This window comes from Notothenia rossii (genome assembly GCF_949606895.1).
Source record: "Notothenia rossii genome assembly, chromosome: 12".
Taxonomy (NCBI): domain Eukaryota; kingdom Metazoa; phylum Chordata; class Actinopteri; order Perciformes; family Nototheniidae; genus Notothenia; species Notothenia rossii.
The window spans coordinates 21,736,459-21,880,637 of NC_136911.1; the positions used below are offsets into that span (position 1 = coordinate 21,736,459).

Genomic DNA, 144,179 nt, shown 5'->3' on the forward strand with positions numbered 1-144,179 from the left:
TGCAGAAGCTGCATGACATTTTGGTGGAGGAACTCATTTTCAGGAGGTTGTTGTTTGTCCTTGTTTGCGTGTGTGTTGCCGTGTGTGTGTATGACCGAGTGTGTGTATCCTTTGAAGGCGATGTCTTCCCCTGTGTGTCTTTATTGTGGGGCAGCTGAGGCCTGTAGCTCCGTCCAGCACCCAGACACCAGCTGCACCACTGCCGGCTTTTGATGTCCGAGGCTGCCCAGCCCCTGACCGGAGACACCGAGCATCCAGCAACCATCTTCAGTAAGACATTTAAAATAAGCCAGAAACAACTCACTCCTATTCCTATGTTTTTATTATCTAACGGGAGAGGAGAATTTGTTTGATATCTGTGGACAAAAAACAAGCTGTTCGGGTCCGGGCACTCTGGGGTGTCTGACTGATTGACTGCATGGGCAAAGTTCCCAGGGTCTTTCTTTGTGTCCGACTGCTTTTCAAACAGCCTCGGGCTTGAGAGAGTTTTGCCTCGGGCAGAAAAATGATAAATTAGAATTACATTTTACCAAATCAGAGTGTCTAGGTTTTGGACTAGAAAGGTGCAAGAATGAAACGGAGGAAGCCTTTTATCGTAAGGAATCAAAGCACAATGGTGTTGACGGCAGTGTGTTGGTCCTTTGGAAGAGTAATCATATGAATATGCAAAATAAAAAATAGACAGGGCTTCCCGCTGCTGTGTTGATGCAATTGATAGGACACTTTTGAATTTGATTTGGTTTGTAGTTTACATTTTTCCACATTAGCATCGAGACACACAACCTGAGACTCTTGATCATGTGCAGTTTGTCTACTCAGTGAACAATAACATTGGTGTATATGTACTTTTCTAATTGATTTGAAGCTTGCACACAATAAACTGAGATGTACAGTAAACACTTGAAATGCCATTGGTTGTATCTGCACCACATTTTCCAAGAGTCTCAAACTTGTTTCAACTTCCTCTCCTGTCCTTAAAGTATAGTCTGTCCTTCAAGACAAGGTGAGTCCAGAGCTGTCCAGCCGGTGATGAGTGGAGCAGAGGGGCACACATCAAAGATATGGCCTCCTAAGAGTACCAGAAAGGAACAAAGAAAGGTGAAACAGTATGTATTGATCCTATTATCCTTTCATAACGGACATTGTTTGTATGAAAGTGCCTCAGAAATGCTCCAGGTGTAACCGCATTTCCCTCACAGACAGATGATGCATCCACGCGGATAGTGGCTCGCCTCACGACCGTTGTTAGCCTTAAAGCCCTTGCGCAAGCATCTCACAACAGCCTAATGGTCTTTATCATAAATATCAGTACTGCAAAGGTTATAGTTAGATAGATATGTCCCTCTGCCCCATTTTGTTGCAGAGCAGACACTGTTGACCGATGCTGCTTTCAAATAGCTGGAAGCACATTGATAGAGGAGGCTTAGAGCTACATAACAAGTAGGTTGCTCTGAGGGTAATCTTAATGCAGGTGAAATATCTACTCTTGTGTAAAGGTTATCTCAATATAACTTCTACGTTGTTCTCTCAAATCTCAGCCACCTCCTCCGTTAAGCTAACGGAAGACCTTGCCATTTCACGACAGCATGACTTAGAGTTGAACTTAGAGAACAGTCTGCATCAACACACACTGCTGCACACACACTGGAAACACTATTAGAGCGTTGACTAATAGTTGACTCGACTGAATTATAATCACATGATAATATCTATTGACCGTCATTGATTTGCTATTAGAGGACTAGTTTAACGTTGATTTATAGCAGCAGTGCTGTCGAGTCCGAGGCCATAAAGGGATCATTGACAAGCAGCAATAGCCCCTCCTAACATGCCCCTAAGGCCCCCTTCAGCAGCGGATCAATACCTGACCTCTGCAGCCATTATTTACTGGGAGTAGCATTGCAGCTTTTCCAGAAAATGACGTACAGTATCTGTCAGAGCGCAAAAGGGAAGCATTGTTCTTAAGCTAATAGGCTTAAATAAACTGGAAGGAGAAATAAAGGCAGGAGTAAAACTGTAATGTCTTTACTGTCTGGTGGAATAGTGGTTAGTGGTTAACTATCCCTCCATCTGCAGACCATTGACATGCACCTATATAACACACTACAGGAAAGGGAAAAGTACAATGATAAGTAATAAAAGCAAACGGTACAGAATCAGTGAGTAACGTTCAAGTCCTGTTTGCAGTAGTTTACCCAGACGCCTCAGTATCTCAGTGGGTCGAGTGCACTTGGTTACAGGAGCTGCAGTGGCTGCCCATTAGGGAGGACCAGGGGGGACAGAGTATCTCTCACCGAGTGACCTTTATTATGGAAAGAGCCTGCGGGTCATTGCTTGTGACACGAATGTATTAGGCTGATTAGGCTGCGGCTGACCGAGGTCTGCAGGTGTCCAGCAGCGTGACACCAGACTCGCTCTCTGTCCGAATTAAGAGTAAATGACAGAGGCGTGCATGTGACCTTTTTATTTGGAGGGGAAGGGACTTCACTCGCCGTCCAGTGTGAGGAAATTCTTTGGGTGGAGCCATGTTTGTTTTATATTTAACCCCTCCTGTTGTGTTGGTTTCTCCCCCCTTGCTTTAGTGTTCCTAGTCAAAATCGGACCGGTCTGCGCTCGTAAATTAACACAAAAACATTATTGATCAACGAATTGTATTTAACCCACAGTCAGGCAGTAAATAAGCGCTGGTTAACGGGAAAAACTGAAGTGAATATACAAAGAATAGACACTGAAAATGTTTTCTAAAATGAAATGATCATAGGGTTACCCATTCATTTCCTATGGAGGTCATTTTCGACCGGGAACATCATACAGTAGCTGTTACAAAGTTGACTAAACCACTCAAAATTCAAAGAAAGTAGTGTTTTTGATGTCTTACTGTGGAGTATATCATAAGCTCTTGAAGCAATCAGATGTTAAACACAATATTTAGGATTGAAGAAAGTAGTAAATTGGTCAGGTTTGACCCGAACACGACAGGAGAATCGTTTGTGTGTGATAACGGCTCTTAGATTGAACTCGATGTTGATTTGGAAGAGGATGTTCCGTGTAATGCAAGCTTCAAACTTTCCTAAAACTCGTGCACGCACATGTCTGCATGCGGTGTGTGTCTGTCGGTCAAAGGAATCCGCTCGGACAGGTGATGTGGGTGAGTAATCCATTAGAAGGATACAGAATCCCTTCCTCAGCAGTGCACAGTTTGACTGCACTCAGCAAGACCTTGACGGGCCCCAGAGCCAGGGGCCTGTCAGCCAGGAGGCAGAGTGATGGAGAGCCCCCACCATGGTGCACTGGACCCTGGCTCTCACCCACACACTGGGGCCACTGCAACACAATCCAGATGTAGTGTGCAGGTACACCCACATGTTCCTCTCACTAAGGGTATGGGCCAACAAAGGGTCCACGCAGATTAAGATATTTCCTGCCAGTCTCCTGTCTATTTGTCTCCAGGGCTCAGATATTTCCATTATAGCAGGGAAACTCACTCAAATGCTTAAACCTTGTCAGCCAATGACATGCAGTCCCAGAGGACGCTGGGCTTTAACTCTGAGGGACATTAATGAAAAGGCAACGCGCTCCCTGAAGACTCTGCACCATAATGGCTGAGAGACCGAGGATCTGACTAGGGAATGAGAGGAAGCTGCATCCTCACAGGAATGAGCTGCCTTATGCCCGATGTATGTGAATTTACTATCAATGTTATCCTGCACACAAATCAATCATATTTATTTATGTATAGATATCCTTATTGTGCAAAGTGTTGGCTATGTCATTATGGTGATGCCAATAAAGCTTTTTGAATTGAATTGACAGATCGAAGGCCTGTTTCTGACACAGGAAGTTGAAAACAACATATTTTGAATACACATTACTGCTGATCTGGCAACAACGAAAATAACTAGTATGTTTGCAGACGGATTGGCAGAAAGCCAACGCACTTCCTGTAGCGATATTTGTAGTTAGCAAAAAAGAATACGATCACTAATGATTAAACACATCTGACCCAGCACGACGTGCCTCTACGTGTGTGTTTTCCAGCCCCTGTGCACTTAGCTGCAGTGTGTGTACACACTCGTGATATGTGATATACCTGCCTAATACAGTCAATGATTTCAAATTAGCAATAAGCCGTCGACACGGTGAGCTGTTTCTTATTATAAATCTGATCTCACAGGACTTATTAAAGCAGAAGGAGAAGCTCCGACTTCACTAATTGGTGCAATGATTTTTTTTTAAATAAGTGTGTGTGATTCCTTCTTCAGCGATTGCGGTGCATAAAGACACTCTGGGTTGTTCGAAACTGAATCAATAATGTAGAGCACTGCTGTGTCTTTATTGCATATCTGGGGAGCTACCGATTCATAAAAAAGAAGAAAAAAACACTACATTATTGGATTTGCTTGCCGAGGGTTTATTGAAATAAAAAAAGCGTGTTTTGTAAATACGTCTGTTAATTTATATACCATAGTGATTCATTAAAGATATTAACAAGTAATTATTACACATTACCAATCACAGCGGTGTCTGGAAACACTTTCTTGCATTAACAATTGAATAATTATCAAAGCCATACTGTAGATCCTGTGATTAGAAGACATAATGACAACTTACAGAATACACCAACTTCAACATCATGTCTATGTGTGTATGTGTGAATGTGTGTGTATGTGTGTGTGTGTGTGTGTGTGTGTGTGTGTGTGTGTGTGTATGTGTGTATGTGTGTGTGTGTGTGTGTGTGTGTGTGTGTGTGTGTGTGTGTGTGTGTGTGTGTGTGTGTGTGTGTGTGTGTGTGTGTGTAAGTGTGTAAGTGTGTGTGTGTATGTGTGTGTGTGTGTGTGTGTGTGTGTGTGTGTGTGTGTGTGTGTGTGTGTGTGTGTGTGTGTGTGTGTGTGTGTGTGTGTGTGTGTGTGTGTGTGTGTGTGTGTGTGTGTGTGTGTGTGTGTGTGTAAGTGTGTGTGTGTGTGTGTGTGTGTGTGTGTGTGTGTGTGTGTGTGTGTGTGTGTGTGTGTGTATGTGTATGTGTGTAAGTGTGTGTGTGTATGTGTGTGTGTGTGTGTGTGTGTGTAAGTGTGTGTGTAAGTGTGTAAGTGTGTGTGTGTGTGTGTGTGAGTGTGTGTGTGTGTGTGTGTGTGTGTGTGTATGTGTGTATGTGTGTATGTGTGTAAGTGTGTAAGTGTGTAAGTGTGTGTGTGTGTATGTGTGAATGTGTGTAAGTGTGTGTGCGTGTGTAAGTGTGTGTGTGTGTGTGTGTGTGTGTGTGTGTGTGTGTCTATGTGTGTGTGTGTGTGTGTGTGTGTGTGTGTGTGTGTGTGTGTGTGTGTGTGTGTGTGTGTGTGTGTGTGTGTGTGTGTGTGTGTGTGTGTGTGTGTGTGTGTGTGTGTAAGTGTGTGTGTGTGTGTGTGTGAATGTGTGTGTGTGTGTGTGTGTGTGTGTGTGTGTGTGTATGTGTGTGTGTAAGTGTGTGTGGGTGTGTGAATGTGTGTGAGTGTGTGTGTGTGTGTGTGTGTGTGTGTGTGTGTGTGTGTGTGTGTGTGTGTGTGTGTGTGTGTGTGTGTGTGTGTGTGTGTGTGTGTGTGTGTGTGTGTGTGTGTGTGTGTGTGTGTGTGTGTGTGTGTGTGTGTGTGTGTGTGTGTGTGTGTGTGAGAACCCTGCCAGCCTGAAAATCAGTTTGTGCTGTGAAATCCCTGTCAGTGCCCAGGGCTTAGGCGTTCTGATCTGCTTGGGAAAGCTGCTACTCTAATAAACGCCGTTCACCCGGAACGGTCACATTGTCTCACTGTAAAACTTCCAATCATTTTTCATTCGTCTGCATGCAGCCGGCCCGCTCCCGCCAACATCTCCCAATAAATCCAACAGCAACCGGATCAGCACATCAGCTGCATGGTCTCTGCAACAATCCCTGAGAGGTTTTAATAGGAAATGGCCGGATATGAAACTTAATATTGAAAGAACGGCGACTACGTTGTCATATTTCTACAGATTTGGGATGTATTTACACCAGCTAGCAAAAAGACAAGAGGAAAGAGTAAAACATCTGATTTTGTGTGTGGTTTTAAAAGCAAATATTCTTGGATATCAAGCAACAGACACACATGCAAACAAAACAATGTCGAATGTGGTTGTAAGGTTTTAAAGCTGTGGTACTTCCATAGCCATGAACAGTGCTTAATGAAAATATTTGGGGTTAGCTTCTAGCAAAAGGCACAAGATAGAAAGTGGAAATAGCTCCAATTAATATGTAATGATGCTTTGTAGTTGTTAGGGTTAGGGTTAACTCTAACCACATATTTTCCTCACTCTTGATGCAGCAAAGCCAACAGTTTTCTTATAATTCAAGTCTCAAAATGTCATTCGAGTCTGATCGTGAAATATTTCACAAATATTGGACTGTTCCTTTAAACCCCTCGGGCTCCAAACCCACATATTTTGAAGATTTCACCGTGAGATATTTGTACAGCTGCATACTGACGTTTGCATAAGTTAACCAGCCGCCATCAAAATATCATTAACAATAATTGAAAGTCGCTGTGGATCCCTGCCCTCTAGGTGTTAGGGCCGTCAGAGTTAGTTATGTAAAGGAGGACATGATGACAGTGGATGATGAGTGTGTGTGTGTGTGTGTGATATGTGTGTGTGTGTGAGAGAGGTGAGTGTGGTCGGTAGCTTGGACAGTTCGCGACCCAGCGGGGACATTGGCGCTCCGGCTGGGTAGGTAATGATATCAGATGCCACACTCCACAACAACAGGTGCCTTGGCACTGCCACCTTCTACCTCCACGCTGCGTCAATGACATCAACACCGAGCCACCGGTTAATTATAGATCAGCACTGTTCAGCCATGAGAGCATCACAAGGCTATGGATGGGGGGGGGGGGGGGGGGGGTGTACTGTAGACGCAGGCTGACAGGTTTGGTCAAAAACAGGACGGCAGAAGTTGACTTTTTGTTTTCCCCACTGTGACCTTTTCTGTGTTCGTGTCACAATGTCCTGCAGCTAGACACTGACATCTCGGTATCACTATGTCCAACCATCTCTCTATGTAATGCTATGCTATGAAACTGTGACCTAACTAACAAGTGAGCTAACGGGTTACCAGCATTCCTGCAAGTAATCACTGCTAATGAGAAAGAACAATGTGATACGCTGATTATGGCATTTTTCGTGGCTATAGGTTCGATAATATGCTCCAATGTTGCTTTCAATAGAAACACATCACATGGCAAAGGAAATACCACAATGCGAGGTGTTTTCGTCCGAGCCTGGTGAGTTATTTCTGTCATTAGAACATCCTGTTTCTTACACATGACAAAAATCCTAAATAAATCAGCTATGCAATGCTACGCTCTGAAACTGATACTATGACCTGCTTCCACAAACAAGAAGTGAGCTGAACAATTATCATTACTCTCGCCGGGAAACAGACCCAACCATTCGACTGCTTACAAACTAACACATATATGATATCCAAGTTATAGCTTCTGTTTTTGGTGGCCATAGTACAAAACATCACGTGGCAAAGAAAATACCACAATGCATTGTGTTTTTATTCAAGTCTGGTGGGTTATTTTTTCGCATATCATAACACCCAGCCACAGAAATCCTAAAGAACACACACACACACACACACACACACACACACACACACACACACACACACACACACACACACACACACACACACACACACACACACACACACACACACACACACACACACACACACACACACACACACACACACACACACACACACACACACACACACACACACACACACACACACACACACACACACACACACACACACACACACACACACACACACACACACACACACACACACACACACACACACACACACACACACACACACACACACACACACACAAACACACACGTTCTCACCATTGCACCCACACAGAAAATGTGCCACGCATTTATAAAAACTACAAATCTGAAAGATGTGTTTACATGTTCGTCACCCCCCCCCCCCCCCCCCCCTTTTTCTCCATGAAGGACATGTGATTGTGGTGTTGTCTTATGCCTCATATGCTCAGATCCCTGTGAGTGATTCGGTGGAGGCGCTCAGCTCCGGGGTGGAGATTGGGAGCAGATTTAGGTGCAGCATTTGGATGACCATATGGAACGCTTTGTGGCGCCAAGAGACCATGCAGCTCTGAAACCTGATCACCATCTCCCTGGTGACAGCTGGAGCCTTTACACCATCAGAACATTTGTAGACTCCTAATTTGTCATAACCACCTCCTGTGGCAAAGAAATATGCTGCAGAAATTAGGTAAGCAAAAAGTTTGGAATTTCTGGGACGGAGCGAGATTTATTCTGGAGCGGGGCCAAGAGAGAGAGAGCGAAGAGACGGAGAGGAAGGGAAGTAACGGGGTAAAATAAATCAAGTACTGTACTTCCATTTTGATGTACATGTACTTTACTTGAGTATTGTCAAGTTATGCTACTTCATACTTCTACTCCATTACAATTTGGAGTCAAATATTGTACTTTTTACTCACTAGATTAGTTATGACATGGACTAAGATAAGAAGTACTTTGTTGAACCCAATTTGGGAAATGTTTGTGTTGCAGCAACATAAAAGACATGGCATTGTACAATACAAATTAAAAGATTAGAAATAAACAAGAAAGTAGAACATATACATTGAATTACAAAATGTACAGTAACAAATAAGTTAATATATATACATAAGTATGTGAGGCATGGAATATTAAATATGAAATGAATACTAATGAAAATGCAATGTGGATGACAGCGAGAGACCTGGCAGTATAAAAAGTAACTTAAGTTATCTCACTCTTTCCAAGTGGTAAAATCTAAATAATAAACATGTATGCATTGCTAATTATGATCTAGTGATAATTATAATATATATATCATTCTAAAAATGGATAATTAGTACTTCTAGATCCGGTACGTAAGTACATTTTGATACTTATACTTGTGTACGTCACATAGTGAATGCAGGATTTATACATGTAACAGAGTACTTCTACACCGTGGTATTATTACTTTTACTTAAGATCTGAATACTCTGAGTACAAGCTGCTTACAATTCCCCTTTTCCTATCTGATGAGTTGAAATGATGGGTCTGTTTTCACTGCACAAGACAAGAGAAAAGGAGTATGGTATGTTTGTAAATATACGTTGACCTTTGCCCTGTCTCTGGCCCTCTCAGAATCCTCTCTCAGCGTCCTCCGGAGGTACGACAGTCTGCCCAGTCATAATTTCACAAGTGTGTGTATGAGTGTGTTTCTGTGTCCGTGCGTGCAGGTCATGTTCATGTACCTCTGCACCCGGTGCTTGCCATTCAAGCACAAGCTCTCTCCCCCGAAGTCCCCGAAGAGGCTGCTAGCTTGTCAGTAAATATATCCCATTAATATTTCATAGGACTGTTTTTTTATTTGTGGCTTTCTCTCTGTGTACCTTGTTGTTTCCCTCCATTTGTCTGAATGGACCATGTACCTTATGCTCATCAACCAGAAAATCCCCCCTCCTCCTCCATCTCCAGTGTGTAAAGTGTTTTCCGCCCGAAGGCACAATTCTCTTGTCATTGTTTTACACTCAGAGCCTTGTTGTGCTGTGATGTAATTGTTTTTGCTCCGAGACCTTTCGCCGTTTGCGTGCCGAAAAACAAAGGATGGATTCGTGATCTGTGAGACCGTCTGAACTCGCAGTAAGACGGCTTAAAGCATGACTGTTTGGTTTAATACATTAATGACTTTCTAACAAAGGCGGACAGTAACAGATACTCCAATACAACGCGCAAATTAGCGGTCAAATTGGCGTTGTGGGCTGGCAGTAAACGCACATTCTCTTACAAGAGCTCTGGGAAAAGCTCGAAGTGGAGCATTTCCAAGTGAGGAATAAGTGTTTTTTTGGTGGCAGGGTGGTAATGCTCTCTAATGCTGATGGTTAACTCTCTGCAGGCAGTCAAACAATTCTCAGGTGGGCCTTCCTGGAGCACTAGCTGAATTAAGTGGATACGGTTTTGAGATCTTTTAAGTGACCAGACAGAGCTGCTGGTCTAGCGTGACATTACTCTGTTGTTAAGTGTTCTTTAGTGGATTACAGCAGGCTTTGGCAGGTGTCTGACAAAGCAGAATGGGGCCAGTAAAAAACCATGCTGGATGCAGGAGTGATAGGTTCTGTTTCTGTTAATTTGGTTCAATCTGGCTCCTCGGGGAGAACAGCAGAGAGAGGAATGTCCAAGTGGGCATCGGGGATGGTTTTTAGAGATAATAGACGGGAAGCCAGGCGTTAGGAAGCATTAAATGGAAGCTGTGTGGGTGAGGTCGGTCCACAGTGAGTGTAATAGAAACTCTTTCACATATAAAAGCCCATTACCGTACATAAGGTACAACTGCAAAGAACAGACATATGTATTTGTGAGAAACATTGTTTTCACTTCCATCTATGAAAACAAAAAGGATGCATTGATCCAATGAGTGGAAACAGTAGAACTTAGTAATCTGTCAACATGATATCTGAGTCCACACACTGAGGTAATATCACCACTGACAGCCAGGCTCTGTGACTTCACCTACGAAGTGCAGCGTTATTTGGATAAACCGACCATATAGTGCAAGTTTGAGTTTACTTTAAGATCTTATGTTCTTATAAATGTCTTAATATGTCACCTTGACTAAAATGACAAGCTTCTATGTAACTTACAAATCTGCCAACACCCTAAAAAAAAGATGGTTTTGTTCCATCTCTACGAAATAGCAGTCAATGATCAACCTGTGCCACAAAGCAGAAAGCACTGTGAGGCACTGTAGTAGCTGTGATTTGTCACTTGTTGTTTTGTCCAGTGGTTTCTCAATAAACCTGTCCAACCTTTAACCGTGTCCCCGACAAATATTGTTTCATGTTAGTGAACAGGCACACAAGTCAGGGTGAGAGCAGAGAGGAGAATAAAAGGGAAAGAAAGGGACTGGCTCTACAAACGCTTCAGTGGCAGGCTAGCTGGACTGTAACTTAGATATGTAGTTTGGAGAGAGAGGGAGAGAGGGCTATGGATTTTAATCCGTCAGTCGATAAAGGTCAGTGCTCGAAAGGGCTTTATTCCTCAGCTCCACATCAAAGTGTAAATCCGCTGATTGCAGGCCCTGAATGGGAAGACAACAAGGCTCCATTTGTGGGCTGTTTCTATGGCTCAGTGTGTGTAAGACCCCGCGTGCGCGGACCCATAATACAGGGGGTTTCTATCAGGGGCCCCTAGATCAATGGGCCGCATGACCTTTGCATTGTGCTGCCGGCTTGGCCCGTGATGTCATGCCATCTATCCGGTGCTCCACTTAAAGGGGCCAAAGAAAAGCGAGGCGCAGTCCCACACCTTCCTCCCACTGGGCCACAGAAAAGACAGCATGAAAGGCATCATCTGCAAATGTATCCACCTGAAACCGGATTTATTCCCCTCAAAACACACCTTCACAGATTAGGGAGCGGTCTGAAAAGTGTGTATAAATGAGAAGCCCGCTGGTTAAAGACTGTGTGTTACGCCGACGGCTGAATGTTATTGCTGAGTCAGCGTTTGAATGCTGACGTTAACAAAAGTGATTCAGATGAGCGCTACCACTTCTGGAGTGTTGTTCTGCCTTGATCTACGGCTATTGAAATGAAACACGGTGCGACAGAGACTCCGGGCCCAGAGACAAGAGAAGCCCTCTCATTGTTCCCGCTGAAAGCTCCTCTTTATGGAGAGGAGAGACGATGGCAGCTGGTAGGTTCTTCCCTCTATAGAAGATAGAGCACTTTCACAGAGTTGTGGAGTGCATTTGAATGGAAATCTAAAGAGGTAGGCGTGAACCATTTGTTTTGCTATGTTTGTGTTTGCTGTCAACATGTCTGTCTGTGTTGTGGGGCGGCCCCTTTTTACTGCACAAAGTGGCCAACTCCCCCTCCATCAGACCCACACGACCCCACCAACTCTGCATCCCCCCCCCCCCCAAAACCCCAGACGTAATCGAGGGGGAAGAGTTGCCCCAAAAGGGAGAGCCGGAGCCATCTTTGTCGTGGCGACAGATGTTGTAATTGCCAACTGATGGATCACTTGTCAAGGACGTCATTAGGATTTTGGTGGCCCGTTGGAGGAAGAGACGGGGTTAAAGGAAGGACTGGGAGAAGGTGGAGCGGGAAAGGAGACAAGGTCACATCGAACTGCCTTTTGACTGCAGCCACGGAGGTTAATAATGTGATTAGAGGGGAGGATGATGGGCACGCGTCCTTCACTCGAGTAGAAGTACAGATACTCGTGGGCTTTGAGATGTACTTGCTAACTGCTCTATAGAGTCAAGCTGCTAACTGGACCTCACTTTGTATTCATAGAAAATGTATTTATTTCAAATGGTAATACTGTCACTGTCATACATGCACTGATCGTCTCTCTGTATGACATCGGATTGAAATAGGTGTAAAATGATTACGCCACCAAATGCAGATTAAAACTAAAGCGTGTTTTGAAAATGTAAGAAGTACAAAGTACAGGTATTTCTGTTAAACATGTAAAGTATACATCTACTTAAGTACAGTAACAAAGTATTTGTCCTTCAATACTTTCCACCTCTGTATCTACGCAAGCCTCGTTGTGATGTCAAAAAAAAACTGGGTGTTTAAACAACAAAGCTTTAAATAGTTTCTCCAATCTATTGGGCGTTGGTTCTGTGATTTTATGCCATCTCTAAGTCTGCTTTCACTTCAGAGTGTCGTCTCAATGTGAAAGATAGTGGCCCCCCCCTCACAGAGGCCTCTATGGGGCCCCAATGCTTGAGAGAGGCTCTATTCTCTGGTGGTGCATTCAAGGTCATTTGAGCAAGTGTCCCCGCGTCCTACAAAGTGTCACTCTACACCAAAGTAAATTCTCAGTTTGTTTATATGTGCCATTTGATTGTGTAAAACACACACACACACACACACACACACACACACACACACACACACACACACACACACACACACACACACACACACACACACACACACACACACACACACACACACACACACACACACACACACACACACACACACACACACACACACACACACACACACACACACACACACACACACACACACACACACACACACACACACACACACACACACACACACACACACACACACACACACACACACACACACACACACACACACACACACACACACACACAAAGCTCCCCAGAGGTCAATTAGTACAGACAAGGGGCTTTCCAAACAAAGGGTGCTAGTGGCCCAGAGCAGCCAAGGGAACCACATAATTAACAGTTATAAAGTACTTTACTCTGTTAATTTAATTAGTTAATCCTTTTATCAGTGGCTCTTTGTTGGAGGGACTCATTATAGGGCTCGTCTTCCAGTGTTAGGGCATCACGGCTGGTAATGGAGCTTCAGAAGTGATCTGATCCGCGACGGCTACAAAGACCCTGTGAGCGCGGAGAGATTTACCCAACACGAGTTTGTGGACCTCCAGAACAATGATATTAACGTGGACTCGTGGGCTGAGGTGTGGGGATGGTTTGCCCAATCAGTGCTGGAGACGACTACCTTTGATAGCACAGCCACTTAACAAGAACACACACATCTACGGATCAAATGCACGTGAACATCTGAAATCACAGGTTTCTGCTCTGTGATTAAACGGGGATGATTGAAGTCAAACGATCTTCATGTGCTGCCAAGTCTCATCCCTTTGTCCCGTTTGGAACAAGCCTCATATCTGTCTTCACACTCTGGAAATTATTCAAATGAGCCGAAGCTTTCCGTCACATTTATTTTACAGCACCACTTGAAGCGTTAACAATAATGTGCATGTAATCTTATGTGATGTAGCCGCGCTCGGTGTCACTTCTTTTCAGGTGCAGCACCTTTTGAACATCCAATCTTTTTAAAAAAAAAATGTTTTAATAATTATCTGCGCGGCCCCCTGTCGGGCGGTGGATCCCGGGTTCAGAGAGCTTCTAAACAGACGCCCTCCGGCCCTCGTCTCCATGTATTTACACCAGCATTTAACGCAAGAAAAAAACCCATTCAAGCTCAGATCACAGCCACAAATATACACGTAAAAAAAAACATCATCAACAGGCTCTGTGTGTGCCCGCCGTCACCCCCCCTTTCCATATTAAAGTGGTACACTAGGTCCTGCTGATTGCTACAAGCCTTACAGTCACAGCATAACACCATTACAGATGAATGTGCTAGTTTGAAGGCAGATTTCAAAGCTACTGTGTGTAAATAATCTGCTACAACAACCTCAGATGTGGTAAACTGCATCAGTGAGTGTTACTAGTTATTTATAACAACACATAACTCAATCATTTCTATCAATAGGCCTAAGTCCATTGCCTAGAGTTTGCAATCAAACAAATTCTCCTCATTTGACCAGATGGCTGATTGTTTTCCTGTAAAACATCACAACGTATCTCTGATTGCAATCACTGGCAGCCGTCATTAGGCACGAGGAATCCTAGATGCACAAACACCTGTTAGTTACCGTTAATGCCGGACCGTCTTCACCGACATGTCAAGAGGAAGTCTGGAGGCATGGCGCTCTAACGTGAGAGAATTAGCCGCTGGTTAATTAAACACACCTGCTGGAGAAACCCCCAGCGCCCTGCAGCCCTTTAACCCCCTCAGAAAGTAGGATCTTCTGTTTCCCTTTAACTACTGTCCCCTTTCTCCAGGTGTAAATAATACACACAATGACTCACCGTTGGTACAAGACAGAGCTCTGAATATTTAATAAAGCACCTGAATGACATGTAGGCCCTGAATGCATCATGCTCACTTTGCGGTGGCAGTCACTAACAGCACTTAAACTACATACATAATAATACATGGATATGAAATGCTTTCATTTTAGAGCTTTTGAGACGTTGCTTGGTATTAGTTGACATGCAAAACTTTATGAGTGTCAGAATATATGGACTTTTGAATCTAAAGAAATTCCTACATTATATACATACTAATGGGGGGTGTACAGGTAAACGTAAAACAAATAAAAAAGGATATTATCAAAGAAGAAATTAATAAAATAACAAAGAAAAGGTAATAATTCTGATTAAAATGTTCTCAAATCCCTTCTTATTCCTACTATTTTTAAAAGTGGTGTCATTTTGCTTTAATTCCAGCTAAGTGTGCACTATGTGGTTTCCTTCTTATGAATGTGACATTTTCCCATAAATAACATGTATTTTACAAAAAAAACATATCTGTATGAGTTTATGAAATGTAACACTGTTACTGAATAATCTAACATTATTATAATGAAGTATATTATATATATATATTATAATTAAAATTGCCTCTGAAAGCCATCTCCACAATGCATAAATATTAAGGGGCCAAATATCTTGATTACAGATATTTATACTTTTCTTACTTAATCAGGGTATCTGCAGGAGTCCTGAAGTCAAACGTAATCCCTTTGAAGACCTTTTTTAAGACCCTTCCCATACATTTTAAGACCTCATCACCACTTTGAGTTTTAACCGGTTACCTTGGCGACACACTTATTCACAGTATTGATTGTCCTTCCTCCTTATCTTCCAACCATTAGGACGCAGACTTGCATTTCCCCATAACGATGTTGCTCAACAACCGGCGTAAACGGGCATCAAGCAGTGAGCGTGCGATGTCCTGTTCAGATGACGTCACATCCAACGGGATGCCATAAATAAACTACACAGAATCACACTACACACCTACGCAATGATTACATTCAGGCAGACTGTAGAATACAACCTCTTTGGACTATTTATATACTTATTGAAAACAAGCTACAAAATGTAATACCTTGGAAAATACTTTTTAATAGCCTTAATTTTCGCTAAATTGATTTAAAAACTTTTAATACTTTTTAAGACCCCTCCGACACCCTGGTAAAGCACATTGTTCTGATACATGCAGATTCAGGACTATATCATGATGGAATATTGTAACACTATTTACTTTATTTAGGATGTGAATAGCTTTAGAACCAATAGATCTTTATGTATATTAAATGTAATACCTGTGAAGTATTTGTATGTCCAAGACAATGCTCTCCAGACGCTACACCGCATGACTTCCGGCTATAGGAACAAGTTTACAAACTCCCCCAACCATGAAAAAAAATGGCTCTCCTATAATTTCTGGCAGTCTTTGATGGGGATTTGTGCCCAAATGAAAATGCATGTGAAATGAGCAGCCCTCTGCGGCCCCCACAGTGTGCAAAGATGGCATACAGCAATAATCTTAAAAAATGTAATTAAACACAGATAAGATTAATACAATCAGGGAGAGATGATTGAAAGATGCTGTTGTTGTGTAGGAGGGTGGCGAGGCCCCCGGGCCCCTGGGCCCCAGAACGAGGAGGCTAGCTGTGGGGAAGGGGCCCTTCGCACTGGGATTAGCTCAGCCAGGTGGGGGAGCTCCGTGGTTGGAGCATTTAAATTAGCGGTGAGATGACAACCCCCATTAGGAGGGATTAAAGGCCTGCTGGCAGCCGGAGACGCACTGGCACGGGCATCCGTCACAAAACCCAAGGCGCCGACACAAGTCAGTCACTGACAGCCCCCCCCCACAACCACATATGATGCTGTAATGCAATTTCACAAAATGTATATTAACTTTGGGGTTTAATCTACTTAAATCGGTGTTATTATAGCATTTTATTATGATGCAAACACACATTTAGGTTATTAAGCATTATTTGAGCCCGCCCTGCTCCAACAGTATGTGTCTGGAGTTTGCTTTAGGCTTTAATGTCTCGTTTAGGAAGTCATTGTGACAATTATCCTAAAGTGGCATCTTAATAATGCTGTTAAACAGTTGTGTTTTGATTGGATGTTAACTTGTGCCTTGGATTGACTTTAGGTGTTTTAATCAATCAGGAAGTGATCTGTTCCTTGGTATTTATTATCTGGGAAGGGGGGGTAGTATTGTTTGGTTTTGTGAATCACTTTGTGTCAGCTTTTTTGTACGATAGTGCTATACAAATACAGTGTGATGGATCCTAATTTGAGCCAGAAAACAATCACGTTTCATAACTTCCTCACCTCTGCCCTTTCATGGCTCCTTTTCCATAGCGTGAGATAGAGCAGCCCAAACCTTGCCGCCTCTCCTAAAGTTAATTCAAAGAGACAGCACCCAGGTTCAAGGGTGAGATTGCACAGAAGCCCGATCACCGTGGAGGTCCCCGCAGAGAATCTGTCTGTCTGCGGGATTGTGCTAACGTCAAAAAGCTGCGCCAGGAATTACTGGCTTACTGCCGCCTGACAATGGTGCTTTCTGTTCCTGATGCACTCCCATGTTCTGGAGGCAGAGCAAAACAAAGCAAAAACCAACAATCCGATTAAAACAATCTCCTTGTGTCCTGATTAACATACATCTACATGAGAATAGCCCTGCGTGGATGAACAGTGGTAGGTGAGTCCAGCGCACAATGTGGCCCACAATGCATTGCACAGCGCTGCACGCCACGAGCGGGGAATCTTCCCTGACTGTTTGGCCTGCGCTGCTCCTCGTAAATGTGTCATCTCTCCCACGGCAGCTTACAAACAAGAAGTTTTAAAGCCCACCACCTGCTGGAGTGAGAACTGGGATCAGTCTGGGATGAGGGGATCGTATCTCTATGCAAACTAAGCCCCACATAGACACAATGACAGTCCAGTATGGAGGCTAAAACGTGCTAAGATTTATGATGAAGCATTTCAGCGATTTCCTCCCTTATTAGTGAGGTGAGGGCGGCAAAACAAACACTGACAGGCACTGCAAAGGTGTCAGTAACAGCTTGAGATGGTGGAGGGGTATAAAAGCCCAGGATGACAAAAAAGGGAAGTAGACAGACAACGTCAGATGTCACTGTGTGGTATTTCTACAAAGCTCCAGAGAGAGCATCTAGCCTGAAGCCATCTCAGCGTTTCAGACAAACGAAGAGAGAGTGTGTGAAGCTCCTGTGCCTACCTGGACCCTCTTCTGTTCCCCCACAGTCCCCCAGCTCTCCAGCGGCAACAGGAAATCAAACAATTAGCAGGAGGGAAATAAAAAGGTCCTTATTCGCCCTCTGGCACTTGTAAACATGTTTTGGAAAATGCTGCCGTCATCATGCAAAGTTCTGTCTCCTGCTGAAGCTGGCACAGAGTCTATCACACAACACAACGTGACAAAGACACAAAACTACTCTGCAGATAAAACTAAAAGTATAAGAGTGAAAGATATATTATTAATATATATTTAAGGTGCAAGATCCTGCAAAATAAAATGGATAGATTTACTGAGATGTGTCCTAATTTGCTGTGACGTAAGTGGAATTAAAAATGTGCATATTCAACACATGGGAATATTTGACAGAGCAGACATTAAAGATGTGAATACACACATTTTTAATTAATTTATATACACAGTTTAAACACGATATAATCTCTCTTGTTGATATTTCCTAGTTGTATAAGAACTAGAGTTAAATATTGACTATGTATTTGTAATCTAATGTGTTTTTATTCATGGATTGAATACATTTTTATTTCAGATTCAGTTGTTTTATACATACTTGTTCACATTTTGGTCAACAGTTTTTCCATTTCCATTTAGCTGCATCTACAAATCGATTTTGACATTTTTTTTACAAATGAATAAAATGATACAAACTTTGTGTTGAATTGTTTGTACTTATACCCAGCCTTTGGGGTATTGGGTCTCCATTTAGAGCTACATGAAGCAGGAAGCGTGGAGCAGGAACATGAGAGTGCCGTATCGCGGCAGCGTGCTCTCTAAGTGGAATTCTTAACTATGGGACCCCTTCACAGCGAGGAGTTTGTGTTTACATAAAAGAGCCGGCCAAGGTCTGGGACATTGCACTCGGGACCGGGGCATCCCAGCTCTGCGACTAAATGGCACGGAGAGAACATGGACGTTAATGTGAAAGCAGAAAACAGGGAACATGTGTTTTCTTCCTGAGAGGAAAGTTTGCAGCGTGGTTTGTTTGAACTGAGAGGTACTTAAATGTAGGAAAATGTGCTAGATGTGAGGTTGTTCAATTTGTGTTTTCATATAAACCCATCTTGAATGCTTACTCACATGAACTGATAGTTATTCTGATTTAATCCAATCATGTTAAATGTTTTTGTAAATGTGCTTTCTTTTATTATTTGAATGCAGCAATTAAATATGCAATCTGTAAAAAACGTGTTATAGCTTAAAAATGCTGTTTAAACGAGAAAGCTGCATAAGAAATACATATTTTTTGGGCCACAATTAATGGCCTTTAATAAAATATTTTTTTTGCAGGAATAAGTTGTAAACACTATTGAAATACATGCATATTATTCTGACCTGAAAAGTCTTCATCTCACACAGAAATGTCAAGCATAAAGGGCAAAAAACGACAAACTTTTAAATGACTTTGAAGAAGTAAATGCATAATTTGTCTTATTACATTTCTAACAGCTATTGGAGATTCAAAGACTGAGTTTCAGTCTCACATAACAGTGTGTCTGTATTAAAGTATGAAAGGGGGTTTAAGGTTCATTTTAAATTAAGGTAGATTACCGGCCAAATGCATATGAGGGGTGTTGAATAATACATGCGGCAGTGAGGCTGATGGATATTGCCGCCATATCCTTACAGTATTGAACTAGTATTGAAGAAGGGATTACAGGGTGTATGTCCAGGCACAAATGGTAGAAGTACCTCTGACTTTCTCTCTTACTAAAAGGCTTTTAGACGACCGTATCGCTGTGAGTGGCTGAGCTGACCTTACATGTCCTTCTGCAGAACTGACAGTTATTTGCTTAAAGGAAATAAATTATAACTTTACGATGAAGAGGGATATGCTTTAAAACCTCAGAGTTAAGAGAGAAATTAAATCATGTTTTGAGACAGCTTCTTTAAATTTGCATATATTGATGACAATTATAAACAGTATGATGATATTATTACACATACGTTAACATATGCAGCCTATGGCTAAATGCTAATATTATGTAAATTAGTCTGTTTTTAGCAGCATTAATTGCCACTATTTTCTCCAGATATTGTTTAGAGGCGTTCCTTTAATACCTGTGTTGTGTATTTATTTCCCCCCCTCTATATATATAGCTGAGTATAGTGAACATGGAGCCGCTGGAGTCCAGCACTGCCTGACCTGTCCACATTTCCCCCGCCTGTCTCCGAGCCCCCAACATGCCTCTAAGTACTGCTTTACACTCTCTGGGGGCTGCAGGGTCCACTTTGATAGAGATGGATGTGCTGGTGCTCTACTGCCCTCCAATGGCAGCACACACACACACACACACACACACACACACACACACACACACACACACACACACACACACACACACACACACACACACACACACACACACACACACACACACACACACACACACACACACACACACACACACACACACACACACACACACACACACACACACACACACACACACACACCTGCTGCCAGTGCTGGGCAGTTAGCACTCAGCACTGAGAGTGTAGAGACTGACCAGAGAGCAGGGGCCAAAGGAGGAAGACCTCCGCTCAGGAACACTAGTCCGAGCAGATGATGCCGTGCAGGAGAATCATGTAGAGGACAGGTGGAGCATGTGATGGATGCATGCCACTGCTTCCTCCTGCATTCAGTTCTACCATTTGTTCATTTACGATACGATATTGTCATGGCTAGGACATTTACTGAAATGTACTACATGTACACAGTTTGCACATAGTGAAGCTGGTGCACTATTGCACAAACCCCAATGGCAAACATTTAAACTAGTATGTTGAGAAGTTGAATGGTCATGAAAGAGTGTTTGTACTGGTTTGGCCTGCTTTGAGGGACATCTACCAGAGGTAAGAGCTGGATTTCTGGGTGGAGTATGTAATCTTTGGTGCCCGTCTAATGACTGGTTTTGGAGGGATGTATGTTGTTTTGAACCCCCTTAATGTTCATGGCAGTCTGTAGCAGGCGAGCCATCTTTGATTTGAGCTTCACTGTGAGGATACCATACCTGATAATGCTCTCTATCACTGCAATCACAAAGCAAACACACAGATATACACACACACCGAGCAGGAATGCACATATAGTTCCTGGAGATAAATGTAGACAGTGTGCAGGGGCCCAGATGGCTCCGTCACAATGGCGGTGCAGGGCAGCCTTTGATGGGTGTGAGTGATTGATTTCAGGCTTGACTGGCTCTGATAGAGTCACCTCAGGAGGCGCCTGGCAACCGCAGGCCCACGCCGGAGCCTTTCGGCGAGAAACAAGATGGAGCTGAAATTCACCGGATGCCCAGCAGCTTCATTCGCGTCCCCATAGAAGTCCAATGCTTCCTGGGTGCTCACAACCACTGGAATTGGATGGATTTGGTCACTGGCGTCGACTTTCAATGGCAAAGCGGTGTTCAGCGGAGTAATGGTCATTCAATATGTCCCAGCATGTGACTCTCGACACAAAACATGTCTATTTTCTGATTTTTGAACTCACCCCAACCCCCCTTTTATTCCTAGTAGAGTGTAAATGCAACCGTGAAATCAAGATAAAATCTACACAGGGTTATGAAGTCCATGCAAATTAATTCCAGTTTATTCTACATCCATATGGCTTTTCCTTTGTTACTTTCTGCTCTGTTGAAATGCTATAATTTGCCCTGCGTGAGGATATTGAGCGATAGCTGTAATGGAATATGACTGTCATCTCGGGGTGACACTTTGAGCGCTGCCACTGTGCGGCGGCTGACTCCGCTGCGCTCTCCGGGCAGGAGGGCACCGCGTTACCCGGGACATATTTGCCCCGGAGTGATCTCAGTTACCCTCCACACTAAAACATGATTTGACAATCAATTAACCGTCCCCTCGCTAAACAAGACTCCTCCACTCCGAATCCCTCGATACTGAGAAGTGCATGATGTCAACATTAGGCTAACCCTGCAGGGTGAAGATATATGTATGTATTTAAATAATACTACTAGAATTGGTTTTCCATTAAATGCAGATCCGAGATGATTGCTTCCAGGTACGGATTTCTCTTCATTTATTTCCCTGAGCCTCTCTTTTGACAATAACAATCTAAAAAAGCCCAAATGTGCTGTTTTCTAATTGAAATATTTAAATGCCGCCGTTAAGGCTGGGACTGCGGAGGGTCGTGTCAAAGGTGGCTGAGAGGAATGTGCACTAAAAAATAGAAAAGGGCCAATAAAAGTGAAAAATCTGCTTAAATTTGCATTAATGTTTGTATTTCTAATCAGATGGCCTAATTGCTTTAACTAAATAAATCACACTCTGATTCACCATGGCAATAGCATTACCATGGTAATAATTACTACTGAGATGACATTGACATCAGGCAGGTACACTCTGCCTCATTAGAATAATTAACATCTTAAGAGCCACTGCTCTTTCTCCTTTCCCCCTTATCATCCTCCATTTCTGCTTCTAATTGTGATTTTATTAAGGAAGGGATTGATGAGGCCTGTGCATAATTTACCAATTAGTTCTACGCATTTATAAAATTGCATCCTCAAATAACACGTGTCACGTTTATTTAAGATTAAAGTTTAATGCGTCTTGTTGCTTGTGACGGAGGAATTAATTTGTCTAAGAATAACCCCCCCGAGCTATTTTAGATAAGATTTAAAATAAATCATGTATTGGTGCGTGGAGAAAGGCAACAAGAAGAAAAAAAAATGTATGTTTTGAGAAATAAAGATACTTTTCTTAATAAAAAGATACAGTGAGCTTAAATTAATATATTTAAATGTGATACAACTTACTATCGTGGTGTACAGTACTTGGCAGCATATGTTACACCCCAATGCAATCATTTACCGATCTGTACAAAGAATACTCTCCATGTGCGGAAACATTGGGAGGAAGGTTTTTCAGACTCTCGTCCACACCTTATTTCAGCTGAGAGCAGAGAAGAGGAGCATGAAGGGCCCCAAACACACACATATATCTAACTGGAGACAGGGGGGGGGGGGCAGCGAGGTGAGAGCGAGGGCAGGGCCGCTCTGCCCGCCTGGGGAGTTTGGCATGTGCCCCCCTCCCCCCCCCCCCGGCCCCCCGCAGACCTGGGGTCAAAGTAAATAAAGGGGCGCCGTGGACCTCCTCCAGCAGCCTCTTTTTTCCACCGTTCATCCCACAGCCCGGCAACAGGAACCGGCCTCTTTTTACCCGCTGACCACGCCCTCCCGCAGCCATCCATACCCCCGCTGCCACATGCCGGCTCCTGCACATTCTCCGGCTCCATGTCCAGACACGAGGCTCCACGGTTTGTAACAGTCTGACACTGAAACACAGTCGGGTAGCAGCGCTTTATGAGCTCCGGTGGTGCTGCTAACAGCGCCTCTCGGTGTGCGTGAAACACTCACAAAATGCCACGCTACCACGTACACACGCATTGCAACACGAGCAGAGACTGCGAGCACGTGTGCGGCAACCAGGGTGCACATATATGCACCCTGGATGGCCTTAGGTTTAAGTGTAGCTGACACGCAAACGATACACGCAAACATATGGAGTCGCCGTAATGAAACCCAGATCTGCGTTTCATTAGAACACGGGTGGAGAAAGTATGGGAACCGATTCTGGATTGATGGTGGACAGAGAGTTCCCATTCCCCGTGGATTTGAGTGGGGAAATGTTTTACACGTCATAAAAAAACAATAGGAAGCCATAGAGCACGCTGCAGGACGCTCAGTACTGGAGTGTGAGCAGATATAGACTTTATAACGACATGTTAAACGTCTATTAGTCTACTGTTGGAGGTTAACACTCTCACACATTGTTACAAGTTCAAGGGAACGCCAACTTCCTTTTTGTTTTTTGATTTCTCACCCAAATTCATCTCCTAACTTTGAACTATCTTAAGATATTTGACCCTTGAAACACCCCAAGTCTTACAAAGGGACAATATGCAAACATCCTCTCTAAATGAATGTGACACAGACACATGGAGACCGGCTCTCCTCCTCCTCCTCCATCCCTCCTGCTGGAGGAATTCCCAACCCTCTCTGCAGGTAGCCGGGCAGCCAGGACCAGCAGAACATGTGTTTTCCTCCCCTGGTCGGGTCAAAGTGAGGTCGTTCATTCACTCCCGGTGATATAGCGGCCCGGCATGCTTATCATGCGCCGCGCCCTCGCAACAGATGATGAATTCCACTCAGCCGATAGATAGAGAGAGGGATGGGAGAGAGACACGGAGAGAAAGACCCCCCTCCGACGCATCTCTTCCCAGCCCGTTTGCAACTCAATCAGTGACATGTGCAGTTTTAAAAGGGGGGGGGAATTGTGTATGCCACTTTCTTTTTTTTTTTTAAAGATGTTCGAGCCGGGGATGGTTTTGAACTTTGACCGCAAAGTTATGAATTTTCTTTTGAGGCTCGGGGGAACTTAGGGAAAATATTTTTCGGGGGACAATGTACACAGGATATTCACGTTTCAAAGAGAGTTTGGATTTCAATAACGTTGGGAAGTCTGGCTGCTTTTAAACCACGCTGCTTGTTTTGCTCATTCTTTGGAACATTCATAATATTAGTGCAAGGAGTTTGGACAACCCAACTATAACATTGACACACTGCTGATCATAGGACGCTTATTTACTGAGGGAGGAATTAGATTTAAAGATGTTTTTGCGAGACTTTATTTAGAAAATTAGATGCTTGCAAATGGTGCTCTTGTTATTGAACAGATTTAAAGCCCCTCGGACTGTGATCACGCCCGAGGCAGACTCTCAGGGGTGTAATATTTGCCAGGAGCTCCAAAAACACTACAAGTTATTTTGTGTATGGTACAACTTCAGGTGTGCGATTCACAAACAAGCTTATTGGCCTATTTAAATCATCCTAAGGACATGCACACGGCTGCTTCATCTGACTGCAGACGAGCTGTAGTGACTGTAAAACACTAAGGGCACATAGAATAAATAAACAACAATAATAACACTTAGGTATCACAGCCTGTACTTAATGCTTATCAGGTGTCGTGGCGGCCATGACACCGTGCTGAGTAAGACTCTCTGCAGGGGGCCTCCTCTTGGCCCCGGCACCAGCATGTGGGCACCGACTGGAGCTGAAAAGGCGAGACGAGAGATTAAGGAGGCAAGCTTTGTCTGTGCACCCTCCCTGCTCAACAACCTCCCCCCGCAACACACACACACACACACTCCCGCTCCCATTTTTTCTTATTACCGTAAGCACGAAAGGGAAAAAAGGACAAAGTAGTACTTACTAATGGACTAAAAATGTCCCTGAATCCCTAACCCTTTCACTCGGAGACGGCACTCACCAAATATGTTCTCACCGTCGAGTACAGCATTTAGTCAATCACACGGCGCCCTGTAAGGGATGGATTTCGGGACATCTTGTGAGACTGGGTGAAATGCGAGTTAATGGGAAGAGAGTGAAGAAGCCAGGCGGAGGAGGTAGTTAAAGAGCAGAACAGTGCCTTAGGGGTACTCAGTGTATCCGGACTCACACTGGGAAAAGTGTATTTATCAACTTAATAGCAGGTGTCTGATTGAACATGACTATGATTACAGTAAGTTGTTCCTTCTTTTGGCTCCTCTCCTCCTCATCATACTCCCCCTTTACCGCTCCCTCCTGCGCTCCACCTCTACCTGCTTTTAAAATCTACAGGAAGATGGTATGGTGGGTATTATCATTGTCAACACTGACTGATTTAATTATATTATGTAATATATTTGAATATATAAAAGGTGCAGGTCTTATAATTCAGTTTAGGAGGCATGTCAACAACCTGTGTGTGCACTCCTTCCTCACTGTCCTGTCTTTGTGTGTGTTTTTAATGATATATTTCACGAAGTACTTCATGGCAAAAACTCATATTTGATTATGTAGGCTCAGAGGAGGAAGAAGTACTCAGATCTTGTACTTGAGTGAAAGTAGAAGTACTCAGATCTTGTTCTTGAGTAAAAGTAGAAGTACTCAGATCTTGTTCTTGAGTAAAAGTAGAAGTACTCAGATCTTGTACTTGAGTAAAAGTAGAAGTACTCAGATCTTGTACTAAAGTAAAAGTAGAAGTACTCAGATCTTGTACTTGAGTAAAGTAGAAGTACTCATGTCTTGTACTTGAGTCAAAGTAGAAGTACTCAGATCTTGTACTAAAGTAAAAGTAGAAGTACTCAGATCTTGTACTTGAGTAAAAGTAGAAGTACTCATCTCTTGTACTTGAGTAAAAGTAGAAGTACTCAGATCTTGTACTAAAGTAAAAGTAGAAGTACTCAGATCTTGTTCTTGAGTAAAAGTAGAAGTACTCAGATCTTGTACTTGAGTAAAAGTAGAAGTACTCAGATCTTGTTCTTGAGTAAAAGTAGAAGTACTCAGATCTTGTACTTGAGTAAAAGTAGAAGTACTCAGATCTTGTACTTGAGTGAAAGTAGAAGTACCAGAGTGTAGGAATACTCTGTTATAGTAAAAGTCCTGCATTCAAAATGTTCCTCAAGTAAAAGTATAAAAGTATTCTCATCAATATATAGTGAAAGTAGCGACAGTAAAAGTAGTCATTGTGCAGATTGGTCCATTTCAGAATAATAGATATGATATGTTTTATAATGATTGATCATGAAAGTGTTCTCAAAGCTGGTAAAGGTGCAGCTAGTCTGAATGACTTTGTATACTGCAGGGTAGCTTGTGGATTTACTCCAGGTGGAACTAAAGTCTGATTTAACACTTGATTATATTTCACATCATTCATCCACATCTGTGAAATAACTAAAGGTATTAAATACATGTAGGGGAGTAGAAGTACACCATGTACCTCTGAACTGTAGTGGAGTAGAAGTACAAAGTAGTATAACTTGGAGTACCTCAATATTGTGCTTGAGTACAGTAATTGAGTAAATGTACTTAGTATACTACACACCACTTGTGTGTGGCCTCAGATACAGAGAAAGATGGACTTCCTGCATCAGGAATGCTACTCTGAGAGGGGAATAAGTGGATAAACAAGAGCGGGAATCTGACTTGTGGAAGATGTGGAGCGAGAGCCATTTAGCTGATAAGGCAGGGAAGGCCCTTCAGGTGTCTCCTGCTCCACTGCTGTGTAAATGAGCTCCAATTAAACAGGCGGCCCCTCGCTCCGGGTCTCCCTGCCGCCCCCCCCCACCCCCCCTCCTCCAGCCCCTCGCTGCTCGCCGTAAGGCCCGGCCCACCCCATGGCTCCTGCAGCTGCTCGCTCACTCCCACTCTGCGTCTCACTCACACTGCGTGACCCAGAGGCCTGTGCAACGTGTGTGTGTGTGTGTGTGTGTGTGTGTGTGTGTGTGTGTGTGTGTGTGTGTGTGTGTGTGTGTGTGTGTGTGTGTGTGTGTGTGTGTGTGTGTGTGTGTGTGTGTGTGTGTGTGTGTGTGCTCGTAGCCCTGCAGCATTTCAGCTTATTGTCAACTCCAGATAAGTGACAGCATGGAGGAAATGCTGCGTCCCAGTGTCTGCTTGATTTGTGTATATTGCAGTAATTGCTCTGAATCTGGAAACTTAGTCTCACTGTTGAAATTCAAACAGGAAGTGGAACAAAATTAGCTTTTACTCCACACTAACTTTTCCCCCAGACCTTCTGCACTCTTTGTTCCCGACTGTTTGAAGGGCCTCCGCACACTGACCAAACACAACATTAACAGTTTGCAAACATTGTCTGATTTCTCAGAAGGCCTTTGCCTGGCAGCAGCGGGGGCCTGAGAGCAGCGGGAGATTTGGCCAATTAGATGAGGCCGTGATTTAGGTGACCAGATTGGGAGAGTCACTGTTGGCTGCCGGCCAAGACGCTGGGGTTGCCACCCCTGAACCTGGAGGAGCCATGCCACCAGTTCCTAAATGACCACAGTGAGGGGAGGTGGGGGGGTGCTGGATGGCAAGTACTGTTTGTTTTTTCAAAATACTGTATCAACATAAACCATAAGGACGTCCACTGTTGATTTTTAAACAGTAAAATATCAAAAAATAGTATAAAATGTCCATCGTAAATTTCAGAATCTGTTTTTTGTTCCGTTTTTATTTGAGCAGGTGAACCTATATGTTCATAAAATATTGTGTGTGAGTTTAACTGTGTATTTTAAACTAAATCGGATCATTTCTGTCAGCTCTGATTTAATTTCTGCTTTTTTAAATGGTAGTATGTGCGCAATTGTTTCGCTGTGGGTGTATAGGCTGAATATGCTTCATGAAAGGCAGGTTTTCCTATAAATACAACCATTGACCTATTTCTAAGGTCACATTGTTCTGTTGTCTTATATAGTTAAGCAAAAAACATCGTATTGATATTTCTTTCTTCTTGTACTTATTTGCATTGCATTTAATAATGAGGTTTTCCAAAAGTAATGGAAAGTAATCAGGTTACTTTTATATGTTGATACTCAGAGGAGGTTACAGGTAACTAACACTTTGACACACTTCACGTAAATGTTCAGATCACCAGTCAAAAACAATACGCAGCTACAAAAAGCTCAATACTAGTAAAGTCAGGGTTGTCCTAAAAACTGGTTTAAACACAATTAATCGACTTTGAATTTGAATGTCAACATCGTGTGTTAGTATTCAGCACACTATTCAATCTACAATGCTAATAAACTCAAGAAAAGCTGCAAATTCTTACACTTAGAGCAGGGGTGGGGAACCTCCGGCCTCCGGGCCGTATACGGCCCGCGAGACCATTTGGTACGGCCCTCGAGGTAATTTATAAACACACTCAAAAAAGAAAAAAAATTCAAGAAATCTAGACCGCAAAATAATTAAACAAGCTTGTTTTTCCTGGCCAAGGTCAGGGTCCTTGAACACAACACGAGCCTAACGTGTCATCACGTGGTATATGTCTCGTCTGACAGGAGTGTAGTTCTAACGGAGAGCACCAGAACGCGGCTCCGGGCCGGGACTTCACAAATTGCAGTAACCATAAGGAGCCGTACACATGCCGCAGTTTTTGCGTGGCTGTGTCTTTAGTTGAAAGCCCAGTGGCGATCTGTTAATCTGTCACACTGATCATACAGTCAATAACTTTGTTGTTATTAGCATCTGGTTAGCTAGCTATGCTAACGAATATAAGAAGCTTTTTCTCCAACCAGTGAGGTAAAGGCACATCTTTATATGATCATTATAGTTTTAGAAAAATAAGAGAATAAAGTAAACAGGTATACAATACTAATATAACAGTAAAAAAACGTTGTTATTAATAAACAAGAATACAGTTTAAAAGGGAAGTGATTTGTAAAATATCCATAAAGAAAAAAATCTGCTTACAGTTCTGTTTCATCTGGGTGTTGAGAGATGTATCCATAGATCTCTTCATGTTGCTCTCAAAGTGCACCAGATTGATGCTTTTAACTTCAACATTTAAAAAAATGTCCACATGGATATGAAACTAAATACATTTGCACACATCTTGTGTCCATATCTTTCTGTGCATGAATGCGCGGGTCATGGTCAAATATCTGGACTAAGAGTTTGCTTTTTCTTTGCACAGCATGAAAGAAAGGCGAAATGAATGGGCTTTGATTTGAGTTTTTTAAGCAGACGTTGAGTTCAATAATTTGTACGGCCCTCGAAGGATGTTGTGAAAATTGAAATGGCCCTTGAGAGGAAAAAGGTTCCCCACCCCTGACTTAGAGTCTAATCGTGCCTATTCTACTTGATAAAGGACAATCACAACTGTTGATGATACGCTCAACTAATAACATCACTTCTGTAAAACTTGCAAAAACGATTGAGTCGTACGTTAAAGTACATTACCACAACCTGTCTTTAATTGTATATATAAGTGCTTTACTATGGATGTGTCCAAGCTATAAGTCAGACTCCCCCCCCCCCCACGAGGAAAGCACAATTACCTGTTCTGGTGGAGGCTGTCAGCGGCACATCGTGCATAATACATACCTGACATTCTGCTAGCGTTACCTGCCACATGTAACCAGTCACACTCTAAAAGGTGTTTGTCTGCTCCCCCGCCAATCCAAATGCTAGATATTTAAAATTAATGGATGTGATTAAGATGCTTTAAAACCCTGCAAATGGTATATTTAAATATTAAGTCACATGTAATTAAGCAGGGGGAAATATTCATTCCCGTTGTTAGGGCAATTATAACAATTTCCATCAAGGGATTTCTCAGCTTGACTTTTGTTCCGAGCAATAGTGATTAACATTACCGTTAATTGAAGTCATTTTCTAAGACTTGGGGTATTTCTTATTCCCTGGCCTTAGAGTAAAGAACGCCGGACACAGCGGCCTGGTGGAGAATCCTAACGGAGCGATTTTCTCCCTGGGGTTTCTTCCTGTGAGCATAGTTAACTGAGCGTATGGGGGGTCGTCCCCATGTGGCTGAGGGGTCAGTGTCCCCTGTGGGAATCAGTGGACAGTCGGAGATGAGGACTCAGTGGGTTAGCAAATGTCCTCGTATCAATCAGTAAAAACACACGAGATAATGTCATGTCCACATCGTCTGGTGTGAGAAGCATCACTAAAACACACCATGTAATGTCATCCTCATCAACGACCCCAGTGATGAAGCCATTAACTGAGTGGTAGGTACACTTCCACAATCAGAAATGTGATGTGATTGTCGTGACTTCTACTCGACCTTCACATGTAGGGAAAAGGATTGTGTGACATCACTAGTTGTTTTAAAAAAAGCTAATCAGGGTCCAGTGTGCAATTTACACAAGTACGATGAGTGGAGTCTAAAAAGGTCACAGCGAACACTGGGACCAAACTGAAGGAGGACTAAATAAGACTTAATCAGATTACCGTTACATTTCTAAAAGGTGTGAGTGTGTGGGAGAGAAACTCCCTCTGAAGGGGACTCAAGGATTCTAGCCTTTGCAGACCATTGACATGCACTAAAACCTATATGACACACTACAGGAAAGAGATAACCCGGAACAAGCCTAATAGGGCCTTTTTAAATATTGCAAACCTCAGATAAGTTTACTGATTCCATTTTCTTACAAGTAACTAGTTAATGTCACCGATTACATTTCAAAGTAACCCTCCCAACCCTGTGTGTAACATAAAACTGAAATGATTTGCATATTCTTCAATGAGAGAGAGGAGGCTGATGGGACAAAACAAGTGAACTCTTATTTGCATTGCATTTGAGGTAATCCAAAAGTAATCAGGTTACTTTTTTTTTCAGATTAGGTTACAGTAACTAACACTTTACCACACTGCATGTATTGGTAAATGTTCAGATCACCAGTCAGAAACAATACGCAGCTACGACTGGAAGCTACAAAGAGAATAACACTAATAAAATCAGGGTTGTCCTAATCTGCAATTATGCAGAAAAAACGGGTTTAAACCCAATAAATCGACTTTGAATTTGAATATCAACATTGTGTGTTAGTACACGATTCAATTTACAACGCTAATAAACTCACGAGAAGCTGCAAAACAAGTGACCCGATCAAATGATATTGAGTATTTTTATATGCTCTTAAAATTGTCAAAATACAGTCTTTAATATGAAGGATTGCATCATCCCATAGATCCATCATCAGGATATGTTGACAAGAAAATCCCACTTCCATATTTCACAGAAAGCCTTATGTGGCTTTAATAACCGCCGGCGCTGGGATTAAGTTTTACTGGTGACGTGGTGGAGTAAATCACACGAAGTAATGTTAACGTGAGCGAGGCGGACAGTGCCACTCAAACTCAAACTGTTCAGATCGGGGTTTTCTGCTTATCCAACAACTTTCCTCATGCCAAAAATCAGCATTTCATTTCTGCAAATCTGTTTACATTTGCCTCCATTTCAGCTAATTGCTCTTGCACAGGGAGTCGAACGGTGGCCCCTCTGCTAAAAGACGCTCAAATCAAGACATAATTGTCCCCCAGCCATCACGCCAAGACAACTCCATTTTCCAAATAGTGTAAGTAATACGCCTGCAGACTGTCATGAGTGACACGGGCCTCTTCTCTGAGGCGCCGTGACCCGGTTTAAAGATCAACGCCAGCCCATGAGCGCCCTCCCAGCAGTGGTCCAGCCGCTGAATGTTATTACAGAGGGAAGGTCAGATTGCACAGATGATGATACATGGGAAGCACTTTTGAAAATAAGAAAGTCCTCTTTTTTTTTTTCTGCTGCCTGCGTCGATTATTGACCTTGGCATTTCTGACAATAGCATCCATCACACACACACGGAACCTTTCCAACAGGCAGGCTGTAGCGCTGAGCAGTGGGGTGAATCAGATTAAGGAATAACACTGGTAGATGGATGCCTGACGTCAAAGCGGCAGAGGCATCAACCTCTCTGTTCCCGGAGCTTTCCACTTCCTCTGCCCGGGTCATGTTTCTCTGACTTTGACACCAATGATTAACGGCCACAGATCACGGTGTTTTTGATCGATACCGCAGCATTATGGCGGTTAATTAATTCCGGTTGTCGATAAAATCATCCGCCAAACACGCTTCATCAGCTCAGGAGAAAGTTAAAGTTGTGTGAGGGTAAAGTCTATTTACCCCCTCCGTACTTCTTGTTTGTTTTTTTCCCCAGACATTATTTTTATTGCAAGTTATTTCAATTTACTCTGATGTTAAAAAGCCAGTTTGTAATGAAGTGAAGCTCAATATCTTTTCCAGCTAATCCCTGCATGACATCGTTTATTTGCTGCACTAACCTTGTTTTTGTGTATGTTGTAGGTCTGGTTTTAATCTTCCAGAACCATTAAAGGTCATGTTATTGTTAAATAAATATAATAAGGAATTTGCACAGAAAGTACACATTTTACGGGGATTGCTAAATAAGATTTAAGTCTGACGGTTGCTGCCAGTTCCCACACAGAACATCCTAAATGCACCTGTATTACAGCAATTATGACTAGATTCATTTCATTACTTCACGTTTTAATTTCAATTAAGAACCCTGAATGAATTGAATTTCCTCAATTAAATCTAACCGCAAACACAAAACAGTTTGTTTTTAATGAGTATGTTTTTAAGAGATACTATTAAATCATTTTACTAGATTGTTTTTCTTTGCAACAATTAGAATTTTACTCAGAGGCTAAATATTTTCCGTGAATAAACTCGACAATGAAAGAGAAAAACATTGGAGTTTAGGAGAGAAATGCAGACCACCACACGGCCAGAGCTTTGTGCAGAGTGCCAGCATGGAAAAAGACATTAACACTGTGTGTGTGTGTGTGTGTGTGTGTGTGTGTGTGTGTGTGTGTGTGTGTGTGTGTGTGTGTGTGTGTGTGTGTGTGTGTGTGTGTGTGTGTGTGTGTGTGTGTGTGTGTGTGTGTGTGTGTGTGTGTGTGTGTGTGTTTCAGAGAAGCTGCACTGAAGTACTCAGCTGGGAGCATCCAGTCAGTGACCCCTGTCTTTCCCACTGTGTGGAGAGAACTCTTCAGTGTGCATGCATGATTGTGTGTGTGTGTGTGTGTGTGTGTGTGTGTGTGTGTGTGTGTGTGTGTGTGTGTGTGTGTGTGTGTGTGTGTGTGTGTGTGTGTGTGTGTGTGTAGGGCAGGAAGAGAGGGACAAAGAGAGAGAGAGTGAGATAGAGGTACAGCACAAAGAACAGAGCAGCATTGTGGGCGCTGAGGCTCACGTACCGGCCCGAGGAGAAGTCCTGACCCGGCCTCTGCTCTGACGCTGACACACACACACACACACACAAACACACACACACACACACACACACACACACACACACACACACACACACACACACACACACACACACACACACACACACACACACACACACACACACACACACACACACACACACACACACACACACACACACACACACACACACACCGAGGTGAATCTGTCTGCTCACACACACACTGTACCCATGCAGTGTTCCTCACTTAGCATTCAAGACAAACAGCAGCACAGGATTTAATAAGGATAGACTGAAGCAATATTAGATCAAATGGACGTTAAAGGGTCTTGAACATATTTTTATAGGATATTAAATAACTGTTTCCTTGTCTATTGTCTTAATATTTGTCCTTGTTGATGTTACTAATGGAAGAACATGACTTGATCTGGCATTAGAATATTATTATATGGTACATTTGGAGCCCTTTCCTCAGCACACTTCACAAGTTTTAAAGATTATCTAAATGCAAAACTAATATGTTTTCCTAAGTCCTAAGAAGGGTTTTGGGGGGAAATCAAATGTGGTAAAATGTGTAATTTAAAAATTAAATAATACATTTTTAAACATGACATTAATTGAATAATCTTGATTAATTTATTTAAAATCCTTTTGAATTTGCAGATGTCAAATATTATTAATGGCAACACGCCTAAGCATCTGTTGGCTTCACCATTTAACGTTTTTCTTTTAAAACAAAACTTTTAAAGACATAATTTAAACCCTGACTGAAAATGAGTACTGATACTAGTAATAAGATATAATCATATTATGGAGATTGATGCAAAGTTTAAGAAAGAAAGAAGTGAATTGGAAGAAGTAAAAGTAGTAACATTTGAAAAAAGCACTCGTATAGCGGCCTATCAGCAATATTTTTTTAAACTAAATTATGAACAAATCTTTCTCCATATTTCAGAAGAAATAGAGCTAAATAGTTTCAGCACTAATCCTCAAACATCTGAGGGGTTGAAATAAAAACATTATTTAAAGAACAATTTATTTCCTGTTACAACTAACATTTGAAAATAAAACCTTCTTTCCTTTTATCAGTCTCAGCGTGAAGGTGTTTTCCACAATCAAGTTTTACGGCGTGTCAGCAGGAGTCTGTGTCCACAGGGAGGAAGAGGAAGAGGAAGAGGAAGAGGTGAGACCAGGTGCTGCGAGCCCTCATGCTTTCTGTCCCATTCTACCTTACATACCCCCCCCCCCCCCCCCAATCTGAAGATGGCACCCGAACAGCTGCACGTTCTGCTGCATTTTCCATAATCTCCATGGAATTTTTCCCCCTTAGTTTTGTGAAATGGAGTCCGCACCCAAACATGGAGGACTCATTTTGTGCAGGCAACTTGCAAAGCCACAAAACTAAAATGGAGAGGCTGATTTCATTTTTTTTTTTTTTTTGGAAGGCGGTCGTGTTGAGTTGAACAACATTCTCCTCAAACGTGGACTTGGAGCACCCTCTACCCATCGCACGTCAAAATGCAGGCCCACTCCAGAGTCCCCCCGTTGTCTGGGAGCCAGGCCTCGCTACTGAATTTTAACAGAAACCATGAGAGGGGAGGCTTCTTTAAAGGCTTCTTCAACTGTGACCAACCACCGTCAGCAGTAACCCATGTTATACAGGCCGCAGTTATGACACCCTCAAAGGAGGAGGCAGGCGACAGGGGGGTGGGGGGGGGGGGTTCGAGGGGAACAGGGCCTCAGAAGTTTCCCACCTTCCCTTGAACCGCAGCCCAAACTCTCCGCAGGAGGTGGACAGGGCCGGCTTTGAAAAATAACACCTTTGTGATCCCCAGTGTTTGGGATGGATCGTGCTCTGCAGATGGCTCCGGATAAAGACCGCAGACTAAGCTCCTTAACAACCAAGTTTGTAATTAAAATGATTAGTATCATCTTTATGTTTAAGGTATTTAAGGTGAACTTTGACCGGCGTATACATACAAGAAAACAGCATGAAAATAAGCAGTTGTACACCATTGCCTCCGAACAGAATATGGGCTGCAATTAAGTTATACAGGGAATCCGCCATCTTTGAGAGTTCACACGTGTCCTGCATGTGGCTAGCTAATGGGCGTGAGTGTGAAACTAAGAAGCAGACGTAGAAACAGTAGTCGTTTTGGGGGGGAATACATTCCCTAGGCCCTGCGATGGTTACAGTGTTTCTGCCTCTGAGTCTGAGAGAAGAAAACCGAGCGCTGAACTTCTAACCCCAGATTCAGAATTTTTTTTTAGCTGCAGTTGACAGTCGTTAACCGGCACTTGACAGCGAGCTCACGAAGGGTTGGTGACACTTTCCTGCGGCTCAGAGGGGGTCCTGCAACGATCCGGCCCTCTGTAAAGGTGATCGGCTTGTTGTGTTGTTTTCCTTTCCCTCCTCTTGGCTCTCGCTTTGGAACAGAGCAGGTTTGATCTCTTTCCCACCTCATTTACATCGCTCTGTCGGTGGCTAGCATCATGGAAAGATCGTATAACTCAAAGGCAAATGTCACAGTGCGAGCGTCCAACAGTTAAAAGGTCGATAAGGTCCAACAGTTAAAAGGTCGATAATGAATATCAGTGACAAAAATAATGGGTTTCCTTCCAGCGAAAAAAGGCGTCAGTCGGTCTTTGTTTGAAACTTTTTCCACATCTTTCAGAAGGTTTCTCTACCCTGTGACGTGATGATTGTGTTACAGTGTTCATACTGACACAGCTCGGCTCGCAGAGTCAGCGTGAGTGGGAGCTCCGTGCAGAAGACAGTGCCTGGTGAAGGCTTGTGTTGCCTCCCAAACAGCTGTGGTGCCTCTTTTGTGTTATTTGGAGGGCCTGTTGCCCCTGCTCTATTCAGGGCTTTCACACCAGTCTCACTCACTTCTCACTCCCTGGGTTTCTCCTCACAGGTCATAAATTAAGCAAGGGGAGGTTTGAGATCAGAGAAAAAAGATCAGTCAGGACCTCATTTCAGCTCGTTTCTATCTGTGACACAAAAAGTTTCACAAGCAGCCGTAAGACATGCTACTCGATGTAAAGACAGGTCTGAGGATTAAGTTGAGACGGAGCATTTTGGAGCTTTTCCACTTGGGGCCACACTGCTGTTGACACTATATGTTATTTTAATGAGTGTTGCGGCGTAGTGGTTAATGTGGCTGCAGCTCACGGCTCAGAGGTGCTTCTGGGCTATGGGGGGGCACAATATGGTGACAACCACTGGGATAACTCAAACAGCCTCTCCTGTCAAAACAAAGACTATACTTGAAGTGGAAGAAGCCGGCAGCGATGCACTTAACGCTAACTGGAGACATCTTCTGCTGCATCTTTCTCATGTGTTTCAATGGACGTCGTTCTAACAATATTCCGTTTTTTTTTTGTCGTGATGGACGTATTGTATTCAGTCAGGTCGCCATACTCGACACAGCCGTGCATACTGTGACAATGACTTAATGACGTGAATAGGGGAAATATTGCACAGTTCACTGGCTTGTATTGCGTGCCATTATCCCTTTGTGAAACAGAAAGATCAAAATTATGAAATATCATGCGACACATGTGGGATCTATTCAGCGCTATCACAAAACTCCCATTGAAAAACGGGTAAATGGCTTTGCATGAGGCTGTGTACAGAACCATATGGACGCCTCCACATCTCCTCATTTCATACATGTTTCTTTTGACATCAATAATGCCTCGGTATCCAGTGGCGTCTGGAACGCATCCAAAACAATTATAAAGTTGCCGTGGAAACTGAGGTCCTGTGCCAGGGTGAGGCATACTGTCTCCGCTCAGATAACCGCATGGAAAGTCACAGCAAACAAAGCACTTGACAGGGGTGCAGAAATGGGAGAAATAAAAAGAGGGAGGGAGGTGAGGGATGGGCAGAGGTGAGGAGACAGAGACGGAATAACAAAGGGGGCGAATGGGGCGCATTTTGGACATCCACAGTTAATGAAAATATGCACAAAAGATTTGATTCCTCTCGTGTTTAGCGGTGTAAATCACACAGATCGTAGTAGAAAACCATTGCAATTGTGATATGTATAATATCTACTCTGCAGATATCATATTTTATATATTTACTTGTTTACATTTTGACTAATTTTAATATATTTTGTTATTATTTGTATTTCATCTACACTACCTTTGCTGCTGTAATGCAGTACATTTCCCCAAAAGTAAGGATTTCTGACAAGTCAGGTTTACTCAGAGTATTATGCTGAGGTTCAGTTAAGGGTTAAGGTGAAGCAGGTACAGTAACGTGTTTGTGTGTACATGAGTGAATATTATCATAGCACACTAACACACAAGCCCTCAGTGACACATGCAATTTGTGTGCAGAAGATTGGGAGCGGTGTAATGTATTGTAACCTTATGCTAACCTAATGAACAAGAGGATGAAAGTGGTGTAATGGAGCCATTTTTACATTCATCTTTAGCCCCCTCATTATGCGGCCGATATGACAACCTCGTTAGGAGTGCACGAAAGATTACCCAAGCGGGTAAAGAGCACCACCTTAACACACAGAAAAACACAAACAGAAAAATTGTAAAACAGGTAGGAATGTAGAGGGCAGACACACACTGTCTCTCTCTCTCTCTCTCTCACACACACACACACACACACACACACACACACACACACACACACACACACACACACACACACACACACACACACACACACACACACACACACACACACACACACACACACACACACACACACACACACACACACACACACACACACACACACACACACACACACACACACACCCCTGGCTCTTGGAGTCAGAAAGACAATCTGACTGGCTTTCAAAGACCCCTGACTGTCTGCTCTGTTGACTCAGATGGGAGCGCAGAGCGCCACCATTTCAGAGTCATTGCATTACCTTGTTTTGATCTCACTGATGAAGAACATGAGTTTCAGGGTTCAGGGGCGAGTCATGGGCTACCAACATGTGATGCAGTGTGTTTAAAGCTTAATGAAAGCACAAAATATGATACATATGTTTGTTGCTGCAGCAGAAAACACACTACTTATAATGCAGGCAGTGTTTTTCTAGGCTGTGTCAGGTCACTGTAAGCAATTATAGTAACATGAATCAATTAAAACGTGTTTTTAGTTGTGTGTGCCTGAAGTGTCAGCAGATCTGTGCGCGAGTCATCGTTTGTTCTCATTAGTGTTTCCTGGAGAAATCAGCAGCGCTTGAGGAAATCAGGTAATTTGTATCCGCAAATAAGGAGACCCGGCCCAACAGCATCGTGTCATTTGTAACAGGGTAGTATTTGCGAGTGTGTATAGTAGTGTGTGTCTGTTTGGGACTATTTGGTTTAACAATGAAAAGGCAATTTGTGCATTAGTCTCAGTAATGGCCATGAGGCCGAGCATCATTAGCTCAACACTGCTCTCCAGTGGATTCAGAGGGAAATAACACTCAAAATGTCAAGTGTTAGTAAAGGTTCAAAATGTTAAAACGTAGCTGTGTTCCTAACGTATTAAGTCTGTAATTTAACTTACTGAAACCACCACTTATTCTCATATAATATGATACATGCAGTACAGCATAACAAAGGAAAATCAGCTCAATTAAATAAAGAGGTAATTGTTTTTGGAGCCAAGGAGGAACTAATAAAAGTATGCACTTGCTCAAAACGAAAAAGTTCAGATATCTAGGTCATGACCTGAATTTCAACACATTAACACAATTAACGAGCCTACTATCACCTTGAGAATATATCCAGTTAAATGACTTCGGCAGGGTTTGGAAAACGTGTCCATGCATTTATCTTCAGTAGACTCATCGACTGTAACAGTTTCTTTACAGCTCTCACTAAAAGATCCAGACAGCTGCAGCTGATTGTGAACGCTGCTGCTCGAGTCCTCACTAACACGGGCTTCCTGTCTGTTAAAGAAGCTTCTGGTTTATAAAGCACTGAAGGGTTTATTCTGACCTCCTGCTACATGATGAACCACCCAAAACCGTTCAGTTATTAGGCTCCAAATATCTGGAACAAACTCCCACAAAACTGCATGTCCTTGTGGGCAGCCGACTGACATGGAGTACAGCTCCGTCTTTACATCTGTGAACAATTATTCACCCTCTTTTCTAGGGATGGGAACACATGTGTCTTCCATGACATGCAATTTGCTAAAATAAAGTAGATGTAACTAAATATCTGTTTGACATCTGATATTAGGGCTGGATACATCGTGTCGTGACGATAATCGCGTTATGCGCATGCGCGATATTTTTTTAGATTTTTTTTTTTTTTTAGCACGTGCGATATTAAGTGGCCAAATGAACTCAAACACGTCATGTTACAATTATTTTGCTGCTTGCTACAAAAAGGAAAACCCGCACGGCTCTCATGTCAGGGGTTCTTGAGTGAGTGACAGGTTCTGCATGCACAGCAAACCACCAATCACAATCATTCTTGATCAGATCACAGCAGGATAACCGAGTTAGCTCAGCTTGTTGCTCTGATAACTTAAGATCCAGAAGTCCGTGACTAAAATCCTTCATCCGGTTAAATATCACTAAAAAAATACAAATTTTATATCATTAAAGTTAAAAAAAGGATGGTTTGCGGACAAAAAAACCCTGACTTTTCTTCAATTCCTGTATTTTTTCATACGGCAATATATATCGAAGGGGGAACAAATATCGCAATGTCCGTTTTTTCCAATATCGTGCAGCCCGATATTATAAATATACCTTTAGCAAAAGAGCAATGCTATTCCTGAAGGACAGCATTCATTTTGTTTTTACAGTATGTTAGTGGCTGCACATATTCCACATTCACATTGTGTTAATATACAAATGTGGGTTTTTTCAAGACATTTATTGCGGTATGTGTCCTATTTATCTGCACAGACTTAATTTCGAACTCTAAGAATAGGTTGAAAGTCTTTAAATTGTCTTCCCATGCTACTTTTAATATGATTGTATACAAGGATATGTGTCACCAAAATCTACTCAAATCACCAAAAGGAAAAGTTCTTATTTCAAAAAGTGTAAAAGAACTGTACTTAAATACTACTTTCACATACTTGTACATTACTTGAGTATTTCAATTGTACGCTACATATACCTCTACTTGACTACATTTCCAAGGCAATACATGTCTATTTTACTCAACTTTAATTATTAAACACGAATAGTTACTAGCTCTGATGCAGTAGTATGACTTAGAGATAATTATGTAAACCTTTAAACTCTTAACGTGTTATGCTATTGTTGACATCGAGCCTAGAAGATGGAAAATATGAATGATGTTGATTTTTCTGTTGAATATTTGTTGTCTGTTAATGTTACTATACATTTGTCTGAAACAAGCACAATAATGATGTGTAATCAGAAACACCAGGGAAAAACAAATAACTGCTGTAAATGAATAAACCAATGCAACATTTTCCTTTTGCGTATTTCAAACTATTAAAAAAATGCACAATATGACTTAAATATAGATAGATATGTTCTATTATATTCAGCTCTATACTCTCCTCTGTTCTGTTAAACGCTATTCTACAATCCTTGCTTCTCATTGGCGCACGTAAAAGGGAAGTAGGATGATGTCGACCAATCAGATCAGCGTCGTATTCCAGAGGCTTGTTTCCGGAGTGGCCTGTTATTATTCTGAGCAGCACATGAAATAACGGTGAGTATTTCTGATTCCGATTAAAAAAAACAGTCTGTTTTTATGGAAAATAAGAAGTGTTGACGTCACTTTTAACAACTCGACGTGTTGTTTGAATGACAACTACGCTTAGAAATCCACCGCGTGCGCGTTTATAGCTTGCAAACATCCCACCCCTCAGTATCATCAGTCAGGAGAGAGCTACATATTGGAGATAAACCGTGCAGCCCGTGTGGGTTCAGGCCTGTTGTTTGCGCGTAATCCTAGAAAGACGATTTGTAATGGTGGTCTTCCCGTCTGAAGCTTCCAGAAACACCCGAGATTATCCGTGCTTCTGCAGCCCCCTCCCAGCTTCAATCCGTGCTTACATCGCAAAAAGGGCCGGGCCACATGAGAACAAGGGGGGCTTCTTGATGTCCATCCAATACGTTTTGTTGCTATACGTATGGTTTTATTGTCTCGTGCTTTTACATGTTTTCTTTTGTCCTATCGGTTTTGTCTAAATGTATTTATGCTGCTTTTTATATATTTATTGATGTGCAGCACTTTGGTCAAGTCTGTTGTTTTTATTAAAGCCTGTAGGCCTACCTAATGCTCGGTTTGACTGAGCATCCATGTGTTCTTTATTTCACTTTCGTTTCTCCATGTTCTCATTGTTGCTATTGTTGTACATCTTACAGGATGATAATGGTTGACCTCATGTTCTGTTTCCGCCTTTTTAATCCATCTAAAAGCACTTTGTAACTGTTTTGAGAAGTGCTGTTTAAATAAAGTTATTATTATTTGTTTTATTGGCTCGTGTGTCACCCTAAAAAAAGGCACAAGATGGCGCTAAATCTTAGCTTTAATCACTGCTTTTATCGACAGGTCTCCCTTCAAGTCCATCAAAATGGATATGTATGAAGTGCCTGTGCCCAACCAGGAAATACCCGGATGTCCACCAGGGTTAGAATACCTGACTCAGGTAACAATAGCTAGTTGTATGTAATGTATATGTATGGAACACTTGCATGGGGACTGCGGTGGAAATAGCCTTATCTCTGTATGTTGCTTCAGAGTTCAAGTATTACAATGTGTTAAATCATTTAAGTTTTGAGTTTGTTGCAAATTTAAAAAAATGTTGCATATAAGTGCCTTCTGGTCAAGTGGCCTTTGCATTTCTCAATATGTCATATTAGGATAAACACGGATGTCATAAATTACCATGGCAACAGCTCGATCCTATTCAAGTGTTCCAGTTACAGCGTGCACAATACCATGGAAACTATCCTTTATGAATTCAATGATGTACACATGTGCTCTTCCTAATGCAATGAGTCTGAAAGTTGTCTATGAAGAAGCTCAATTGCCTAATATGTGTTTTTTTTTCTCTCTCTCTCTCTCTCTCTCTCTCTCTCTCTCTCTCTCCTCTCTCTCTCTCTCTCTCTCTCTCTCTCTCTCTCTCTCTCTCTCTCTCTCTCTCTCTCTCTCTCTCTCTCTCTCTCTCTCTCTCTCTCTCTCTCTCTCTCTCTCTCTCTCTCTCTCTCTCTCTCTCTCGCCCATCGCCCCACATGGATCACACACAATACATGTTCAGTGTCTGTTCTTTGTATATCTCCTGCAGTGTTTCATGTATACCAGTAGTCTGATACAATATGTACAGTTTGAAAGGGTGTTAAATGAAAGTTGGTGATGATGAATGGTTTTTATGTTAATGTAATAGCAGTTAAAACGGGACCGCAAACACCAAAGTAAGGGGGGGGGGGAACGAAGACAACGGGAGGGTTAAACGGCAGAGAATATTAGAAAGTGCACGTTCTCTATAATTCCCTAAATCATGATCATCACCCGACATGTTTGAATTTAAATGTCCCCACATGTCCATTGGCAGTAGAAAATGAAGAAGCAGCTATACCACCTCCTTTCCAAGTCTTTTCAAAACATCCTAAATGTGAATATACACATATTGTAATGCTCAGATGCAACAAATGATGGGTCTTCATTGAATGAAAGGTTGACGCGCCACAGTAGGCAAAGCACACGTGTAAATAATTGAACGAATGAAAGCTTTATTCCATGAAGCAGCTCAAGTGTCAGGCCTCAAGGATCAATGCCCTAATGTTAGCGATAACACCTAGGACCTTTAGGAGAGGGGAGTTCCTCAACACTCCTGCAGATTTAAAGCCTTACAACTAGCTAGAGAAATACACACACTGGACATGAATAAGAATTGACTCTAAGGCCCTCCCCTCCAACTACACCACCCCACTGAACTGTGTATGTGGTTCTCTTTCCTCCTAGGTGGATCAGCTCCTCATCAAACAGAAAGTTGAGCTTGCTGAAGGTAAAGTATTTGTACGTAAATCAGTTCTGCTGCTAGTTATGTTAAGTACCAACTCTATCTCCAAAGAACTAACGTGTCCAATGTTGTGAATGGAGACAAAACAAAGACATGCAAGAACAAATACTGATATTCAGGTGACAAAAATACTCGTTTGGGTTTAGTAAGAGTTCACGTTTGGCTTAAAAAATGAAGGTTTGTAATTTAAGTTATAAAGATACACGAAGACGTTGCCTTTTTGTTTCACACGATACCTTAAACCAGGGGTTCCCATCTTTTCAGCCCGCGACCCCCAAAATAACAGTGCTAGAGACTGGCGACCCCCTGTCGACGGACGGGCGGACGGGTGCTAGTGAATTAATTTCAGAAAAAAACAAAAAAAAGTTTGAGAAACACTGCGCTAGTGGATTGTCAAAGAAAAAAATGTCTATGCAAACGTTATTATTAATAATAATTTAAAAAAAATTATTAAAAAAATTAATCCATTGTTTTTTATAAAAAAAATGTTTTTAATTATCCATTTTTATTTTGTAATCATCTCGCGACCCCCACTTTGGGAAGGTTGTGGGTTCGATCCCAGCCCATGCAGTCAACATGTCGATGTATCCTTGGGCAAGATACTTAACCCTGAGTTACTCCCGATGGCCAACGGTGTGTGAGTGTTAGGTCCTATAGTAACGTACACTGCTCTGTATGAATGGGTGAACGACATGTAGTCTGTAAAGCTCTTTGAGGGGTCTTAGAGACTGGAGAAAGCACTTTATAAGTACAGTCCATTTACCATTTAGTAATCCTTAAGAGACTTTTGAGTTAAGATGGGTTTTGCAGGTTTTGTCTTGATAACACTGACATATCTTTACGTATCGTTCCTCCTATGCAGCCCTGATTGGTTTTGAAAGTAACAACAAGTATGAGATCCGTAACAGCATGGGTCAGGATGTGTTCTACGCTCTGGAGGAGAACGACTGTCTGACTCGACAGTGCTGCGGTCCCATGCGCTCCTTCACCATCAACGTCGTGGACAACAACGGACAGAAGGTCATCACCATCACCAGACCGCTGAACTGCACGGCTTGCTGCTGCCCCTGCTGCCTACAAGAGGTGAGCCAAACTCACACTATGTCCATTAAGTCCAGTGTTGGGAGGATATGAGGACTAATCCCACTCTGGTCTCCCATAACCCCTCACTCAGCTGGAGGTGCAGGCTCCCCCTGGGAACACAGTGGGGTACGTTAGACAACAGTGGCACCCGTTCAACCCCAAATTCATCGTGTCGGACGAAAACAACGAGCCTGTGCTGAAGATCAACGGGCCCTTCTGTGGGTGGAGCTGCCTGCCAGATGTTGACTTTGAGGTGGGTTCATCGAAACTCAGAAAATCCATTAAAGGTCCCTATTACTGTTTTCATTACTTTATTATAGGTCTCAGACATATACACAACATGTCTCTGAAGTGTTTGTCTCCAAACACCAAACAGATCATTGCAGCATTACCCATAATCCCCTCTGTTTCAGCCCTGTTTCAAAAGTGCTGATTCTCTGTCTGTTACTTTAGATGAAAATAAGGACCCCCTCCCCACGCCCCTCTGAGAGACATTTAGTTACAAAGAACTCAATGGTGCTCTAGGAGGACATTCAGGTGATAAGGTGGGGGGGGGTTACCTTGGTTGCTGATTGGCTAATGGTTACACAAGACAAAACATCGTTATGACATCATAAAGTGGCCAAAATCTGATCAGCTCATTTTCAGACAGGTTTTTATAGAAATGGATCAAAAAGAGAGAGAATCTTTGTTCCTGAAACTTTCAGAGTCTCTTTCCACAGAGGGGACACATGTTGATGTAGAAGAGACATGGAGAAGAGGGGACACATGTTGATTTAGAAGAGACATGAAGAAGAGGGGACACATGTTGATGTAGAAGAGACATGGAGAAGAGGGGACACATGTTGATGTAGAAGAGACATGAAGAAGAGGGGACACATGTTGATGTAGAAGAGACATGAAGAAGAGGGGACACATGTTGATGTAGAAGAGACATGAAGAAGAGGGGACACATGTTGATGTAGAAGAGACATGAAGAAGAGGGGACACATGTTGATGTAGAAGAGACATGAAGAAGAGGGGACACATGTTGATGTAGAAGAGACATGGAGAAGAGGGGACACATGTTGATGTAGAAGAGACATGGAGAAGAGGGGACACATGTTGATATAGAAGAGACATGGAGAAGAGGGGACACATGTTGATGTAGAAGAGATATGAAGAAGAGGGGACACATGTTGATGTAGAAGAGACATGGAGAAGAGGGGACACATGTTGATGTAGAAGAGACATGAAGAAGAGGGGACACATGTTGATGTAGAAGAGACATGGAGAAGAGGGGACACATGTTGATGTAGAAGAGACATGAAGAAGAGGGGACACATGTTGATGTAGAAGAGACATGAATTAGAGGGGACACATGTTGATGTAGAAGAGACATGAAGAAGAGGGGACACATGTTGATGTAGAAGAGACATGGAGAAGAGGGGACACATGTTGATGTAGAAGAGACATGAATTAGAGGGGACACATGTTGATGTAGAAGAGACATGAAGAAGAGGGGACACATGTTGATGTAGAAGAGACATGGAGAAGAGGGGACACATGTTGATGTAGAAGAGACATGAATTAGAGGGGACACATGTTGATGTAGAAGAGACATGAAGAACAGGGGACACATGTTGATGTAGAAGAGACATGAATTAGAGGGGACACATGTAGATGTAGAAGAGACATGAAGAAGAGGGGACACATGTTGATGTAGAAGAGACACGGAGAAGAGGGGACACATGTTGATGTAGAAGAGACACGAAGAAGAGGGGACACATGTTGATGTAGAAGAGACATGAAGAAGAGGGGACACATGTTGATGTAGAAGAGACACGGAGAAGAGGGGACACATGTTGATGTAGAAGAGACATGAAGAAGAGGGGACACATGTTGATGTAGAAGAGACATGAAGAAGAGGGGACACATGTTGATGTAGAGACATGAAGAAGAGGGGACACATGTTGATGTAGAAGAGACATGAAGAAGAGGGGACACATGTTGATGTAGAAGAGACATGAAGAAGAGGGGACACATGTTGATGTAGAAGAGACATGAAGAAGAGGGGACACATGTTGATGTCGAAGAGACATGAAGAAGAGGGGACACATGTTGATGTAGAAGAGACATGGAGAAGAGGGGACACATGTTGATGTAGAAGAGACATGGAGAAGAGGGGACACATGTTGATGTAGGAGAGACATGAAGAAGAGGGGACACATGTTGATGTAGAAGAGACACGGAGAAGAGGGGACACATGTTGATGTAGAAGAGACATGAAGAAGAGGGAACACATGTTGATGTAGAAGAGACATGAAGAAGAGGGGACACATGTTGATGTAGAAGAGACATGAAGAAGAGGGGACACATGCTGGAGCAGGAAATATGTTTCCAATCAGAGCGGGTCTTAGTCTGGATCGAGCCGTCGCACAGAGCGGCCATTGTTGCACGCTCAGCTGGTTTTATTAGATTGAGCTGTGAAGGGGATTTGGGTCAACGATTGAGACCTTTTGCAAGACCCAGAGAAGGGGGAACTGAAGCGTGATATTACCATGGAAGCTCCTCTCTTGCAGCTTTGAAGTTATTACTAGGACAGAAAATTCAAGTTGACACGACATTATGAATATTCCCAAGGTCACCCTACAGTAAAACGTGATGGATTGATCTTCCTCAGATTTTGACGATGGACGAAGTCACCCAGATCGGGAAGATCAGTAAGCAGTGGACAGGACTTCTTCGGGAAGTCTTCACAGATTCAGACAACTTTGGTATCCAGTTCCCCATGGACCTGGACGTGAAGATGAAGGCTACTATGATCGGAGCCTGTTTTCTCATCGTGAGTAAAGTCTTTGCTGTTGGTCAACGTCAAAACAGCAAGTTTTAGATTCTCTCACAGCAAAACAAGAGTTACAATTCTGAAATAACAGAAGCAGTCAACTCACGTTCTCCCTGGTAGTCGGAAACTTCCTGTACCTACCACTTAATGCACCACTTAGCCTACATTATGTGGGAAACGTGACCTGAAACCCCCCCCCATCACCACAAATGCAAAACAGCTTCTTTCTTAGCACACCACATGAGCTAAAGTGCTAAACTCTTAAGACGTTGAGTTGGCTGGGACATATCAGGGAATCATCTATACCCTTATATCTTAACATTCATTCTGTGTGACCATCATGCATCATGTCTTTGCCTTTAACACGTTCTTCTTGGTGTTTCTCCACACAGGACTTCATGTTCTTTGAATCGAACAACTAGGAGCCAAACAGGATATTCATGTAATCATTTCTGGAAAGCCATGATCAGAACAAAACGCCCGAACATAGAACAACCTCTGGACCAGATGTTTTAGGAAGGGACTACCGAAACGTACCTTAATGTTGCAGTTTTGCATGAACAATGATTTAGAAAGGTTTGTTTTAGTCTTGGCTGCTCAGGTAAGCTGTGAGTGCAAAGTGCAATCTTTCTAGACAAAGCTTTATTTGTGTGTACTACTTTCGCTTATGTAGGCCCCGAACTACGGTGGCCTACATGTGCAAACACCAGCTCAAAAACATTTCCATTGCGAGAAACGAGCTACAGCTTCAGATCGTAATGAATATTGAGTTACTACTGAAGACACTTGAATATTAGGATACCGTCCTTATATCAGCAAAAGGGAACACCATGCAGGCAAGAGCTTTTATACAGGGAGTACTTTAGGAGTGCTTAGCCAAAAAGCACTTATGTAATTTGGTCAGATCAATAGTCAACATGTTAATATAATGCTCTTAGCTATATTGTGCAGTTTTTAGTGTAGATAAGCTTTTATTGATTTATATATTTTGGTCATGTGTGTGTGCTCTGCTTTATACGATTGTATGTGTGCTGCTATGAATGTGTGTAACTGAAGCATCATAAGCGTACTATAATATTTGTAATGCCATCACAGTTATGCATTATCATTACTGAACGGAGGGGTTGTGGCTGTGCGCCCCGTCTTGTCCACACGAGGGAGCTAGCTTTTCATTTTAGGAGAATCCCTGCTTATGCCATAAAGTTTTTATTGGGGAATTAGTTGTATTTTTTTTGGACACACTCAGGTTGGAATGCATGCGGCTGTGTATTGTGATTTTAGCTACTGCTGGCACCAGGGACAGACACCTGCACCTCGTACTATGGATATAATGGAGTAATCTTTTGGGGGGATTTTGTTCATCAACTCATCAAATAAAGGGGTAAACATTTTTTTTTTTAATCAAACCATTACAGTAGTGGGAAGTAACAAAGCACTCAAGTACCAAACTTATTTAGATATAATTGGACTTAGAACTTCTACTCCACTACAGTTATTTAAAAATCACTTTTTACATATTAAAACGTGCGATTTGCATAAATAATAACACTAATAGCATCATTATATACAAATACAAACCGGTATTAGAATCATAAATTGGCTCCGGATTGACGTACTACAATATTAAAATGCCCTGACATGTATAATACAAAAATAATAGGATAACAAATGTATTATTGTGAAAATAGTTATTTCTACTTAAGTAACATGTTGAATTTAAGACTTTCCCTTTAATGGAGGATCATATATATCTACTTTTAACTGTAGTGAATGATCTTGATATGATATAAACTATTTTCCAACATCACGGTCATTATATGATGTCAATTGTGTTTCAGGGAAATGAGAAGTAAACATACATTTGAAGTTATTTTCTAATATTTAGTGTTTTCTTTTTGAATGAAGTATAATACACTGCCATTTTGAAAAGCTTGTCTTTCATAAATGTTCTTGTGTCATGTGTTTGATTATTGCCCCTCTTTATGAGCTAATTTTCAGTCATCACAACTTCCGTTTTTTATTAGAAATCACTTTATTCAAGTGAATTCAGATGAATTTCTTGCCACTAAGATGACCCAGATCATCTCTTGAAAGGGTTAATAGTACGAGGTGCTGGTGCTGCGTCCTCTGAAGGCTCTGCGTTTAAAAGCCAAAAACGGGAGTTCATCTATTCCCACTATGATATAGAAACATAACTTATTCTTCTACTTTTGCACTAACACTTTGAACTAATTTGTGTAATGTGATGAATGCAAACTCTGTGAGCTTAGCTTAAGTTGTGCAAATATATTACGAAAATAAAAAACATATTGAGACGTGTGCAGTTTCCTTTTTAACCAAATCCATTTTGCCTCAAAACAGGAACCCTCAAAAAGGAAAATGCTTTTACATCAGTGCCCACAGGCCTTTCAATCATACTTGCCAACCCTCCCGATTTTCGCGGGAGACTCCCGGTTTCATTGCCCTCTCCCGGTTTCCTCCCGGGGTCATATTTCTCCCGCATTTCTCCCGATTTCTGACAAAATCAGATTTACTCAGGACTGTTTCCACTCGGACTTTAATACAGCTACACCATTGTTTGGTTTCCCTGGTAGCGCGTCTCTTTAGTAGCGCGCGCAACTGACAGTCTGAGAGGGTGAGGAAGATAGTCACAGAAAAAAGAACAAGAATCGACAACTCTACTCTCTGCTCACTCCTTTCCATCAAGGATGGTGCTACAGGCCGCAAGACAGTGCACTTACAACTACAATAAGCATGGTAATGTTAATCTAATACAGCTCCGGCGACCCCGCGACCCCCCTCCCCCTCTCAAGGTTGGCAAGTAGGCTATGCTTTCAATATAGCTTAACAGTGAGTTTTACAATCGTCATACCTTGTAAATGTTCACGTAAATCCACTCTGGTTTGCTTGTTAATTATCGGAGTTCACCAGCTGCTTTAATGGCTACCTTCACCTTTTTTTACAGCAATTTTCTCTGCGGAAATCCAGCCTGCGGGGTAATTGATTGGGCCGATTACATCAAACACAGATGTCCTTGAAGGACAACATGAAAAGGGAAATTAGTACATTTATTTTTCAGCTTTTTCCAAGGAAGCTATTAACCTGCAGCAGTTAACCTTGGGTGCAACCTAAAGAAGTCTCATTAAAACGGCCCTTTAAGCTTTTTTTAATCACACATCAATGAAAAGAGTAACTGACTGAAGAGGCTTGAAGTGCTGCAGATTGTAAAGGTGCATCCACTCGTTTTTCCTTACCTTTTTACACCTGTGACCATTCTTTTATTTGATTAATGGAAGATCAAAATCTCCGTATTGTGGAAATATGCTACATTTGTCCTGCTGGTGTCAATGGGTTCATGTCGGTCCACCTCAGAATTGTGGGATGTTTCTTATACAACATACTTGTGGGCCCAGATCACGCTAAGTTTTACAATTCACAACCGAGTTTCTGTGAGTTACGCAAAGCCTCTTTTGGGTGATAATGATAGTTTTACACATTGCCAGTGGAAATATGACTTGGCTGCACTGACTGCTAATCAAGCTGTGGTTAGAAAACAATGAACAGCTTTTACATAGAGGGCCAGAGGGAGGATGGATAAGGATTACGCACAACTATTTGGTTTCAGTTGTGGGAAAATCTCTCAGTCCTGTCACAGAGTTGCTCAATGCAGGTCTCCCACTATATGTTACAAATGGATTCAAAAGGTCTAAAGTTAAGTAATCTTGAATTTATATCAAACGACAAACCGTTGGATCACACCAGCACTGATGCTAAATCACGCCAAGGGCATAACGTTAGGCAACAATGGCTCTCATAAAATCTGTCCACTGAGAGACAGCCTAATTACTCATAAACGCTTCTGAGGTAGTTGTTGCTACATTAGGTGTTTCTAGGACAACATTATGGCCATTATGAAAAAACATACCATATCGTTGCTGGCAATAACTTGATCTTCTAAACAAACCAAACGACCAAAAGACAACCCCAACATGCATACTCTTAAAAGACACTTTTTCTTTTGTACCATCTGTATATTGACTGGCTTGATGTGTGCTGGCTTCATTTGACATGGTACATTTGGTGCTTGGTTGGTACCTCTCACACCCCACATTTTAAATTGACTTCAGTGGGAACTTTCCCCAACTTAAAGTGAGTACAGAAACAGCTGTGGTGGACAAAGATGAATGTTTAACTGCAATGTGTTCCTCCTTTTTGAATAGACTGTGGAGACTTCCTTAGGGCTCACCCCGAGTGGTAATCTATAACTAGATGTCAGATATAATCCTCCAGACCCCACAGCAGAAATGTCACTGACGTCAATCTAACAGAGAGTTACTGCCGGAAAAGTAACCGATTGGGAAAGATACAGATGTTTTCAACAGCTTCAGTATGCAAGAGTTAGCTTTAACACCCCGTGTATTAGACTTCCTTTCTAATCGAGACCATATCAGCCTTAATGCGTGATCATTTAAAATAACTGCACGTCTTTAAAAATGCCAGAATTGGTTAGTTTGACGATTTGGAGTCAAAAACAACTTGGACATGCTTTGCCTCTGTGATTAAAGGAGTAACTTCCAAGCTTCTTGCTGTATTGTGTTCACACTATGACACAGGAGCTGAAACTTGTATTGTTTGTTTCATGTAATTGCTGGGTTGAATAGCGTTGGCATTGTAAAGGCTGATTGTTGTCTGGACAGTCTTGTAACTATCACGATGCATCAGTGAAACCAGAGTCTTTACAAAACCAATGTTTAATAGCCAAGATGGAAGGAAAAATAAACTCCTCTGATTACTTTTATTGCCCAACACACAGCGAGAGATAAACAGAGAGTGGTTCGCTCACTAGGCTCAACAACACATGTGCAAAATGCAGCCTCGAGACGCAGCAAACTCACACAATGCGGGGGAGGGAAAGCAGATGTAAACTACAGAACTGGGGGGCGGTTGTTTAATTTGGCCTTGAACAAATCAAGCACTGTTCGACCCCATCAACACGGTGTCCTAAAAGTGATGCTCAATAATAGTTTGTAGGGAACATACTGCTGCCTAAATTGCAACTGCAAACACTCAACATTTGTTAACCTGCTGTGCATGCTCCTTGGTAATTATTAATATGTGTACATGCAGACACATCTAGCGGTAAAGTGTTATATATCTGAGCTTAACCCATACATCTGGCAGCAACTGCTATGCAAAGGAGTCACAACCCGTCTTTGTTTGTTGCAACCTGAGCTCCTGAATCCTTTGTTTTGGTAACCAGCGGTTTATTTAGTGCGAGTGAGACCCTCCCTTTGAAACTAACGGCTTTAAAGACACCGAAAGACCCCCCACACATAGCATCGTAAAAGCAACATGGCAGGGTTCAGCCTTCAGCTAAACCCAGGTAGCTGCACATTGGGTTACAGGGAGGTCGCTCTGCAGATCAAAACAATAGCTATTTACCTCCAACTGATGCGAGCCCAGTGTACTACCCTCTTCGCTTCATGGGTTACTGCTGTTGTTAATCCCGTTGTGTCTTCAGTGGTCACTTTCTCAGGTGGTTTTGAATGTGGTGTTTAAGGGGATAGTCATATCAACAAATGGAAAGGATCTGATTAAGAGATGTCACAGTTCTGAGCTTACTGTATAATCATCAATCCTGACCAGCAAACTCTAATTGAATGGCTCATATAAAGATATCACCCTTTTCAAATGAAAGAAAAGACACGTAGGCCACAATATTGCCTCCAACTGCATTCAAGTTAGAAGACTGAAAGCATATTTTTGAAGGGGATGAAGGCGGCTTTAGAAGGACAGTTAATGCATGGTTTGACCCTCTTCTCCTCAACCTACCATGGGTGTTTCTTTTCAAGCCTTGTGGGTTTAACAAGGCCATCTAATGATGACATTCAAATGAGAGGCAAGCAGACGTGGTCGTTATGTGTAATTTTCAAGGAGCACTGCCCACAGAAAGCTCTTTCTCTGCAGTAGTAATGCAATTTTGCAAGCATGAAAATCACAGTTTTGTAAATCTCCAGTCAATAAAACATCCTGCTCAAGTGTTTACGGTAAAATAATGTTGGTAGTCTGGGACAAAGGAAGGCAGACCGCCCGCCCACGACGAAGGTGAATGAATCCATGGTTAATCTCTTTTTCCTTTTGTGGCCAGACTCTGGGGTGGAATAAAAAATGTACTTGCTGTGCTTGTTAATGTGCCTCTTTGGTGTCAGACTGAACGTGGTGTTGATGAAACCCCCACCCAGAAAACCCTAGACCACACCCCTGATGGTCTCGTAAGTGGGACCACGTAGACAGGATGACGTCAAGATCATTCCCAGGAAGACGATCTGATGTGGGGGGAAAGCAGCGCTGCCCTCTCCATTGATCTGGACTAGTCATTTCACTTCTTGCCGAGGGATCAAAGCGTTCGGGGGTAAAAATAAAACCCATTCTTTAACAATCATAACGCAATTGTGGGTTTTTCCAGGCAAGGTTTAGGGGACGAAATGTCTAGGATTTGTGACTCACCAGTGCAATTGCAAAACCATCCGGTGGCACCACCAAAAGAGGGTTGCTTCGGAAATAGAAGGAAATCTAAGGTGTGTCCCGACCACAGGCAGTTATGTCATTTTGGATACGATATCTCCTCGAGCAGAACACTTTACGGCCAATAGGAGACGATGAGGAAGTGGAATCTGAGTCATTCAAGAAGTGTTGGCATTATCAATATGCTGTTGAGGATAAGAAGAGAAGAATACAATGGAGTTTGCAAAATGAAAAATGTCTTTCTTTATATCCTCAAATGCAGCGGTTCAGTTTCTGGAGTAACTTTTTAAAATGCAATCTCAAACAACAACAGTGCTATGGAGAAAGGAACCGATATTTAGACTGTGATACATGTGAGTAAAGTTTCCATTGGCTAAAACTCTACTAAAATAATGACGTTTCCTTCGACTAAAACTAGAAAAAACACGCTATGGCTGTAAGTGAAATCAAAGTATTACGGGCGGTCATTAAGACGGATCAGTGAATGAGCAGAGGAACAATTTCAGCCTTATTTTACCATGTGTCCCTTTTCCCCCCTCATCGGAAAAATGTAGTTGTACTCTAATATTTGCTTTCCTTTATAGTCTGCCTCCTTAATGAATCATCTGTTATTTTAATTCCATCTTAAATTAAATATAAAAAGTTCACAGTGTCTCCAAAACAGTGCTTCAAATAGAGGACGGTCTATTGATGTCACTGTTTATCCAGTGTGGGCTGGAAGAGTTTTATTTAGCGCTGAAATAAGCCACAATTAAAAAAGCAGGCTCCAGCGCACACCACCTGCGTCTGAGCATCCTTTTAAGGTTTGGTAAACAGCAGTATTTAGCTGTGAGTTAATGTGTGCCGCAGTCCAAAGTCTGCTACCTTCTGCAGAATGACTGAGGAGACGGGGTAATTATGCGCAGGTGTCCTGATCAGTTCTGAATGTTCCATTTTGTGTCATTACATGTAATTCACTCACCCACACCACATGCATCCCATATTAAAATGTCATCGATGCACTCGGTTCTTGTCACATTTCTTTTCAAATCTTGACTTGGAAAGAGAGAAGATGAAATTATGTCCTCATGTTTATATTATCATCAATAGTTCTCTGATGGGATATTAAACTGCTCCTATAAACTCTGGACATGTAGTCTGGGTGTAATCAAACCCAGAGCACATTTATTTCTATGGCCTTTCCACATGTTTGGTGGGTGTTCAGCCAGTGGGCTTAATTCCTACCACACGCTGCCAACATGCGACCACTAACACTTATATTTTCCAGCTGTCGAGAGTTCCCACTAACCCACGGGGCAAAAATGAAATGTTAGATGTGTGTCACCGAGTCGTGAAATTACACTTTCTTTAATGTTTATTTTGAGTGCAAGCAAAAATAATTGATACTTTGGTTCATTCTGTGTTTGTCCGAGCTTCACAGACACGATGCCCAAGACTTAAAGAGTCCATTTTCTCATGACCCACTAACTTCCGTTAAATGCTGAATCACTGTAAGCACAAGTCCAGGTCTTTATGTTGCGTTTTCTGGCATTGGGTCTACATTTTCGAGGTTTATCAGGGCCTCTGGAAAAGAAGTAATTCATCTCATAAACTCTGGCTTCTGCTCTTTCCGCACGAAACCGGTGATGTCATTAAGTAAAACAATCTGCTCACTGGCAGTCAGACGGGAATGGTTTTGCACCGGGGGGCATGTCTGTTACGCCTAATAAGGAATGGGAGACACACGAGACAAAGCATCAGTTTGAAGCCTGGATATACTGAGAGACAAACATGCAATGCAATCGTTGATGGAAGCTAAATGAAATGTTGGCTTTCTGTTTCCCTCTTCACTTCTCTCTCTGTGTTTCACCGCTGCAAGGAAGCAGGACCAACATCTGAAGCATCAGGTGTCACTTCAATATCCTGTCGCTGGTTAGAAGAGGGATGGTTTTTCTTTTGTGCTGTGTGGAAAACAATGTGTAATTCCACTGGCAGAAACTTAAAGAGGCCCTATTCTGATTTTTGGGAATGTTCCCTTTCCGGTAGTGTGTGTATAATTTATTTAGAGAAAAATAAAGAGCTTTTTGAACATAAAAGCATGGAGACATGTCACAGTAGAGACACCACATACTGATATCAACGTGAAAATGAGCAGAATAGAGCTGAGTTGTAATTGAGAAAAATATGATTATGAATATATTAATTTTAAAAATGTGATTTATGACACATTAAAAGGAACTTACAACAAAAATGCTCACAACTCAATAATCTATATAATATTACGTTATTTTTTTAATTAAAGAAACATGCTGCTTCTGATACCTTAAGTACATTTTGTAGTTTGATTTGAAACTGAAGTATTTCTACTTTAAATTAGGTAAAGCATCTGAATGATTTACTACTCATACAAATCATTTTAATACTAAATATCCGTAAAGAAAACACTACAAAACAAATATCACAATAACTTGTGTCAAAATATCGCATTTGAAATGATTTAAAACTGCATATTTTGTAGTTTTATTCACCCATTTCCCATAATGAGTCTGAATGGAAAGTCTCTTATGAGCATGTAAAGGGGAGTATTGTTGGTCAGGGGGAGGGGAGCCTGGGGGAGGGCTGTGGAACAGTAAAAGGGGTGGGAGGGGGAGGTGGGGGATTCAAATACAGCTGTGCTTACTCACACTTTGCGCAGGACGTGCCTGTGTCAGGGTGAACACCGTTATCTCTCACCGGGAGCAGCCTCACCATAAAGGAACCAAGCCTCGCAGAACTCAAACTCCCGGAGCTCAGCCTGAACTTCACACCCACTGGAGAGTTTTTATTTCATTATTTCTTTTTTAATACCGTGAGAGTGCACATATCGAGCCTGCAGGGCTTTCCGGACGGTCACGCGCACTCTGTTCGGGAAACACACGCACAATAACAGACATGGAGTACCTCAAATTTTGTTTTGTGTTTTCTTGCTGGGTGAAGTTTGCACTTTGTGTCTTCTCTACTGATGCTCCTCAACCTCCTGCGGCTATTCCTAAAGGTAAGACACTCTGCGCAAACACACGCATACTTTTACTTTTTTTTGTTTGTTGCATATGTAGGATTAATTGGAAAGTCGCATGAAGTTACTGTCTGGGCTCCAAGAGGCGCATGTTGCATGCCTGTGGCTCCCTGTGCGTGAATCTGTCAAACGCTGTCGGTGCGTAAAATTACAAGATAGTGAACCGTCTGCGGTTTCTCACCATCCTGATTTTATTTGTTTAACTTTGGCTGCGCGCAGCTCCGACTTTTATGCGTTACATGGCAGGCTGTAAAATATCAGAGATAAATAACCAACCGACTGGAGAGGAGACTTCCACTTGTTGAATTTAGACTTTAGCAACCATGCAATTATTTTGTAATGATTTCCTATGAATCAGAATAAAAGGTTTTATTTTATTTTAACAGCAAAAAAGCAATTACGTGCCTGAGAAAGCGAGATAATTGAAAGATAATCGAGATAATTTAAACCGTGACATTGACTTGTTGCCATGATGTCCCTGATACTAAATTACTCCAAATTACCCTGAAATCATTTAAGTTAAACACATCTATTTATACAGTCACGTGGCGTCTTGTAAAGAGCTGCAAACAACAACATAAGTGGGTACATGTGTGTGTGTTTAATACCAGTGTTGGTGTCATAAGTGCTGTGGGTTTATGTGTAAATTTAGTCTTGAAATGTAGGGTTTTAATGGTGGATGTTGATGGGGGAGGCAGGCTAAAGGGCACAACAGCTGCCTTCAGTCCCCACAGGTTTGATTTGTCCACACACACACACACACACACACACACACACACACACACACACACACACACACACACACACACACACACACACACACACACACACACACACACACACACACACACACACACACACACACACACACACACACACACACACACACACACACACACACACACACACACACACACACACCAGAGTGTCCACATTAACTTTACAAGGGTCACAATGTTTGCTTATGAAAGCTGTGTTAGTTCACCTGCATGGGGGGATTATATCAGGAGGTAAGAGTGATGCAGCTTGTTGGGATTTATACAGTAAACCCACTTAATCTCTAATGAATGGTTTTCGAGGTATAAGGGAGGCTGTGGCTCAGTGGGTAGTGTGCTGGATTTCGAATCAAGGGATAGCAAGTTCAAGTCCCACTGCAGACAAAAAAAGCATCCAACAAATGACATGTAATGTAATAACAGATTTTATATTACCATGCACACTTTATAATAATCAATTATTTTAATACGATTATGCTTGAATGTGTTCCTGCAGCTCATATTCCTTAAGATGTAACCAGGTGCCATATATGCAAAGAACAGTTTTAAGTATATGAAGCACTGCCTTAACTCAAATAAAGATGTTTATAACTTGCAATATTAAAATGGCAGAAACAAGAGAAATTCAGAATGATTAGATTTTTGTTGGAAAGAAAAAGAGGTCACATTTAATTTACAATGTTCCAGTCTTATAATTCCAAAAGGAATATCATGCATGGATGTTTCAGCAAGCAACTCCCTCAGTGCGCAAAACTGTGATCAAGCTTTTGCAATTTCTTTATGTAAGCAAATACTTCTACTCTACCAAAGGCATTTTGATGCTTTGAAAGAAGGACTTGTGAGTATTCAATAAAACAGTTTGAGCAGGAAAACATCGGTTCATTTGAAGCACAAAAACCCAATTTCCAAACCCATTTGTTTCTGACTGGGACATCATGAAGACACTCTCTAGTTCACCAATTATCTGCACTTTCTTGGAGTCTAATAGTGGTAAGCAAGGCACCAAAATGAATATACATTATTCCACATGTCCAGATTTGTGTTGAATGCCACCTGTGCAAGTTAGTGTTGGTTCACACGTCCTTCAGATTCTGATACACCTCCGCCAACTCCACTGTAAAAACCACAACTGTTGTAGCACGGATGTGAAAGGCCTGATCCAGCAGGAAAAAGGGGGCATTAGAGAGAAAGAAAGCCCTCTGCCCAGATCTCACCTACGTGCACCTTGCCAGTCTGCGAGCAGCGGACGTGGCTGTTAGTCTGTCGGCTCGGAAAGTTACAAAAATTGGGCGGTGCAGACCCCCACTGTCCCGCCACCTGAAAGGAGCCTTTCACTTACTCCTGACTGTGTGAACAGCACTTCTGACAGGCTGTGTATTAGGTTTACATGTAGCTCTTGTGGTGCGAGTGTAAACCACTGAGTTGCTTTCAGGGTCATTCCCTTAGTAACATCAAAACTATCAAATGATATTTAGAAATATGGTGATTACTAGCAGCATTACAATGTTAGAAGAGACCTTTCCCAGAACTCACTGACGTGTCAACAGGGAGAATTTTATAGACAAGAGAAGGAAACTCCACCTAAACTTGTATTCTGTATAATTGTGCTGTCTATGCCTATATCATTTCAGTCTAACAAACTAACAAACCCTGCTGGCAGTCCAAACATGCAATCAGGCCTCCGAACATTGTCACTATGTCACCACAGCGTCGGTACAGTGCCTCCTTTCAACCAAATATGTCTCTTTTTCTGAGCCTTGTCTGAAGTATTCTGCCAACTATCAACTGGCCAAAATAGGGTCAGCAGGATATCAAGCGGAGAGTTCCCATGATGCAATGTCTTTCTCTTAAGCAAGAAAACAGATGGCATTTCAGCAAGGTTGTTATAGTTACAGTACAGCTATCTCATTGTGTTAGCTAGCAAGGCTTTCAGTGGTGGCGGATGTGCAACAGTGGGATTTAAGCAGCTGTTGAATTCTGGCAGGGGTGATACAGCGAGCAGGGTCTACTGTGACAAGTATTTTCAACCTTTTTTTAGGTCACATTATTAACAATGGCCCTATTGTTCATATCAGTGTGTAGTGTCTCTACTTTAAAGAGTCCTCTCCTGCGGATGTTCAGGTGTATATCAGTATGTAGTGTCTCTACTTTAAAGAGTCCTCTCCTGCTGATGTTCAGGTGTATATCAGTATGTAGTGTCTCTACTTTAAAGAGTCCTCTCCTGCTGATGTTCAGGTGTATATCAGTATGTAGTGTCTCTGCTTTAAAGAGTCCTCTCCTGCTGATGTTCAGGTGTATATCAGTATGTAGTGTCTCTACTGGGACATGTCTTCATGCTTTAATGTTCAAAAAGCTCTTTATTGTTCTCTTACTGCCTGTGCCCAGTCTGCTCCGATTGGTTAGCTGGCCGGCTCTGTTGTGATTGGTCAACAGCTTAGAGATGTCCCGCCCCTTTGCCTCTCACGCACAATGTGTTGTAGCGCCATCCATATGGCATACAACATATAATAGGGCCTCTTTAAATATACAAACGCTGGGATATTTATTGCAATATTTAATTGTGACACCATTTTCGAAAATAGCTACAGGACAATGAAAGGAGAGAAATGGCTGTAAGGCAAAGAGACTATTGCAGTAAAAAACAAGCTAACAATCATCAGAAGTAAAGGCAGGACCAACTCAGTAGCGCTGGACTGTTCCCATCAGAGGAAATGGCCGCCCTGAGTGTGATCATTTCCCCTGACAGTAAACAGCATGCCATAAACTAGAACCAATTATCTGTTATTTCATAATAAATTACAGGTGTTTTTGTAAAAGAATTATTCTTGAATCAAAATGACGTGAGGACTAAATTGTTTCCTGGCTCAGTGCGGGTGACATCATGCCACATCCTAGGCAGAAGGACCTGTGGTTGGACATGTGTCGTTAAAGACAGGCTTTTTCTACAGCCGCACCGTGATGGAAACGGTGCGTTGTGTCTATTATAGAAAATAACCCTCGTTTGAAATAATGACTGTGAGCATTAAGTGCTCTCGTACCTTTTGTATCTCTAATTTCGAGACTTAAGCTAAAAACAAACACATGGAGTTAACACCTAGCAAGAGGTAAATGTGTTTTTTAAATGAAAATGTATGTCTCCAGGTCGAGACGCCTCTGAATCCTGGCTTTTAGTTATGAAAGAGCTATTTCTGAGCTGAAGCCGCTTGTAGTTATATTAAACACTAATGCATTTTAAAGCTGGAAAATCTCAAGAAGTAATTGAGGGTTGGGGAGCACGCTATGTTTAGCTCAGGGCTGAGAGTTGGATGGATGGCGGAGTTACTAGTAGAGTAGTCAAATAGGATAATAGGAATACAAAGAGGGAGACTTATAGATTTTCTTATCCATTATATCCATCCTTTATTGATTCGGTCTTATAGACAAATCCACAGATGGGTTTTCGGAGTCTTTGTGCAGATACTTCAACAGGTCTGCTTCCTGGATCACTCCACCAGATTTGAGGGGGGACTATTTAATGTGCAACACTATGAATGCCTTCCTGGAGGGACGGTCTGATAATGTGCCTTATTCTTTAACAGTTTTAAATCCCTGTTTAGCCGTACGCCCAACAACTGTCCCGTTGTTGTTTCTAATGGAAAATGTTTTTAAAACTCAACAAGCTTAGCTCCATGTGGTAGACCGATTAAACACATTTCACCAAAACAAGAGCCGTAAGAGAACATTAGATTTATACTCACCACCAGGTGTCCATGAACAGGACTCCAAGTGGATAATGAGGACGCTCCATCACTGCTGGAGAAGCAGCAGCTGTTTGCTATTGCAGAAATGAAGCTCTGTGGCCAACACATTTATGATACTAAACAAGTGTCTAGCCAGATTATCTCCACTCAACTAATCCAAGTAATGAAGCCATTTCTTTGCCATGTAGTAAAGTATCAGCAAATGCAGCGTTAACGTACCCTTCACTGCACACAAGGACATGACACTTGCCCTTTTATACTGTATTTAGCAAAAATGGATGTGAATAACTCTTCGCAGGTCTTTGTGGATAGGGATAATATATTTGTCTCTGCTTACACACTGACTTCTTCAAAATGCTTCTGTGTTTCCTTCTTTAGCTGTTGTGTAATAAATAGTACACTGACTATTTGGCTTTTGTCCCTTTAATCTCCTAAAGTGTTTCATTTACTCACTCAGGCGGCCAATGCTGACATAAATCATGCATTACAAACCAACACATTACAGAATGATTGTATCTTATAAATGTCCTCTGAGGCAAGGCAGGAGTTAGGAACTCTACAACATTCACTTTTAGAGAAAACAGTCTTCAGGATGGGAAGGGTGTTTGTTACGTTAAATAAAACAACGAGGGGTTTCAGCTGCATAATGGGCTGAAATGCTGGCACAGCTCAAAGGCTCATGCCCAGCTATGAAGGTTACATTCCTGAGTCTGTTTCACTCTACATGTACCCTGACGATTCCCCTTTCCCAATCTCAGTTCAACGGCTTGAGTTAAAATCACATTTCATATGATGAGGGGTGACTTTCTGGAGGGTGCACATCCTCAGGCAAATCTCCAAGTTCAGGCATGGCCCATTGGATTGCACAAAGAAAACCACAATCAATCATAACTGGGCGAACCATGCACGTCTAAATCATGTCTGATTAGATATTCCTGCAAAGGAATGTAATGCTTTAAGGGACCCTATTCTGCTCTTTTTCATGTTATATCAGCATGTAGTGTCTCTACTTTAAAGAGTCCTCTCCTGCTGATGTTCAGGTGTATATCAGTATGTAGTGTCTCTACTTTAAAGAGTCCTCTCCTGCTGATGTTCAGGTGTATATCAGTATGTAGTGTCTCTACTTTAAAGAGTCCTCTCCTGCTGATGTTCAGGTGTATATCAGTATGTAGTGTCTCTACTTTAAAGAGTCCTCTCCTGCTGATGTTCAGGTGTATATCAGTATGTAGTGTCTCTACTTTAAAGAGTCCTCTCCTGCTGATGTCCAGGTGTATATCAGTATGTAGTGTCTCTACTTTAAAGAGTCCTCTCCTGCTGATGTTCAGGTGTATATCAGTATGTAGTGTCTCTACTTTAAAGAGTCCTCTCCTGCTGATGTTCAGGTGTATATCAGTATGTAGTGTCTCTACTTTAAAGAGTCCTCTCCTGCTGATGTTCAGGTGTATATCAGTATGTAGTGTCTCTACTTTAAAGAGTCCTCTCCTGCTGATGTCCAGGTGTATATCAGTATGTAGTGTCTCTACTTTAAAGAGTCCTCTCCTGCTGATGTTCAGGTGTATATCAGTATGTAGTGTCTCTACTTTAAAGAGTCCTCTCCTGCTGATGTTCAGGTGTATATCAGTATGTAGTGTCTCTACTTTAAAGAGTCCTCTCCTGCTGACGTTCAGGTGTATATCAGTATGTAGTGTCTCTACTTTAAAGAGTCCTCTCCTGCTGATGTTCAGGTGTATATCAGTATGTAGTGTCTCTACTTTAAAGAGTCCTCTCCTGCTGATGCTCAGGTGTATATCAGTATGTAGTGTCTCTACTTTAAAGAGTCCTCTCCTGCTGATGTTCAGGTGTATATCAGTATGTAGTGTCTCTACTTTAAAGAGTCCTCTCCTGCTGATGTTCAGGTGTATATCAGTATGTAGTGTCTCTACTTTAAAGAGTCCTCTCCTGCTGATGTTTAGGTGTATATCAGTATGTAGTGTCTCTACTTTAAAGAGTTCTCTCCTGCTGATGTTCAGGTGTATATCAGTATGTAGTGTCTCTACTTTAAAGAGTCCTCTCCTGCTGATGTTCAGGTGTATATCAGTATGTAGTGTCTCTACTTTAAAGAGTCCTCTCCTGCTGATGTTAAGGTGTATATCAGTATGTAGTGTCTCTACTTTAAAGAGTCCTCTCCTGCTGATGTTCAGGTGTATATCAGTATGTAGTGTCTCTACTTTAAAGAGTCCTCTCCTACTGATGTTCAGCTGTATATCAGTATGTAGTGTCTCTACTTTAAAGAGTCCTCTCCTGCTGATGTTCAGGTGTATATCAGTATGTAGTGTCTCTACTTTAAAGAGTCCTCTCCTGCTGATGTTCAGGTGTATATCAGTATGTAGTGTCTCTACTTTAAAGAGTCCTCTCCTGCTGATGTTCAGGTGTATATCAGTATGTAGTGTCTCTACACCTTTATTCTTCTCATACTGCCTGTGCTGCAGCACCTCTTTTCACCCTCTGTCTGAAACCAGAGCCCAGTCTGCTCTGATTGGCTAGCTGGTCGGCTCTGTTGTGATTGGTCAACCGCTTAGAGATGTCCCGCCCCTTAGCCTATCACACCCTATTCATGCACAAAAGCCTATATAACACACCACAGGGAAAGGAAAAGACCCCAAAACCATATTAGGGCCTCTTTAACTGAACTGCTTTCCTTTGCCGGACAACTTTCTATAAACTGTTTACTTAGATGACCAAAATAGAAAGAGCCGCGGTTCCCTGTCCAGAACCGTCTCGTCAAAGAGGAAAGATCCTGTTATCCTTCAGCTCAAGGCCGGGGAATATTCCCATGGTACCACTTTCCTCTCTGGAAGAAATGCTTACTCAAGCTTCGCCCGAGCCAGCGAGTCAGAGATTTTGCTCATCGAAGTGTGAAAGTCTACCTAGACGGCCGGTCCCATGTGGTTCAGAGAAACAGTGAGAAAGGCCTTTCTTGGAGAGGAGTAACAGCAGCAGTTTGAGCTGCATTCCTCTCCCCCTGTTCGTACCGTCCCGACATGAGACTGTTTACTCTGACGAGACACTCATCTTCCATAATCACGGCTGTCTTAAAAACCTCTCCCTTTTCAGAGTAGCCATCTGTGTCGCTTCATCATCGGAGGGACTTACGAAAAAACACATTAAAGAACTTGATAATTAGCCTGGTTCTAAACTGTGTATTTAAATGTGAAAGTATGTGTTATCAAGAACAGAATCTAAATATGAAGTCAGAGCAGCCCCCAGTTGAACATGATCTGAAAACAGATGTATGGCCTTGGTTTGAAATATAATTAGCAGATGATTGTTCCCTAGGTACGTTGTGTTTAGAGAACATATCAAAATACCTAGCCAAGGTTTCCAGCCTTAGTTCACATGAGGCCACTGGGAAACGTTATGTATGGAAAAGCCCTGGAAGAGATCTGCTGAAGTGTTGGAATAACAATTTTGATGTAAGAAAGAAAAGTACCGTAATTTTCGGACTATAAGACCTGAATATAAACTGCAGCAGCGGCATACCACTCTCGGTTCCACTTTTACTTTTGCGCGCTACCTGTCTCACTCTTTTCCGGCCTCCAGCTTTTCCTGCTGGAACCCGCCGCTTAAAGGTGGGGGTCCGCGGACCGGCCATAGAGCCCATAGAGTTAAAGGTGGTGGCCGTTAGCTGTAAAAATCCATAGATTAGCCACACCGTTATATAAGCCGCAGCGTCGAAAAATAGGGGAAAAGGCGCGGCTTATAGTCCGAAAATTACGGTACTTCTTTCATCTCCTTTAAATCAAAGGTGGTTAGCGTCGACAGACTGTACTTAACTGGGAGCTTGCTTGTTGGGATGCACTCATGTGGCCTGCATGTTTATGACAGGAGGAAGAAGAGGAGGTTCTGTAAGTTCAAAAAGTCAGAGAGGGGTAAATGGTGTGAGCCGTTTCCTCCTGACAGCAAACGTGTCCCTGACATCAAGTCAAGTCAATGTTACTGTGTTCAATGGGTGTGCAAGACAAAGGCAGAATCCCAGCTTCTCATGTGTAGGAACTCACCTTTGAAAATGAAGTCAAAATAGGGGTCGAAGCAGGCAGCTCACTTCTGCACATATACAAACAAACACACTGGTTAAAAAGAGAAATATAAAACATATGTCTTGGGAGTTTTCACAGCATTACGAAATATAGATTTTTCCTTGTCTACAAATATTGCCAAGAAATCCGAGCAGGAAATTCCTAAGAATACTCTGTCAGAGCTGCTTACCGGACCGTTAAATTACACAGACACCCTCCACCCACACATATTCAATTAAAGAGGCTGTTTCCAACCAATTCCTTTACTTTACAAAAAGAACAATCAATCAATATTCACACTTCAAGCTGTGATTGGCCAGAAAATGTGAATCCCAGATGTTCCAGATGCTAACCCTTGCACTGGGTCATCATTCCAAGCCAAGAACAAGAACATGGACACACCTGTTCCTCAGACTCCCCTCCCTCTGAGCGCAGCTTAATCTGAATCCCAGATTCCTCTGAGTCTGCCAATTCCTTCGCGATGGCTCACCTGATGATGTAAGGATCGAGGCAGACAGACAGACAACTATTCGTGACCCGTAACAGAACCTCTGTGTCGGAGAAGACCTGGGAAAGCTATTAAAGTGACGACAGGGCTACAGGCTAGACGGGATGAGACCATGACTAAGTCTCAATGACTGGAAATGGATGGAAAAGATCTGTCAGGAGGCTGCCTGTAATATACTTAAGTGTGATGAGTGGGTGGGAGGTGGATGATTATGATTATTCTGGCAACACAATTATTCAGAAAATGAAAATGTCAGGTTTTGTTCAATGTACTTCTTCGGTGTTGGAATAAAGAATAAAATACAGTGGATGTCCGAAAAGTAAAGCCCAACTTTTAAGCGTTTTTTGAATCAGATGTCCATTTCTAGGAGACGTCTATATCCACATTACTACTTCCCCTTTCAATGGCCACCATAGAGGTTTTGACGTCCGCTCTGCAAGCTGAGGGAACTGTACCGAATGGAAAGTGACGTCACACATCCTCTCCTTAAATTGTTACATTCCTGGTAATATTACTAACCAATGAACACACAACACTTTCAAATCTCTACAAATAAAACGATACAGAAATGCCAATCTGTGTATTCCAGCGTTTGAACTGTGTGCTGGGACACATTGCACTCTTCTTGGTCTCTGTCACACTTCCAACGCTACTTGCCAATGTTCAATAATTCCTTTACGAGGGTTCGGTGACACATCCTGCTGCATATTAAATAGAGCGCAGATTGGCTCTTGAAACAATAAAAAGTAGGATTCGTATTGAAGTGGTTCAATAAAGAAATATTCAAATGTCATTGACTTTTTGTTGGCCTGCACAGAACTGCATTTTGCTCAATGGTAATGAACCAGTCTGGAGTTTGATTCTCTAGAGATCAGAGGACTTCCCTCCTGGCTCTCAGATTCTGCTTTCTCATCAAGGTTACTCCCAGTTGGTTTGAAAAAACAAACCAGTACAAGAGAAAGCTAGCTTAGTGGGTGTAATCTGCCTCTCTGTAGCTTCACATGAGGCTATGGTGCTAATTTGTACTTGGTCTACCCTTTGTCAAACCTCAGGCTTCAGCACTCAGGTTTGTGGATGTTCTTTTAACCAAAGAAGAGGAAAAACGATTTGGTCAGAGTTTAAAAATGTAGTTCTTCTTTTGAATGAGATCAAAACGGCAGTAGTTCCTAATTTGAGATGTAGGTTTAGACCGTTGAACCAAATAGCTGCCGGTTTGTTGACATAGGTCTGAGGTTTACAAGGAACTCGTTCCACAGAATAGGGAATCTCAAGACTTATATAAGCGTCAAACACTAACCGTATTTCGGTGGATACCCTTCGATGTAAACCAGGAATTTGCTCTCATTTCAAAAACTAAAATGTCACTGTTTCCAGCTGAAAGAGAATCTCCACACATCCCTATAATTTGGTAGGCAACAAATATGTGATGGCTTTATGAGGCCAATAAGTAAGTTTGTGGAAATGTTTTTCTTTCTTTGCAGATAAATTGCTGGTTCTAACAATCGCAACAGAGGAAACAGACGGATTCCTCCGCTTCATGAGGTCTGCAAACTACTTCAAGTACAATGTGAAGGTAAGATTAGAATATTACACCCGCAGTGTGTCCGAGCTAACGAGGCTGTTCTCTCTCACATACACACACACAGAGCAGCCAGATGTTTTCATCCCACACTTCCCAAGATTGATTAGGCCTTTAATGGAAACAATGAAGTGCACCAAGCTGCAAAAACATCCATCTTAAAAGGGATACTCCCCGATGTGGGTCCAGAATTCCCTTCTGAGGTTGAAACCAGCGGTGAAAGAAAAGGTTGTTGGAGGTCAGAGCTAGTGCAGCGTTTGCTCGGTCCTCTGCTTCTCTGTGTGACCCCGCAGTAATCTAACTCCTGCAGGCGCTCACGTCAAGCTACTTTTCTAGCCTTTGTGAGCCCTCAGCGGCCGACTTTTCTAAATAAGACTTAATGTTGTCCATTTCCTGTTATGCTTTGCTTGATTATATTGCTTCTCCAGGCTTCGTGTGCATCATCTTCGTCCAGAAAAACCAATGAGAGCAAATGAGTTATGAGGTCGAGCTTTTTTCCGTTTACTGTTGAGACAGTGCGGTTCTGTTTTTTGGCAGCACTGACACACAAGCTTATGAAATGTTCTAGCCCTGGTTCAAAAGAGTAACATAATTGCCTTCATTTCCAAAGCTCTAGATTTTGTATGAAAATATTGAAGTACCAATCTTACTAGGTGGGGGGGGGGGGGGCATGGACAATGACTGTGTTTTAAAAATGCGCTTATCCAGACAAGCCTGGTTTGGACACTTTACGGGCAGAAGAAACATTTCTATTAAAGAAAGAATGATACATTTCTGTCTTTTTATGCCTTTAATAGCTACTAACTTTAATTGTTATTCAAATTAATTAATCAATAATTTTTTATTGTATTGTAGAAACAAGGCTTTTAGTGACAATCATGTATTGCGTTACAATTATATGTAAAAAATAAAATAAAAAAAGTCTAAATATGATATTTGGCCTCAAATCATCTGAGGCCTGGCGCCCCCCCCCCCCCTGTGATCTTTGGCGTCCCCCTTGGGAACTACTTGGGAACCACTGCTTTAGAAGATGGGTGAAACATGTCTCCCCACTGTCAGAATGTGATTTTTAGAGATTAAAACATATTTCCCGTCTCAGGTGTTGGGAATGGGAGAGCCGTGGAAAGGTGGAGACGTGGGCCGTTCTATTGGTGGAGGGCAAAAAGTCAGACTACTGAAGGAGGCTATGGAGGCGCTCGCTGACCAGGAGGATCTGGTTGTCCTTACCGTGGACAGGTACGTTGACAAAATGAGAAGCTCCCTATGGAGGGAACACAGGGGTTGTAGCCTTTGCAGACCATTGACATGCACAACAACCTAAATAAACACACTTGGAAAGGGAAAACCCAAAAAGCATAACAGGGCGCCTTTAAACTGCCGTGTGCTGAATGGTGCTGTATAAATAAACTTGCCTTTAAAGACAGACATTCCTAAGCCTATCTGTTCACCTTAAAATACTGTAGGGACGTTCATTCCCTTGTTCTGAATGTTTGCATCCAACAAAGAGAGTGTGTGTGTGTGTGTGTGTGTGTGTGTGTGTGTGTGTGTGTGTGTTTCAGTGTGTGTGTGTGTGTGTGTGTGTGTGTGTGTGTGTGTGTGTGTGTGTTTCAGTGTGTGTGTGTTGGTGTGTGTGTGTTGGTGTGTGTGTGTGTCGGTGTGTGTGTGTGTATCTGTCGGTGTGTGTGTGTCTGTCGGTGTGTGTGTGTGTCAGTGTGTGTGTGTGTGTGTGTCTGTCGGTGTGTGTGTGTGTGTGTGTGTGTGTGTGTTTGTCGGTGTGTGTGTGTGTGCATGCCTGTGTGTGTGTCAGTGTGTGTGTCTGTCGGTGTGTGTGTGTCAGTGTGTGTGTCTGTCGGTGTGTGTGTGTGTGTGTGTGTGTGTGTGTGTGTGTGTGTGTGTGTGTGTGTGTGTGTGTGTGTGTGTGTGTTTCAGTGTGTGTGTCTGTGTGTGTGTGTTGGTGTGTGTGTTGGTGTGTGTGTTGGTGTGTGTGTCTGTCGGTGTGTGTGTCTGTCGGTGTGTGTGTGTGTATCTGTCGGTGTGTGTGTGTGTATCTGTCGGTGTGTGTGTGTGTGTGTGTGTCGGTGTGTGTGTCAGTGTGTGTGTGTGTGTGTGTCAGTGTGTGTGTGTGTGTGTGTGTGTGTGTGTTTGTGTGTGTGTGTGTTATGTGCATGCCGTGTGTGTGTGTGTGTGTGTGTGTGTGTGTGTGTGTGTGTGTGTGTGTGTGTGTGTGTGTGTGTGTGTGTGTGTGTGTGTGTGTGTGTGTGTGTGTGTGTGTGTGTGTGTGTGTGTGTGTCTCTTCTTAGAGATTGAGCTTTGTTCTGATTTAGCTTTGACTTGAAAATACTTATTTTATAAGCAAGAGATGCAGAACACCTTGAAGATCTATACATTAGAAATTCAACTAATTTTCAAAATCACAGACTGAAATAATTACCATGAGAGCGATGCCTCCCCACTGAGAGGAGATACCTCACCTTTATTTAGCTTTAACCCGCCCCCCCCACTCATTCATGTAAAGGCATATTACAGAGCGTCTGCAAGTATAGGAGGGGAGTAATGTTCACTTGCAGGTAGCTGAATTATGACTTTCCAAAACCGAAGGAAAGTTTTACTGAGTTAATTTGAGTGGTTTAGAATAATAACAGCTTTGCAGGCCATATTTCCTATGGAGCTCAAGATGATGATACTTAGTGCACCGTGTCACATGAATGATGTGAGCTATAAGTGCTCTGCAAACTTGTCACACCCTTGAAACAGGTAATCGGAATGTTGTCCTGGAAGAAACTGCATCTGCACTTCACGGACGATTATGAGGCTTTTAAAATGTATTTTAAATATAATCACGCTCTGACAGTGTCTCCTTCAGTCACAGCCTTACATTGTGTCACTCATGTAATTCACTCACTGAAATATTAAGTGGAATTTAAATTCAGTCACTGTGTTGTTGGGCTTCTGAGCGCAGGCTGAAGTTCCCAAGAGAAAATGATGATTAGGAATTGGCAGGACGTTCATGTGTATAGAAACGCCTTTTGAAACATTGAACCAGTTATTTGTGTCCCCATATTGCTAAATACCACACGTCTGTTTGAACATATTTTCTGTTAAAGAGGCCCTATGCTTTTACGCGGGCAGTATGATACAATTAAAGAGCTTCTTGAACGAGACATGTCCCAGTAGAGACACTAAATACGAGCAGAATAGGGCCCCTTTAAAAACAGACCATTTCATTCAAAGGCCATGTATTACATTTATTTTCTAATAATCAACATTTATTTTTAAGTTGTCATGAATTCCAGATCATAAAAGATTGATGTTATAGTAGTACAAGAAGCAGTAACTATGATTGATGGGTTAACAAGGGTCAGGGGGTGCGTGTAGTGTAGGAACATGTGTCGGGCAGATGTGGATACAGTAGGACAGACAGGCTTCCCCACCTACGTTACACTTCTCCTTCTGTCTGAACGAGGTGGCTTTCCTTTTTCCTGCCACCTCGTATACACTGTTTGTATACAGGAGAGGATCGGTCCATGTCAGACGTGTGTGTACAGTTCACTGGCACACGTGGAGAATCACAGTCACACCCACGAGAGGACATTTTATAGCTCTGTGGAAATGAATCAGCGCTTTTACTGTAAGGAACATTAGAAGTTTCCACAAACTAAAATATCTGCCCTTTGAGCAGAGTGCTTTTTAAACAGTCAGCACCATGTCCATCTGAAGGGTTGGGCACTTATAGACCATGGCATCGTTTTTGAGTATTTGTATCCATTCAAAGCAGGACTCTCTGAAATACCAGACAGGAATATTGGCTCACTCATGAAGAATGTTCAATGTTTACAGGTAAGATTTAGATCTCAAGCAAGTAGAAACCTAGGGTGTGTCAGATGAAGTTAAAGAATCTCAAACGGTGAAGGAATGATTTGTTTTGTTTCCCCTTCACCTCTGCCTTTTAGCTATGATCTTATCTTTGCTGGGGGACCAGAAGAGATTCTCAGGAAGTTCCAGCAGGCCAATCACAAAGTGCTCTTCGCTGCAGACGGACTGATCTGGCCGGATAAGAAGCTAGCTGACAAGTACCCGTCAGTCCGCAGTGGAAAACGCTACCTCAACTCTGGAGGTGGGTTTTTTCAAATTCTAAAAATGACAATGTTTTGACAGGTCACCGGACCAGACAGGCTTTAAACACATTGTTTGTATAGTGCAAAGGTGATCCTCAAATACTCAACTGGTAGGTGACACTGTTTGGGTAACCTATAACTTATGTGGGTGTGAAAAGGTTTAGACTTTCCCTCTTTAGCTGTCAAACGTTGAAGACATGCAGGCCTTGTAGGAATTCAGGGGGCTGAGCAGCAGTGAGGCCTCGCTGTTAAAGAGTGGTGGGACGGCTTCAAGGAATAACAAACTGGAGTTGGTTTTAAAATATAAAACCGCAGGACTTTTATTAGTATCTCTTGGTTTAAATTGGATGTTTATTTTTCCTGTAAACTGTCTCCTTGAGGTACTTCCTGTCCAAGAAGGGAACAGAAGCCCATTCACGTGATTAAGGACTCTAGATTTCTATAGGTCACCTTCATTTCTGAACTGAATACATCCAGAGATTGTTAGCAACAGCAGACAGTAACAGCAAATTCATATCCATAATCCAGACGACATGGTGGACTGCATCCTGCCATCTGTCTAGGACTTTAAATGACTGGTTTCTCTGTGGTCGCTGGCCTGGCCTGACCTCCCATGCTGGAGCGTAGCTGGCTCAGACCGATCAGAGAACGTTTTTAGCATTCATTGTCATCAACTTGTCATGTAGATTTGTCTCGGACCGTAGACTGTGCCACGGCGTGTTTAAAATTGCCGGTTATGTTTGTGTTGCTAAAGCTACCGCCCAAGTGACCATTGGTAGAGTTTTATAGAGGCCAGACACACACTGCAATCTTTCTCTTACCATTGATGGCTCCCTAGTCAACCCTTCCACTCACATCTGTAACCTTGGCATCATCCTCGACCCCACCCTCACTTTCCTCCCTCACGTCAACCAGGTCTTCCATTTAAAGAACATCGCCCGCATCAGACCCTCCCTCTCATCGACCGCTGCTGAAACTCTGATCCATGCCTTCATAACATCCCGACTGGATTACTGCAGCAGCTTTTTGGATCACCTGCACTCACACTAAAAAAACTTCAATATGTCCAAAACTCAGCTCCGCTTGCTCACCTCCACCCGACGCTCCGACCACATCCCCCCCCCTCCATGACCTCCACTGGCTCCCCATCAAACACCGCTTTGACTTTAAAATATTACCTTTCACTTTCAAAGCCCTCAACAACCTTCCCCCCCCCCCGACCTCTGTGACCTCATCCAACGACACACCCCCACCCGTCGCCTCAGGTCTGCTGAAGCTAACCTACTGCAGCCCATCAGGACAAAGCTCCGGACCTGGGGTGAAAGGGCCTTCGCAGCAGCCCCCCCCCCCCCCCCCCTCACTCTGCAACCCCTTCCCCAGCCACGTCAGATCCGCCAACACTCTCACATCATTCAAACAATCCCTCAAAACTCACCTTTTCACTCTTACCTTCAATATTTTGTCGAATGAATCAAGAGACGGTTGGTTTGTGTTTGAGTGTGTCTTTTTGTTGTTTTAAGTCTACTCTAAAACCAAGTTAATAAAACTATAAACCTGAAACTAATGAGGGGCTTAGCAATAAGAGTTGCAAGATATTCATATTGTTTTGCTTTGCAGATTGTGCACAGTGTCCAGCAGAGCACACAATAGTTGTTGGGGTCAAAAATGCATGCCGTTCCCAGCACTCTCCGGGATTTCACATATATATATATATATCATTTTAAAGCCCTCATTTTGTGGCTAAGCTACCGACAATTTTGATTTGCATAAAATCTCATGATTTCCTTTTAACTTTTTATTGCTCCGGCTTTTTAGATTATGTCATCCGTTGACTTGGAGTTTTTTTTTGCTTGAAATGATGGGATACAAAATGTCCAGCAACACAGGCAAACCCTGCAATCTGTCAGTGTGGTCAAGAGCAAGAGAGGGGAAAGAGAGGTGACATAAGAGTGTACATTTAAAGAGGATGTGAGATACTGGCACACAGCGCTGGCAGACAGTTATAACATATAGATTACAACTCTCTTACTGCCCATAATGCACTCTGTTCTATCTACAGACTGTGGGAAAAGAGCCTCTCTGCCTATTTATTGTGTGGTTGGGATTATTGCCAAAAATGTAAGGCTTCCAGGCGGTATACTGTAATTGTCACCAACAGTCTACCAGTCGTGTATGACCTCGTAAACGTTTCTCAAGCGTATACTTTTCCTCAGGATATGCGTTTGACGCTGTTTATTGCTTTCAGGTATCATTGGATACGCCCCGTTCATAAACAAGGTTGTTACACAGTGGAACCTCCACGATAATGATGACGACCAGCTCTTCTACACCAAAATATACGTGGATCCTTTACAGCGAGTAAGTATCTCATGTCAAAGCCAACACTTAATAAGAGATTATATAAATATTACAAACTGGATGGCATAATAAGCTACCCTTCATGTCTCCCAGCACACTCTCAACATGACTTTGGACCACAAGTGCCAGATTTTCCAGAACCTGAACGGGGCCGTTGGTGAGAAATCTGAGAAATTAAATTCAAATAAATGTCCTGCTTATCTGTTTTGTATTTGGCTGAGCTAACTTCAACAACAGAATCTGAGTACTTGTAGGCTTGGCAGTCTACCCTCTAAGTCATAAGCCTTCAAAGCCTCAGCCCATGTGGTGAGTCGATTTACATTTCCTAACCTGAAATGTATCTTGTTCCTCTTTTTGGCAGACGAAGTGCTTCTCAAGTTTGGAACAAACCTCGTCAGAGTTAGAAACACTGTGTACGACTCTCTGCCAGTGGTTGTCCATGGAAACGGAAATACTAAAGTAAGTAAGACACCCTCCGGCACACCTAACACAGCATCCGTAAACATACGACATTAGCTTTGTGTTTTATTGTTGAACTCATTTCCATTTGCAGACAAGTTTCTGTTACCAAAGATTTTCAGCGCACCACTTCAAGAAATATCAAAACTGTGCATATGATAGTTTCCAGGAGTACGGAGCCAGCTCTTTATTCAGTGGAAGTTTGGCTTAAACTATAGGCTGCAAGGCCATGTGGGCGCCATTTTCTTTTCTCCATCACTCTGAGTGAATTACAGTAATGGTCTTAGCACGTTGAAACGCAGGAGGACCGTGTGCTATCATGAACTTGTGGAGCTTTTCTCTTTCCTTCCCCCATCTCTTCACACGTCACCACCACCAGCTGCCTCTCTCTGGCCTTCCTTGGTAATGAACCAAACCCGACAAGCTATTGAGTCATTATTCCCGGAGAAGCTCAACATCCCAGTAGTTCAGACTCCTTAGCCTAGCTGTGGTTTTGACCGTTTCAGCTGCCTGGCTGGACTACCAACCATTCGTTTATTTTTCCAGTTATGATGCAGAGTTCATCTTGGAAACAATCTGATACTGAGATCTGTTAGCAGTAATGCACGGAAACTACTATCTTCCAGATGAATGTGTAACTTTTGGTTCACACTAAATACAGAGCGTAGATAATAATAGTCACGATGTTGAATTATGAAGACAACCGAGAAAAGAAGGGAGTCGTCTCTATTTCTCTAGGATAGACATGTATGGCACTTTTCTTTTGATCAAATTTCAACAATAAATTACTCAGTCATATTCCAACCTAGGATAATCCAAACAAATCCTAAGAGATAAGAGAGCTCCACTGAATCACAAAAAATATCTAAAGTCTTATGCTGATATAAATGACCTGCTCTTAATTCTTTCCTTTACAGATCTACTTGAACCACTTGGCCAACTACGTCCCCAACACATGGAACTATGAGCATGGCTGCAGCCACTGTGACGACGACATTCTGGATTTACCTCAGTTAAAAGTAAGGGGCGATTCAATTAAATCATTTCCCATCTATTTGCTTTGTGGAAACTGTGTATCAGTCCACCTCCCTGCGGGCACAGGAAAGGATCAGATATGTCTTGGTCTTCCAGCATGATCCATCCATCTATCAGTGACCGTCTAGACAGTCGGGGCGGTGCCCAGCTTGTCCCATTTCAACAGATATGCTTTTTCAAACGGTGCTGCACACACTGCCTTCCCAACAATAATAGGGTGCATGCCCGTTGGTCCTTTTGGACCCTTTTAACAGAGCATACGTGCCAGGGGAAACTACTTGGAGGAAAGAGGAAGCATTGCAGTGCTGTGGTGCAGGATATGGCTTCTGGGGTTTTAAGAAGGGCTCATTTAAAGGGGTGTCACTGTCAACCAGCCTGCCTTTTAGTGGGCTTCTCAGTATGGGTTTCATCCACCAAAGTAAGTTAAGTGGTTACGCTGGAAATTTGACACGGGGTCAGCACAGGCTGGGACGTATAGCTGCAGGAATGGCAGGCACTAGAATATGTCTCGGTCAACAATATTGTGAAACTTTAATTCAGTTTTTTCTGTTTATTGCAAATGAGTTGAATCCTGTTCAGTGTCACAAAGTGTACCCCGTGCACTTAGGTTTTTTTTCCTTTACAAACACGTATCTTATTACCTTTCCTGCAATTCTAATAATAATAGATTTAATTTGTTAGCGCTTTTACAGGTGCTCAAAGACGCTTTACAGATATAGTGAAGAGAAAAGAGAAGAAAGGAACAACAAATAAATATAGAGTTAAAGTTAAAGTCAAATAATACAAAAACAATCACACATGAAAAGCCAGATTCAAGAGGTGAGTTCTTGTGAGTGTTTTGAAGGTGGTGAGGTCGGTGCAGTCTCTGATGGGTTGTGGGAGTGAGTTCCAGAGGGAGGGGGCAGCGACGGAGAAGGCTCTGTCCCCCCAGGTCCGCAGTTTCTGTACGGCTTTTAATTCTGTAGGGCTCCATTAAAAAAACTCCTTAAATAGTAGAACTGGAGCGGAATCAATACAAACCCAGCGACATGAAAGGCACCTCTGTGAACGCTGCTCTCACTGACCTTCAGTAATGAATGCAGAAAAATGCTGCTTTGCGATATTAGGGAAGTTAGTGTGGACGTCTCACTCCGCTGAGCCCCTCTGTGTCTGTCTCTAAGATTAGGACAAGTGGAAACACTGCTCATACAGTGTCCAGGCCTTTCTTTTGGGGTAAAACCAGGTCACCTACTGACTGGCTTGGTGCTTTGTGTACTTTGGTTTTGGGCCTAAGCTTTTGCAAAGATACTCTGAGTGTTGCAACACTATTATATACTGCGGTGGATGCTTTAGTTATAACTTCCCTGCCCTTTCCCTTCGCTGCCTGTCCACTGTACGTCCATAACAATTTAGGCTCACATTGGCAAGATGCTTGACATCCCTCTTCGTGTGCATGAAGCACAGTAATTGTGGAACTTGCAAATTAGACGGTTCGGCTCGGATCCCTTTTCATCCCGGGTCCAGACCGTTGCTGTGAACTGGTCAAGAGGATGAGGAGAGCAGACTGAGCTGTGTGGGCTGGAGCTGAGGGTCATGGGAAAATGTTCCCTCCTTTCTTCTGTGTGCCGCTTGCTGTAGTTTGTTTTTAAAGAGTATTCTTCGCCTGTCTGAGCAATTATTTTGTACATGAAGTGTCTTCTGAAAAGAGCGATACGTGGCAACTTGGATAGAATTCCTGATCGACTCCAACTGTCCTATCTGCACACATTGCACCACTCATAAATGTTAACAATTGAGTTTTTTAAGATAACAGAGAAAGTGACATTAAAGCAAACAGAATATGGTAATGGACGACATCTGCTGCAACTTTAAAGTTTGTTTCTGTCTGAAGGGAAATGTCAAATCCTCCATGATTGATCTTAAACAGAGTTCCTACACCAAGACCTGTTGTGTGAAGTAATGCTAATTTGTCTTCTCTCTAATGTAAACAGGAGTATCCGAATGTTTTGGTTGGAGTGTTCATCGAGCAGCCGACCCCGTTCCTTCCTGAGTTCTTCCACCGGCTGCTGACACTGGACTATCCCAAAGATAAACTCAAAGTCTTTGTTCACAACAATGTGAGTGTGTGCAGCTGCAGATCTCGACCGTGCATTGGTCCTTACATTTGGCTTCTTCTAACGCATTAATATTGGCTCTCTGCTCAGGAGGTTTACCACGAGAAGCACATCCAGAAGTTCTGGGAAGAGAACCGGAATGTGTTCAACACTTTCAAGGTTGTGGGACCGGAGGAAAATCTGAGCCAAGGAGAGGCCAGGAACATGGGCATGTATGTCTCTAAATCCATCATCTCTAGGAACCTGCGGTTTAAAGAACACGTTATGAAACCAGATGATGGTGCTTTTGGCTCCAGAAGGAAACCTTGCATGTTAAATGACTCGTTCCTCTAGATCAGTGGTTCCCAACCTGGGGGGGCGCCCCAAAGATCGCAGGGGGGGGGGGGGGGGGGGGGGGGGGGGGCGCCAGGCCTCAGATGATTTGAGGCCAAATATCATATTTAGACTTTTTTATTTTTTACATATAATTGTAAAGCAATACATGATTGTCACTAAAAGCCTCGTCTCTACATTACAATAACATATACAAAATAATTGATTAATTAATTAATTAATTTTTTTTTTAAATTCAAGTTAGTATTAAAGGCATAAAAAGGCAGAAATGTATAATTCTTTCTTTGATAGAAATGTTTCTTCTGCCCGTTAAGTGTCCAAACCGGGCTTTTCTGGATAAGCGCATTTTTAAAACTTAGTCATTGTCCATGCCGGTTTCAGTTGGATTATTTGTCACAGTTGCTCCGATCAGATCGGTCTCCTCCATTTTGTAGATTATTTAAGACTTTTGAATCCACATAAACACATCGGAAAAATCCAGCGTACTTTGAGCATGTGTTTGAAACAGTTTCATCCCTTTGTGAATTGTTTCCACTTCCACGCCATCCTTTAATTTCTTCATACAGCGGGAATCCAAATGAATTAATCCTGAGTCCAATAACCATCAAAGTCACTCCAATAGTTCAAATAGACTTTGAAACTTTAATTACCGCTGTTGCGCCCCCCCCTCCCCCCCGTGTGTGTGTGGGGGGGCGCAACTTCCAACAGGAGTCATTTGGGGGGGCTCTTGGGAAAAAAAGTTGGGAACCCCTGCTCTAGATGGTGCTTGAAGGATGGGTATTTATTGAAAACAAACCGCTTAGGATCCACACGAATGTTAACGCATAGCTTTCCAGGTGGCTACGACAGACAGCCTCTCTCTGCACCAAGAGGTTCCCATTGAACTCTGCAGAGTTGTAATAATGTGTCCTTTCTTGGCTCAAGCCCACAGGATTGTGCACAGTTAGTGACGTAATACAAACTATTTGAATACTGCAGCTTTTGTCCCTGATTCCTCCGACAGTATATGACTTCACTAAGAAGGTCTGTTAGTACAGTGATAATTCAATCAAAGAGATCCTATCAAAAACACAGCATGCCTTAAAAAGCCTGGGTCAGGACAGCCCTATAATCAAGACGACAAAGGTTTATTACCGGTCTCTAATCTTCTAAAAATCACATTATCCGCTGGAGGCTTGAGGAGAGTCGAGGTCTGCAATTGAAGATGATATCTTATACTTAGTAGATAAACTCTAACTTGTGAGCGTGATTGCTACCAAGTATTTAATTGACTGTAATCAGCCGTGGATCCAATAATCACTACTTTCTCTGCCATGTCTGTTTTTTCATCAGGGATATTTGCCGTAAGGATGTTACGTGTGACTTCTACTTCAGCATGGATTCAGACGTGATGCTCACCAACAGACAGACACTGAAGCTCCTCGTGGAGCAGAACAGGTAATCATATGGTAGCTGGAATAGAAACCACACTGGAACCGGTTCAACGAGCCTCCCTGGTGCACTAGTTGTTGTGATCGTTGAACCTTTGAAAGTGGCAGAACCACAGAAACATTACAGGCGAGTGAATGAAAGTTTAAAAGCAGCCGCTCTGGCTTCCTGTTTTCCACCGGGCACATGGAAACCGTGATAGAGTGTGTTGCACTAACCTCGAAAAGCCACTTTGCTTTTGCACAAAAACAAACATGCTAACCCTTTTTCCCTTCTGCAGCTCGTGAGTTTAAAGAAACCTTCCCATAAACTGGATGTCTTTGTGCCAGTGGCATGGCATGCTGACCTGAAGGCATGCAGCGTAAAACCCCTTTAGGTTATTTAAAGAGTGCATGAGAACTCTCTGCTGGCACTCGAGTTATGGGAGGGACATGCCAGTGTAAACGTTAGCATTATTATACTGCAGTGCATCCATATCAACCAACACTGTGATTTATGGTTCCATTATTTCTACTCGGCCAAGTTCATTTCATAAAAGAAAATCCATTTCATTGTGGTTTTGGTTCGTAACAGCAGTGGAAAAACACATTGTTAATCTGGGTATGTCAAACAAATTCAAAGGAACAGAGCAGATTCGTGGCTTAGAAAAAACAGCACACCGTTATACTGGATCCGCTCGAGTGTGATTTGCAGCTATGGTTTTTCATTATGCACTTCTATGATATGTTGGCCGCGATTATATCTTTCCAGAGAGGTTCATCTCCACCATGCAGCAAGACCTCTCTGTGCAAAGTCACTGATCTTTATCTGCTCTGACAGAATTACCATCTCCACACTCTGCCTCCCGCCTCCCTACAGGAAAATAATTGGTCCCCTTGTCACCCGCCACGGCAAGCTGTGGTCCAACTTCTGGGGAGGCTTGAGCCTGGATGGTTATTACGCTCGCTCCGAAGATTACATCGACATTGTGCAGAGAAAACGTGTGTAAGTGCAGAAGGATACACACAATGCATTTGTATGGTTCACACACCAGTATGATCGCTCATAAATCTTTGAGCAAATAATTCTCTCATGCTTAGCCACATACTGTATGATCCCTTCTATAGGAGCAACATCCTGTCACTAAAGCCACAATCAATGATTTAGTGCTGTACATTAGAGCCTGAGGCGTTTCATTTCTCCTCTCTTTTTTTATGTGTTTAAAAATAAGTTGAAGTGGTGCCCAGATGGTTCACATTTAGACGTTCCCCCACCGCAGGAGAAACCCACATTTAATCACCCGCGACCCTGTGGGCAGGAAGACAGTCTTCAGTCTCCTCCTGTGTGTGTGTGTGTGGGCAGAGAGGGTCAGGATCTGGAGATACCTCAAAGACAAAAAGGGTAAAGCAAGTTGAATTGGTCGTGTCAAACTGAGGATAGAGATATCCCGATCAACTTTTTTTGCTCCCGATCCGATTCCGATCATTTGATTTTGACAATTTGCCGATACCGATTTTTCCCGATCCGATCTTTATGCAATGCATTAAGAGAAAAAAAGCATTCAAGTTGTCCCTTAAGGTTATTTTTTTATTTAAATTGGATATTCTATCCAACATGGATATAGCTTCTTTCTTTCACAGCAGCATTGGATCAGTTCAGTTGTGCAGCATTGGATCAAAACAAAATAAAGCTTATCGGTACTCGTTAGCTTACTGCTACAATTAGACACTGCGCCCACTCTGTTGCCAGATTCGAGAGAAATAAGCAGGTCTATGAAAACAAGCCCCAAAGAAGCAACACATACATGATGTTGTGTAATTTGAAACCAAAACTAAGGCCTCAGGATGACTTTAAGACTTGAACATGGTCATTTTTGTTTTGTAACATTGAATAAAAAAAATAAAAAAAATAATTTTAAATCTTTTTTTTTTTTTTTTTTTAAATCCCGATCCCCGATTTTTTTCTCCCGATTCCAATCTTTTGAAAATCACGTGATCGGCTCCGGATAGGGACATCTCTAACTGAGGTCGAACCGAACTTCCCCCAAATAGTCAGCTCATGTTAACCGAACAGATACAAGATTAAAAAAGGTATTTCAAAACACTTGATATCCTGCCTTACTTTACCAAATAGTTCTCCAACAAGTCCTGCAATACACCTGCAGTCATGAATAGCTTCGGGATTCAGCAAAAAGCACAACAAATGCCACTTTGAACAGCAATGTAACACTTCTTCTTCTTCTTCTCTCGGTCTTGGTGTTTCTAGGGGTTTGTGGAACATTCCTTTCATGGCCCATGTATACCTCGTCAAAGGCAGCACCTTGAGGAATGAACTGAAGGAGAGGAACTACTTTGTGCTGGGGAAACTAGACCCAGATATGGCTCTTTGTAGAAATTCCAGAGAAATGGTAAGAAAACTCAACCTCCATCTTCAGGGATTTGCGGAATCAGATATTATAGTGGTGTAGCGTTTATAAGAACATGTCTGCATGAAAGGCAAAGCTACTGTGAGGTGTATTTATACTATGCATTGCTACCCTGACAAAGTCAACGCTTCAACGGAAACCCAAGTCTGGCAAGTATGAGTGGTTTGAAATGTCTTTGTCTAAAGTCAAGGCATGAACCACCTCTGTTTACAGTTGCTCTATGGTGCATTCATGTTCTCTTCTCCACTTCTATCCCAGAATCCTTCACTTTCTCTTGCTCGTGTCCACACACAGCCACGCTTAAAAAAGATTGTCTTGTCTCTTTTCCCTTATAAACTGATCCTCCAGCTGGGTTTTTGTATCACTCACATGTCATCTGCTATAAACAACTACCATGTCTGATCCAAACTTGGTGTACATCTGGATCGCTTGGTCTTTTTCCCAGCATGCATGTTTCCCATGTTAACCCACAAAAACATCAGCTTCAGAGGGAACCTTGCTCTTCTGTCAGGCGCATGTACGTGAAATATTTCATGAGTCACCCTGTCTCTTATTCTGCAACGATATTTTTGTTATTTACCCAATGCTTCTCCTTTATTTTAGACCAGTCACAGAGAAAAAGACTCCCCTTCTCCGGAATCATTCCATATGCTCAGGCCCCCAAAGGTTCTCCATTTGTTTTTGATTATTCTGCTTTCTGAAACGTACATTTACAATGGGTTAGCAACTAAGAGCCACTCCAAGCAGCGGCTCATTTCAGGCACAAGCAATGTGACCGAATGAGAATATATTGGCCCTGTCTACGGTCAATTCTGTAAAAGTGTAGGTATTCAGTAGAACAATTTAATTTCTGTATTCTCCATTGGATGAAAAACTAGCATTACTTCAGATTTGGCAGTTACATATCAATCGCAATATGTGGTTGCTGCCTATGCTTACATACGAAAACAGGTTGCCTAGCAGCTCCTTGGAAATTGATGTTGACATATGCTTTAGTCTAGGTCTAAAACCTGATATTTGTCCAAGCTAAAAAAGGTTTAAAAACCTGGTTATATATGGTTGTATTTTCAATGGCATCCAAGATGGAGTAGAGAGAAGGTTGGAGTCCCCTGTCCTGATGCTTTACCCCAAACCAACAGGAAACATATGTAACCAGCTGCTCCCTGAACACACCGACTGATCTCAGACTAGGCTCAAACCACATTTCCTTTCACTCGTGTGAACCATCTGGCCCCAATCACAGCTTTCAACAAGATTAATTTGTACATAAATTGGAAACATGCACTAAGAAAACGAAATTACTATTCTCTTCAAAGCCTAGTCTGATAGAGTCTAAACCCCCCCGAACACAGCGTGCTTCACTGTAGAGGGAATATTATTCCTGGATTTGCTTCATCCCAAGCTTCTCCCCTGTCTCACCCCACTGCCCGACCCTGTCCTGTTCCCCTCCCACCCAAACCCATAAATAATCCTAGATTATTTATCTATCTCTTTTGGTTCTATCCAAGTTCAACCCACTTGATTTCAGTGTGTTAAAATACACTTAAATCATACTTAATGTTTGGGCAAATTAAGCTTTCGAGTAGTTTGCCACGAGTAACGGTTTGTCAGTTTTAATGCCAGTGCTTAGCATAGATGAGTTAGCATAATAAGGCTATTACCTGCAGAGCGTTGATGTGCATGTATTACAGTTATCTGTTAGAAATCCTGCCTGTGAGACATTAAAGAGATTTTAACTTTGTGTGAAACTGACTGAACTTTTCCCCCCCGTCTGCTGCAGGGAGTCTTCATGTACATAACAAACCGTCACGACTTTGGGAGGCTCATTTCCACAGCCAATTATAACACTTCTCATTATAACAATGACTTGTGGCAGATATTTGAAAACCCCACGGTAAGTCATTACGATCTCGCATTATTCTCGTTACACAAAGAAACCTATTATTGTTCAGAATGGCTGAGGTAAACAGCAGCCACCTGTAAAGGTTATTATCCATAATGGAAGGATTAGAGATGTGTGACGATAGTGAGGTAATGACTTCAGCGTGATAAGACTCCTGACTGATAAGGCTCTGTGACTCAATACTGTTTTTATTACGCTGGGACTTGCCCTGTGGGAGAGGGGATTAGCTGTCGGAGGTATGTAGGTCAGCAAAAGAAGTCCAAACTAAAAAGTGTTCCCGTTGCAGGACTGGAAGGAGAAGTACATCCACTCGAACTACTCTCGAATTTTCACTGAGAACATCATGGAGGAGGTTTGTTTTCATTCGTTGGCATCTGTGTTAGACTGAGAGAAAGTGAAAGAATGACATAATGTCGCCGACATCTGTTTTTAACATTCAGGGATTAAATTACAGCCTGCCGAGCTCAAGGTGAAGGTGTGAATCAAGTCTGCAGCTCTCAGTGGTCTCATTGTGTGTGTGTGTGTGTGTGTGTGTGTGTGTGTGTGTGTGTGTGTGTGTGTGTGTGTGTGTGTGTGTGTGTGTGTGTGTGTGTGTGTGTGTGTGTGTGTGTGTGTGTGTGTGTGTGTGTGTGTGTGTGTGTGTGTGTGTGTGTGTGTGTGTGTGTGTGTGTGTGTGTGTGTGTGTGTGTGTGTGTGTGTGTGTGTGTGTGTGTGTGTGTGTGTGTGTGTGTGTGTGTGTGTGTCGCAGCCTTGCCCAGATGTCTTCTGGTTCCCAGTCTTCTCACAGAAGGCCTGTGATGAAATCGTGGAGGAGATGGAGCACTACGGTTCCTGGTCGGGGGGGAAGAATGAGGTTAGTGGCGTTACTGAACAAAGGGCTTTAGTCAACACGTGTATTCTCTCTGGGGTTATGTTCACACATCTTTGTAAGGGCAAGAATGTGTGAAGGATAATATTATGGCTCCAAATACTTCCCTATTTTCATTACACTCTGAAGAACCAGTGCATATGATGTACTGTCTGTCTGAGGCTTGTAAAGCTAATCAACATTTACTCTTTAAAAAAGCTAATTTCTAATCTTCAAAAGATGCCACCCCAGGCCTAAAAAACGAATCCAGGCACCAATAAAAAGACTTGTAAACTTTACGATAACAGACCCGTCTGGTTTGCTGTCTTTGATGTTGGGGGTGGGCTGTTACTTTCAAGCTACCTTTCACACCCTTGTATGGGGTGGGGGTTAAATGTTAGCCAGATGTAAAAGGAGATGTTGGAGTATTTTCCTTTCTTACAGTAGCTACATCTCTGTCTTCTTTTTAGGAAAGGCATGACTTGAGTCAGGGCACTCGTGCTTCATTTTATTTAAATATAACCAAATAAATCATGTTTATGTTGTTTATTTCAACTTGCCTGTTTTATGTAGTTTGAAATTGGTAATTAACGTGTCTAAAAGTTCGCCTGGAAGACTGAATATGTACGGATACTTCGACCAACTCTGTTTCGAATGGGCTATTAAGCTTCATGCAGTCAGACTGAAGTACAGCCTGAGGATTTAAAGACACACACACATGCACACGTCCTCATCATCATCATCATCATCATCATCATCACTTCACACACTGAGGATGGTGGGTCGTTAACCACGGTGTGGCTTATTTTCTATCCTTTTTCTCAGGACAAGCGTATCTCCGGCGGCTACGAGACGGTGCCGACGGATGACATCCACATGAAGCAGATCGGCTACGAGAAAGAGTGGCTGCACTTCATCCGGGAGTTCATATCGCCCGTCACGTTAAAAGTGTTCTCCGGCTACTTCACGAAGGTGAGTGTCACAAAAGAGACATCAAAAGTGAAAACCAAGTCTATTTGCCAAAAGCTAATTCAAAAGAAAGTTCTTTTTTTTTATGAAACGTTTTTTTAGTGACATTCTTTTTATGAGATGTGTGATTCAGAGGAGCTGACATGTTTCCCATTATCTGTCAAGAGGACATTCAGCTCATTTTCAGGATCACATTTGTATTTTGTGGCTCTACTCTGACACCTTAATGTTGTTTTATTAAGTGTTGTAATTGGTCAACCATTAAGATATGTCCCGCCCCCTTAGCCTATCACGTACAATGTGTTGGAGCTCTAGCCAATAGAAGAACAAGTGTTAATTAGTGATGTCATAGACTGTCAGCTGACTTGCTCTTCATCACAGGGATACGCTGTGATGAACTTCGTGGTGAAATACACACCTGAGAGGCAGGCGTACCTGAGGCCCCATCACGACTCCTCCACCTTCACCATCAACATCGCCCTCAATGCCAAAGACACAGACTTTCAGGTAAGGACTTGTGGTGGGGGGGGGGGGGGGGGGGGATGATTTACTATGAGATTGCCCACATACTGTACATCAGGGGCGTCAAACTCCGGCCCGCAAGAGCATGCACAGAATATAATACGTTTATTACACGGTTACATGCCGCTTTACAAAAGGACATTGCCCATAAACTACATGTCCCACAATGCATTTCACTTGTGACATACGCACTGAAGAGACCTGTAATTATTTGCCCTATAGACTTCTGCTTTCAGTCCATGTACACATTTATAAATAGAACACATACCAAAAGACTTAACATTTTCAAAACTTAAGAAATTGTGTTTTTCAAGGATGGTTCAGTGGTGGTATGAATGTGGCTTTCTGTCAAACACCTGGATATCTCTCTTGTACAGCTGTTCTATTGGTTTCAAGCAATATAATACATTTTATATATAATATACACAACCAGTCAAAAGCTTGGACACACCTTCTCATTCAATGGTTTTTGCTTATTGTAATTGTTTTCTACTTTGTAGATTAATAATGAAGACATCAAAACTATAAAATAACACATGGAATTATCTGGTTAACAAAAAAGCATAAATAATCCAAAGTATCCCCTTTTGCCTTGATGACCGCTTTGCACACTCTTGGCTTCTCTCAGTCAGCTTCATGAGGTATGTAGTCACCTGGAATTTGCACTGGTACTGTATGTATATTTTTGTATAGTCCTAAAGTTATAGCCGGCCCTTTGAGTGCAGCCATAATGCGAATGTTGCCGGCGCTGAAATTGAGTTTGACCCCCCTGCTGTACATCATCTCCTCTGAAATCGTAACCTTTGTCTCCTGTTTTAGGGTGGGGGTTGCCGTTTCCACAGGTACAACTGCTCCGTAGCTTCACCGAGGAAAGGGTGGAGCTTCATGCACCCGGGGCGCCTGACCCACCTCCACGAAGGCCTGCCCACCACCAACGGCACCCGCTACATCGCAGTGTCCTTCATCGACCCTTGAACTGACCCTCTACTGTACATTTGACCGTGCTTTGCTTTTTTTCCTGTCATGTTTGTTTTGTCCTTTGATGTTTCGTGCCCTGGATGTTTGGCTGATGATATTCTATTTGAGAAAGCAAAAAGCTTTTAAAAAAGGAATAAGTAATTGCATTACAGGAATCTCTGTCAAACAGAGTGACGAGTGGAAAGGAGAGAAAATCAACACCTCAGATACACAAGTGATAGTTCAAGACTTTATTGTCAATCTTTCAGTTTGTGTGTACAGACGGAGATCGAAATACCGTTTCTACGCTCCCATTTCCATTCAAACCATACCTTTTTTAGATTCAAAACCAACTTCCTAGCTGGATTTGTTGGTCCTTGTCATGATTTTCACAATATTAACATTGTCATGGCAACCGTCATTGCCACACACTGGTTGGTAACGGCTAGCTGTACCATGCTAACATACTGTAGCTGTTTGTATTTCAGGTAAAAAGTCTTAAAGGAAAGTGACGACTGGTTCTTATCAACCCTCCATTTCTCTGCTTCTGATATTTCTAAAAGTGTTTTTCTACCCTAAAACTGTTCAGGTCACAATTGTGATTTTAACTTTAAAGTTTCATACGTGCCACCAGCGGAAGATGAATCTATTTTTGGATTTTTGCACACCAGAAAAAAACTGCAGAGTTCAATATGAATTCTGTTTTATTGAAGTTTTGTTTTTACTTGAAAGGTTTTTTTTTGTACATTTGCAACAGCTTTTCTAGAGACATTTCTGCATTATTTTTCCGAGAGATATGTGTGAATGGTTTTTGAAATTTAGCAAGTTGTTTAACTTATTGTCAAAATGTAATAAAAGTCTTTATAAAAAATGAAATACTTTCTTGTCGTATGCATCGTCAAAACTGAATGTTGCATTTACAGAAAGCAATATCTTTTTTTCTACCAACCCCCGCGTACGGTAACTACACAAAGGAGCTCCAGGAATCCTCTGTGTCTCTTGGCAGACACAAAGAAAAGTCTGGAAAAGTTCCCTCCCCACCGCAGACAGACTTTCATTGTGTTATCACTGAATGAGTTGGTCTTAAAAGTCAGTCAAGTGGTTCTCCATGAAACGCGTCACATGTTGAAACGATCGGGCGGCGGGGTGTGTACCGCTCTGCTGCCGAGTGTACTTCAGTTTACTTTGGAGGCTCAGTGTAAACATGTACACGTAACTTATGAGAGTGCGCAGATGGCGGCTGTGAGAACGATGACAGAACAGTGACAGGGGAAAGTAGGAGAGGTGTGGTCTACAGAAAATGATTTATGTATTGTTTATACTTTATTCCATTTCAATCAGGGAGTTGGATAGTGGAACTGGAGACAAGACAACTGTGAGATACAAGCAGCGTCGGGAAGGTTACTTCAAAATGTAAATCTGTTTCAATCACTAGTCACCTGTCCCATTAAATGCAGTCTAACCTGAGAAACAGATGTAACCTGATTACGTTCCATTACTTTTGGACTACCTCAATATCAAATGCAATGCCAATAACTAAGAGAAAAGATATCAATAAGATGTTTTTTACTTTTTACAAGAATGTGTCCTCTGCTCAGAGATGTTATTTATAGGAAAACCTGCCTTTCATGAAGCATATACACACCAACAACATGAGCACATACTACAATCTACAAAAGCAGAAATCTGAGCTGACAGAAATGCTCCGTTTTTAGTTTAACACACAGTTAAGCTCACACACACTATTGTATGAACATATAGGTTCACCTACTGAATTAAAACAGATCAATGAACTAAGATTCAAGCAGTAGGCGTATAAATTCACTCGTTAAGTATTATCCTACAGAACAGTACAGCTCACAGAGAAGCGATAACATCTGATCCTTTTACAACAAACACTAAATGCTCTGTTTAGGTTTTAACTAACACTGTAATCATGCTAGTCATCCATTACTCTCCAAGCTTCTAACTGGGAACCACCCAGAAACAGTATCTCTACCTGAGATCAGTACTTCAGGGTCTCACCTTCCTATCAAATCTCATTACTTTTTAGCACCCACAGTCTCTGGAGAACCGTGTTTTCACCCCGAGAGGCGGACTCCCTGACTGGGCACACGTTCCCTGTGAAGCCTGGATGAAGGCTGAATGTCTGAGTAGTTGCTGTAAGGCAGAGGGGAGAGGAGGGGGGAGAGGGGAGAGGAGGGGGGAGGGGGGAGATTTAGGTCAACACGGGGGGAAAGGCTCTCTCCTGCTGAAAGAGGCCTTTGTGGCCCTCGCTTCCCCCGGTCTGCCCTGTGTTCAGACGCTCTGAAAGGTGACATTGATCCCAGCCAGGCGTGCAGGAAAACCCGCATACCTGCTACACTAGTGGCTTCTCACAAGAATGGCTCCATCAAAAAGGTAGGATTTCTTCTTAAGTCTGATGTATTTCTAAAGTCAGAGAGAGCCGAAGCAGGTCGGGTGTATGAAAGGTAAAGCCAGGACCTGTTAGAGGCTTTTCCACGACAGCGCCCAATCACTGATCATAGTTTTATTGAAATGGCAGTGTGGACTAGTGACATCTTTAAAGTGCACGGGGGAAAGTACTGGGATAGAACAGTGAGGACACGTTCAATACAGCTGGATGTGTGTGTGTGGGGGGGTGTGTGTGGGGGGGTGTGTGTGTGTGTGTGTTAAAAGTCAAGTAATTACGTCAGAAAAAATGTGCTGTAATTCAATATTTAAGGTATTGTTGTGCTTCAGAGATACAAATAATAATAATAATAAAATCACATGATTATTTGGTACATTTTTCAGTGAAAATTAGAATGATAAATGAATATAATTATTCCCTCCATATCGTGAATCATATACTCTAGCAATTGCAATTCTAGTCCAAATGACCACAACTTATAAAGCCCTGATTTCCACCTCAGAGTTGAACACACATGGAGCCCTAAATCTCTGTGTTGATCCAGCCATGCTTAGGTCACTGGTTTAAAAGAAACTAAATGTGATCCTGTCCCAAAGTAAATGAGAGTGTGCCACTAACTGCAGGGTGCCAACACACAGATAGTGATTTAGACATTACTGCGGCACACACTCTGGTCCTGACCAAACAAAGGATTTAAATCAAGTGTTTACAATGATGTGAGAGAGAGAGAGAGAGTGCCTGAGGCCAGTCAGTGTGTGGTCAGATCTGGTGCCCATCGAGCTATGTGGCCATCATGAGCGGTTTCCACTTTTGTTTCGGCGTCTTAGAAACCGCTTAGGGAGGCGAAGACATGAGATAAGCAGATCTGTGGCTATCCGTTCCTCCTGAGGACATGAGATAAGCAGATCTGTGGCTATCCGTTCCTCCTGAGGACATGAGATAAGCAGATCTGTGGCTATCCGATCCTGCTGAGGACATGAAAGACGGGTCACAAAAATAACGTTTCAATTTGTTTAAGCTATAGTTTCTATTTGAGTTCCCTCCTGTAATTTCCTGAAAATAGCTAGCCACTGTTGTTTTGCTGAACTGACGGATTTAATCAAAGTATCAAATATTTTTCTGGAATGTTTTGACAGTAAAACTATCATCAGCTGTACACATAAACAGCATGTCCTATAAATAACTCCATAAATAAGCCGTCAGTGCAGAATACAATGCAACCTGTTGATCCACAAAGCTTCATCTAAAAGGCCAACTGTGTGCGAGTGATATGTCCAATGAACCGCACGGATAACTGTGCATTGCTCCCACTTACATTTGGAGGAGTGGGAGGAGGGGGGGTGGGTTCAAGCATAGTGCAATTGTGAGTCAGACATTACTGGAAAAGTACCGGGATAGAACAGTGAGGAAACGTTCAATACAGCTGGATGTGTGTGTGTGTGTGTGTGTGTGTGTGTGTGTGTGTGTGTGTGTGTGTGTGTGTGTGTGTGTGTGTGTGTGTGTGTATTAGTGGGTGGGTGTGGGTCCGTTAATATTGCTAGTGTGTGCAGTTCGAAGGATGTGAAATTTATAAGGATTAACATGTCATACAAATGGGACTTCAGGGAACAAAGCAGTCTAGGAGCTGTGTGTGTGTGTGTGTGTGTGTGTGTGTGTGTGTGTGTGTGTGTGTGTGTGTGTGTGTGTGTGTGTGTGTGTGTGTGTGTGTGTGTGTGTGTGTGTGTGTGTGTGTGTGTGTGTGTGTGTTTCATACAGGAATGCTTGACAGCTTGAAACAAGACCCCCTCTGTGTAATTTGGCAGTAAGAGTCTCCGTTTTTCAACATTCCTTGAGAAATGGGGATGGTGAATTAAGAAGCCTGCTGTTGTTTTGATACTTCATTAAAAAAAGGTAACAAACCAAGAGAAGTTCAACATTGAAACATTTTTAGATTGGGAAAAAGCGAGCAAACAGAACACCAAATACCAAACTGCTATGATTGCAGATTAATTACAAGAATCTACATTTTAGTACACTGCGTATACATCTACTTTTTGATTAAATTCTCATAATCAAATGGCTGTAAGTCAGAGTGCTTTCCCAGCTGAAGAGAATAATTCTTGTATTCTTTAATTTGAGCAACCCTAAACCACAGTCTCTGGCGACAGTAGCAGCCCTGACACCTCGTTAAAGCTCTCCGTTAAAGTTCTCCAGTCATTAAAACGGCCACGGGAATGTATGCCAAGTCTCTTGTGCTGGAAACCTCTCATACAGTATTAGACTATAATCTGAGTGCACATTGCCATTTAAAGATAGCTTAAGACTCGTTAGGCGGGGTAGTGAATGTGATCCATATTATCACGAACCCACCATCATGCCTATTTTCCAGGTAAGTGTGTCCACAGTCCACAATGCCAATTACAGCTGATTGTATGCTTGCAGCCAATCAGCACACTCCCTTTTTACCAGCCAGACTGTTTACCATCTCAGAGTAAATGTGATGCAAGTGCCATTTAGCCAAATTACACAGCAACGCTCTGTCAAAACAATCAGCAGCCCCACACTCCCAGACAGATATTGATTTATGGAAAAGACAAAAGCGGGGTGGAGGACAGGGGAGTCGTCAGAAGCCACAGGAGCGCAGTTTAGAGTAAGCAGAGAGGGTCCTTTTATGAGCTATTTCGGGGTCTTATGCATGATCCTTTGGTGTGTTTAGTCTGGGTTAGCTCCATCAATCAGGGCTTTGCAAGTCAAACTGCACATGAAAGAATGGGAGTGTAGGGTATTTTGATGTGTGTGTGTGTGTGTGTGTGTGTGTGTGTGTGTGTGTGTGTGTGTGTGTGTGTGTGTGTGTGTGTGTGTGTGTGTGTGTGTGTGTGTGTGTGTGTGTGTGTGTGTGTGTGTGTGTGTGTGTGTGTGTGGGCTACAGTACGTGTCTTAGGTCAATAAGGGTGTAGAGAAAGGAGCAACAGGAGGCCTGTGTTCAGACCCCCAGAGCCCCCGTGTGGGCACAGTTTTCCAGAGACTGGATGCAATATCGTAGTATCAAGAGACACATGTCTACAAATCTATCTTTTATATGACAAGTGCGTGTTGTGGTGTAATGAAGAGAGAACTTGTATATGGGCCCGCAGGAAGCATTAAAGTAACATTCCAAAGTCTGGATGTAATAGCCTGCGCACTCCAAAGGAATGAGTGAATCTGTGCTGATTCACGATGATTGTTGCAGTGATTTTAGCCTTTGCAGACCATTTACATGCACACTACCTTATATTAAACACTACAGGAAACCCCAAAAAGCAGACTAGGGCCTCTTTAATGTCTCTCAACAAAGGAAGTGAAATATCCCGGAGGTCAGATTCTAAAAATGTTTGTTGACATCTGTAACAGTCTGTATACATGCACTCAGTTTCCTTGCTACTTGCATCGGTGTTAGATTGTGATTTTTGGCACAGAGTTCAGGAGGCCCACCCACGATCACAACTACCATGATGCATTATGGGAGACTTGGTGTTTGGGGACCCTGGGTGTTTCTCAATCTCGAGTAAAGCTGCTCCAGAGCCACTATTTCAAGCATACCACGTCATCGAGTGCCGCCGAAGGACTGTTCCAATGTCCAGCATGCTTGGAATTCTACCGAGCCCCGCGTACTTCGTAGCTAGACATTTCGAGGCTGCACATGTGTAGACTCCGCAGTCTAAAAATCCCCACAATGCTTTGCGCACGGACCAATTTCACCAAATCTGTGGCGGAAAATGTATGGCGGGGCCTCTCATATTGCTCGCCTGTTCCACTCTTTGTTTTCCGAATGCTAGGAAGTATTCTCGCCTCGCTTCTGAAGCAAGTGACTTGGAAGACATGTGCTACCAAGCAAGCGTCCTCGACATTGAGAAACACCCCGTGACTTTAAATGATACTATATAAATCATTCACTCTTTGGTGGGTTTTCCATTTATGATTCTGAATCTGCACAAACACATTCCTTGCTATTTTGGCGTGAACATCAGGAGATGTGTATGGTACTAAAGTATTATAATAAATGGTAACAAAGCAGCTGTCTATGCAGGCGTTCATTGTTTCAGACACTTTATTTCCCCTACTAAGCCTTGCTTGTAATCTTAACAAACCATATCAAAACCATCTATAACAAGAAGGCATGCAAGTGTTGGAATAGAGGATATCAGTATGGCCATTTCTATGCATTTCAGATAAAAGGAGTCTTTGAGGTGACGCTAAAGAGGTGGACAGGTACCTGAAGAATTGACTGCACCAACGAAGAAGAAGCTTTTGAATATATTAGGTTTTCTTGAAGACATCCTCACAATCCTCTCACTGACATAGTGTGAGAACGACTGACTAAAATATCTCACTGATCTGAATGTGCCACAAGGCATAAACAAGACTTATCCAAGAGCTCAAACTGAATCAACCACATATATTTCCCCGCTCCCTCAGTCTATATTTAAGCCACTCCTGAGCCCAATGGTGGATGAGCAGTGGCATCGGTACAGGCTGAGCTCCAACACTAAGAGAGAAAACTTGCCTCGCCGCGTTCGTGACATGAGAGTATTCCCATCCTCGCTGTTGACCTCATGCCATAGGCAGATATCCACTCGTAGGATATAATTGTATGTTCAGATTTGTAGTTCTTCTTATTCTTCGAGACCCGTCGGATGCTGAAGAATCCCTCAGGAGGGGCGTGTTTGTTTAGAGGAGAACTCATTGCCCTCAATCCAGTGACCACAGCGGAGACAAAAGACAAAACCAGAGGTGATCCAGATTAATCCTTTCAATTCTCTCTCTGGCTCCGAAGACCAACCACAAGCAGGGTTTCCTCTCTGTTGCAGGGACACAAAACCTAGCCTCGTGCACGGTGTGGTTTGTAACTCAGTGTTGTGGCGTGGCAACTTCTTATTCCCCTCTTCTGGTTTTTGACTTTAACAAGTTTACATAGAGGGATCGTTTATGATCTAGGTCAAATTTACTGGTCATGCGATACTTTAATATGATCATACACGACTGGGATCTTCCTAGACTTCCTATTTGTGAGGGCGTTAACGGAAGGCGATTACATTTGTATTTATTCACGTTTTTTTCCATTCCCCGCTAAAATAAAATGACACATCGTTTGATTTTCCGTAAACAGTGCAGGTAAGCTAGAAGCAAGTCGAAATAAATACCCAAGATAGAGGTGGAACCTAACAAACATTGTTGTTGTTTGTTGATCATACAAACAGGATACATAAATAAGTAAACAAAGTGTCTATAGCCACGCTGATGGATCTGTGTTGAGAGGAAAAGTCAGTCATCCTCTGGAAACTATGAATGTCTGTACAACATATGTTCCAATCCACCCAGAAAATGTGGAAATATTTCAAACGTTGAGCTGCTATTGATGAAAATGGTATTCAAGCCAAAACACAATGATTGTCCTCCTCATCGTGGCTGAAAACAAGGACCAAGCTTGCAAGGAGAATATCAAAATGAACTACACATTTAGATTCAATTGTGAGCGTTTCCTTGACCGATTGCATTACATTAGCCAGGATGCCACAAGGCAGAAAGAAATAGTTTTGTATTTACGTAAAAGAAAACTGCATACAGAGAAAGGTTTTATACAGAAAGTGTATTTCCCCTTTTCAGAAAAAGACTTTATAGCCCATGTTGGTGATTTCATAAAGTTTGTGGTGGCAGGAGATAATCTGGCGCTGCTTGATCAGCAGGTGCAGCTCAGTTTAATATCAGAGTTGAGTAAAGCCGGACTTAGCAGTGGGTCGTCTCTGGAAGATGGCGGAGTAAATTTAGCCTCTGAAGGTCAGGTCAGGGTTTGGTTTAACAAACCAGTTGTGGAGCACAATGCCAAAGTCAAGTGTTGGTCATTATGGAGCACCCATGGGAGAGCCCCACCCCCTCCACCCCCTTCACCCCCTCCATCCCACCAACACGCACACATAAACACCGAGGCTAGAAGCCAAGGGGAGTTGTGAAAGCTAGAAATCACACAAGTCTCTCGAGTAACGCAACCTCCCAGGAATGCAAAGCCCGGTTCACGAGGTCGAAACTCTCCTTCTGTATCTCCCCTCCTGCCCACCTTCTCTCAAAGCATTGAAACTGATTCAACATGGTACGAATAGCCTGTCGTTTGATGTCTTGTGCTGTGTGGCTTGGGGAGTACACAGTGAGCTCATTCATGTGGCAGGATTCCACTATATCTATGATGTATAGCAGGAAACGAGCACACCGCGAGCATCAAGCGTACACATGTCTCCACTCCTGTACATACTGTACAACTTTATGCAACGCCTGACACAAAGGGATGCTAACCGCCCGATACTGGAGAAGCTATCTCTCTCTCACCAAATGTACCCTTGTAACACCTTTTTATTCTGAGCTTCTTCCAGTCTGCACCCAGCTTCAAGGTCTAGCACGCAAAGACATGAGAACAATAGCTTGCTCGATTCAAGTGTTTTGGATTCATACTACTTACATTTTCACTATGCCATTCTTAGGAGAGTAAAGAGCGGAGGAGTCATAACACGCCTCTTGAGATAACTTCATAATTCATTGCTTGTCTTTATGCTGGCATGCATGTAAGGATAAGAAAACAGCTGGAATAGTATGGACAGTAACAAAGTATTTGTACTCCACTACTTCCCACCTCTGCTGATAACCTAATCCTGTTACATGTCATCCATTACTCCCAAGTCAGTTTCTCCTTTTAGAAATACATTTTTTTTTTTATTCTCATGTGCAAAATAACTACACACGAGGCAGTTCGTGTAAACCTCGAGCCAAAAACACTCAAATCCTAAATATACCGTTACTCTTTTGAGCATATCGTTAGAGCGTGAGCATTAGTGGCTGTTTACAGGCATGATAATGTGCTATAATACGCTGCAGACAGGCGATTCACACACACACACACACACACACACACACACACACACACACACACACACACACACACACACACACACACACACACACACACACACACACACACACACACACACACACACACACACACACACACACACACACACACACACACACTCTTTCAAAGCAGTCATTTAGTTTAGTCAGTGGGCTGAAATAACCGGGGTCATCAGTGGGTGCAGTGTTTGCCTACGTGCATATTTCACACACAATTTCCCATAATTTTCATTTGCACAGGAAGCCGGCTAAATGTATACATATGGCAACCCTGCTATGTATAGCTGTGTACTCAGACTCAGTGTTGATTGCCTTCTGTCTCACCCACCATGTGCTGCTGAAACCTCACAGTCCCACACTTTGAGGACGTTCCTTATTGCTGAATATACTGTGTGTAGGTTTAGCGGTTTGCTGCTCCATCTGATCTGCTCCGGTGTGCGGGGATGAGAATGTAAATCACTGCAACAAAGTCATTAAAATGTTAATTACTTTGCGATGTTTGTATACCTGCATCCTTAATCATGTCATGACTTTGTGTGCATATCATTAAACTCACAACGCACATAGAGGTTTGGCAAGGAGATGATCTAAACTGGATCTCCAGTGAGCCGTGATGCAATGAAAAACATTCAGCTTGCAGGACTGCCTTCTGCGGCAAAAAGAGAATCATAAATCCAGCTTTAAACTTTTGCCACATTTCACTGTTGCAGAAAGGAAAATACCGCCTGCTAACAAGGCTCTATAAAATGTGTTTAGCATGAAAGTGGAGCAAGAATTCAGTTAAGAGGGGGGGGGGGGGGGGGCGCAGACAAAAACATGGAGAGGTTTTTGTTGGAGAAGGTGTTGACTGAGACAGGCAAGGGCCGAGGTGATTTTCCTCATAAAGTTACCGTGGCACTGCCAGTGGGTTTCAATGGAGGGGAGCTTTAAAGCACAGCTGGCAAATAATGAGTCATGGTAGTCCAGTTAAGGATGACATCATTTCCTTTCGAGCCTCAGTGGGTCTGGAATTCGACCTCCCCCCTTTATAACCCCCCCCCTTCAGCCACTGGGTGTGACAGCGCTGTGAAATCCATCACGAGCGCAGACAATCAGGGTGAAAGTCAAATATGACAAAAGCAGGAACCCGGTAATTCCACAGATGAGGATGATTTATGATCCCATAATTCCACCTTTAAGCTGCTTTGAGGAAAATAATACAAGCCCTTAAATGACGCCATGATTTCTGTATTCTCCCGGACTGCTAGTTACAGAGACTCGCTGTAATCCGGCCTTGTTAAATTGCAGGGTTGCGCCACAATAAATAGGTATTAAGTGAGTTTCTTTTCGCCCATTAAGTCCCAGGCATGGGCGGAACATAAAGCTGAATGCCTGAACTGAATGGTGTTATTACCACGATCTGATGAACACCGGGGAATTTAAATGGCACCATGTCGCAGATGCAGAAATGAAAGTGAACGGCAAAGGGATTGGGGAGATATATATTCACTGAGAAGATTCCAGCTAAAGATGTATTTTACTCCTCACTTCCCCGTGCATAGATACGGTGACTCAGAGCTGATGGAGACGGATAAGTCAGTGATTAAGTGTTCATACATTATGGCTGGAACATGTATCTCTGCTGCGGTGGGACAGACATCTGGTCAGTGAAGTATGGGACTGGATGTGTCCAATCACACTACACTGTAAGACTTTCACTCCCAGGGGATGACGGAGAGTAAATGAAATATGAGAAATGTACAAAAATGCATTTCCTTGTGACCGAATAACGTGCCTAAAGGAAGAGGCATCAGCCTCTCTGTACAAATGGGAGGGATTTGTAATGTTTTCAAAAATGGTGAGAATGTACATATTAGTCCCAGCTGCCATTATACGATCTAAACTACCGTAATAAACCTGTAACACCATAGTTTCGCACTTAATGTCCGGCTTGTTTCGATCCATTTGAGGCAACTCCCACCTGCAATTCGGATTATTCATTCGACAGATTGGTCCCTTGAGATCATCGATCTAATTACAAGGGAGACCTGCATCGTTTAGTTCCACATGAAACATAAAAACAACATACAAACAAACAACAGAGGATATCATATTTACATATTCAACATTTACAAATACCCAGAGTGTCAGAAAGCATTTCATTTAGACGTAAATACATTCAGAGAAATAAAAAGGCTCAATTTCAATTTTGCCTGTAGACTGTTCCAAGCAAGTGGAGCTGCGCACATAAAAGCTGTCTTACCTAAGACAGTCCTTGCTCTTGGCACATCTAACAAGACTATATCCTGCGATCGCAGACAATAGCTGCTTGCAACTTTCTGCTTCATCAATGAACAGATATAATACGGGAGTTTACCCAACATAGCTTTATAGATAAAAGTGTACCAGTGACTGAGCCTCCGTACAGTGAGTGATGGTAACCCTGCCTTGGTATACAGGGTACAGTGATGAGTAAGTGCTTTACAGTTAGTGACAAATCTCAGAGCACTATGATACGCAGCATCTAGTTTGCTCAGGTAGTTGGCAGGTGCATTCATATAGATCAGATCACCATAGTCCAGCACAGGTCAAAAGGTCACAGAGCCTTTTCCTGGCCTCAAGCGAGAAACAGGACTTATTCCTGAAAAAGAAACCTAGCCTAACCCTCAGTTTTTTAAGCAGGTTATTGACATGAAGTTTAAAAGAGAGACAATCATCAAGCCAGATACCAAGGTATTTGTACAGACAGTGTTTCCAATGCATCTCAAGAGATTGTTTAAACATACTTTATTTGGCCATAACCTCTAATTTAATATCCAAGTTTACTGAAACCAGTGCTGCATGTTTGTTCTTGGCTACATAACTAAAAGTACAGTATGTGAGCAATGTTAACACAGCTGTCCAAGCTAACGGAGGGAAAGTGGCAAGAGAGAAATATTGGCATGTGTGTTTTAAACATCGTAAAAATGGACACCTTGAAATGCTGCAGTTTGTTCATAGTTGTTTGGGGTCAAAATGAGTCGAACAAGGGGTGGAATAAAATGATTGAATTCACAGTTACAGGATATATTAATGGAAAATGGTTAGATAAAAATAAACGTAGAGAAACTAAATAAATCAAATAAAAGACGTGATCAAGCGCTTATATTTTCCTGTAAGACGGTACTATAGTGAGTGTTTTAAAATGTCATCTTGTAATAAAGTCTGAGATGCTTCTGTCTGCCATCCTCCACCAGGTGTCACTGAGAGGATGACCCTGAGCAGATGTGCAGCGGGTATTCAATCCCAAAATCCCCCTGCCAGATAATCAACACATTTCAGGCAGAGATTAAAACAAAAATATGCTGCTGAAAAACCATTTGGATCAAAAGCCTAATTAACATTTGCTCATTTGCATTTGTCAAATGCTCATTCATCAAGAGTTGACTGAAGTTCTTGTCAACATCATTAACAACAAAGTAGAATTTGAAATGGGAAAGAAGAAGTGTATTTGATCAGTGAGATGAGAGGCTCCCGGCTTTGAATCTTCTGCGTTCTTCTTCCCCCTTGTGGCTGAGGACGGGACCCAAAATCAGCCCTAATGAAGGAGACACTCCATTTCAACAATGTATATTTTAAAATGTGTTATCCCATGCCTTTAGATACGAAAGCCAACAAGATACTTCCTTGGATGATGAAAACATATAATTTTTTCACACAAACCCTCCTGTTGGTTTGATACTCATGCTTAATTAAAAATGTTTCATAATATCATGCATTGCTTGCAAGAGAGAGCTATTATTTAAAGGGAAAAAAGTGGAAGTTTGACTTCAGACCACAAGGCGGCGCCAGTGAGCTATAAATGAAATTTCCCAAACTCCTACCTGCCTCCAAAATCTAGCTCAACTCCACAACTCAGTGCTCGCTGCGCCTCCTAATTGACGATGTGGGTTTTTAAAGCTCCTGCGCCATTCACTGGGAGCAAACTGGGTCATAATTTACGAACATCATTTAATAATAATGCCAATTCATTAGTACAAGACCCAAGCAATCTCTTTCATCAGCTGAATAGAGGAATGCCACTGGGGCCTGAAAGCAGGTCGGGGTGTGGGGGTGTGAGGAGGCGGGGGGGTAAACAGCAGTGCACTTCTTCTGGCGTAATGTGGCTGCATGCCGGTGCCTTCAGAGAATTACTGATCAGAAATGAAGTATATAATAATAAAGCTTTATTTATATAGCACTTTTCTTACAACACATGCATCTCAAAGTGCTTTACAAAATGACATCACAAATTAAAAACAAACAAGAAATTCCCCTCAGATTATTTGTTAAAACAGCGGTTCCCAACTTTTTTCATCTCATGGACCACTTAAGAATCTAAAAAATGTTGGCGGCCCACATTCAGCCATAAATAATATGAGGCTAAATAAAGTTCTCAGAGTACTTTTTATTTTAATTAGACAAGGAGCTGGCTATCAGTAACAAATTGACCTTTGTAAATGCAATGTAATGTAATGTATTACATGGTTTAGTTGAATACTCGATTCTGATTGGTCCATCCAGAACATGTGACACGTTGTTAATCCAGTAGAACAGACAGCTGTCAAGGATTGTAATGTTGCTAAAGAGGATCAAGAAAGTAAAATCATAATGTTTTGTAAATTATTTGGCGGCCTACTTGCAATGCCTCCACGGACCACTAGGGGGCCGCGGCCAAGAGGTTGGGAACCGCTGTGTTAAGAACTTTAAAAAGGCAAAATATAACATTTTATCAGGTTAATAGACACAAGGAGGTAAAACTTATGATAATACAAATCAAATTAATTATGGTTTCTCTCTGACAGAGAAGACACAAGACAACTGAGTCGAGAAAAGAACATTTCAAGTGGGGGGTTGCTAATAAAAAGCTAATCTATAAATGTTTCCGAGAGGCATAGTGACAATTTGGGATAACAAAAGCTTAAGAAACTGACTTTATTCTCCTCTCCCTTTGAATAAATAAATTGAATGGCCCATAAACTTAAATCCACAATATGGATATTCAAACATATTGGTGTCAGAAGTAAAAGAGGGGGAAATTGTTGGAAACGGTTGTCAAAGAGAATTGTTATTCAGCTCGTCCTGCGCTAAAGAAGATCAGAGGAAGAGGAAGAGGAGATGAATGGTCATGGAGAAGGCTTGCTTCATCTTCTCTGTGTTTGTGTCCGGGGAGATATGATGGCTTCTGGATGGCACAACAGAATAAGAGGGATTGTTAACCTCAAGGAGGGACCCTGTCACCGGATAAGGACACTTATCTGCCAAAATTGCGGATCCTGAGAGACAACATCAGGTGGCGAAGGAAGGGAATTGCTTCTCATCCGGCTCTTTGTGTCTGATAAATGACGGCGGCACAAGCACTATGCTCTCACAATATTGAATCAGCACACAAATCCTAGTGACTGAGTCATATTGCAGACGCTGTGAATGACGATGAGCCAGACATATGATCCGAGCAAGAAACGATAACATGTTTTAAAAGGGCCATCTTCCATTAAGTGTTAAATTAAAGTTGAGTCTTTCACCAATTTTGGCTTTCGATGAATTCAAGACTTCGAAAAGTGAGTGTTTTCTTCTTTCTGTTTGATGTCATTGTCACATTTTGGAGGGACCATTGACTCGACAAATAAGAAAGTCTTTGGCTGCAACAAACCATTACTTTTTAGTAGTCTGCCCAATAATAGCAGCTGTAGCTTGGGTGTGCTCTGATGTGAAAATCACAGAGTCACTCGATCCCACACCCAAAGACACTTAACCCCATATAATGTTTACAATATTAAAGTATATGTCCCTTTGGATAACAAGATTTTTGCCTAAATTGTCAGATTATAATAATAATAATAATAATAATAATAATACATTACATTTATAAAGCGCTTTTCCTGGTGCTCAAAGCGCTGATTATAGATTAAAATGGACACAGGTTCCCGGATCCGAAGATGACTTCCAAAAATATATAGTTTCATATCAAAGACAAAGGTAAATGGGAACTTTGCATTAAAAACTTGGAAGATGATACTGCTTTAGGTCGCATTCAAACCTAATAGTCCGTTTTCATGTGCGCACCAGACGACAGTTTGTTACGTCGTTTCATTTTTCAGAAGGTTCGGTTTGCGTTGGGCAAAACTCAAACGGACTATAAACTTTAAACACAAGTCATGTGCACGGAAATGCTGTTCAACCATTGGTCAGACATTAAGGGGGTAAAAACGTAAATCCCGACAATTTCTACCGGAGCCTCCGCCATGGAGCATCGGCACTTTCGGCAGGTTGTTCTCATGCTGCTGTTAATCTGGAGATCAACAGACACTAGCGGCCCGAGCATATGATTATATAATCAGACAACGTCCATTAAAAAACATTATAACACATACAATGAGATGTTCTGCAGTAAGGAGGAGGTTTCACAGACAACAGGTGGCTCTGACTTTTATAGTTGACGGAGCATTTTTACTGTTACGAGTTACGACACTGTTCAACACTTCATTCTGCTTCACTCTTTAACTAAACAACCGCGGATGTCTTGAAAGACTCTTTCGCTAAAGATTTTGAAGACATCCGCGTTCTTGTGACATGTAAATACTACGCTTCCTATGTTTTGGTGCGGACTGCGTTCACACCAGAGATGAACCGCTCCAGAGTTCGCAAGCAAGCACTCCGAGACCACCTCTTTTAGGCGGACCAGAGTCCGGTTGTTTAGTTCACTTCAGAGGTCTCGGACTGTGTTCACACCGACCCAAACGACCCGCACCAAGCGGCTAAACGCACCAGGGTTCGATTCAACCGGACTAAACAAGGCAGGTTTGAACTCACCCTAGTTTAAATCTTATTTATCTATATCTTTTTTTTCCTAGTGGTCATTGAAACTTCTTTCCCCAAGGCTCCATCCTTGTGTCTAAATATGCAGCCACTGGGATATATATATCACTAATTCAATATTCAGTATCAATGCTATGCAGATGAGGAATGTATGTCTGAAAAAAAAACATGGAACAATAGGTTACTATGTTGTTGAAATCAAAAAGTTCTCAAGCTCAATAAAAACAACTATTTTTGCTCCTCCAAAATCATCCCAATGTAACTTTGACACCTTGGCCACCGGTGTACAGATCCTGCATTTCAAAATCCCTTCTATTCACTCTCGACCTGATCTCTAGCAGGTCATAAACGCTTTGAAATCTGCTCGGGTGCATTATTCTAACTCGCTGTATTCAGGGTTAACAACTATGTCTAAAAAACGCAGCTTCTGGGATTTTAACAAATACTTGAAGACAGGACTATAGCACTTCTATTAAACAAAATAAAAAAGAGTGTTTACTTTATTTGGAGAGTGAGGCTGTAGATGGGTGGTCACATTTGAAAACTGGACCGTTGGGGAAGACAGACTAACCCTAACCCTATACAAATACACAGCTAGCAGAAAACAACCGTTAATTGCTTCAATCTCTTATAATTGCTTTTGCTTTCGGCATTGTTATTATTTCTTTCCTCAAGAGCTTTCCGGAACATTTGAAGAGACAAACTGATTACAAAAATTAATCAGTGTTGCAGCAGTGCATTGTTAAGCTTGTCAATGGCCGTCTACCTGACAGCCAGGAGAGGTCGATTGAGTTAAAGCCGTGTCTATTAAGTCATCTGGTAACACACAGCTCAATGGCAACACAGGACACAATACTATCATCAGCTCAATGTTGAAGCACATTGAATTCCTGAAGCATTTTAAAAAGTCCTCATCCCCGGAGTCCCTCTCAAGAACCGTACAACAGGACAATGCTCAAGGAGAATTAATTCAGATGAGAATGAAACCTATTCAGGTCCAAAGACACCTTTCAGTGTCTCGGATTAAGTCCCACCTGGGAGCGATGGATGAATTATTAACAGCGAGTAGTCGGCTCTACTCTCGCTCCATTGTCCAATCTGATTTCCCACCATGGCGTTAGGAAGATGAGGTCAATGTCACCGTTATGAGAATCCTGACAGTTTTTATAACCTTTACTCTCCAATCTGACTGCTGTGGGCAAACATTGGCTTCTTTTGATTAAATCCTATGCACTGGCTGTACTGTAACATGAACTTTCTCTAGGTCTTGGTTAGGAAGCTGCAACTTTAGCATTTAACTGGTTCTGGAGAAGTATTACAGTCAGTGGACCTGCGTAGGTGTCGAAGGCATTATCAGTGGTAGGATGGCAAAAGGTGGTTAGGGTGAAGAATTTAGGAAGAATTTTGACTTGGTTTGATTCAACCTTTTGCACTTGCTACTGTTACATATGCTTTCTCCACATATTGGTACGATAGTTGCATTTAAGCATTTCAACCAGTTCTCGAAAAATACTAAAGTCAGTACATGTGTGGGTGTCGAAGGCATTATGAGTAGGTGGTATCAGGGGGACGAATTTAGGATGAATTTGGACTTGGTTTGATTCAACCTTTTGCACTTGTTGCATATACTTTCTCAACATCTTGGTAAGGAAGCTCAATTTAAGCATTTTAACCCAGTCAGTGTACATGTGTGGGTGTCGAAGGCATTATCAGTGATACAACGGCAATAGGTGGTATCAGGGCGATGAATTTAGGAAGAATTTGCACTAGCTGTATACATATCCTTTCTCTACGTCTTAGTGCGATAGTTGCATTTAAGCATTTTAACCGTGTCAGTGTACGTGTGTGGGTGTCGAAGGCATTATCAGTGGTATAATGGCAGTAGGTGGAATTGGAGGCGACACATTTAGGAAGAATTTGGACTTGGTTTTATTCAACCTTTTGCACTTGCTGTACTGTAACACATACTGGCTGTTTCTCAATGTCGAGGAAACTGGCTTCCAAGCCAATATTTCAAGGATGCTACGTCATCGAGTGCCGCCGAAGGACTGTTCCAATCTCCAGCATACTTGGAATTCCACCGAGACCACGTCCTTGGTTTGGGGGTAATTTCGAGGCTGCACATGGGTAGACTTCGCGTCCTTCAAATCCCCACAATGCTTTGCGCACGGACCAATTTCAAAAACCCTTGCGGAGAATGGCTGAACCGATGCAGCAAACATTTAAATATAAGTATGTAGTGGCGTAGAACATGTGTTGGTAAATATGTTACTTTGTTATCACCAAAAATGTGTTCCGTGAAAGTAGAGCAAGTTAATAATTAGATAGACATCGTGAGGTATTTATTTTCGGTACAGTTTATGTTGAAACCGTTAGAGAGAGTGGCACACTTGTTAGCCTGTTCCATTCTTCTTTGTTTTCCGAAGCTGTGGCTTGGAAGTATACTTGCTTCGTTTCTGAAGGAAGTGACTTGGAAGTATGCGACTACCAAGCCAGCATCCTCGCGATTGAGAAGCGGCCACTGTCTCTACGTCTTGGTACGGAAGCTGAATTTAAGCATTTTAACCGTGTCAGTGTAAATGTGTGGGTGTCGAAGTCATTATCAGTGATATAATGGCAATAAGTGGTATCAGGGCGATGAATTTAAGGAGAATGTGGGAGGTTGATCATAAATTGAGACATCACAACTGCAGGCCTGTCATGCCATATCTACCTTATTCCCATCACATGCTCTCTGTGTGCCTTTCCTCTGGTGCGCACAGCAAAGTGGTAAATAAGAAGGACACAGGGAGAATGACAAAAAGCAAGAGAAGGAGATATCCTGAAATAACAGGCATCCCATATCCGTAGCCCTCCCTCAATAAACGCTGTTGTCAGTGCCGGCTCCAGGAGCAATTAATCTCAGCCAGCGGAGAGCAAAAAAACAGAGATGTGTGCGAGTACAAAAGCTATCAAGATGACAAGACTTTGCAGTGCAATTTACCAGGATTCTGTTGCTGCCAAGGATATAAACGCCATGATAAACTTGTTATTGTGAGCTTGGAACATATTGCTGATGTGAGGCCTGCGTTGATATTATTGTTATTGAGGTTTCCAATTACATCCTTTTTGCAGCTAATGAAGAGAATGGGGTGTACAGTCCAAGCACACACACACACACACACACACACACACACACACACACACACACACACACACACACACACACACACACACACACACACACACACACACACACACACACACACACACACACACACACACACACACACACACACACACACACACACACACACACACACACACACACACACACACACACACACGTAAGATTAGTGGGTGTTATTAAAGAAAAGAAAAACAGGAAGAGCATATGAGCATAACTGCCCTATAAGAGCGTCCTTCTTGACATTCATTCGGCAATTCTAACTGAAATTACAGCACACATTCAAGTGAGATGCATATTCAGGTTCACAGAAAACAAAACCATTATAATGACCAGAGCAAAAGGAGCTTTGAATTAAAGCCTTATCTTCATTTTACGACCGCATACTGCATACAAAGACAACATAATGGCACTGATTATTTACGTAAACGCTTTCATAACAATAAAAACTAACCGCTGTCTTCAATGTGTTTTATGACATCAATTCATCATAAGCTTTATACTAATGTGACATGTCTACAGTAAGTCTTTATTTAAAGGGGACCTATCATGCAAAATGCACTTTTATACGTCTTTTCTACATGAATATGTGTCCCCGGTGTTCCAGGGAACTCACCAAGTGTCAGAAAACACAACCCTCTATTTTCCTCCATACCCAAATCTCTTAAAAAGGGGCTGCAACGGATCTGATACAGACTGATCCAGATTTGAACACTTCTATGACGTCACAGAAGTGGCGCTACGGCTATTGGGCCAACTCCACCAATCAGGAGGAGACTGCCACGGACATTGCCGTTGGAAAGCGCTGGAGACGCTGTAGTACATATGCCAGGCCTGTAGATGGTGCTGTTCTCACAGAATCAGCCCATGATGCAAAGACAGTGTTAAATTGAGAGAAATGAGGAATGGCTAAAATGCATGATCTGTTTGGTATTTTGAAAAATAAAAAGTATAAATATGCCTTATATAGGTATGGTCCTACGCTATATTATTCAAATATAGCATGATAGGTCCACTGTAATGTCAGTTAATGTTGTGTTACAATACAAAGTCAGAATTCTCGGAGAAAGGTCCACATTTTTAGATTCAAGTCAAAATTGCTGCGGAAAAAAAAATTCAAGGGAAAAAAAGGACCTCAATCCTCTTCCGTATTCCTAAATGTTATCCCAAAGGTAGTTCACCACATGCAACACTAAACAAATGATATATCATCATTTTAAAATGCACTTTACATTTTCGAGGTAACTAACATGTGCTGTATTAGTTTCCTAAGATGGTCCCTGTCATTCTAACTCGGTGGGATTTGAGGATGTGCGGTGGAATCCATCGAAGGACTGAAGCGTAACGTTGTGGAACAGATGGAGTCCTGTCACTGAAGTCTTAAAGAAAATATGAACGAGTCTGTTAATCCTTCATTTAACTCCAGTCCTCATGTCGCTGTGACAGTTCGGTTTTCTTTTAAAAAATCTTATGAATCGTTGTTGACTGTCACATTGATTTATTCATATTAGATATGCCTTGAGTTTCTGAAGTATAAGAAGTAAACAGAGAGAGGAAGTAGCAACTGAAAGTCAAACTCAAGGCCCGGGGGCCAAATCAGGCCCTTGGTGGATTTAATTTCGGCCCGCAGGATAATTTCTAATTACTATTAGATCTGGCCCTCCGGTATATTGCACCTTCTCTCCATCCTGAGGGTCTCCTCAGCTCAGAGCCTGAGCCCAAACATTGATGACCTTGCACCCAAGATGAGATGCCAAGTATCTGAGCTAGCATCAGAGCAGCACACTGAGTTTAATGGATGTTTCCTTCTGAACTTTTTCTCTCACGACAACAGGGCATGTTTGGTTTCTCTTTGAGGGAAATAGTTTTGTTGAAGCTGTTGTTGGCCTGTGGGAAAATGTAGTCATAAGAAATGACTCTGGAGAAGCTGCAGATAGAGCCATAAGAAATGAATGAACTGATTATTTAATGTTTAATGTTGTTTTTATAGGCAATCATTTAAGCTTTGTTAGTTCCAGGTTTAATATGTGCAATAAGTTCATTTCAATAAGTTCTGCAATTAACATTGAACCAGTCCGGCCCTCCACTAGTACCGAGTTTTTAATTTTGTCCCATCACTGTGTGTTTGAGTTTGACCCCCCTGGTTTAAATGTTGAATAAATGTATGTAGGCAGGTTTAAATTAACTCATAATCATAAAGTAAAACAGTATCTTTTACATGATCCATATAGACTACAGTGCTTTGTCTTTGGAAATAATCCCTGGGTTAATGTAGAAATGCACCGTATTCATCCAGTCAAACCCCTTTATTGACCGAAAGTCATTTAACTATGGATCTGTGTATTGATAGGAGAAATCACTATTTATGAACTTTCTATTTACAATCAGGAGTCTGAAACTTGGCCTCCTTTCGATGCACGAGCAGCAACATCATCGAACGATTGCAGTCTAGCCTGTAAACCGTGGAGCAGATGTACGTTTATGAGCATTAAATGAATTAAAAAGGGATGATGAATAATTAAGCAGCATGTAAAATAACATCAACAGTATGTAAAGAGTTCAGTATCCAAGCCTAAGTGTCTTTTAATAAACTAGTCTCTACAGCGTTGTCTGCGCCAAGAAAGGTTTGGCTCAACACAATTTCATTCTGGTATTAAAAAAAACAAACTCTCTGGATTTTATTTATTTAATCACACACCAGTTTTTGGGCAGTGCTTCGCTCGGGATGCAGCAGAACAGATACAGATGGCCTAAAGGGAGGAGAATGCGTCCAAATCATCTTGCTGGTACTATGAAAAAAGAATTGAGTTTATTCAGTCAACCTTATATTGGCAGGTGTATCGCCCGGGATTGGACAGTGTTGAGTGTGAAGTTCTTGTGAGCTGCTTTAGTCCGAGCAATCGAAAATATATGATTTGTATCAAGCCGTGCACTCGTTCAATCAAATGCAATGTCTCTGCATTATTTATTTAAACAGCCAAGTCAAATCCTACATGAAAGAACCAATATATAACCCCACAAAACACAACACAGGGTTAGACTAGGTTTCTTTTTCAGAAACAAGTCCTGTTTCTCGCTTGAGGCCAGGAAAAGGCTCTGTGACCTTTTGACCTATGGTGATTTGATCTATATGAATGCACCTGCCCATTGCCTGGAAAAGTGAGATGCCGCCTATCACAGTGCACTGAGATGTGTTACTACCTGGAGGCTCAGTCATTAGTACATGTTTATCTATAAAGCCATGTTGGGTGAACTACAAACTTATATCTGCTCTTTGATCTCACAGAGAGTGGCAAGTAAATATTGCCTGAGATCCCAGGATGTGTTTGTGTTACATGTGCCAAGTGCTAGGACTGTTTTAGGTACTAAAGCTTTTATGTGTGCTGCTCCTCTAGCTTGGAACACTATGCAAAACAAATAAAAACTGAGCATTTTGGTTCCCTTGCATCATTTTAAAGCTCGGATAGATGAAATGTTATTAGATATCTGTCGTTGTGAATAGGTTGCTAATGTATACCCCTGTAATTATGTTGTATTGATGTCCTTTTTGTTTTCTGTTGTTTTTATGTGTAACCAATGTGCTGCAGGTCTCCCTTGAAAAAGAGATTGTTGATCTCAATGGGATTTTCACCTGGTTAAATAAAGGCTACAAACAAACAAACAACTACAAATCCAAATTAGTTACTATTTACACCCATGTTTGGAAGTTAGACTGAGCGTGGATAAGGTATACATTTTACATTCAATTTTCCAAGTGAACTTCTTAAAAACACTTCAATTCAATCTTAAAAGGTTCAATGATGTTGCCGCCATGGAAATATTTTGCATCTGCGTGCCGTACAGTATGTCACCTTGTGCTTTTGTGTTATTACAAAAATGTAAAATGAACTGATCCATTCAATCATTCATGTTAGAAGACCATTAAGAGTTCATTCAAATCCTTTCCTTTACAGGTTCAATGTGAATCAAAGAAACACAGAGTGTGTGTGTGTGTGTGTGTGTGTGTGTGTGTGTGTGATCAATCAGAAAATGCACAAGGACACATGTGAACTGCTACGGGCACTGGCACATGTTCACACAGAAGAAGAAAGTGACTGTAGATACAATCTCAATTTGCTGGTTAGCAGTAGCAGCTGGAATCTACTTCAAGACCCTGGTACTGGCCTATTATGCTGTGAAGGGATCCATCCCTTCCTAAATGCAGGACATCAAACCATGTGAGTTTGACCCAGGTACCAAAAACGCCTCCATTGGACTCCTTTCAGACCATTACATCACAATGCAACACTTACGCTTCTATTGGCTTGCGCTCCAACACATTGTACGTGACAGGCTAAGGGACTGGACATCTCCAAGCTGGTTGACAGATCACAACAGAGCCGGCCAGCTAACCAATCAGAGCAGACTGGGCTGTGGTTTCAGACAGAGGGTGAAAAGAGGTGCTGCAGCACAGACAGTATGAGATAAAGAGCTTTTTGAACATTAAAGCATGGAGACATGTAGAGACACTACATACTGATATACACCTGAACATCAGCAGGAGAGGACTCTTTAAAGTAGAGACACTACATACTGATATACACCTGAACATCAGCAGGAGAGGACTCTTTAAAGTAGAGACACTACATACTGATATACACCTGAACATCAGCAGGAGAGGACTCTTTAAAGTAGAGACACTACATACTGATATACACCTGAACATCAGCAGGAGAGCACTCTTTAAAGTAGAGACACTACATACTGATATACACCTGAACATCAGCAGGAGAGGACTCTTTAAAGTAGAGACACTACATACTGATATACACCTGAACATCAGCAGGAGAGGACTCTTTAAAGTAGAGACACTACATACTGATATACACCTGGACATCAGCAGGAGAGGACTCTTTAAAGTAGAGACACTACATACTGATATACACCTGAACATCAGCAGGAGAGGACTCTTTAAAGTAGAGACACTACATACTGATATACACCTGAACATCAGCAGGAGAGGACTCTTTAAAGTAGAGACACTACATACTGATATACACCTGAACATCAGCAGGAAAGGACTCTTTAAAGTAGAGACACTACATACTGATATACACCTGAACATCAGCAGGAGAGGACTCTTTAAAGTAGAGACACTACATACTGATATACACATTATGTCTTATATAAAGGCTTTTGAGGCTAATGCACAAGCAGTTAGAATAGTTTTGCTGATTTGAAGCAAATATATCAGCTTTTTGATGTTTTCTGAGTTTATTGCTCCTATTGTTAATGCTTTGGATAAAAGAGGCTGCTAAAGGAAAAGACTGTGTAGCAATGTGGAGATGAGAACATTAGTTTGTTGTGGCACAGATCACCATAGGAGATTAGGTAACAAATAAATAAATAAATAAAAAGTATTGTTCATGACCTGTAAACAAACCTGAATAAAAACCACAGGTACTTAAAGTTTCTACTGTCAATATGTCCTCCTGGCTTTAAAACATTAAACAGAACAGGGGCACTGGAGCGATCATCGTGTATTCATAACACGTAGAGTACATACACATGTGTTAAACAATGCATGCATTATTTAAGGATACATGTAAACATTAACTGTCTAACGTTAGAAACTACAGTACAATATTAAAACGTCTTCAATTATAAATCAGTATGAAAAAGGAAAGGCTTGTCATTGAAATATAAATGGATGAACATTTTTAACTGTCGCTTCCACTGATGTACAATTCAGTTACAAATACATATTATGTTTTCTACTTTTAATTTGATCATCAGTGGTTCATTGAAGTCAAGGCTTAATTAACTGTGTAATTATCCAGGCAACAAGGCAGCTGTATTAATGTATTTACTGCAGTTATACCTCCTATGGTAATGAGAGCTAGTTTATTCCACAAGGCCAGATTCAGCTGATCGAACGTCTCCCGTAATTGGGTTTATTGAAGCTGGCGTTTACTTTTAATGCCGCTGAGATACTGGATGTCCCAGGGAAGGGAGCAATGGGGGGAAGGATGTTTACAGAAGTAGCGCAGTACCTTTCCCTCAGAGGTGCTCAGACACTTTACATTACAAAAGAGCGAAAATAGCGACAGGGAGAGCTAATTATTCACCTGGTGTTTACCATTCACGCTAACAGAGCCGCTGTTTTTCGTACATTTTGTCTCTGTATTTGATAAGATAGCGAACGCAGAGCTGGCTTTTTAATAAGGCACTGCCTTCTCTGCCCCCCCCCCCCCATGAATCAACATCCCACCAGAGAGGCGGGAAAATGCATACCAAATAGCAAATCATTATTTCTGCCTTTCACGATCGGAGAATGAGGGGCATAAGGTTCCTTCTTTGGTGGCAGAGAAGATGGAAAACATTTCATTTATTTTATTTTTTTCGCTGCTCAAGCTGTAATATCCAGTTACTGTTTGCTTTGGACAGAAGTAAGCTTTCACTGTGCTTCTACTCCAACTGTGTATATCAGAGGCAGACTCCCACTATGAACTGCCATTCTCTGGTTTTCATGGCAAAAGACTTCAAACATAACCTCATGCAGAGTTAGTACATTATATATAACTGTGCTCTGTGTCCCTAACAGTTTTAAATCCTCAAAGAAAGAGAAATACATGTTAGACTATTAGACTCGGCATGAACATGTAAATGTTTCCTGGTTATGACCTCTCAGAAATGGGAAGTACTTTGACACTGAACCCCTTACTTGACACTTACGGCCCGTCCACACAGCGTGAAAGCGGAAAAGATTCAGTCAACTAAGTCGTGTTTACAAAATAATGTCCCCTTTAATCCGCAATTGTACAATAAACATGACAAATGTAAGAATCTAAAAGAAATACGAAGCCCACTTAAAGTGACGTGACTGTTATTTTGTATACTTTGGTTGTTGTGCTTTTATTGATGTCTTAATGTGTGCATATGTATAAATGTGTCTGTTGATTGTGTATATAGGATATACATATTGGTATACATGTTTTTATATATATTTGTATTCAGGATTGTGGGAAACGGTATTTCGATCTCTCTGTCTGTACACACAAACTGAAAGATTGACAATAAAGTTGACTTAAGTATATAAGCGGCTCGTCTGGTCTTCAACCTTCCCAAATGTTCCCACACCACGCCGCTCCTCCGCTCCCTTCACTGGCTTCCAGTAACTGCTAGAATCCACTTCAAGACACTGGTACTTGCGTACCATGCTGTGAATGGATCTGGCCCTTCCTACATCCAGGACATGGTTAAACCGTACACCCCAGCACGTGCACTCCGCTCTGCATCAGCCAAACAGCTCGCTGCACCCGCACCGCGAGGGGGACCCAAGTTCCCATCAGCAGAAACACGTGGGTTTGCTATCCTGGCTCCAAAATGGTGGAATGAGCTCCCCATTGAAATCAGGACAGCAGAAAGCTTACACATCTTCTTCAGACTGAAAACTCATCTCTTTAGACTCCACTTCGAGCGATAGAATTACTAACAAAGCACTTATATACTAATAAAGGACTGGCTGATCTAAAGCCAGTTGAGTAGCACTTAAAATGTTTTGGCTCTATGAAACCTGATGTACTGATATGATTCTGTTTTCTTCAAGGTTTTATTTTTTTGGTCGAATGCACTTATTGTTAGTTGCTTTGGATAAAAGCCTCAGCTAAATGTAATGTAATGCAAAGGCTAAAATCCCTGTGTTCCCTGCAGAGGGTGAAGATAGTTCCTCTTGAGGTTGCTAACTTATAGCAGTATTATAACCTGTTGTAAGTCACAGGTTGGTTAGCTTCTCTGAGTTTAACAGATACAACTTTAGAGACAGTACGACATGAGTTGTCTCAGGACGGAAAAGGACAAAAGTAAGACCACTAATGTTTGTGAGTTTCACAGGGTTAAATCCAAATCCAAAACAATCCATCTTCTTAGGTTGCGACTGAAATAGAAAAAAAAGTAACGATACTTGCCAACCTTGAGACCTCAGAAATCGGGAGCATTTCAAAACCACTGAAGGGGGGGGGGGGGGGGGGGGGGAGGGGGGGCTAGCTTTCACTGTGCTTTTACTCCAACTGTGTATATCAGAGGCAGACTCCCACTATGAACTGCCACTCTCTGGTTTTCATGGCAAAATACTTCAAACATAACCTCATGCAGAGTTAGTACATTATATATAACTGTGCTCTGTGTCGCTAGCAGTTTTAAATCCTCAAAGACAGAGAAATACATGTTAGACTATTAGGGGGTGGGGGGGGGGGGGGGGGGGCTAGTGGATCGCCGAAGCTGTATTTGATTAACATGCTTATTGTAGTTGTAAGTGCACTGTCTTTATGGAGCATATGTGTGGGCTGGACCTGTATTATACAGGAAAGGAGTGAGCAGAGGGTGGAGTTGTCGATTTGTTCTGTTTTCTGTGACTACCTGCCTCACCCTCAGTTGCGCGCGCTACTAAAGAGACGTGTTACCATGGAAACCAAACAATGGTGTAGCTGTATGAAAGTCCGAGTGGAAAAAGTCCTGAGTAAATCTGATTTTGTCAGAAATCGGGAGAAATGCGGGAGAAATATGACCCCGGGAGGAAACCGGGAGAGGGCAATGAAATCGGGAGTCTCCCGCGAAAATCGGGAGGGTTGGCAAGTACAGCCTATTGTCGGCACTAAAGACGAAGCCCTGTTATTGCTCTATGGCTTTTGAAATGTTTCGACAGCTCTGTTGGTTTGATTTAAGAATACTTGAATCTCTTATTTTGAGCTGCATTTTTCTCTAAGAGAGCTTCAGTGGATTTCGGGGACGTGGTGAAGTTGGCTCTCTGCTCGAGTCGTGGAGACGTGGCCAATCAGAGGCTGTAATTGAATGGGTAATTAGCCTGATTGTATTCAGCTGTGCAGCTTCGAGTCTCTAATCAATATCCATGCAGCTGACCTGACTCCGGTCTATGAAGTCATTATTGTTCATCATGTACGGCGTTTTTATGATTGCATTTATTACCCAGTTAACTGTCTATAGAACACATTCATACTGGCGTGTAAAAAGATGACCGTAAATGTTATTTTCTTAACCATTCGTACGTTTGCTTCCTTTTCTGCAGCCGATGTTCAGATTGAGCTCTTACTGTACATAAAGGTGTATTCTCTGCATCAAGTGTGTACTGTACTACAATACTCGAGCACAGTGGTTCATTTTAAAAGAGTTCAAGGCCTGTTCATGCTGTTGAAAAATGAAAAATATGCATTATCTTGCTACTTTTTTTTACTGCTTTCCTATGAAATCGTTTCCAAGAATTGACAGTTTCACACAATAATAATCTAAACAATGTGATATCAACTCAACCTCACCATGGGGAAAAACACCATCCAATTCAATTGAGATATTACAGAGAGCCATTTCCTGCAGTGCCTATAGATGAAGTGTCATTGCAGAGAATTATAAGGCACCTTAATCCATACCATTTGAAAGTGGCTTGTGTTGATGAATGTATCACTAACAGCCCAGATGACAAAAACAACTAAATATGCAGCGTGCAAAACATATTTGCATTATAAGTTATTCTTTAATAGAACGGCAAACACGGAGGCAGGTTGTCTTCAGAGGCTGAATGCAGGAGGGGGTTTCTGCAGGAGGTCCAGAGCTAACAGATGGCCGCTCTGTCAGACCTGGACCACGGGTCAACGTTATTTGCATTTCAAATCACTCTCGGAGCAGGAGTCGCTCAGCGTGCATTCACCGTATTCACTTTAACTTAAAGAGCAGATGCTATAGTTGTTTGTGTGTATAGTCTGCAGGCATGGGGCTTAACAGATCTCATGTAAACACGATAATCAGGATACATGAAGATAATTGTATTCCCTCACAGTTACTAAACACATCATATAGTATTTGTTGTAAAGAATCAGATGTTATCTCTACTCTGTGATCTGTTCTGTTCTGTAGGATAATACTTTCAAAGTGAATCTATTCTTCTACTTCCTGAGTCTGCTTCATGGTTTTCACTTTCTTTGCTTCATTTGTTCTGTTTTTAATTCAGCAGGTGAACCTATATGTTCAGAAAACAGTGTGTGTGAGCTTCACTGTGTGTGTTAAACTGAAACAGAGCATTATGGATATGTCTGTTCACTTGTCTTTATTCAGATTGCATTCGATATTGAGGTAATCCAAAAGTAATGGATATCAGGTTGCATTACTGTTATAAGAAACCCTTGCAGGAGAATATCAACGGGTACAAACCTGGGCGATTCCAGCCATTTTAAACACAGACAAGGCCAGGTAGAAATTCCTACATACATTAATTCAGCAGGTGAACCTATGTGTATGAAATAGTGTGTGTGAGCTTAACTGTGTGTGTTGAACAAAAATGGAGCATTTTCTGTAAACTCAGATTTTATTTCTGCTTTTTTAAACTGTAGTATGTGCTCCTGTGTTTCATTGTTGGTGTATAAGCTGAATGTGCTTCATTAAAAGCAGGTTGTCCCAATACATAAAATCATTTTGATCCTTAATATATTGGTCTCTTCTCTTCTTAGGTCACACTGTTCTGCTGTGTTACATAACATCTTATCAATGTTTATCTCCATGCTTTATTTTGCACTGCATTTTATATTGCGTATACATAATATATATAATACTATCTTTAAGTATATATTAGTTTCAAATCTCAGCCTCCTGTGTGTAATGTTATTTTCCACTGGCATCAACACAAAAAGCAGCTCAGTTTGTTCTTTACTAAATCTTGAGAAAGCTAAATCATGTCACAATAACCTGTTACTTCTCTCTCTGGTTAAATGGGGATAATCTTATTGTAAGGGAAACTTCTGCAGCAATGGAGAGTCAGGGCTCAGAGAGACACGAGGAGAGTTGGAGCTTTGAAGTCAAACACTGGTAGTTTATTACAAGTATCGGCCGGAGAATTTCACATCACAAGTCACAGCAGCCAGAGGTTCGGACTGCCCGGAGAGTTGCCACATCAATTCTGCCCAGCCTCTCTCTCGTTAGACCTTTTAACTAGTTTACAGAGAGTTCCGGGAACACTGGAGATAGCCCCAACATCTGGAGACAATCAATCACTTGCCTGACTCTTAGGCTCTGTGACCGAGAGCTGACCGGTCATAAAGCTGAGATAACAGAGTCAGGGTTGGTTATAAACGTCAACAGGCGAAAAGGTTAAATATCTTAGGAGTAAAGACAGAATTATTCCCTAACACTTTCTGTATCACATACGGTATTTTTCTATCTACTCTTATTGTAAGGGATATAATACTTTTATGTCGATCATTTAGACGTTCTGTATAACTCCGCCATCAGCTTCGTTACCAATGCCCCCAGGACACATCACTGTGACCTGTGCTCTCTGGCAAAATGGCCCTCTCTTGAGACCCACTCCTCCTCGGCCTCACCCCCTTCTACCTCACACAATTACTGCAACTCCGCCCACCCCCCACGCACAACACCCCGCTCAGCTGCACACATCCTGCTAAAGGTCCCCAAAGCCCATGCATCCTTTGGCCGCTCCGCCTTTCAGTTTGCAGCAGCTGATAGCTGGAATATCATAGAACAAACGTTGAAGAAGGAGACCTTTATCTCCCCCCGCTCCTTCAGGGACACGTTTACAAACACCCTGGTGGTACACACATGCAGCTGCTCTGCCTGATGCTCACTACCAATGTCTTGACCGCTCCTATAGTATGCATTTGCATGAATGAATGATTGTGTGAAGAAGAAGCCTTCATCACAGTTGGCATAGGGGCATGGTAAAAGGCACACTGAGGGAAACACATTAATAACTTAGCTGGACATTGATCAAATAAAACCCAAGTCATTGTTTGTTCAAGACAGATTTATTTGAAGTTATATACAACTATGCTGCGCCAAAGTAACCTGCTTACCCTCTCCTTCAAGGTTGTGAAGGCCAAACAGAGCAACAGAGAACTGCAGCCTTAAGTAGAGGCTCAATCAGTGGGAACACCTGTGCTCAATTGGAGCATACCATGGAGTGCACGGGTGGCAATTTTCTTGCAAGTGTAAAAATGTTATTGTTTAAAGTTTCTGTGGTCACAAATACAGAATATGTTGACCTATTTGATTTGTTGTGTTTGGGTAATTTGCCTTGCATTGTGAATGTGTTTGTAGATAAGAATGACATTGGTTAGGGGTATAAATAGTGGATTGTCCTATGGGGAGGGGCTTAACATGTATAAACCCCTGGCCACAAGTGTTTTGGGGGTAGTCTGACGGCCCGTCCACACAGCAGCGTTAAAAAAAATCTTCCAACGCTTCTGCCCATTGACTTTGAATGGGGGGTGATGTCACTTTGCCTCGCTTTTCGCCGAACTGCATTGTGGGGAAGCAAAGCAAAGATTTCCAGGATTTCCAGGATTTCCAGGATTCAAAAGTGTTCAACTTTTGAAGCTGAGCTGGAAGCGTCAGCCAATCCAATCCCGTTTATGCAAATCTGACAGTACAAGCGCTAGCCAATCAAACCGCGTGCAAGCTGGGAGAGCTCATATTCCAAACGAGAAATTACGGTAGCAAATCACCCGGTTCTTTACGACCAGAACTATTTACCGGGATACAAACCGGAGGAACCAGGCCTGGAGGGAGGAGGCAGAGACAGTGGATGAAACTGGTAAATGATTTCACCGAGAAAAAGGCTTTCATGACTGTGGGTAACAATGAAGAAAGGCATGCTCCTTTTTTGGGAGCTAAAGTGCAATATATTCCTCACTTCAGGACTACTTTTCCTTCTCGCTCACGGTTACGGACAATGACATTCGTAACGATCCCAATCACTTCTCCTGAGAGAGACGCTGCGTCTGACCTGGATTTCCTTTTTTGCAGGTTTCCTCTCCGCTGCTTCACAACAGCAGAGGGGTAGAGTCTGCTCACACACACCATAAATTAAACTATGGAGATGTGATTTATGCTCTTCCTCGTGTGGTTCCTTTCAGCTGACTCTGTGAAATAACAGTAAACATAAATAGGGGGTATAAAAAGGGGGCTCTGGACGCTTCAGAGAGTGGATTACGCCATGAATCAGTTTATTAACAGTGGGCCATGGAGCAGAGTCGGCGCGGGGGAATTTATTCATTCATAAAGCAGTGTTTACAGCATCTATCTTCACCCAGAGCAGGCCTATCAAACGTAACAAAGCACCGCGGGACAAAGATATGGCATGATGGATCTAAGGTTTCCCGTGTCAAGGCCACCGGCGCACTCCTGGTATTCCAGGGCGGGAGTAATATAATCATCGGCGCAATGGAGAGGAGGCGGACTTTGTTACTGTTGTTTCTGCGTGCTGATTGGATCTCGTTTGCACAACGTTATGAGAAAGATGTATGTTATATTACAGGTGCATTAAAGAAAAGGATATTCCACAAACATAGGATTGTACAGAAGCACATCTAGAGTGATTTAATCCCTGTGTTCCCCGCAGAGGGTGAACATAGTTCCTCTTGTCTCAAACTCAAGGCCCGGGGGCCAAATCAGGCCCTTTGTGCATTTAATTTCGGCCCGCAGGATCATTTCTAATTACTACTAGATCTGGCCCTCCGGTATATTGCACGCACACCTTCACTCCATCCTGAGGGTCTCCTCAGCTCAGAGCCTGAGCCCAAACATTGATGACCTTGCACCCAAGATGAGATGCCAAGTATCTGAGCTAGCATCACAGAGCAGCACACTGAGTTTAATGAATGTTTCCTTCTGCACTTTCTCTCACGACTGTTACGACCCTGGTCGTTATGTGTATTGTGTGTAGAGATTTCCTTCGAGTCTTTTAGAGTCCTTCAGAATTATTAGGTAGGTTTAGTAGTAGGCATGGTTAACAAAACTGTGAGTTTGTGTCTTAAGGGGGGGGGGGGAGGGGGGTGTCACGGCTGCTGCTGCTGTCTGCTCGTTAACCTGTCTGGGATTGTTTTCAGCTGTGTATGTTATATGTATATGAGATGATCTGTTGCCCGGACGCCATTGGATGCCAGTTTCCTGTCCCTCCTCCGGTAGGCGTGACCGGAGAGATCTGGATTGGAGCAGGTCGGGCCCGACTCACCAATCGCTGCCCACAACTTCCGGGGACTCTTACAAGAGTGTGTGCATCTCAGTTAGACAGGAGAGGTCTGAATCTGTGTCAGCCGGCTCTCGGTGCTCTCCTTACGTTCTGTGTCAGTTCTGTGTAGCTCTGTGCTAGTTCTGCTACAGTGGTTACATAGGGTGTGTGCTTAAGTGTGTGTTGTGTGTATTCTGTGATTTGTGACGGCGTCGAACTTGTGCGAGACGCCTCACTATTTTAGCCTTAAGTGCCCATAGTGTGCTATGACTGTGCTAATCTGTGGCCTTCGTTTTGTGTAGCGTTATTGTGAACAGAGAGCTGGTTTTAAGAGCCTGTATTTTTGGTTATATCATCTTTATTTTGAGTTTATTATTCAAATCAACTTCTTACCAAGAACACATGAAAGCTTTAGCACAAGTTCAATAAGGAAGACCTAACAATGAGTCAATTACACGTCACTCTATCGCTCTCTCCCCCCTCATTAAATGCGTGGGCGTCACCCCTCAGCAGCCAATTGCTGCACACGTTAAATTCCTTAAATGCCTGCTCTTCCTTCCTGTCAGCTGTAATTTCAGGTGACCACACGCAACCCTCCTCCACCTCTCTCGCCTCCCGTCTCCTCCAGGACAAAGCTAAACCTTCCTCCTTCAGACCGGTCCCACCTACTTATCACCACCACCAGTGTGTAGACCCCGGGGATTTTCATCGGAGTGGTCCTTTCCCTCCTGAATGATTATCCTGCAAACCGGGGCCTAATCGCCAAACACCATTCCATTCTCCTGTTGTATTATCCTGGCAATCATTTCATTTATATGACGTGTAACAATAAATATGTATTCCATACATCACGTCTCTCCGGTTTGAACTGGTTTCGTTTTGCTTCCCTTTTACCCTAAGCGAGCTGGGGACGTAACATGACAACAGGGCATGTTAGGTTTTCTCTTTGAGGGAAATAGTTTTGTTGAAGCTGTTGTTGGTCTGTGGGAAAATGTACTCATAAGAAATGACTCTGGAGAAGCTGCAGATAGAGCCATAAGAAATGAATCAACTGATTATTTAATGTTTAATGTTTTTATAGGCAATAATTTAAGCTTTGTTAGTTCCAGGTTTAATATGTGCAATAAGTTCATTTCAATAAGTTCTGCAATAAACATTGAACCAGTCCGGCCCTCGACTAGTACCCATTTTGGCCCACTATGTATTTGAGTTTGACCCCCCTGCTCTTGAGGTTGCTAACGTAAAGCCACTAATGTCTTGTTCCTGGATGTCCTTCTGAGTTTCACAGGGTTAGATCAAAGGACAAAACAATCCATCTTCATAAGTTGCGACTGAAATAGAGAAAAGTAACGATGGCCTGTTGTTGGCACTGAAGACGAAGCCCTGTCACGGTAGGTATAGCTCTAAAATTATGGCTTTTTAAATGTCTCAAGGCGGACATTGTTACCGTTGGTTCTGCGTGCTGATTGGATCTCGTTTGCACAACGTTATGAGAAAGATGTATGTTATAGTACAGGTGCATTAAATAAAATGATATTCCACGAACATAGGATTGTACAGAAGCAAATCTAGAGTGATTTACAGACCGCACAATTACATATCCTAAAAATACTACTACTGTGTTTTTCCTTCATCTACATCCTAATGAGATGTGCACACTAGAAAGAAAAAGAAAACGTTGATTCTGGATCGAAACCCCTTTTTTTGTGAACAGTTAGTAGACGCAGCCTTTGAAGTCAGCTTGAGCTCTTTAAGGATGGGAGATTCAAAGAGAGCGCAGCTGTTTGAACTTTTGCAAAAGGTAAATTATGTCAATACTAAAGAATGAAAAGCCTAGAGCACAAGGATGAGCAAAGAGACAGAGAGCAAAACCCACAGTGAATGGATCAACAATGATTGAAGTCAAAGGGTGCGTTTCACTTCTCTTATTTCTCATTTCCTCGCTCCTCGGGCTCGGTATCACCGGAAGTTGATTTCTCTGCGCCATCTTGAGTAGCGTCCCAGTGGCCTTATTTGTGCCGGAGGACCGAGGAGCGATAATCGAGGAACTACCAGACCATCCTCCGGTGAAATCCTCAGCCACTCGCCCCGCCCCCATACTGCGTACCGCTCACTGATTGGACGATGCAGCGCATGCACTGATCTGGCTGCTGTCAGACGATCAGCTGTGCGGCGTCATCACAAACGGACGTCGCTTCACGTGACGCTCCGGAGGAAACGACGTCCCATTGCTCTTGAAACTCATTTCCCTGCTTCTCGTGGTTTCCTTGCGTCTCTCCATGCTTCCTTGGTGGGAGGGACTAGTCGCAGGGGAACGACGCAAATGGAGGACGCAAGGAATCAATTTAACCGAAGTGAGATGCAGCCAGAGCCTTATATAACGCCCGTTTATTTACGGCATTAATGTCCAAAAACTAGTACAAATGACACTATTGATCAACACTTTTAAACTGTACTCTAACGCCATAACATAAGCGCTGTGGTTCATGTTGAGTCAGTCCAACAAACACCTTCCTGCAGCCTTAATACTCAGAAATGGAGCCACAAATGTGCTCTTTTTAACATGTGACATTCCATGTGTGACTGTTGGTGTAATGTACGGAAAACACCAAATAACCATAGTTGGTTTTGAAATTTGTAAAGGTAGGTATATTTTTAGGTTGTAATGTTTCTGTATAATACATGAACTCCCTCAAATACTAGATAATAATAATAATAATAATAATATCTGTTGATCATCAACTAATGCTTAATGTAATAGTCAACTGAACTTGAGTTGCTTATTTGTTGATCATCAAGTAATGCTTAGTTACTTGTCGGTTTGAACGGTGCTGTTGAATGTCAACTGATGCACTGTTGACATGCTACTAAATGTCAACTGATGACTTATAGAGTGTTAACTATGGACTATCAAAATAAAGTGTTACCATTTTAATGTTTATAGCGCCTTTCAAGAGACCCAATGATGGTTTACAATGGGAAACAAAACAACAAAAATAATAATAGTCACAAGGATACACAAGTTAGAAAAAAAAAAAAATATATATATAATATAATATACAGTATAATGTAAATACTTCATGTTTAATGTCCTATTCTTAGGCTTCCTAGTTTAACGGGCGATCAATTTCCACATATCTCCATCACGTTGATAAGATTGCTGAATTTTCTTGAGAAAAGATAACATACTGTATAAAATCTTTACGTCAACACAAACACTTTCCCGCCACAGAACAACACAATCGAACTGAAAGTCTAATAACGTCCCCAAGTGCGCAGCGGCTAGATGGTGGAGTCACTTTGAGATGAAATGCAGAGCAGATGGCACACTGTGGGTGGCGGCGGCCATCTCTGTTACGGGCATTCATGCTGCGGGAGACAGAGTCCACGGCTGATTGGTGTCTCTCTGACCCACTGCTTGGCTGATTGCTAGCATCGCACACCGCAGGACACGGGCACTAGTGTGAGCACGGTGGCGCTGGAACAATCGTTATTTCTGTGGACTGACGTCAGGGATCATGGAGATACATTCAGCACGAAGATGCTCTCTGTGTGGAATGATTGACACAGTAAGGAGAAGGAGTGATGATTTGTATGCCATAGAAAGGTCCGTTGCATCATTACATGGCATAGAGTAAACCTTCTGACCCATGTTTATATTTGGTATCCTTGATAAATGCATGTGGACGATTGACTGTCTTCGCACTTGACTCAGACCTGGTCAAATGACTGTATGGAAATGGTTGCTATGCACATAACTGGCCTATAGCACTGGTGCACTGCGAGTTAAACACCAAGTCTGCAGATGACACAAATGGAATAATTTCTTAATCCATATTTCTGTCTTTTATTTGAAGCTTGAACAAGGCCACACTTACTGTAAAGGGTACAAGGTGGGTTTGAGTCGTAGTAAGGGATTGGAACACTATTTATTGGGGCTGCAATGTTCAATCTCGGGGTAATTGAGCGTCTTCATGGCATTAAAACGTGCTTTTTTGGTAGACAAATACCAAAGATACCCTTAAAAGTGGTGAAAATGGTTTTTGTGCATGTTAATGGTCTTTAAAGATTCCCTCGAGGGGTTAATAGGGCCCCCTTTGATGCTAGGCAAAGGAAATCATTTTAAAACATGACAGTTTAACATAATCTGAATTTTTGTTTTTATTAATAACCTGCACAAATCTCAATAGATGCAGTATTTACGAGCAAAAATCAATGAACAGTCTTTGTCCATTTGGTAATGATCAACAGCTGAATGATTATTCGATATGAGTAGTACATCAAGCACTAGCCACTAAAGTTTGCTGCTCGTTAAATGCAGCTCCACTTCCAAGCCGCACGTCTCTCAGATTGCTCAGTCACACCGCGGCAGGTATTGAAGCCAAGTGTGCTTTCAGTATCGACTCATTCTACATCAGCAATCGGCCAAATGAGGTTTTCAGTAATTGAAGCAAAAATAATTTCTGGGGTTGTTTGTAGACGAAGAAGTAAAAACGCCAGACTTGTGAGGGTGTCATTGGGAAATAATATAATGTGGCGTCTTCGTCCTTAAACATCTGCCATCTGATTACATTGTTGATTTAACGGATGAGCATCGGCTTGTTTTGGCCACAGAACAGCATATTTTTATTATTTCCACTGTGAGTCGTCTGCATATTAAATACATTATACATCGAACAAAGTTTTGCATTTGGTTGTTGTGTCGTGCTCCTGTTGTTCTGGTTGTTCCTTGGCTCGCGCTGTTCATTTCCCACGGACTAAGACTGATGCATGTGAGGATATCCTGCATTTAGTCAATTACAGTCAGCTAAATGAACAAACTAAAAAGTGAGCTCAGAGGAGATGTGTCCTGATACGGCAGGAATAGCTGCAGAGGAAGAATCTGTCAGTTATCAACACCATGAACGCTGTACCGAACACACTGAGAGGGATTCAAGTAACTAAAGGTTTGATCTGTGGCGTTAAATCACCACGGAGACATCTTGATCACAGCGGGCCGTGTGAAGACTCCTGGGTGTGTCGTTCACATCGACCGCACGTAAATGTGAAGGCAGAGCGGTGATATATTCACTGGGATGAGAGACTGCCTTTTGTCTGTTAGATGGCTGATAACTGTTAACCTTTTGTTGGTAATGAGGGGGCTTCTTCAAAGAGCCTGGCCGACGCTTTCATTTACCTAAAGCATTAGCAGGAATGTGCACTCTACTTCTGTGCTTTCTAATAGTTGCCGTTAAAAGGGAAGTGTGTATACCAGTAAACCTGTGTGTCTGTCTGTCTGTCTGTCTGTCTGTCTGTCTGTCTGTGTGTGTGTGTGTGTGTGTGTGTGTGTTTTAATAGTTGCCATTAAAAGGAAAGTCTGTATACCAGTAAACATGTGTGTGTATGCGTGTGTGTGTATGCGTGAGTGTGAGTGTGAGTGTGAGTGTGTGTGTGTGTGTGTGTGTGTGTGTGTGTGTGTGTGTGTATGTGTTTTAATAGTTGCCGTTAAAAGGAAAGTGTGTATACCAGTAAACCTATGTGTGTGTGACTGTGTGACTGTCTGTCTGTGTGTCTGTCTGTGTGTCTGTCTGTCTGTCTGTCTGTCTGTGTGTGTGTGACTGTGTGTGTGTGTGTGTGTGTGTGTGTGTGTGTGTGTGTGTGACTGTGTGTGTGACTGTGTGTGTGTGTGTGCGTGCGTGCGTCTGCTGGGGCTCATACAACAGCTGTGGTCGAGGCTATCTGTTGCTAGGAGCTGCGAGACAGCTGCATATGGCAGGGAAAGGCGAAGCCAGCGGGGGGGCAGCGAACAGGAGGGGGGCGGTGGAGACGTGATGGGGCCGGTCTGAGCTGCTGCTCAGTGGACATCACGTAGGAGCGGGCATCAACAAGAAGAGTGTGTGAGGAAAAGAGGATGTGTCTATACGCGACATTTATACAGTTTTGTACATTTTTAGACTGTAAGTGTAAATAGGCTCATTGACATTGTTATCTCGTTGCACTTTCATCACTACTACCTCTGCTTTTACCACTCCCATTTATTTATTTATGTCTATTTTTTACTGCAGTGAGAGTTGTACTTTACAAATAGATATATTCTATGATCTGAAGCCTCTGTTGAATGAGGAAAGGACAATGCTTGATTGAGCTACAAGTAAATCAAGTATTGGAGAGGCCCTATCATACTTTTTGGGTTCCCCCTCTCCTGTAGTGTGTTTTATTGGTGTTAGTGCATGGTCTGCAAAGGATAGAATCCCTGTTTCCCTGCAGATGGAGTTTCCCATAAAGACCTTTTGAACATTAAAGCATGGAAACAGTAGAGACACTAAATACAAATATGAGACGAATATGTCCTCTTTAAAATCACCTTCAGTACCTCAACAGGTTAAGTGTTATTTTGTTTCCTATGCCACGGCCTCTCTTAAACAGCTGACCGAAACAATGCAGTCACAGATTGGTATTCTACAGATTGTAAAAGGGGGAACAAAGAAGCAGCGTACTCGAGAGTTCCCTCTTAAAGTGATGTTCTTGATTTGTCCGTGGCCTTTTGCACAGATGCGGCATAAATCACTGTCCATGGTGCTGAAGTCTGCCACTGAACACAGCATCAGTTCAAAGAGCAGCATGGAAGAGAGCTTTGCATTTGGTGAGATTTCCTATGATTTAGCTCCATGGAGGGCTGAGGTATTTGAGCTGAAAACAAGTATTCATTTTACTTTATGTGGACGCTCTTTAGTGGAGATACAAAAGTGGTCTAACTCCTTTGCAAGGGAAAGTAAAAAGAAAATGAATGTAGCAACCATCATTCAGAGTGCAAAGCAGAACATAGAGTGCTAATCGGGTTGTTTTATACTCTACTGTCTGCATTAGCTGGAGACTAAACCAGGAAGTATGGATCGAGTGCACAGGTGCCTTTTGTGGACAGCGGAGCAGCGTTTCCATACAGCTTTAGTCCCAGGTGCTTTCTGCAGCCTTGAGTATGTGTTTCTAATGTTTGTTCCAACTAAGGCTGAGCTCAGCTATGGCCTCTGCACAAAAGTGTCAGCACTACTGAATGCACTTGCATATATTACTCATATTCATACATAAATCCCTAATCCTTCCTGAAAGACATACAGTGTTCACCACCCTTCTCCCCACACTTGTATTGTTGGCCTGCTCCAACCTGATCTCCACCAAGTACCTTATTAACTACTTGAGACGGGTGTTCTGCTGGCGGTCGTGCCTCTGGAGACCTGATTAGGCTAATAAAGCATATCCACAGGCATGTACTGCACGTTGATTTGGTCAATTAAGAAGGTGACAAACCCTGGACGTATTCTCCACGCAGACACTCTCATGTTTTGATAATGAGGCGAGTCTCCAAACTAGAAAGAAGCCTGTTTTCACTACCTGCCACGAGCATTTAGGCGGAGGGGGGTTGTGTGACACTGACAGATGGATTAAGAGAGACGTTGCAGAGCTTCCTGTCGGCTCTGTCATTTCGTCAGAGATGAAGTGGGGTAAACAATCTGCCTGTGATTACATCCAGTGCGGATCTGGACATATCCTTCAGTCACCACCGTGTCCTGCGTGGGTTTCTGCCGTTACTGCGGTGCCAATAGCTATCTGACTGTAGGCAGTGTAGCAAATAAACACTCCTAATGTGGACCAGGAAGTAAATGAATACCGGAGGGCATTGCATCAGCATATATAAAAAGGCCTGTCCCTGGTTCAAAGCCTAGGTAGGGGGGATTTGCGGGGAAAGAATATTTGACTACATCATGGCTAAGCCTTAGGGGAGAGAAGCTAAGTCCTTCCCCCTCTAGCAGACCACCAAGGGAACTTATTACGGAAAGAATGCATATAAAGAAGATTCAATGCTTCCGTTTTGCATTGGGTGTACTCACACGAGAAACTGGTCTTTTTTAGCTTGCCTGTTAATTAGAAAACAAGCGCTTGATAAGAGTAACAAAAGCTAAGAGAACATTACATGTGTGCCTGGAAGATAAGTAACCTAGCTAGCGTGTATGCTAGTTGTGCAAAACGACTGATGTGGTTCAATGAAGGGTTTCACACAAAACGTAGACCCTCTTAACGCTGACTACTGTCCATAGTCCTGACCTGCTTCTCTCCATTGACGGCTGCTCCATCTCCCCGTCCACTGAAGTCCGCGACCTGGGAGTCATCCTGGACACCACCCTCTCTTTCCAGGCGCAAATCAAATCTGTCACCAAATCCGACTCTGTGGCAGAAACTCTTGTACACGCCTTCATTACATCCCGTCTGGACTACTGCAATGGAGTCCTGTCCGGGGTTCCCAGAAAAACCCTGGAGAGGCTCCAATACGTCCAGAACTCTGCCGCCAGGCTTCTCACCCACACCAAGCCATGGCACCATATCACCCCCACCCTCATCCACCTCCACTGGCTGCCTGTCGAGTCCCGGATTCAGTACGTACACAAGTCCCTCCATACCCTCGCCCCCCAGTACTAATCGGACCTCCTCCATCCCTACACCCCTTCTTGAAATAGATTTTTGATTCAAAAAGGCCTTATTCTGCAAATGTTCCGGTATATATATTGGTATGTATTTCATTTCATTTGTATTTGTTCCGTTCATGGTATGCAAAACTTAATGTATAATAATTGTTAACAAAACATGTCTCTGTAAACACACCATTGACCGAAAAGGAGCAGGGAGAAGAAAATAATCTTATATTACCTGCCCCTTTCTAAAAAAAAGGGGCAGTAACAGTATCTTAGGATAATAAGAGAAACACAGAAAATACTTATTTCCCACTTGACAGATAACGGAAAGAAACAAAACAAACCAAAAACATCACATTGTTACATCGTATTGTCTGAAACCAGAGCCCAGTCTGCTCTGATTGGTTAGCTGGCCAGCTCTGTTGTGATTGGTCAACCGCTTAGAGATGCCCCCCCCTTAGCCTATCACGATCAAGGTGTTAGGAGCTAAATATTCGATTTAGTAATGGGAATTCAACCTGGCACTGTGTGTGTGTGTGTGTGTGTGTGTGTGTGTGTGTGTGTGTGTGTGTGTGTGTGTGTGTGTGTGTGTGTGTGTGTGTGTGTGTGTGTGTGTGTGTGTGTGTGTGTGTGTGTGTGTGTGTGTGTGTGTGTGTGTGTGTGTGTGTGTGTGTGTGTGTGTGTGTGTGTGTGTGTGTGTGTGTGTGTGTGTGTGTGTGTGTATCTACAGGTCCAGGGATGCTATAAGTGAACCCAGTGGGGATAAAAGTTTTAGGGTTTAAAAATAAAATAAAAAAGACAGGAAGTAATGTGGATTTTGACCCACATTTTCAGAGTGGAGGTACAGAGGGGGGCGGAGGAGAAAGTGCTTCTGTTCAGGCCACATGGGGGGAGGGATGAAAACCAGCTTTGTGGAAGTTTAACGGTAGAAACCAGCAAAGCTTCTCTGCTGGAAAGAATAATTTGAAGGCTTTTCTTTGAAAACTGGTTCAACTTTCGCCAACTGGCTCCCTGAGAACTGTTTTATTAACCTGGTTCCTTCACCCTTTTATAAAAGTTGCTTCTTGATTTTAAGATTCAGTGGAAGCGAAAAACAGCTGACTTTGTTGAGACTTTCAAAGCTAATGCAGTTGATACCGTGTCACACAGAGGTGATTAATGGCTGTTTTGGAGGATTGTGATTGTGTGACTCTATTCCAGATGTGTTGGATTTGCAGTGTGGATTAATGTGTGTGTGTTACAGTGTGTGACCAGAACATAAAACAGAAGCAGAGCTGCTCGACATTATTGAACATTTACCAATTAGGATTCTCCGAGCGCCTCTGAGCTGAGAAATGCTCCATATAGGGAAACGAAAATGAATTACTTTTGTGAGCTTTCATAGTGTGTTAGTGCACATGGCGGCTTTTGCTTAGTGATTAGGAATCTGGAAAATATTTAGGAAGGCTCGGCTAAATATACAGCCAAGGAGACTTTCTCATACCTTACTTAACCAAGTGTGAAATAGCTTTGGCTAAGTAAGGGGACAACCATTAATACTGATGAAAAGGGGACTAGGTGCTCTCAAGGTGGAATGTGAGTTCTCTCTAAGAAAGTGATTCATGGCACCTTCAACCAAGGTTATAAAACAATAAAAGCTGGCAGTGAATAAGATGTTTACACACACACACACACACACACACACACACACACACACACACACCCTCTGTACCTCCACTCTGAAAATGTGGGTCAATATCCACATTACTTCCTGTCTTTTTTATTTTATTTTTAAACCCTAAAACTTTTATCCCCACTGGGTTCACTTACAGCTTCCCTGGACCTGTAGATATACACACACACACACACACAGTCCCAGAGACACACACACACACACACACATAGTCACACACACACACACACAGTCACATAGACACACACACACAGTCCCAGAGACACACACACACAGTCCCAGAGACACACACACAGTCACAGAGACACACACACAGTCACAGAGACACCCACCCCCACCCCCCCCACCCACCCACCCACCCACCCACCCACCCCCACCCACACACACACACACACACACACACACACACACACACACACACACACACACACACACACACACACACACACACACACACAGTGCCAGGTTGAATTCCCATTACTAAATGGAATATTTAGTTTGGCAGCTGGGTCATATCCTCCTGGTTGAGCGAACCTAGCGGGGGCAGTATGTGCATATAGTGCACTTATTATCTGAAATAAGGTCGGGAACCTGCCCTGCTTCTCAAAGTAATCTGAATTTCAGAGCTGGAAGGTTAAAAAAGGGGTTTCAATATTTCAAAAAATACAAGGTAGACTACTTTTTGATGGTAGAAACTCCAATATAGAGACAGAAAATATCTGTTTTAAATAAGAAACACTATGCATCCTATCAATAAGAACTTCTGTTTAGAAAAGTCTCGGGAGATATCGAGCCACTGCGTTACCACGGATTGTTAACAAACATTATAACCAACAAAAGCAGCACATTTTGCGTAACCCACCCTTAAGAAATATTTTCCTGGATGGCTTATAATACTCTTTAAATCAAACCGTGCATGAAATAGAGTTTGTTGGTCTAATTGTATGCAGCACGTGTGTGTGTGCGCGTGTGTGTGTGTGTGTGTGTGTGTCACGAATACAGCATGCAGTGTTACATTGGGGAAAAAGAGACAAGTGGCTGCAGATAATTATAAAAGCAAACACACTTGGTGGCCATTTGGCCCTAAAGTATTTCTAATTTCACAGATGTGACCAACCTTACCAGGAGTGTCTCTCTTCCCCTCCCTATGTGCTGAATTGCCTCAGTCCTTCTGGGTGTCTATGACAGTGAAGATGAAGTGTTAAACAGGTTTCTGCTGCACACTTTGTCACTCTGCTGTCTCTGAGACTCCGAGACTCCACGGTGCCGAGCTTCGGACCGTGAAACTGCCAAGTATGCCCTCAAAGCGTCTGAACACCCTTGGGGAAACAGTCTTGCCTAAGCAATTTTAGGATATAAAATCTTACTCCAATAAAGGTAGAGGACTTAATACAAGGATGGCTAACATTACTTTGACAGGGAATAATGATTAACAGCTTTGTAACTGGCATACTGAATGTTTTGGCTTCCGCTCGCATTAAGCACCATGTTGACTATGTTGAACCCCGCTGTTCATTTGCCGTGAAGGTCAATTGAAAACATTTAATGGAATTGTTAAGGCTCTCCTCCTCCTCCGCCAAGGGCCTGCTAACATTACCTTTAAGTGTGACTGCAGGTGTAATCTGTCAAATGGGCCCCCTCACAGTGAGTCATTGGCCGGAGCTCTGATTCAGCCCAGACCCCTGAAAAAGCCTGTGATTAAATGGGAAGTGTGACATAACTCTTGTTTAATGGTAGAAAAACAGCAGCTAGTGTGTTGGCACAAAGCCTGGCCCACGGAACATAAATTCTATTTCCCCACAGATACCGCTTGTAAAGGTCAGCGTGACTTTGAATCATTTCACTGTTCAAATGTTAAAAGGCAGAGGAGACTAATCCATTGTTTTCATTTGTTTCACATCACCCCCCCCCCCCCCACCCCCACATGTAGCATTTGTCAAAACTGGCCTGAGGGTTGTCATCACAAAAAAACAGAGCAAAGATCAATACGGCTGATCTCCAGTGAAGTGTCATTCTTTATCCATGTGATAGATAATCTGTGCACACCAGCTCTTCACATGCAAATCCGCTGGACGGGATGATCAATAAAATGCATTAGGGAGCTGACCCTGAATGACCTTGACCCTAGAGAGAAATAATGTTTCTTTCCTGAGAAAAATCACAGCCACTGGGATGTAGTCAAATTAATAACACTGCAAAGCACACGTGTTTAAAGAGTCCTCTCCTGCTGATGTTCAGGTGTATATCAGTATGTAGTGTCTCTACTTTAAAGAGTCCTTTCCTGCTGATGTTCAGGTGTGTATCAGTATGTAGTGTCTCTACTTTAAAGAGTCCTCTCCTGCTGATGTTCAGGTGTATATCAGTATGTAGTGTCTCTACTTTAAAGATTCCTCTCCTGCTGATGTTCAGGTGTATATCAGTATGTAGTGTCTCTACTTTAAAGAGTCCTCTCCTGCTGATGTTCAGGTGTATATCAGTATGTAGTGTCTCTACTTTAAAGAGTCCTCTCCTGCTGATGTTCAGGTGTATATCAGTATGTAGTGTCTCTACTTTAAAGAGTTCTCTCCTGCTGATGTTCAGGTGTATATCAGTATGTAGTGTCTCTACTTTAAAGAGTCCTCTCCTGCTGATGTTCAGGTGTATATCAGTATGTAGTGTCTCTACTTTAAAGAGTCCTCTCCTGCTGATGTTCAGGTGTATATCAGTATGTAGTGTCTCTACTTTAAAGAGTCCTCTCCTGCTGATGTTCAGGTGTATATCAGTATGTAGTGTCTCTACTTTAAAGAGTCCTCTCCTGCTGATGTTCAGGTGTATATCAGTATGTAGTGTCTCTACTTTAAAGAGTCCTCTCCTGCTGATGTTCAGGTGTATATCAGTATGTAGTGTCTCTACTTTAAAGAGTCCTCTCCAGCTGATGTTCAGGTGTATATCAGTATGTAGTGTCTCTACTTTAAAGAGTCCTCTCCTGCTGAGGTTCAGGTGTATATCAGTATGTAGTGTCTCTACTTTAAAGAGTCCTCTGCTGCTGATGTTCAGGTGTATATCAGTATGTAGTGTCTCTACTTTAAAGAGTCCTCTCCTGCTGATGTTCAGGTGTATATCAGTATGTAGTGTCTCTGCTTTAAAGAGTCCTCTCCTGCTGATGTTCAGGTGTATGTCAGTATGTAGTGTCTCTACTTTAAAGAGTCCTCTCCTGCTGATGTTCAGGTGTATATCAGTATGTAGTGTCTCTACTTTAAAGAGTCCTCTCCTGCTGATGTTCAGGTGTATATCAGTATGTAGTGTCTCTACTTTAAAGAGTCCTCTCCTGCTGATGTTCAGGTGTATATCAATATGTCGTGTTTCTACTTTAAAGAGTCCTCTCCTGCTGATGTTCAGGTGTATATCAGTATGTAGTGTCTCTACTTTAAAGAGTCCTCTCCTGCTGATGTCCAGGTGTATATCAGTATGTAGTGTCTCTACTTTAAAGAGTCCTCTCCTGCTGATGTTCAGGTGTATATCAGTATGTAGTGTCTCTACTTTAAAGAGTCCTCTCCTGCTGATGTTCAGGTGTATATCAGTATGTAGTGTCTCTACTTTAAAGAGTCCTCTCCTGCTGATGTTCAGGTGTATATCACTATGTAGACTACAGGAAAGGAAAAGCCCCAAAAAGCCGACTAAGGACTCTTTAAATACCAAATATCTAGCTGTTGATAGATCTCAAGCGTTATCGTTGTGAATACAGGACAGAACAAATGCTTTTGAGTCAGTCAGGCTGCACTGAAAGCAGAGGCAATGTTGATTTTAGACCACGCAAGCATCTCCAACATGACACGTCTCACTGCACCTTGATAAATATCACACCCAGTCGTGTATATAATGCGATCGAGTCAAAGTCAGTGCACTGTCAGCCTGACAATGATGCCTTTAGGAAAGAGCCGAGCAAAGCATATGACATAAAATCAACATTGCCTAGGGTCCCACTCAGCACGACAGAAAAGGGACAACAACCGGGTGACTTATTGGGAATGATCGACGTTTCCCGTAGAGAATGCAATGAATAATTCTCTTTTACCAGGAGAAAAAAACTCCCCCGGGTTATTGAACCAAATGTTCTTTTGTCTCTTCATTAGGGAAAGTCTACAAAGTCTTATCAGCATTCTGCATTCTCTGCCATTGGAGCTCAGATAATTGATTATGTTTAGGACGTTCACTATTGGATGTGCTGCTCCTCAGTAGCGGAAAGAGATATAGCAGTAAATTAAGTTTACCTTCCCAGGGCACAGCCAGACAGACAAAGACTCATTGACCTCAAAGGACAGGGTGAAATTGAAATTACGTTATAGAAAAAGTTCCATTCAGAAGTATTATCCCAATTGGCTTCACTGCACACCCATATGCCCTCGTTTTAAAAGACAGAATCATGTTATCTAGGGATACAAGCTTATATTTTACCGGCTGGTTCTGCTGGAGAGTATATGTCCACATAAAAGCCTTGACACTTGCAGCCCCTGTTCATTGTTTACCAATTCTACTCTGCAATTAAATGCTTCTATCCAATACACATTTACAACAAGAGGCAATTAAACTGGTGAACCAGCAGAGGAGGCATTGCTCTCTGAGTCGCAGCCATGTCAGATTGTGAGAACATATGAATTAGCAGCTGGTTTTCATTTAGCTCCAACAGCTCTGCCAAATGTGGAGCTGAATTTATCTTCATTTCTTTGGACTGAACTGCCTGTCTATCCTTAGTTTGTTTTCTCACCAATCTCGAGTAACCAAGTGTTCCTGCTGCTTTTCCTGAGGTTAATGCTCACAAAATCATTCAAATTGACCTATTCTGCTCGTTTTCGGGTTGATATTTGTATTTGTGACTCGACTGTGACGTGTTTCCATGCTATAGTGTTCACAAAGGTCTTCAGGACTGTGGTATTGTAGCCTAAGCAGACATGTACATGCACCAAAAAGTAAAAATCGAACACACTACTATTAGAAAAAGCATGATATACCTCATTCACACCGACGCAACTCCGGTTCAAGCTCCGTACTAGAGCTTTTCAGGTTCAGAACCGGTTCTTCGGTTTAGCTCCGGCTCTTTTCACACCGCCCAGAGTCCGACTGGTACTGGATAAAACGTGGGCTTTTTGTTGTTGTTCTGTTGTTCAGGAGTTGATCCCGCCCCTGCCCCCGCCTCGACGTAAGCGTGACGTATGCGGTGCTTTTGCTCCGGCCGGACAATTTTTTGGTGCTTGCAACGAACCGGATTCCGGAGCTAAGAGGCGGCTCCGCTGCGGTGTGAACAGGAAAACCTAGTGCTTTTTAAGCTCCAGCTCCGAACCGGCCCTGAAACACTGTTGGTGTGAATGAGGTAATAGGGCCTCTTTAAACTTCACTTTTGATTCCTCATGAAAGTGTTGACAGAGAAATCCACCAATTTTGACTTGAGCATCACAAACAACACAACAATCCTAAGTGCTTCACTCCAGCTGGAAGGATGCAAGTGACCTTTTGGGCCAAAACCAAGACGCATCTGCTTAAGTAGAGTAGCTAAAACAGTCTTAAACGTATTTCGGGGCTGCTGTGATTCTATGTCTTGTGAATGATTTGGTTCCAAGGTGTTGTGGCTCGAGAAGTGACGGTACCCTCCTTTAAATAGAGGACAATGCAATCATTACCCTTCAGAGAATAAAACCCTGTATTTAAAAACTATGGTTGGCATTTTGTCAGCAATAACATTTTGTACATCCCTTTAGAGGCAGGGTCTATCATTACGACGGGATTCCTTGTAACCGATGCATGCAAGTCATTTTGTTTCAGCTTTAGTTCAATGTTCATTCGCTCACACAAGTTCATCCAGACGGCTGCAGCTTCAAAGTCAACTTTATTGTCAATCTCAAAATATCTTTGTACACACAGAAAGATCGAAATACTGTTTCCCACAGTCCCGAGGTATAAAAAAAAACTCACATTAAAATGCAACAACTCTCAATTATTCACAAAAAAACCTCAGTTGACCTCAGTAAGCAGGATATATATTTAAAAAACAGATGGTGTGCATAGTGCAAATAAGAGTGCAACATTGTCCATAGCAGCAGGATATACAAAAGATGATGTTTGAGCTTCACGTTCAAAGAGGTAATCCCTAACTTTAATAGTTTGTCAGGAATTGGGTCAAACACTTGCTGTCTGTTAGGGCTGGGGAAAAATAGGACCCAAATGTAGAATGAGGAGGGAAGCAGGTTTCAAAATGGGTACGAGGTAGCAGCCAAACAAAAAGGGACTGTGACCAACATGAAGGGAGACATGAACGACAAATAATGAACCAACACTGAACACAGGAAGAGACTAAATACAGGGAGGGGTAATCACGAGACGAGAAACACAAGGGCAACAGGTGAACACAATCAGACAATCAGACACACCAGGGGAACTAACGACAGGGAGGACAGAACAGAAAAATAACCCCAAAACTAGACACACAAAAACTCAAACTCTGTCCACACCAAGTGTCCCTAAAGTGCTCATGTGATCCGAGTGAAATATTTCTCGTACTTTTCCTTTTAGCACCGACAAAACAAACTAAACATATGCAAAATAGCTACGCAGGAAAAGTGCATTCAAACAAACAAATTGCCCACTTTCGTTCATTACTGCGGGAGATCCAACTCAGGCCTTTCCTGCATTTGTTGAGAACATTATGCACAGGTAATGCATTCAGATGAAAAGGGATACATACAGAATTCCAGCATCTGCTTTTCCTCACCGTGTGATTGGCCCACTGTTCATGTTTCTTTTATCACAGCCCACAGAGGGACCTTGGGAGATGAAGGGGCTATTAAGGAAATAAATAAAACGCCTGTACAGACACTTAGCTCGATCAAGACCAAGCATTAAATAATTACTGTAATTCACTTAGGTTTCTTTTAAGCTGGGTAACGATTTTCCCTGTTTCCCTCCTGCATAAAATTGATCAAATGAGGAGGACTAAACAAACGACCTCTAAATTAATTGGGATTCTCTCCGCTCCAAAGTAGTGCATCCATCTGTGTAAGAAAAGCTTTTAAAGAAAGGGAAGATAGGGAAAATAAAAGAGGAAGAACGGCTATTACGAGATTTGCTTTAGCCACCAAAGCGGTACGTTGGAATTTAAATGAAGGTGAGGATTGGAAAACCACCTTGTCCTTGCATTAATGCACTCAATGTGGACAATATCTGTTTTTTACTGCACATATTTTATTCCGTTCTATTTCAACGTAAATACTGCTTTATTTTAATCTTATTTTTGAATGTTATTATAGTGTAGCTCTGTTCACGACACAGACAGGTCGGTTCTTTGAAACGGGCGTTTATTTCTAGGAGTTTTCATCTTGTAGCCTCCCCTCTCCCGTTACGCTGTGAGAACTACAACCACGAATAACACGTACACATAGCCAAACATATTAGCATAGTGTGCTACACATATACGAATCAATCAATCAATCAATGTTTATTTATATAGCCCAATATCACATGTTCAGCTGTCTCAGTGGACTTCACAGTTTGTACAGAATATCAGTATGACAATACGACACCCTCTGTCCTTAGACCCTCTGTCCTTAGACCCTCTGTCCTTAGACCCTCTGTCCTCAGACTCTCTGTCCTCAGACCCTCTGTCCTCAAACCCTCTGTCCTCAGACCCTCTGTCCTTAAACCCTCTGTCCTCAGACCCTCTGTCCTTAAACCCTCTGTCCTTAAACCCTCTGTCCTTAGACCCTCTGTCCTTAAACCCTCTGTCCTTAGACCCTCTGTCCTTAAACCCTCTGTCCTCAGACCCTCTGTCCTCAGACCCTCTGTCCTTAAACCCTCTGTCCTCAGACCCTCTGTCCTCAGACCCTCTGTCCTTAAACCCTCTGTTCTCAGACCCTCTGTTCTCGGACCCTCTGTCCTCGGACCCTCTGTCCTCGGACCCTCTGTCCTCAGACACTCTGTCCTTATACCCTCTGTCCTCAGACCCTCTGTCCTTAGACCCTCTGTCCTCAGACCCTCTGTCCTTAGACCCCCTGTCCTTAGACCCTCTGTTCTCAGACCCTCTGTCCTTAGACCCTCTGTCCTTAGACCCTCTGTCCTCAGACCCTCTGTCCTCAGACACTCTGTCCTTAGACCCTCTGTCCTTAGACCCTCTGTCCTCAGACCCTCTGTCCTCAGACCCTCTGTCCTTAGACCCTGTCTTTAGACCCTCTGTCCTTAGACCCTCTGTCCTCAGACCCTCTGTCCTCAGACCCTCTGTCCTTAGACCCTGTCTTTAGACCCTCTGTCCTTAGACCCTCTGTTCTCAGACCCTCTGTCCTTAGACCCTCTGTCCTTAGACCCTCTGTCCTCAGACCCTCTGTCCTCAGACACTCTGTCCTTAGACCCTCTGTCCTTAGACCCTCTGTCCTCAGACCCTCTGTCCTCAGACCCTCTGTCCTTAGACCCTGTCTTTAGACCCTCTGTCCTTAGACCCTCTGTCCTCAGACACTCTGTCCTCAGACACTCTGTCCTTAGACCCTCTGTCCTCAGACCCTCTGTCCTCAGACCCTCTGTCTTTAGACCCTCTGTCCTCAGACACTCTGTCCTTAGACCCTCTGTCCTTAGACCCTCTGTCCTCAGACCCTCTGTCCTCAGACCCTTTGTCTTTAGACCCTCTGTCCTTAGACCCTCTTTCCTTAGACCCTCTGTCCTCAGACCCTCTGTCCTCAGACCCTCTGTCCTCAGACCCTCAATCATATATGAGGATGAAAATAGGACATGTAAACATAAAACAAATACCTCGTTGGCCGCTGAAGGAGATTCCTTTTCTGAACAACTTTCTCACAACGATAACTTGTCACAGACTGAAGCAGAACCTCAATAAAGACGTCACGTTGAGTTCTCCAGTGCATCAACAAAACACGCAGTACCAGTGCGTGAACAAACATTGGTTCCTAGGCACGAGAAACACTTACACATATTGGTGTAACATATAAAACAAAACTGTATTAAATCATACCATATTTAACGATAATGAAATAAAGTATTTATTTATTGAATTGAAGAATGAGATTAATTGTGTTATTCGTTTTAATTAAGGCAACTTTGTTACGTCATTTAAAGTGTTCTTAAAATAGTTGTCTATCGCTTTTTACTTGTATGTAGACGTACGACAAGTCAAATCCCTGGAACGTGTCAACCTACCTGGTGATAAACCTGTTTCTGATTCTCTTCAAAGATCCACAGAGTCCACATTTGTCTCTCAAGTCTGCGTCAGTGTGGAGGTCAGTGAGCTGTGAAATAGACCACATGTGGGGACTGGATGAAAGGAATAAAGAAAAGAAAGTAATAGAAACCTAAAGGTGGACATCACAGGACATGACACCAAGTTAATCTGGACAGCAGGGGCTCAGGGGCCGAACCCTCGGGGAATCAGATCACATTATGTTTCTAACGCGGCTGACCATCACCATCCATCTTTCAGAGCGAGTGTCCAGAGGCAGAGGTAAAGCTGTGAAGTGCACAGTGGCCCTTCCTCCCATCCCCTGCTACTGCTACTCTGGATCAAAGAAACCCCCGATGCCTTTGAAGAGGAAAGGCCGAATGAAGGGACGCTCCTTTCCTGATGAATCAAATTCTGCTCTTAATTATAATTCCTGTAAAAAAAGGAACTTGCAAAACGTTGCTTGTCTTAAACCAGGGGTTTCCAAACTACCATTTTAAATCAAGCAAATTCAAAAAGTATAACGGCACACGAATGAAAGTTGAGCTTATCTTGTCTTCTACTTCTTATATATATCTGTAAACATAGTACACAGTAGTGCTCATGTGTTAATGAGCCCACTTTCAGTCAATTCAAGTTGAAAATATGTTCTAACAAATATAAGTTGATAAGAAAAAATAACTTATTTACATAACCTTGAAATATACCCTTCCTATTTCCTCTCATGATAAGCAATCTGACGCTTCTGTTTTAAAGGAATGAGCTGCTAACAAAATAAATGAAACTCTATGGAAAGCTGTCATGTAGGCTGCAGCATAATTCACTAACATTTGATTGATTTTGCTAACTTATAACTCAACTTATGAGGCAATAAACCTCTCCTCTAGTGAGCGGCCCAGCCTTTCGAATAATGTTTCTGTATCAATCAATCAATCAATGTTTATTTATATAGCCCAATATCACAAATGTTACATTTGTCTCAGTGGACTTCACAGTTTCTACAGAATATCAGTATGACAATACGACACCCTCTGTCCTTAGACCCTCTGTCCTTAGACCCTCTGTCCTTAGACCCTCACATCGTACAAGGAAACACTTCCAGAGAAACCCCACAGTTTAAAGGGGAACATGGGAGAAACCTCAGGGAGAGCAACAGAGGAGGGATCCCTCTCCCAGGACGGACAGACGTGCAATAGATGCCGTGTGTAAATCAAAGAGATCAATACATTTACAACATAGGTAGACCAAATGTTTGGAAATGCATGTGTCTGTAAGAAGAAGATGAATCCACGAGGATGTCAACACTCCTGTGGGAGCCATCAGGGAAGTAGTTTGATGAGAGTCAGGCAGGACCACAGAGACAGGTTCAACCACGACTCGAAGTCCAGGACTCAGATCAGGACTCAGGACTCCGGATCCCGGCGTAGATAGACACCGAAAAGACATTTGGGGAAGCTGGGTTAATCGGAACATGAGAGTACACAGGGATAGACAGAGAGAAGGAAGAAGTAAGATGTCCCCCGACAAACTAAGCCTATATCAGCAAAACTAGGGGCTGAATCTAATCAGCCCTAACTATAAGCTTTATCAAAAAGGAAGGTCTTAAGCGCACTCTTAAAAACGGATAGGGTGTCTGCCGTCCGAACACAAACTGGAAGCTGATTCCACAAAAGTGGAGCTTGATAAGAAAAGGCTCTGGCTCCCATTGTACTTTTAGAGACTCTAGGAACAACCAACAACCCTGCATTCTTGGAACGCAATGCCCTAGTAGGCCAGTAGGGTATAATGAGTTCTTTAAGGTAAGATGGCGCCTGCCCATTAAGGGCTTTGTAGGCGAGAAGAAGAATTTTAAATTCTCTCCTGTGTTCTATAGGGAGCCAGTGTAAGGCAGCCAGAACAGGAGTAATGTGGTCCCTTTTCCTAACTCTGGTTAGTACACGAGCTGCAGCATTTTGAATCAGCTGAAGCGACTTGACTGACTTCTTGGTACACCCTGATAATAAAGTATAAATGTATGAGGCCCTCGGAGAAAAAAGTGTACAGATACCGTAGGTCTTTTACTTGGGTCCATAAAAGCCACAACACTTTCTGAATGTGCAGAGGAGGAACCCACAGACGCCATTAAGTAATCATCATTAAAGAAGTGATATATTTGCATAACTTATAATAATACAATAATTAAACGCACATTTCCATGCAGTGCAGACCTCCATTTACGAGGTAACTTCACATAATGACGGAAGCGGCTTTTGAAGGGGGTGATGCTACACATGCTAATGGAGCAATTAGAGAGATAATTTCCACATGAGCCTGACTAATACAGTAAATATGCTGTTATTAAAAGGTAATTACACCGCGGAAGGAGCAGGACTGTTGATCATCTTTCTCCCACGAGGTAGTCTTGGAGATGACTTATTATTATGTCTCCATACTACTGAACAAAACGGTGAAGAGATAATCCGACAGCTCCAGGAGGTGTTCCAGCTTCTCTGTTCTTCATGCGTTTTATGTATGAATACTGTGAGCATGTCAAAGATAGAGATTTCAGATTGCATCATATTTCCTGCACATTATGTAAATGTCGTTTGAAGTCATCCATGCTTTCAGTGCTTACTTTGCATATCTATAACTATTTAGAATAATTGGGAGTTGCCACTTTTATTGCAAATCTCTGTTACCGTGCACATTATTTCCATCTAACAGAACCATGCTTTGCTTTTACCATGTTGAAAATGGTGCTTTTTATATATAATTCTATATTAATCTTCATGTTGGGGACATTTTTTCCAAGGCCCATAACTTTGACCCAGTTTATCAGTTCTGTCCTGACTGAGCACACGAACCTCGGCTGCTGTGCTCTCAGTGTTTCGTCTCCTTGTTCCTGCCTGTTGGCGTCAGCTGACAGAGGTGTTATGATTCTAATCTTGTTATGCAGCATGTTGATTATTCTCTCTGAACTAGCTAAACACATGGGTCTGGGGTAGAGTTCTTCAGAATTGACGTGGCAACTCTACCGTGAAGTCAGAACCTCTGGCTCTTGGACTTGTTTTGTGAATTCTCCGGCCGAAGCTCCAATCAAAATCAAAGCTCCAGCTCTCCCCGTGTCTCCTTTGAGTCGGTGACTCCTCCTGCATTCTACACAGAAGTTTCCCCCACACTTCATCTGTATATCCGTTTTCTTTCCTTAAGCTACGGTGGCCAACACTTGAAATGCATTATAGTGTCCCAAAACATTTCCTCTAGGAGAAACATGATGCAGCTTCGAAAAAGATGCAAATAGAAAGATAAAAAACATCAGATAAACCTCAGCAACTTGACAACTCATGGACAACATGTAGAAACATCCAAGGCAACATCGCGGCTGTTTTAGTGTGGAAAAAGAGCTTTGAAATGCAGCACCAAACAACACTAAGAATAATAGTTGGATGAGACCAAAAAATGGAGTTGAAAGAGGAGTAAATAAGCGGCTTAAATTGGACAGGTGGACAGAAACACAACAAACAATGAAAGCTAATGTTGCTCCTTTTTGCTGGATGTGCTAATTGGCCGCCGCTTGCTTACAAACTAGCAAAACAATTTCAATATCGTGTCTAAAAGCTTGTTCTGCTGCCCATAAGTTGATTACAAAGCGTAGGTCACCAATCCCTATTGCTCTTGTATGTTTTTGAACACTGTGGGGGAAACTGCTGAAGCAATGGAGAGTCAGGACTCAAAGAGACACGAGGAGAGCTGGAGCTCTGATGGAGTCAGGACTCAGAGAGACACGAGGAGAGCTGGAGCTCTGATGGAGTCAGGACTCAGAGACACGAGGAGAGCTGGAGCTCTGATGGAGTCAGGACTCAGAGAGACACGAGGAGAGCTGTAGCTCTGATGGAGTCAGGACTCAGAGAGACACGAGGAGAGCTGGAGCTCTGATGGAGTCAGGACTCAGAGAGACACGAGGAGAGCTGGAGCTCTGATGGAGTCAGGACTCAGAGAGACACGAGGAGAGCTGGAGCTCTGATGGAGTCAGGACTCAGAGACACGAGGAGAGCTGGAGCTCTGATGGAGTCAGGACTCAGAGAGACACGAGGAGAGCTGGAGCTCTGATGGAGTCAGGACTCAGAGAGACACGAGGAGAGCTGGAGCTCTGATGGAGTCAGGACTCAGAGACACGAGGAGAGCTGGAGCTCTGATGGAGTCAGGACTCAGAGACACGAGGAGAGCTGGAGCTCTGATGGCAAACACTGACGGTTTATTTGGAGTTACTGCCGGAGAATTGACAAAAAAAGTCCAAAAGTCAGAGGTTCTGACTTCACGGTAGAGTTGCCATGTCAATTCTGAAGAACTCTACCTCAAACCCGTGTATTTAGCTAGATCAGAGAGAATAATCAACATGCTGCATAACAAGAGAGAATCAGAACGCCTATCAGCTGACGCCAAC

The 144,179-nt window shown here is 42.4% G+C and overlaps 2 protein-coding genes and 1 long non-coding RNA gene across 4 annotated transcripts in view; all 3 read left to right on the forward strand.

The window, feature by feature from the left end:
* The window catches only part of LOC307026025, a 58,781-nt gene extending 57,870 nt beyond the window's left edge, over nucleotides 1–911 (forward strand). The window contains exon 3 of the long non-coding RNA XR_013804317.1: nucleotides 1–911. This exon is cut by the window's left edge and continues 3,761 nt beyond it. This is a non-coding gene — a long non-coding RNA (uncharacterized lncRNA).
* A 40,119-nt stretch (nucleotides 912–41,030) lies between these two features.
* LOC307026051 (phospholipid scramblase 1) lies at nucleotides 41,031–49,807 on the forward strand. Its single transcript, XM_079661134.1, has 7 exons — nucleotides 41,031–41,268; nucleotides 42,115–42,211; nucleotides 43,528–43,570; nucleotides 44,448–44,668; nucleotides 44,760–44,921; nucleotides 47,331–47,492; nucleotides 47,885–49,807. The coding sequence occupies exons 2-7, from the start codon at nucleotides 42,137–42,139 to the stop codon at nucleotides 47,912–47,914; spliced, it is 693 nt and encodes a 230-aa protein (XP_079517260.1). The 5' UTR covers nucleotides 41,031–41,268; nucleotides 42,115–42,136; the 3' UTR covers nucleotides 47,915–49,807.
* Nucleotides 49,808–56,670: 6,863 nt separating this feature from the next.
* Nucleotides 56,671–88,008, forward strand: plod2 (procollagen-lysine, 2-oxoglutarate 5-dioxygenase 2). 2 transcript variants are annotated; one of them, XM_079661098.1, is made up of 20 exons: nucleotides 56,672–57,030; nucleotides 67,612–67,703; nucleotides 68,809–68,945; nucleotides 71,660–71,823; nucleotides 74,070–74,182; nucleotides 74,276–74,339; nucleotides 74,544–74,641; nucleotides 75,559–75,660; nucleotides 77,647–77,772; nucleotides 77,860–77,981; nucleotides 79,435–79,539; nucleotides 80,389–80,514; nucleotides 81,775–81,916; nucleotides 82,538–82,600; nucleotides 83,715–83,828; nucleotides 84,124–84,189; nucleotides 84,586–84,690; nucleotides 85,510–85,656; nucleotides 86,035–86,160; nucleotides 86,995–88,008. In XM_079661098.1, exons 1-20 carry the CDS (start codon nucleotides 56,928–56,930, stop codon nucleotides 87,148–87,150), a joined length of 2,271 nt encoding a protein of 756 aa, XP_079517224.1. In that variant the 5' UTR covers nucleotides 56,672–56,927; the 3' UTR covers nucleotides 87,151–88,008. The 2 variants fall into 2 exon arrangements, with proteins under 2 accessions (XP_079517225.1, XP_079517224.1); XM_079661099.1 differs by lacking the exon at nucleotides 82,538–82,600 and having other exon boundaries at nucleotides 56,671–57,030.
* The last annotated feature ends 56,171 nt before the right edge of the window (nucleotides 88,009–144,179 follow it).

What these genes read in the sequence shown, in the direction of transcription:
- LOC307026051 (XM_079661134.1), top strand. Translation starts at nt 42,137, where the DNA reads ATGGATATGTATGAAGTGCCTGTGCCCAACCAGGAAATACCCGGATGT. An exon ending in GAAAGTTGAGCTTGCTGAAG is followed by an intron (nt 43,571 to 44,447) that starts GTAAAGTATTTG and finishes CCTCCTATGCAG; the next exon opens with CCCTGATTGGTTTTGAAAGT. An exon ending in GCCCCTGCTGCCTACAAGAG is followed by an intron (nt 44,669 to 44,759) that starts GTGAGCCAAACT and finishes CCCCTCACTCAG; the next exon opens with CTGGAGGTGCAGGCTCCCCC.
- plod2 (XM_079661098.1), top strand. Translation starts at nt 56,928, where the DNA reads ATGGAGTACCTCAAATTTTGTTTTGTGTTTTCTTGCTGGGTGAAGTTT. An exon ending in GTTGTCCTTACCGTGGACAG is followed by an intron (nt 68,946 to 71,659) that starts GTACGTTGACAA and finishes TCTGCCTTTTAG; the next exon opens with CTATGATCTTATCTTTGCTG. An exon ending in CTCCTCGTGGAGCAGAACAG is followed by an intron (nt 79,540 to 80,388) that starts GTAATCATATGG and finishes GCCTCCCTACAG; the next exon opens with GAAAATAATTGGTCCCCTTG.